General features: G+C 44.5%; 4 protein-coding genes and 2 long non-coding RNA genes across 19 annotated transcripts in view; 3 read left to right on the plus strand and 3 right to left on the minus strand.

Moving 5' to 3' along the window:
* Window positions 1–4,373, plus strand: part of LOC133375461 (uncharacterized) — an 18,023-nt gene extending 13,650 nt beyond the window's left edge. For both annotated transcript variants that reach the window (XR_009760237.1, XR_009760238.1), the window contains one exon: window positions 567–4,373. This is a non-coding gene — a long non-coding RNA (uncharacterized LOC133375461). The remainder of the gene's footprint in view (window positions 1–566) is intronic.
* Window positions 4,374–7,321: 2,948 nt separating this feature from the next.
* Window positions 7,322–12,483, minus strand: LOC133375462 (lymphocyte antigen 6E-like). Its single transcript, XM_061607068.1, has 3 exons — window positions 12,377–12,483; window positions 10,030–10,149; window positions 7,322–8,773 (listed from the first exon to the last, which is right to left on the minus strand). The coding sequence occupies exons 1-3, from the start codon at window positions 12,426–12,428 to the stop codon at window positions 8,565–8,567; spliced, it is 381 nt and encodes a 126-aa protein (XP_061463052.1). The 5' UTR covers window positions 12,429–12,483; the 3' UTR covers window positions 7,322–8,564.
* A 22,220-nt stretch (window positions 12,484–34,703) lies between these two features.
* LOC133375464 (uncharacterized) lies at window positions 34,704–49,896 on the plus strand. The gene is made up of 3 exons (XR_009760240.1): window positions 34,704–34,895; window positions 34,982–35,077; window positions 48,177–49,896. It is a non-coding gene; the product is annotated as an uncharacterized LOC133375464 (long non-coding RNA).
* LOC133375463 (lymphocyte antigen 6E-like) lies at window positions 37,622–49,200 on the minus strand. Its single transcript, XM_061607069.1, has 3 exons — window positions 48,853–49,200; window positions 45,437–45,556; window positions 37,622–39,621 (listed from the first exon to the last, which is right to left on the minus strand). Exons 1-3 carry the CDS (start codon window positions 48,905–48,907, stop codon window positions 39,464–39,466), a joined length of 333 nt encoding a protein of 110 aa, XP_061463053.1. The 5' UTR covers window positions 48,908–49,200; the 3' UTR covers window positions 37,622–39,463.
* A 9,117-nt stretch (window positions 49,897–59,013) lies between the features above and the next one.
* TOP1MT (DNA topoisomerase I mitochondrial) lies at window positions 59,014–120,906 on the minus strand. Of its 12 annotated transcripts, none has more exons than XM_061607079.1 (22): window positions 120,809–120,906; window positions 114,033–114,165; window positions 112,960–113,062; window positions 111,186–111,259; window positions 105,542–105,644; window positions 104,999–105,057; window positions 90,443–90,502; window positions 87,438–87,513; window positions 84,433–85,154; window positions 78,205–78,320; window positions 76,906–77,027; window positions 75,279–75,401; window positions 73,647–73,834; window positions 71,272–71,416; window positions 68,976–69,119; window positions 68,673–68,858; window positions 67,347–67,415; window positions 66,882–66,996; window positions 64,573–64,700; window positions 62,131–62,225; window positions 61,158–61,307; window positions 59,014–60,707 (listed from the first exon to the last, which is right to left on the minus strand). In XM_061607079.1, the coding sequence occupies exons 2-22, from the start codon at window positions 114,149–114,151 to the stop codon at window positions 60,605–60,607; spliced, it is 3,000 nt and encodes a 999-aa protein (XP_061463063.1). In that variant the 5' UTR covers window positions 114,152–114,165; window positions 120,809–120,906; the 3' UTR covers window positions 59,014–60,604. The 12 variants fall into 12 exon arrangements, with proteins under 12 accessions (XP_061463063.1, XP_061463059.1, XP_061463061.1 ...); XM_061607075.1 differs by having other exon boundaries at window positions 120,800–120,906; XM_061607077.1 differs by lacking the exon at window positions 120,809–120,906 and adding an exon at window positions 119,259–120,168.
* A 7,077-nt stretch (window positions 120,907–127,983) lies between these two features.
* The window catches only part of RHPN1 (rhophilin Rho GTPase binding protein 1), a 54,598-nt gene continuing 45,876 nt past the window's right edge, over window positions 127,984–136,705 (plus strand). For both annotated transcript variants that reach the window (XM_061607083.1, XM_061607084.1), the window contains exon 1: window positions 127,984–128,905. In XM_061607083.1, the coding sequence (XP_061463067.1) occupies window positions 128,841–128,905 (65 nt within the window). In that variant the 5' untranslated portion in view covers window positions 127,984–128,840. The remainder of the gene's footprint in view (window positions 128,906–136,705) is intronic.

Here is a 136,705-nt window from a genome sequence, read left to right on the forward strand (position 1 = left end):
AATGGAGGAAGCCAGGTAACTAACCTCACCCATTAGGAAGCTACATCATGGTAAACAGGTACATGGGATATCCCTCAAAACATCCCTTAAAGGGAACATCTCCCTTTATACAAGGGAACCTGAACGTTTGCTTATTCTAACAGCCATAAGTCGGAATCAGCTTGAAGGCAGTCCAGTCCAAACTCGTAAAGAGCTTTCAACCTCTTTACTGAAATCTCACAACTGTGTATGCACCCCTCACTGCCTCATTCATGCTGCCTTTAGGACATATCTTTATTACCATGACAATCATTTATCTAGGATTATCAATGCACTTTACATTGAATAACATCTGCAATCAACAGCCCTAATAAACAAAATAAAAAAAAAACCTAGGTCCCTGCTATGAGAAGCTTACAATCTTAAGTTTTGGCAATTGGGGAGACACCAGAGGAGTGTTAGGAAAGAGTGAGAGAGGCAGAGCTGACAGGAGATGAATGTAAGCAAATACAGTTATCTGTGCTTAGCCTTCATTTTGGTGTTGGGCTTAATTTGTGCTTTCTCTTTACTCCCCTTCCCTCATCAAGGTGATGATTCTGAGGTGCTCATCACCAAGAAGTGTGCCGAGAGATGCCCATCCGAAATGGATTATCCAAACTTAGCTCTCAATTCTCTCTTTTGCTGTGAACACACCTGGTGCAATTTATGGCCTCCCAAATAACATAAAAGGGGCTAGTCAGCAAAGAAGAACCAGCCTGGGATGTTCTTGAAGGAAGCTGTTTTCCCTTAGCTCAATTATTGTGGACTACAGAGAGAAGTCCACAGTAACTTGCTTGTGGGCTTCCTATTGAGGCAACTGGTTGGCCACTGTAAGAACAGGATGCTGGACTAGATGGGCTGCTGGCCTCATCCAGTAGGACTCTTCTTAGGTTCTTATGTTCTAGGTGTAGAGGCTCCCTGTTGTAACGCTGAAGATGTGGGCTTCCAATTGTCACCTCATGGCTAGGTTTGTACCCAGCAAAACCTTCCAAGGCAGCCCAGTAAAACCCATGGGGCCTTCCAGACATGCTTTGTAGTGCGCATTCATGATTATTCGTACTCATGAAGGTATCAAAGTGATTGCACACAATCCAATTTTCAATATTGCTCATGCTTGCAGCAATTTTGGGGTGAACCTGCTGCTTTGTTTCCATTCAGTCCATGCCCCACAACTTCCTACTGAAATATATAACTTTTCACAAATGTTTATTTTTTGTTCCACTTTTGTTGTGCAATAGCGCAAGTGTGTCCCTTCAGATGACAATCATGTGGTAACATTAGGAAAGCACTACAGAACAACTAATGAAGTGGAATAATGTGTGGATGGTCCAGTATAAAATGGACGGCCTTCAAGTCGATCCCGACTTATGGCTATGAACAGGGTTTCATGGTAAGCGGTTTACCATTACCTCCCTCTGAGGCTAGTCCTCCCGAGCTGGCTAGGGCCTGCTCAGCTTGCCATAGCTACACAAGCCTTCCTTGTCCGCAACTGCCAGCTGGGGTCACCTGGGCTCCTTGGGACTATGCTGCTTGCCCACGGCTGCACAGGTGGCAGGGCACGTAACCCCTGAGCCACTCACTGTGGGATGATCTTTAGCTGGCCTTTGACACCCAGGAGACATGAGCGGGGATTTGAACTCACAGACTCTGAACTCCCAGCCAGGGTCTCCTCCCCACTGTGCTATACCAGCTCTGGTCCAGTATAAATCCACCATTCACGCACAACCATTGCGTCAATGACATGTTGCAGAATGCAGCTGCAAAGAGATCTTCCAGCCTGAAGGAAGGCTCTTCCCTGTTTGTAGGAATCATAAATATATTTTCAAGTTTATTTCATGAGTCTTGCAAATAATGATGATGGGGGATGGAGGATTCAGACCAAAAGGATTCCTTTGGAAGAACTATTGGACATTCAAAATTAACCTGACTTAAAAACTGGATCTAGGGATGGAAAGTCGTTGGGGCTTTCAGATATCCTCAGGGGTGTCACCAGCCGGGTGTGACAGGTGCGGTCCGCACCCGGATGACATCATGGAGGGGGTGACACCAGAGCTGCCTGGCCCCGCCCCTAGGCTGTGGACGGCACCAGGTCTAGGAAGAAGTGGGACAGGCAGACACCGCTGAGGGCCGGAGGAGAGCTGAGCTGCCTGCCCGGCCTGTGCGGCACGGCACGTGCACTTAGACGTCATCGGAGGCACCGTGTGAGGGAAGGGCGCCAGCGGCCTGGATGATCTCCCGTGGGGCAGGGCCTCAGGGTCCAGACTCCAGGATTTAATCACTGGGAGAGATTGCCAGTTTGGAGCGCGTGCGCGCTCAGCGCATGCGAGAGAGACCAGCCACCCCTGTCGATGCCCCTGGGAGGGCACGCACCAGAGGTCCACACCCCCCTGCACTCCCGCTAGTGATGCTGCTGGATATCCTTGCTTTCCCAAACAACTTCCTGGGTCGTGGGGGGTATTGTTTCTCCTTAAGAACATAAGAAGAGTCCAGAAGCCCACAAGCAGGACCTAAGCACCAAGAGCACTCTCCCCACCTGCAGTTTCCAGCAACGGGTATTCAGAAGCAGGCTGCCTTCGGCTATGGATCTTCCAACAAGCAGCTTCATTGGATGTCCACGAGTTCTAGTGTTACGGGAGAGCAAGAGAAACTTTTCTCTGTCCACTTTTCCCATGCCATGCAAGGTCCTGCTTGTGGGCTTCACACTGACATCTGGCAGCCCACAGTGAGAACAGGATGCTGGACTAGATGGGCCATTGGCCTGATCCAGCAGGCTCTTGTTACGTTCTTATGCAAGAGCACCATCCCCCTCCTGTGGTTTGCAGCTACTGGTATTTAGAAGCATACTGTCCCGACCATGGATGCAGAACACAGCCATCATGGCTAGCAGCCATTGATAGCTTTATCCTCCATGAGAAAAAAGCACTGGGACTTTTGACTAGTTTCTCCAGTTGTCATTGGGAATCTATATTCCATTGAGAGTTGCATAGTGTCGATGACAGGCATTCACATTCCAGGGCCTATTGTGAAGTGGATTTCTGCTACGCATTAATCTGGGATTGCCACCCACCTGCCCTTCTATCTAGCTTGCACAAGAGTTTGTCATGGAGGACCACCCCTACCATTAGGCACAGTGTTGTACCCTCAGGCGGCAGATGCTGGAGGGTGGCAAAGAGTGGTGAGGTGTTGGAGGACCAAGCTGTGAGTGCCACACAGCTCACTGAGTGCCCCGTAAGCCAGTCTGCTGCCTTCAGGGGCGACAGAGGCTTGGCAGAGTTGAAGGGTCTTTTTTTTATTTAAAGGTCTACCAATCAGTGCCTAATGCAAAACAGTGCCATGTGATGGGGGGTGGGCACTTAGAATAACAAAAACAGAGCTTGGAAAAGTAACTTTTTCGAACTACAACTCCCATCAGCCCAATCCGGTGGCCATGCTGGCTGGGGCTGATGGAAGTTGTAGTTCAAAAAAAGTAACTTTTCCAAGCTCTGGAAAAATACCAGGGTGCCTCTGTCAAGGATTTTTTTTCCAATACCAAAAATGAGCTCACAAGCAAGTCACACAAAAATCCACTCCTCCCCGAAATTTCTTCATCTCAGCAGCCTAATTTAGAAGGAGGGAGGAGCTTTCTTTTTGTTCTGCTGTTTCTTAAATTCTCAAACAGAGAACACCTTCAAAACAGAGGATTGTTTTGCCTCGGGGGTGGCATCTCCCTATATCCCAAGCTAATCTGGAATTGATTTGAGGAGTTAGAGCCATCCATGCCCTATTTTCTGACTGCTTGGTGAATACTTGCAATTGTTGGTATAAACTAGGGACAAACAGCCTTTGGCCACTCAGAATTTATTTATTTATTTATTTATTTCATTAAACTTATAGACCGCCCCATAGCCGAAGCTCTCTGGGCGGTTCACAAGCCAAGAAACATCAAAAGTACAATAAATCTATACAATATAAACACATTAAAAATTTAAAATGTTAAAAAAATTAAAACAATATCCACACATACAAGCAAGTTAAGAGCATGTTAAAAAGCATGTTAAAAGTTGCTGAATGACAGCTCCCATCATTCTTGCCCATCGGCTACGCTGGCTAGGACTGGTGGGAGTTGAAGGTCAACAATATCTGGCCAGCCACAGGTTCCCCACCCCTGGTATAAGGACTAAAAAGGCCCAGCCTCATCCAAGAACAAACAAGCTGATTTGCTACATTTTATCTGCCATTTGTTTATGCTGCCCTTTTAGCATTCAACCTCTCTGTTTTAAACTTGTTTTGTTCTAATGTATTTTCTGATTAACCAAACTGACGGCCAGAAGACTGGCTGCAAATCTGTAAAGTAAATAAAAGTGTTCCTGCTGGAATGGCTGTTTTCTGTTCCCAAGGTCGGCTCTTTTGGAGGTTCTGTGGGCAAGGTCCCCTTGGTAGTCCCCTCGCCCTCAGTGAGACAACCTCCTAATTGCAGCAGTTCCAGGGGGCTCTTGTCAGTGGCCCCTTGCTGGAGTATGGGTCCTTGGCAGATTCCCAGTCACTCCGACCCTCGACACCAACTCTGTCTGTCCAGATTGCCTGCAGCCTGCTAGCCCCTTCTTGGCCCTAATATGCCGCCAACTAATGTCAAGAACAAAGCCCTCACTCGTATTTTCCCTGTTCAGCTTTGAGATTCCCACCCCCCAGCTTGGGAAATCCAGCTTTATTTGTTTCCACAGCGGAATAGTTGCACAATTTCTCAATATGTAGCTGACCTATCACACTGCTTTTCCGGCCAATTAAATAGCTCTAACCATTTCCTAAATTGCTGTAGCCATTTTCCTCTCTATGCCTCGTCTCACCTCTCTAGGAACCAGTTCTATCACTTTAACCCTTCCCTTTCCAAATAGCATTGCCTTTATACCCGATTTTCTTTCCTTCCCCCCTCCCCAGTTGCAAGCAGGAAGGAAATCATTATCAGAGGTGTAGCGAGAAGAGAGGGCGCATTTAATCCTTTCCTCACACCCAATGAATCCACTGGAAATTGACCCCCTCCAGCATCCAGGGCTATGGAAAGAAGGACTGCACACCTGTTTACAGACTGTTTGAAGCCTGAGAGGCAAGTTCCCAAGCTTTTCCATTTACGGCTTAAAGCAGAACAGCAGTGACAGGCTGCTGCCAAATTATCCGTGTCTGGAGTTTGGAGAATTTAACCCTCACAGTCACAAACACGCAAGGCACTCATTTTCCCCACTTTAATATGAGACATGCAAAAGCATACCAAGAATCCATATTGTACCTTACACTGTTGTACGTTGCTTGGAGACAGACCTTCTGCTAACAAGCAACTAACTAGTAGCAGGTTTTTACTTGTGGGTAGGAATGGGAGAGAAACTCAATTCCGTTTGCATTGAAAGCTGAATCTATCAAATTCACACTTTCCAAAACAGTATGAGAACCAAACCACAGCCAGCCTTTGAAATATGCACATATCTGAATTTTGCAATGCAGTTCTCCAGCCAAATAATGATTTACAAAAATGCATATACTAGGGGGAAGTGTGGATAAAAATAAATATATTCTTCAAAACACACAGAAAGGCATTTATTAAGAGGAATTGCTAGCAAAAATGTGTACATAAGTCAAAACTGCATACAAAAATGTGTTTGTCAGGAGAAATGCACATTAAAATGCTGAAGAATTTTCATGAGAATTTTAAAAAATTCACAACTTGCTGCAGGGGTGTGAAGAACTGAATTCAAAATTGGAAAAATTGGAAACAGAGAGCCAAAACTGACATATCTTTTTATCCCTACTTGTGCAGCAAATGACAACTTGGGATTTCAACCATGAAAATGGTACAAAGGATAAAGAGTGAACACCCCACTCCCCTCCCCCAGCACCATAGTCCCAATCTGAGTACCACATTTTGCTGCTCTTATTTATGTGAGTAAATTGAAATCAGTTTTTATCTTTTATAGATTTGCAGTGTTGAAATTTTAGATACAGTTGTAAGCCACTTTTTGGAGACGAGCTGCTGTCAGTCAGTGTTGGCCGTACTGAGCCAGATGGACCAACGGCCTGACTTTGTATAAGAAGGCAACTTCCTATGCTGCTTTTCTGTCTGAGAGCTGGTCCCAGGGCACCAACCACACGTGATGCTCAGTTGTTGTGTAATTCATATCCCCAACCCTTTGGTTTTAAGTTATTTCCAATGCAAAGTAGCTTCAAAGATGCTGTGATCACGAACTGGAAGGCCAACAGAAGAGCATTTTTGACTAGACAAATGCCCAGAAAGGAATGGGTTAAACAGCCCCTTCCTCCTCCTCCTCCTCCTCCTTCCACCTTCCCTCTCAGGGACATACAAGATGGGAGCCATGCTGATATGATATACGTATGTGCGTGTGTAGTAATTTTTTTAGTGTCTTACTCAGCTTCTTCCCAGAAAGATAGCACATAAATGCTGTCAATAAATATATGAATGAATGAAGGCTGGGACCTTCATTCTGGAAACCAGTATCACCATCTTTGCATCTGGGAGGGCTCCTGGTGATTCTGGAGACTTTGACAGGCACCACACCTGTTGAGTTTCAGCCTGTCAGTGCAAGTTTTTAAAGCATATGAACCCTATTTGTGAGATATTAAGAAATATATGTTCTTAGGAGGCAGAGCCCTATTCAAGTCTAGCAGGAAGTGTCGTCAACAAGAGCAGATGTTTGGTAAGGAGGGTTCCTATTTAGCCAAGTCTGGTATCTTTTATCCCTTTTCCTTATTCCGAGATGCTCAGGATGATTGCATGTGGTCTCCTTTCCCCTTTTGCCCTTTACAACAACCATGTGAGGTAGGTTAGGTTGTAAGAGAGAGTGAAAGCGATTGGCCCAAGGTCAGGCCATGAGACTTATGGCTGAGGAGGGATTTCATCATGGCTCTAATCTCAACAGTCTAAGGGCACTTCTAGACTGTCACTGTTTTCAAGTGGGTTCAATCACATACCAGCAAATTCAGGCTGCACAATTAGAGTTGATTTGGAGGTCTTGTGCAGCAAACCTGCTTCTTCCCTCCCCCAACAATGCTTTTTATGGTTAGGAAAGTGATAGAAAAATGCACGGGGAAGTCTGGCATAACACTTGCTTGATGCAATGCTGTCAAACCTCTCCACCAACAAAAATCAGGGTGAATGCTCAATAAGGGGCCGACAGCGTCTGATGTCCCCATCTGTTCTGATCAGCAGAACAAATTTGTGTAAATTTGTGCTCAAGTAGCATCAGGATAAGCTACTCCTCAGTTGATGGCATCATAGGTTACTAAACTGGAATATCAATGAAGACTGACAGTGCAGAAATTAAGTGGCAAAACTTTATTAACGTCATCCAACTTTACAAATCACAGGAACAAAACAGCAGAATAGGACATCAAATCTGGAGGAAGGTGCAAAGCAGGAGAGACAAGTCTGCAGGACGTGTCTCTTCAGCCTCCGTCTGCTTCAGCCTTCTCCCTCCCAGAGAGATGCCAGGCAAATGCTCCCCCTTTTCACCTCTGCCTTTTGACCCTGTGCCCCTCCAACCAGTGCGGCCTGGCCTGATCCAGTTACAGTTTACTATAAACCTGGTTCTACTGGAATCCCAGGAATTGTAAGATTGGTGTAGCATCTCTAGCAACTGCCACCCAAAATGCACACACGCATTTTTCCCCAAGTAGAATTATTTGCCTGGGAAAGGTAAGAAGGAATGGTCACTGAACCAGCTTGAGTCCATGTGGCAGATGTCGCCAATTTCAGGTAGGGTTCACTCACATTCTGACAGACTGACAGACTGCAGCTGCACAGAATTGATGGAGAGCTCTTGCACAAACAAGCCTGCTCTCCTTCGCCGCTGCCGCCCCCCCCCCCCGGGACTTTTTGCAACAAGGACAGGGAAATGAACTGGAAAGCGTGAGATAACATTTGCTTCATGCAACATCATCTAACCTCCCCTATCAGAATGTATGCTCAATAAATAGCTGACATCATCTAACCTCCCCACAAACTTTGTGCAAACAAATCAGAATGAATGCTCAATAAACAGGTTTTCTGGAAGTGACCGGAAGCTTTGGAGCCAAATGATGGGGCAATTGGAGGACAAGAATCATCAGCTGCTTTATCTGGTTACTGGGGGGGGAATTGTAAGAGAGGTATATCAAGGGATGAAGGAGCAACACAGTCAACTGGCTGGGGGCATCAAGATATGCAAACCCCCATCTGCAGCCTGCTGTTTGCCAATTTTCCAGTGCAGAATTTACTAGGGCAGCAAAGAGGAGTAAGAGGGTTCTGGGCAGATGTGAGGGGGCCAATGGCAAGGATATTTACAAAAAGAAGCTCCATGCCCTGCAAGAACAAGTAATAACATAAGAACCTGACATAGAGGTGGGCCAAGAAAGGCACCCACCATAGTGCAGTGTTAGCATTTAGGGCAACTATCCCCTCTGCAATGCTCCAGGAGAAAGCGTTTGCTGTCCATGGGGAATTCTTGATCTTAAACGTGGCAAGGGGAACGACGTTTGCTAGTCTTTTAGGTGGGAAATTTGAGGTTCCCCCTTCCAACACTTCCTCACAAGGAAGACCGGAAAATGTAGAAGAAACTAGCCAGGATGCCCATAGCCAACACCAGGCCACTTGTTTTCACACTGGCGGCCCCACTGATGTTGCAGAGGGAATGGTTGCAACATTTAGTCGAGACGGAGGTCACGCCCGTGTCTATGAAGTTCTCTGTACAAGTTGGAGTGCATCTCTTACTAAGCTGGTATGCACTGTTCTTGCCTGGAGGATAAAAATGAAATGGGGAAATTATACATAATGCTAGGAGCATAGAGTCAAAGGTTTACATAGTTATTCTAAACCAAAATGTGAAATCCAGCCCTACTTGGACACATCTCTGCACCATCAAGAGGGCATGCACCCTCTAATTCAGAGATGGGGAACCAGATGTTGCTGGACTACCAATTTCAACATCCCTGATTGGCTATGCTAGCTTGGGCTGATAGCAACCAGCAACATCTGGAGGACCACAGATTCCCCATTCCTTCTCAAATTGCTGGGCTCTGTGTGAGAGTTAGGGTTGTCTTCAACTAAGTCCTGCTCACAGTAGACCCCACTGAAATTAATGACCCTAAGTTAGTCATGCCTATTAATTTCAGTGGGTCTTCTCTGAGTAAGAGAAGCATTGAATGCCATACTTTTAATTTATTTATTTATTGTCCTTATCCACTTCTGTCTGCTTGGCACCCTGACCCTCAGTGCCCATCCAAAGCATAAGTCCTCACAACTTAAACTCCATGAAAAGTTTTTCCCTGCATATCCCTTCCTTCTCTGCACCCCAATTGTCTTCTCTCCTAGCCAACATTCAATTTCTAGGAAATACGATGTTGGCACTCAACTCTGTCTGGAAATGTCACCCTCTCCCCCAGTAGCCAAACTCCCTAATTTCTGGGGCATGGGAATACTCTGTAGTTACTCAGTGTTGAGGAAAAGGTATTCTGTTACCTGCTCAGGGGCACTGACACACATTCATGGCTGAGCTGCTGGGTCAGTCCTGGTGACGAATGAATCCCAACCCCCAACCCCTGCCCCACCCTGGCCTTCATCCTTGTGTGAAGTTTTCCCCTCTGCCAGACTGACCCGCTGCTTACAGTAATGGAATTCTACCTTCCACATGTCTTCCTGTTCATCAATTAGAATGTTTTGCAACATTTCATGTCCTCACAGCAACTCAGCCAGCAGCTGGGGCTGGAGGCTTGCAGAAAGGCCATAAGTGGCAGCTAATTTTTCCAAGCTATGGTCCCAGACTATGGTCTGAAGGCACATAAGGCCAGCAGGGTCAGATCTGGTCAGTGCCTGGATGGGAGACCACCTGGAAACCATAAGTAAGCCGCCTTGGGTTTCAATCATGAAAAGAAAAGGTGGGGTATAAATGTAATAAATAAATAAATAATAAATAAATAAACAAACATTCAGTTATCTTGTGGGGGTTCACACTCCAGAAGTGAAGCTTTGGAGAGTACATAATGAGGGCTCACCTATTCCTGAAGTGGAGATGACTGTGGTACAGTAGTTTTCTGTTTCTGCACACTTCACCATCTTCATACAGTTCCAGTTGGAAGGTTCATTTTCACACCGGTAGCACCACAAGGAGTGCACTGTGCGCAAGAAGACAGAGGAGCGAAAATGAAGTATTTGCACAGGCACCTCTCTCCTGGATGGTGATTATTAAATATTTATCCTGCTGTGTTTGTTTCAGTCTGGCTGTGACCTTCCAAGCTGTGGGCCTCTTGGAGGACAACAACACACCTTTGAGCAGGGCTGGGGGACCCTTGCTCCTCCAGATGTTTGTTGTTATGTGCCTTCAAGTCGATTACGACTTATGGCGACCCTATGAATCAAGAGCATCTGTCATGAACCACCCAGTTCAGATCCTGTTAAGGAAGTTCTGTGACTTCCTTTGTGGAATCAATCCATCTCTTGTTTGGCTTTCCTCTTTTTCTACTCCCTTCTGTTTTTCTCAGCATTATGGTTTTTTCTAGTGAATCATGTCTTCTCATGATGTGTCCAAAGTATGATAACCTCAGTTTCATCATTTTAGCTTCTAGTGACAGCAGGGACTGCTTGAACAGTGTCACAGAGTGCTTATTCAGTAGTTTTATAACACACCATTTTATATTTTTATAATACTGTTACCCACCTTAAGCCTCTGTGGACAGGAATAGGTTATGAAGCTACGATGATTGCCATTTTACAAATCAAGGGATTCTGCACTGGGACATGAATACATGCCCTCCTCCAGGAGTTCAGCCACATACGCTGCAACGCTAAGCATGTCTACTAAGAAGCAAGCCGCATTGAAGTCAATGGGACTTGAGTCTCAAATTGTTCATAGAAGGGATGGAGAGTCTATGACCTCCAGATGTCAGACTCTTAACTCCCATCAGCCCCAGCCAGCCTGGCGAATGGTCAGGGATGATGTGAATTGGAGTCCAGCAACATATTGAGGCCACAAGTTCCCTATACCTGGTATATAGAATTCCACTATTAATTACACATGCTCTGTAGGCTAGCCATAAATGTTCTAGTTTATACCAGTGTGCCAGCCTCTGTGTACAGTTCCATGCCCAATGGACGGTCTTGGTCACATAACCCATAAACACTCAACCTTTTGAGCATAATTGACATAACTGATAAATAGCAAGGTTCAACTTGGACACATCCACACCATATATTTAAAGCATATGGCTTCCCCCAAGGAATCCTGGGAACTGTAATTTATCCCTCACAGAGCTACAATTCCCAGCACCCTTAACAAACTGCTGTTCCCAGCTGTCTCCAAGGGATGGGGCACATCATATGTGTGTGTGTATGTAGACAATAATTGAGGTACCTCAGTCCTAAACTGTTTAGGGCTTTCAAGGTAATAACCATCAACTTATGTGATACCCAGAAATGAATTGGCAATCAGTGAACATGGTGTTGACCGTACATATCTGAAGTGTGTCTGAGTGACCCAATCCTTTCTTAGGAAGGTTTAACCTAAACCTACTTTTCTGTGATTTTATCCAATTGCTTCTTGTCATATCCCCAGTTAGAATTGGCCACAGTCATTTCTCTCTTTCTCTTTTCTGACATTTCTGAAAAGCTAATCACACATCCTTTCATTCTCACCGTTCCTTTCATCATTGCCTTCCAAATCCTTCATCATTAAATGGGTGGGCAGGAAATTTAGGACAGACAAGAGGAAATAATACTTCTTCACACCAAGGTATAATTATCTTTTAGAACTGACTAGGCAAACAGAACTTCCAGGCTCTCAGAAGGCCAGGGACTGAAGTGGTGGGCAAATAACAGGGTGGCGCTGTTGCCTTCATACCCTCCTTCCTGGAAACATCTGGCTGGCCACTAACAAAAACAGGATGATGGACTAGATGGATCATTGGTCTGATCCCGCAGACCTGTTTTTATACATTCATATCCTTTAACCCTTCAGTGAAACCTCTTCACAGAGTCAGAAACATTTTTTTTTAAATGGTTCTTGTTATATGCCTTCAAGTCGAATACGACTTATGGCGACCCTATGAATCAGTGATGTCCAAGAGTATCTGTCATGAACCACCCTGTTCAGATCTTGTAAGTTCAGGTCTATGGCTTCCTTTATGGAATCAACCCATCTCTTGTTTGGTCTTTCTCTTTTTCTACTGGAATATCCAGAATTAAGCACAATGTTTCATCAATCTGAGCAGTACATATTAGGTACCTCTTTTACAGTGATTACAATTCATTGATGCTTATACTCTAGACCCTTCTCCTGAGTTTCCAAATCTCATATTTTTCTCTACCGTACTTTTGTCTAAGAATGAAGATTAATATTTGCCTTACCTGTTCCTGTGCATACGAATGCCACCAGCAGGGTACCAAGCAGAGTCTTCATTGTTGCAACAGTCTCTGGAGCCTATGCCAGATGGCTGGCATCATTATATACTTGTCAGGCGTTTCCCTTTTGTTGCTATGGCCACAATAATTTTAGGGTTTGAGAGTTAGAAAACAGGGAGGAAGCACGAGGCTCAGAAATGAGAGTAGGAGTTGGTCAATGAGAATGGGGCGTGTGTCAATGGGTTTCCCAAAGGCAATTTATTGGACAACCCGAGAGGGGAGAGATTGGTCTGCAGCAGAGCAGACTAATCTACCTAATCTGCTTTGCATGCAGAAGATCCCAGGCTCATTCCTAGCAACTCCATAACCTGGCATAAGACAGTGTTCTTTAAAACAGGTAAAATATCTGGTTTAGGAGATATGCTTGGAAATTGCAGGGCAAGTTAAGGACATCCTTACCCATATGTGAGCCACCTTTTAGCATGTGTTTTTAAATTGTTTTTTAAAAATGTGTTTTTAAATTTGTATATTTGTTTTTGATGTTTTTAATTGTTGCAAACCACCCAGAGAGCTTCAGCTATGGGGCAGTATACAAATGTAATAAATAAATAAATAAATAAATAAATAAATAAACTTTTAGACTACCACCATGATAGAATTCCACAAATAAAATGAAATGTCATTCCAGCAAATAAAATATCCAGCATTTAGCGGGGTGTTCCCTATTCCCTAGATCTATTCCCTAGATCTATTCCCTAGATCAGTTGGTCATGGAACCGACCAGAGGGACGGCAACCCTGGACTTAATCCTCAGTGGGGACCGGGACCTGGTGCGAGATGTAAGTGTTGTTGAACCGATTGGGAGCAGTGACCACAATGCTATTAAATTAAACATACATGTAACTGGCCAATTGCCAAGAAAATCCAACACGGTCACATTTGACTTCAAAAGAGGAAACTTCACAAAAATGAGGGGATTGGTAAAAAGAAAGCTGAAAAACAAAGTCCAGAGGGTCACATCACTCGAAAGTGCTTGGAAGTTGTTTAAAAACACTATATTAGAAGCTCAACTGGAGTGCATACCGCAGATCAGAAAAGGTACCACCAGGGCCAAGAAGATGCCAGCATGGTTAACGAGCAAAGTCAAGGAAGCTCTTAGAGGCAAAAAGTCTTCCTTCAGAAAATGGAAGTCTTGTCCGAATGAAGAAAATAAAAAAGAACACAAACTCTGGCAAAAGAAATGCAAGAAGACAATAAGGGATGCTAAAAAAGAATTTGAGGAGCACATTGCTAAGAACATAAAAACCAACAACAAAAAATTCTATAAATACATTCAAAGCAGGAGACCATCTAGGGAGACAATTGGACCCTTGGACGATAAGGGAGTCAAAGGTGTACTAAAGAACGATAAGGAGATTGCAGAGAAGCTAAATGAATTCTTTGCATCTGTCTTCACAGTGGAAGATATAGGGCAGATCCCTGAACCTGAACTAACATTTGCAGGAAGGGATTCTGAGGAACTGAGACAAATAGTGGTAACGAGAGAGGAAGTTCTAAGCTTAATGGACAATATAAAAACTGACAAATCACCGGGCCCGGATGGCATCCACCCGAGAGTTCTCAAAGAACTCAAAGGTGAAATTGCTGATCTGCTAACTAAAATATGTAACTTGTCCCTTGGGTCCTCCTCCGTGCCTGAGGACTGGAAAGTGGCAAATGTAACGCCAATCTTCAAAAAGGGATCCAGAGGGGATCCCGGAAATTACAGGCCAGTTAGCTTAACTTCTGTCCCTGGAAAACTGGTAGAAAGTATGATTAAAGCTAGATTAACAATAGAATCACATAGAAGAACAAGCCTTGCTGAAGCAGAGCCAGCATGGCTTCTGCAAGGGAAAGTCCTGTCTCAGTAACCTATTAGAATTCTTTGAGAGTGTCAACAAGCATATAGATAGAGGTGATCCAGTGGACATAGTGTACTTAGACTTTCAAAAAGCGTTTGACAAGGTACCTCACCAAAGGCTTCTGAGGAAGCTTAGCAGTCATGGAATAAGAGGAGAGGTCATGGAATAAGAGGAAAGGTATTGAAAATAAAACAGCCGATATCATAATGCCGTTGTATAAATCTATGGTGCAGCCGCATTTGGAATACTGTGTACAGTTCTAGTCGCCTCATCTCAAAAAGGATATTCTAGAGTTGGAAAAGGTTCAGAAGAGGGCAACCAGAATGATCAAGGGGATGGAGCGACTCCCTTACGAGGAAAGGTTGCAGCATTTGGGGCTTTTTAGTTTAGAGAAAAGGCGGGCCAGAGGAGACATGATAGAAGTGTATAAAATTATGCATGGCATTGAGAAAGTGGATAGAGAAAAGTTCTTCTCCCTCTCTTGTAATACTAGAACTCGTGGACATTCAAAGAAGCTGAATGTTGGAAGATTCAGGACAGACAAAAGGAAGTACTTCTTTACTCAGCACATAGTTAAACTATGGAATTTGCTCCCACAAGATGCAGTAATGGCCACCAGCTTGGATGGCTTTAAAAGAAGATTAGAAAAATTCATGGAGGACAGGGCTATCAATGGCTACTAGCCATGATGGCTGTACTCTGCCACCCTAGTCAGAGGCAGCATGCTTCTGAAAACCAGTTGCCGGAAGCCTCAGGAGGGGAGAGTGTTCTTGCACTCGGGTCCTGCTTGTGGGCTTCCCCCAGGCACCTGGTAGGCCACTGTGAGAACAGGATGCTGGACTAGATGGGCCACTGGCCTGATCCAGCAGGCTCTTCTTATGTTCTTATGTTCTTATGTGTGTGTGTGTGAATCGGAATAGCAGCATTATTGCAAAAACACATACACAAGGAAAACAAAATCCTAAAACACTGAAGTAAGGAATGTTTTGATGTAAGTTTAAAATATCCTCAGACACATTGTTTGCAAGAGGGTGCCTACATGCATACATCTGTACACGTACAGGCCCTCCATGTACTGGGGGGGGAGAAATCTGACTCAGTTTGCATGTAAAGGTGAATCTACTTAATTTGCACTTCCTCACACAATATGCAAACCGAATCAAAGAACTTTTAAAGCTTGCACTTCTCCAAATTTTGCAGTGTAGTTCTCCAGTCAAGTAATGTGTATATACTAGGTAAAGCATGCATGGAAAAATGGAAAATGGACTGCCTTCAAGTCGATCCCAACTTAAGGCGACCCTATGAATAGGGTTTTCATGGTAAGGGGTATTCAGAGGAGGTTTACCATTGCCTTCCTCTGAGGCTGAGAGGCAGTGACTGGCCCAAGGTCACCCAGTGAGCTTCATGGCTGTGTGGGGATTCAAACCCTGGTCTCCCAGGGTGTAGTCCAGCACCTTAACCACTACACCACACTGGCTCTTAAAGTATGCAGTATATATGCATAGGAAATACATATACTAGGTAAAGCATGCATAGAAATGTACATACAGTAGAACCTCAATATAACATGGGGTTTGGGGACAACGGATGGACCTGTGTTATATAGGGCTTCCACGTTATAAGAAAAGCTGCATTCTGTAGGCAGTGTTTTACTCGGGGGACATCGTCATACCCACAGTATCTCTGAAGCCGCAGGACAGTAAGACGCATCAGAGCAAGGTTCTATTATATTCGTGAAAATAACATACAAAAATGTGTTAAATTAGGAAAATTGCTCTCAAAAAGAAAATATGTGTATTGGACAAAATGGCATACAAAAATGTTGATATTAGGAAAAATTTGCACTAAAATACTGATTAATTTTCCTGATAACTTTTTTTTTAAGGAAAAATAAGAATTGTAAACAAAGTGACAATGATAGATTTGCACATCCCTACTTCCATCTGACCAGGACTGAGCAAGGATCTGTTTGCTTCAGTGAATGCAAATACAGGAAACTGGAGAGTATTTACGTACAACCAAAGTGCAACATGCACTGATCAAATTATTAGCTTTCGCCTAATGTTGACCCACCGGCATTTATAAACCAAATCAGTCTCTCTTTGGCTCATCCTACATCAAGACAAATCTTTCCATATCACCATCTGCTTCACGCCCGACACAACAGACCTCAGATCACCCAGACAGCTTCATGTCTGAGCAGGGATTTAAATCCAGGTTTCTGCAATCTTAGTCCAACATGCTGACCATGGAACTGCATTGGCTACACTCTAATCCAGCAGTGTAGTGGCAAATCCAGAAGTGCAGGGTCCCTTCATGATAGTCACAATCACGCCCCTCCCATCGTTTTGGTTTGCTTTGCTGCTGGGTTGGGAATGAAATCCTTGTTAATGCCTTCTTCCACAACAACAGACATCTCTAGAAGCCCATCAATATGAAAGAAGACAGTATTAGCTACTGTGAAGAGTCTTCCCAGAGGCTAACTCATCCCCTTTCACTCTAATTGGTTCCAATCAGCAGAAAAGGAGAAGAACGCATGTTAGAATGTTCTTCTCAGTGGCTATTATGCTCCCTTTTTCTGCTTATGACCTTGTAGGATATGGGAGACATAGGGACCCTGCTGGGACCCTGTTCTCAAAAAAGTAAAGGGTAAGATCCCCCGAGTCCCTGGATGACTATACTGCTGCTCTAATCCTTCAGTCATTTTAATGGCAAACTGGATCTTTGACACCATAGCAAAGTCCCAGGATCAAGATGTTGCACAGGCACACCCTTGATGACTTGTTTCTTCTTCATCATTAACTCCCTCGGTTCCAAGTTTCACTCCTATACTTGTTGGGAAAACAGAAAGTTCCAGAGCTGATCTTCACCTGCTGGAACTATGTAACCCTCAAATAACGTAATGCATAGTTTCCAAGTGAGTCTCCAGTGTGGAAACAGTTTCAAACTCTCTGTGCCAGTGCTTTGGAGGCAATGGGTTATGCAAGAACTCAAATTATATCATTTGGTATCTGTACTGGATTTGAATTAATTTCATAGATGTGCTGTTGTTATTTTTAAACAATTCAGCACTGGTTAGGCCTCATCTTGAGTACTGCGTCCAGTTCTGGTCTCCGCACTTCAAGAAGGATGCAGACAAACTGGAACAGGTTCACAGGAGGGCAACAAAGATGATCAGGGGACTGGAAACAAAGCCATATGAGGAGAGACTGAAAGAACTGGACATGTTTAGCCTGGAGAAGAGAAGACTGAGGGGAGATATGATAGCACTCTTCAAGCCCTTGAAAGGTTGCCACACAGAGGAGGGCCAGGATCTCTTCTTGATTATCCCAGAGCGCAGGACACGGAATAATGGGCTCAAGTTACAGGAAGCCAGATTTTGACTGAACATCAGGAAAAACTTCCTTACTGTTAGAGCCATACGACAATGGCACCAATGACCTAGAGAGAGACTGGAGGCATTGAAGAGGCAGCTGGACAGCCATCTGTCAGGAATGCTTTGATTTGGATTCCTGCATTGAGCAGAGGGGTGGACTTGATGGCCTTATAGGCCCCTTCCAACTCTACTATTCTATGATTCTATGAATATGAAAATGTTCTTATATATGCAAATATTTTATATATATGTAAACTATAGCCAGCATTGATTTTTTGCATTCCACCATGTTAAATTGAAAATACCTCCCATGTCATTCTGCTGCTTCCCATAAGCTCATTTCAAAAGAAAATCTTACAAAATTTATAGTATTGAACTCAGAAACGCTTGCTTTACAACCCTCTTTCATGGCGATACATAAAACACTCAGAGAGTATCCAGAGTGTAAAGTCTGAAACAGCAGTAAAAAAAATTCAGACCCTTGTTGGACTTTTTTCTATCAATGGTCTCATAATATGTTGAAATTAATTAAAGATCAGCCATGTTCACAGAGTACCACCACTCACAGTATGCTCAGAGGCACATGTTACCAAATTCTTCCAAGCTACACAGCAAGTGGATTGGACTGGGAAAGACCAACCCAGATTGTGTTTGCATTTTGACCAATTTTTAGGGCAGTTCAATATCTCAGAGAGGAGGTCAGGTGTCCTGCTCCCCTGGTGCATTCACTATAGCTGCCCAATTTCCCTGCTTTTTAAAGTTTGATAGCAATATCAACAGTCCCTTATTTTTTATTTTCCTGCCATTGGTAGCCATTTTGTGCTGGTGCTCACAACGCTTTTATCAAGATATGGGTTCCAAGACCTCATTTTTTAACCTCCCAAAAACACTGATTGTATCACTTTGAGATGCCTCATTGGTAACAATTCATAAATTGTTATTGTTATTGTTGTTGTTGTTACAGAACAATGTACATGTTTTCAGGGTTGCAGATGAAAAACCTGAGGGGTTTAAGGGAGGTGGTCAGGATGTGTGGCAACATGGAGCCATCTCCTTGGCCTCTGTCCCTTCAACCTAACACAGTAAAGCACATTCAGCTACTGCTGTTGAGGGAAAGAGCCATTTCCAGAAATAGGGTTTCCCTTCTTCCCAGTTTTTACCAATCCCTCCCCAAAGGGATCAGTCCATAGCAGCCTTCCCTAACCTGGTGCCCTCCAGATGTTTTGAATTACACCCCCCCTCTTGCTGACTGGGGCTAATGGGATTTGTAGTTCAAAACATCTGCATTCTGCAGGGTGTCAGGTTGGGGAAGACTGATCCAGGGGTATATCTCTGAGGACGTGGGTATAGAATTGAAAATCCATACAGTGTTGATTAATTATAACATTGAAAAACTGACACTAGATAGAGGTATGAGATACAAAATTAGGCAGACAATGTTTGGACATAAAAATTCAATTAAAACCCTGTGAAAACATCTCTGTCCCCTACCCATTTCCCTACATCTAGCTCCAATTAATAAAATTTTAAATCTATTTAGTGAGCCACTAAATACATTTAGCAACTTCTAGATTAAGTATAATGTAAAATACATATTTTCCCATAAAATACACATTTTGAATGCATTTTAACGTAAAATGTGTGGTTTTGTGTCACTTTTTGCACACCAAAGGTGCACCACAAAATCCAGAGTAGTGCATAATCCAAATGGGAGGTGTGTTCCAATCCACAAGCATGTCCTAGAACAACAAGTCAAGTTGGCACAATGTGAAAAGTGGAACCAATTAACACCTCCTCCGTGACTATTTGAAGGCTTCTAGCTTGAGCATATAAGCCCCAATGCATGATGTTCCTCCTTAAATGTGTTTGTGCTTATTAGGGAGAGATGAGTTGTCCCTTCTAAATGAGAAATGACACATCCTTCTGTATGCTCATTGTCAATTCTACCCTTTCATTGTTAAGATCTATCTGATCCCCAGTAGAATGACCTTAGGCTTTTACACCCTCATTCTGAAGGGATGAGTCACCAACTAGAGGCTATCTCCAGCTCCTGTTGGATTTCCTCCTGAAATTACTTCAAAAGCTCAACCGCATCTTTTTTTCATCTTAAGTATACCAGCAGTCTAGTTCAATTTTGATTCAAGCAGAGCCTCTCCCTTTTGTACGGGGCTGGCTTGCTACAAAACATTCCCCAACAACTCCAAACTCTTCCTTCCCCATAACACGTTGCAGCCATGAACGGAGACTCCACAACGCCACCTGTGCAGCTGTCACTGGGCACAGAACTGGTAATATTTCTGAAAACAGTTCCTTGGAGCTCCTGAACTTCAATGTCCTATGTAGAGACACCTGGCACTTTTCTTCCAGGACCCCATGACTACATTTCCCAGCAATGTCGAGACTGACATGGAGCACCACCACTGACTTCTTCCCCACACTGCTGCTTAACTTCAGAGTGTGTGACATCTAATATTTTTGCACTTGGCAGGCAACTCCCCCTACACTCAACCTTCCAATTGTACATGGCTCTCAGCATGTGTTTAATGATGAAGTCACCCATCACCACAGTCCATGCACCCCATGCCCCTGCAAGCATATCTATGGCATAAGATAGCCAATGGGGTGTACTGGGCTAGGACCTGGGAAACCAGGGCTCAAATCCCCATTCAGCCATAAAGCTCACTGGGTGTTTTGCCTCTCAGCCTAACCTACCTCTCACGGTTGTTGGGAGAAGTGCGGGGTCCGTTCATGATAGTCACATCACACCCCTCATAGCCATGCCCCACTTTTCCTCATCTCCCTTGCTCTCCATGTCATCTCCGAGTCCATACCCCACTACAAAAGACATCCCTAGGAGCATGAAAGGGGAGACTGTGTGTTAGCTACAGAGAAGAGTCTTCTTAGTCGCTAACTCACCTCCTTTCACTCTGATTGGCTCCAGTCAGCATGAAAGGACAGAGACTCTTCTCGGTGGCTAACGCACTTCCCTTTCATGCTGATTGGCTCGTACAGAGGGACCTGGCTGGGACTCTGCTCCGAAAACAGTAAGGGGTTTACAACCCGCTGTAATCCTGGATGACTATAACCCTGGTTGGGAGAATAAAATGGAGAGGCGAGGAGAACCATGTATACCATCTTGACTTCCTTATGGGAAAAGTGGGGATATAAATGTAATAATAATGAGGAGAAAGGGGCAGTGGAAGAGATGGCTTCATCATTTCCTCCTCTCTCCGTGTGAACCCTTCCTACCCCAAGACTATCCTTCTGAGTACAGGCAGGCCCCGCTTATACGGCAGGTTCCGTTCCGGACCCCCGCCGTAAAGTGGAAATCACCATAAAGCGGAACCCCATTGACTATAATGGGGCGCATTGCATGAAAATGCTGCGAAAATGCCGCAAAATGCCACAAAAGCAGCAAAAGCGGCTTTAAAATGGGGAATGAAAGCCGCCACAATGGCGGAACGCCAGGAAGCAAAGCGCCGGTAAACGGGGCCCTACTGTAGCAGCCAAGAAGCTGTCAGCACACACCTCAGACTTCTCTGCATTGTTCCTGCTTGCATTGCCTGCTGCCTCCATCCTAGAGATCATTAGGAAAGTTACTGGAAATAAAACTGCAGCTATAATAATGCTGTTATACATATCTATGGTGCGACCACATTTGGAATGCTGTGTATAGTTCTGGTGTCCTCAGAAAGGACATGGTAGAACAGGAGCAGGTTCATAAAAGTGCAAACAAAATGATCAGGGGGATTTGGGGGTCTTTAGTTTTGTTCAAATGTTCAACTATGCTCAACTCATTTGAAATGCGGTGTTGGAGGAGTGCCCCTTTCTCTCAAGATCTAAGGTTTCACCCTGTGTAATGGCCTACGGAGAGGCAGTGTGGTGTAGTGGTTAGAGTGTTGGACTACGACCTGGGAGGCCAGGGTTCGAATCCCTACACAGCCATGAAGCTCACTGGGTGACCTTGGGCCAGTCACTGCCTCTCAGCCTCAGAGGGAGGCAATGATAAACCCTCTTTGAATGCCACTTACCATGAAAACCCTATTCACAGGGTCGCCATAAGTCGGAATCGACTTGAAGGCAGGCCATTTCATTTTCAATGGCCTAGAAGGAGCCATTATTTATTGATAAGTAATTGGCAGATAAGAGAAAAATCAACTCCTTTGAAATGTGGTGTTGGAGGAGAGCTTTGCAGATACCATGGACTGCGAAAAAGACAAATAATTGGGCGTTAGAACAAATTAAACCAGAACTGCCACTGGAGGCCAAAATGATGAAAATGAGGTTATCATACTTTGGACACATAATGAGAAGACATGATTCGCTAGAAAAGACCATAATGCTGGGAAAAACAGAAGGGAGTAGAAAAAGAGGAAGGCCACACAAGAGATGGATTGATTCCACAAAGGAAGCCACAGACCTGACCTTACAAGATCTGAACAGGGTGGTTCATGACAGATGCTGTTGGAGGTCGTTGATTCATAGGGTCGCCATAAGTCTTAATCGACTTCAAGGTACTTAACACACACAGCATATTGCCCAAAATTGGTGTGTGAATGTGTAAATAGATGGTAGACGGACTGATAGATATCCAATATCTTGTTGGGAACTCCCTAATTCTGTCTTTTAATTAGTTTTAATTAGTTCCTTTTGGGAATCTAGAGAGTCTGCTTTGTATATTTCAGTCTTGGTGGACCGGGAGGAAACATTGAAAGGAAAGGGGAATGCCACAGGTCAACCAGCCTTCAATTAAATGGTCTGTTTCTTGTGATTTTCCTCTCCTCCTTGAAATTGACTTGAATGCACATAACAACAACAAAGTTTAGAGAAAATGCGAGTAAGAGGTGACATGATAAAATTATGCATGGTGTGGAGAAAGTGGATAGAAAAAGTGTTTTCTCCCTCTCACATAATACTAGAACTCAAGGATATCCAGTGAAGTCTTTGGCCCAAGAGGTCAAGCCAACTTCATTCTCTTTGTGTTCCACCAACATTTTGAAGACATTCTGTTTTAAACAAGCCTTTGATCCTATTGAGAGCCAGTGTGGTGTAGTGGTTAGAGTGTTGGACTAGGACCTGGGAGACCAGGGTTTGAATCCCTACACAGCCATGAAGCTCACTGGGTGACCTTGGGCCAGTCACTGCCTCTCAGCCTCAGAGGGAGGCAATGGTGAACCCCCTCTGAATGCCGCTTACCATGAAAACCCTATTCATAACCTCTCCATAAGTCGGGATTGACTTGAAGGCAGTCCATTTCCATTTTGAATGTTGGAAGATTCAGAACAGACAGAAAGTACATAGCACATATTTAAACAGTTTGCATAGCACATAGTTAAACAGTAGAATTTGCTCCCCCAAGAAGCAGTGATGGCCACCAACTTGGATGGATTTAAAAGAGGACTAGACAAATTCATGGAGGGTAAGGCTATCAACAGCTACTAGCCATGATGGCTATGCTCTGCCTCCATAGTCGGAGGCAGTATGCTTTCAAATATCCATTGCTAGAAACCACAGGAGGAGTGTTCTTGCACCCCTGTCCTGCGAGTGGGCTTCGCATAGGCATCTGGTTGCCCACTGGGAGAACAGGATGCTGGACTAGATGGGCCACTGGCCTGGTCCAGCAGGCTTTTTGTATGTTCTTATGTTCATTACGCCTTGCTTCTCCAGGCCAACCACTTTGGATTCAAGGCAACAAATTTTGTTCCTCCAGAGCCAGCCGCTCATGCACCAAGCACACACCCTCAACTTCTGCCTTGAAGGCAATGTGTTATAGGGTTGCCAGGTCTCCGATATTTGCCCATAGATTTTTGGGGTGCTCTCTGGGTCTCCTGATGAGTCACCCCAATCTCCAGACTCTTAGCTTTCAGGTAAAAAAAAAAGTTTCTAGGTGGTCTGGTTCAAGAGATGTACACCAAAACGTCAGCCATCCCACCGCAATGTCTGTGAAATGAGCTCATAGCTGGCTGCTCTAACCCCACCCTTTCAAGTTTGTAGTCAATAAGTGAAGTCAGGGTTGTGATTGACGAGGGATTTGTTGATCTCCAGGCAATAGGGAGAACCCATTGCAAGGCCAGAAAACTGTTGGGTTTCCTGCTTGTCTGAAAATCTCATAAACTGAGTAAGTGTATAGCTTTCAGCTCTAAATGCCATTACAATGTGTTATACTTTTCTAATTATGAGGAGTCAAGTTTAAATTTTCCTGGGCTGTTGAAGAGGCCCCTTCATTTATCTAATTCACAGCCTGTTTTGGAAACCTCGCTTTTTGGGGAGTAAAACTGCAATGCTAATCTCATGTACTGGGAGTAAACCCTATTGAATTCAATAGGACTTACTTTTGAGTAGAAATGGTTAGGATTCTGCTGTAAATTAATGGGATATAAGAGTGATATAGGGTTGCCAGGCTCAGGGCCTGAGACTGATCCTGTATCTTTAGGAGAAGAGAAAGTCAGCCAAGTGCAGGTGTTCTTGCAACGCTGTAATGGGAAAAACCACAAGGTGGAATTCTCCCTTCCCCCTGCACAACTTTTAAAGATACAGAAGACCTCTTGGTTGCCAGGCCCGGACTCCAAGAGGTCTTCTGTATCTTTAAAAGTTGTGCAGGGGGAAGGGAGAAAAAAGACAGGTATTTAAAAACATTCAAAATAATAAAGGCAACGAGTTAAAAACAGATAAAAAAATGTAATAGCTTCTACACGCCTGGATAAACTTGCCTAAACAAAAATGTTTTTAGCAGGTGCCGAAAAGAGTACAATGAAGGTGTCTGCCTAATGTCAATAGGCAGGGAGTTCCAAAGTGTAAGTGCTGCCACACTAAAGGACTGATTTCTTACAAGAGCAGAACAAGTACTATGTGGCAGCCATAACATGGGAAGCACACCTTGAACTTGGCCTGGTAGTAAATTGGTAACCAGTACAGATTTCAGAGCAGAGGTATTATGTGCTGATCGGGTCTCACTCATGTCAGCAATCGTGCCACAGCATTCTGCACTAACTGCAGCTCCCAGGTCAGGTTGCTGCATGGGGATTTCTGTGACCTTGGCTGACTGGCTGCCAGGATTTTTTTAGTTTTGGTTTTTGGTTAGGAATCCTGACTGGTTGTGGGATACAGAGTTTTCTGCCTCACTCAAAGGGATGTTGTTGTGGTTGGTATGGTATTGCATTTAGGAAATCATAACTGTATTTTATTTTTATTTTTCTATTTGCATTTCATTTACCTTTAACCTCACTCCCTTACATCCATAGAAGCAGCAACAGTGGTTCCATGTTCTCAGCTCAACCTCCTTAAACCCACTGATGAAGCACCTTGTTGTTTGCATGACAGTTTGTTTCTTGCCCAATAGTGATAAAAGAGAATTCACATACTGGGAAGTGTGACTTCAATTGCTGTTGTTCCCAAGCTACTGCCATGAAAGTAGACCAAACAATGAGTGTTTTCTCTCTGTCAGTTATTACTCACTGGAATTGGGTTGGCTGTCAAAGAGAGTTTATAGCAACCCACAGGGTAGGCAGAAAAGGGTAGAGAATCTTCTTAACTCTTACTCATTTCTCACACCTCTTTCTGAAGTGATGGGTCAAGTCTGTAAAGAGGTTTGGAGCAGCCATGTTAAAAGGCAGGGACAGGGCATTCCAGGCAGGGGGTTGCTTAGATATGGATGTCTTTGCAGAGGATCCCTAGTCAAGCTTTACCAACACCACAATCCAAACCATACCTACTCAGAAGTAAGTCCTATTGATTTCTATGGGGCTTAGTCCCTTAGTAAGTGTGTTTAGGATTGCAGCCTTCGGGGCATCCATCTTTGCTCCTGAGTGCTCCCATCTTTCACAGCACTGGGCTCCTGTCTTCCTACAATGGCCTTCTGGTGACTGGCCTGGCCTGGGGCACTTAAACCCTTCTTGCCGGAAGCAAGTTGGCTAGATTAAATGTTCCCTACCCAGGCTCCTTAAGCAGGTGAGAAGGAATCCTGCCGGGAGGAAGGCCGGATATAAATCAAATAATAAATAAATAAATAAGGAATGATCCTGTCACTTCAGCCGGACCTGGGAACACCATCTTTTAGCTACGATTTCTATCTTTTCTAATCAGAGAAGTGTTTGTCTGAGTTGTATGCTCCAAGCAACTGTGGTTGATGCTTAATGTAACATGCTTAATGACATCACTAGGGCCCGTCCCTGAAATCTCAGGGTTTAGCATGCTTCTGACCTGGCAACCCCATGTGGCACTCAGTGCAAAACACTGGATAGTTCTCATACTGCTGCTGACTTTCTACCTCCATAACTAGCATTGCCTTTAAGGTTGTTTCTTTAAAAAAATAAACCAAAAGCTTGAATATTTTTATTCAAAGAACAATGAGTTGGGTGAGGTCAATTTTTTAAACTTACTATAGTTTTTTGCTAAACATGCACAGGTACTTAACTTGTCTGGCTGCCTTTCACCTTCCTCAACACTTTGTCATTCATGCTTACAGAGCTGATTTCACTCATAGGCTATCCCTAAATATGCAGAATCATAGAGTTAGACTTCAAAGATCAACCCCCTACCAAATCCGCCGTTAGAACATCTCTGATAGGTGGCCATCCACCTATCATATAACCCTAGCTACCTTCTCCAATTCCTGTTGCATCTAATATCCTATCCTATCTCAACTTTGTGATTCAGCTACAACGGGTTGCATAAGACTACCATTATCAGAAATTATTTCAGGGGATCAGACCATGAGCGGTGATTAAAGATGAGCACCCAGGTCTGGCCCAAGGTATTTTACTACCTGAAGTGAAGGACAAGATGACACACCCCTCTATTCCGACTGGATTGGCAGTCAGATCTTACTTCAATAGCAGGGATGGGACAACATCCCCCTCCACTCCTGAGAACCCCAAGCTAGCTAACTTATGGGGTGCACACACAAGCACCCACCATCTAATGAAGCTGACTCGCTCAGCCTAATGGTAGGGCCAGCACAAGCACAAGAGCCTAGTCCTCATTAGTTTGGTTAAACTTGATTTTGTTACCTAAAGCAACACCGTTGGTTTTTTCAACTGAACTGCAAGCAGAACCTTTTAAATGGAATGGAGAGCTTGAGATACATTGTGGTTTTTAAAATGAGCTAAGTTGAAAGGTGAACTTCAAATTGAATGTAAAGATTAAACTGAACTGGGCTAAGGACCAAATAAGATGTGGCTTCATTTATTTATGTATGTAACAAAATTTATCTACTGCTTGATTGTGAGCGGCTTACAAGAAACATTAAAATTATCAATAAAACGGTTAAAAACAAGTAATTAAAACATTTAAAAGACAATTGAAACAGCAGTAAACTGAAAACAGATTAAAACACCTGAACATCTGGATAGGTACGCCTGAACAGAACTGTTGTAAGCAGGCACTAAAAAGAATACAGCAAAGGCACCTGGCTGATGTCAATAGGCAGGGAGTTCCAAAGTCACAAAGGGTGAACTGTGAGCATAAGCACATAAGAGGAGGCCCACCTAGTCTAGCATCTTGTTCTCACAGTGACGGATCAGGTGCAACCGGTATTCAGAGGAATACTGACAGTGGAGAATGTACACAGCCAACATGGCTAGTAACCATGGATAGACTTCTCCTCCGTGGATTTGCCTAATCCTATTTTAAGGCCATCCAAGTTGGTGGCCATCACTAAATCTTGTAGGAGCAAATCCCACAGTTTAACACCCTTCCCTTGAAATGCAGCAGCATCCATAATTAGCAACACTAGATATGGGGCCGGGGGGGGGGGGAAGGACTCCAAAATAGGAATATATACATTTCTTTGGTTCTTCCTGGTTCTGTTGTTCCAGCTCTGCTGAATCTCTACTGAGTCCCTGCCCTGGAAAAGAACCGGATTCTGCCAATACTACTACATGCCTTCCTTTTCTGGATGAATACTGTTTTGTTTTGCAACTCCTGCCCCTGACACCCTAATTGGCGCAAGCTATATTTAACAATCCTCTGTGTGTGGCAATCATAATTTGCATCCAGCCTTTCTTGATGTTCTATTGTTCCATTAGCTCATCTGTGAGTCGGCTCAGTCACGACGCTGAGCACATGCTTTTTGGGGTACACCCCGAAACTCATAATGTTGCTGTAGATCGTTGCTTCCAAACTACAATATTAATGAGCCTTGTTTAAAAGTTGGCTGTTAACTTGCCTGCTGTGGTAGTGGCTCCACAGTGCTGGGTTTTACTGGGACGCCTGTGGGCATCTCAAGCTCTCTCGTAAGTGGCAGACCATCTGCCTTGCATGCAGAATGTCCCAGGTTCAGTCCCCAGCAGTCCAGGTAGAGCTGAATGAGACATTCCTTCCTGAAACCCAAGAGAGCCGCTGCCAGTCAGTGTAGACAATACTGTGCTAGGCAGACCAGTGGTCTGAGTCAGTATAAAGGAGCTCCCTATGTTCTTTGTTCTAGTCTAGTCTTTGTGCGGACAAAGTGTGATGCATCAGCACATACACCCTGGCCTGAGGAAGCTGCTTTGTGCCAAGTCAGACTATTTGCCCATAGCCCACGATTGTGGGTTCTGACTGGCAGCATCTCGCCAGGGCCTCTGGCAGAGGGATGCTGGAGTAGATCAGCCTTTGGTCTGATCCAGCAGGGCTTTTTAAAAAATCTTCTGCTAAGGTATGCCCTGCTGAAGATTTTTTTGAAATATTCATATCAATGTAATTGGCTTAGTCCTTTCAGGCTCTTGCCATGCTAAGAGCTGATTTGCCTTTTGGAATACTAATGTTACTGGTGCTACCTGCTTGCTTGCTCCTGCACCTGTCCTGTAATACGTCTGCAGAGCACATTTTAATAGCAGACCCAAAGTAAGCAAAAGGACACTGTTTCCTTCCCCTCTGCCTTCCCAAAAAGGGGAAAGAAGTTGAAGGTTCTCTTTTCCCCAGTGCTGCACGTTTGTGCCGCGAGTTGTTGTTGATATTTTTGCTGTTGTTGGTTATTTGATTTCATACCCGGCCTTCACAGCAAGGTCCCAGGGCGGGTAACAGCAATTTGAAAATGCAATATTGCAAACAGCTTAAAACAAATTACAAGTTGCGGAAGTTTAGCCTGCCGTGCAGCACAGGAAGCCAGTAATTAAGAGGCGGGCACCCCTCGGTATTGGAGAGGGGGAAAGAAGCAAGCACACAGGTAGCACCTGCAAGGTGAGCATGCCCAAATGCAAATGAGCTTGCTGCATAGCAAGAGCCAGAACTTAATTCTCTCATGCCAGGCCAATAGATACAATGTTGGACTCACCAAGGGGGCCTGGGTTCAAATCTTGACTCAGTTATGAAGCTGTGTTTGTGTGTGCCATAGGAAGTTCACTCACAATCTCTGCTTAACCTACCTCACAGGGTTGTTTTGGAGACATCACCCTGAATGTCTTGGTGGAAGGACATATAGAATCACAGAATTGTAGAGTTGAAAGGGGCCTATAAGGCCATTGAGTCCAACCCCCTACTCAGTGCAGGAATATAAATGTGAACCATAGCTTTGCATGCAAATAGTCCCAGATTCAATCCTCAGCCTGTCTGAGAACCTGGAGAGCCACTGCCAGTCAGTGTAGGCAATACTGAGCTAGATAGACCAGTGGTCTGACTTGATATAAGCCAGCTTTCAGTGTTCCTAGCAGTTCAATCTTCCTCCTCTGGGGACACCCCAATATACTTCTCCTTAAGTTGTGGGGTGAAGTAAGGTCTAACAGGCCCAAAGCCTTGGCACCATGCCTCTGAATTAGGGTTGCCAGGCTCAGGGCCTGAGACTGATTCTGTATCTTTAGGAGAAGAGAAAGTCAGCCAAGTGCAGGTGTTCTTGCAACTTTGTAATGGGAAAAACCACAAGGTGGAATTCTCCCTTCCCCCTGCACGACTTTGAAAGATACAGAAGACCTCTTGGAGGCTGGGCCTGGCAACCAAGAGCTCTTCTTTATCTTTAAAAGTTGTGCAGGGGGAAGGGAGAATTCCACCTTGTGGTTTTTCCCATTTCCGGGTTGCAAGAACACCTGCACTTGGCTGACTTTCTCTTCTCCTAAAGATACAGAATCAGTCTCAGGCCCTGAGCCTGGCAACCCTACTCTGAATACCAGTTCCTGGGAATCACTAGTGGGGGGAGTGCTCTTGCACCCAGTTTCTGCTTTCTGGTTTCCCACTGGAGCATCTGGGTTGCCACTGCAGGTCAAGTTGCATAGTTTCCAAATGAGTCTTGGTCCTGCAGCTGGGCTCTTTCGATGTTCTTAAACGACTGGTGTCAGTCCTTGCATCCTGATTCCACAGTTGGAGTTCGTCTTTCCTCATTCGATTTCAAATTGCACCTGCAGCCTGAATATGGAACAGGGATTTGAACAGCTTTGCACCCGAGGAGGAGCTTCAAGCCAACCCCAGTTGGTACCTGCATGTCATGCCAGGAGCCTTCACCGATGTGAGATTTCCTGCAGAGTATCTGGCCCAAAGTTTTAATTTGATTCAAAATGACCTGTGATTAAGAAATTTTGTTGTAAGTAACATTAAGTTTCTTTACTTAAAATACATGCTATCCTTCATGATAAAAAAACAAAATCAGCGCATACAAAACATTAAAACAATAACATTAAAATACACCAGTTATCCACAGGAGAAACAAAGCAATAAACAAAAGCATGTCACAAAAAGCACAATATTAAAAGCCAGAATATATCTGGGTAAATAAATGAGCTTTTAAAAGGCACTGAGAGCAGCTGGTATAGCCCAGTGGGGAGGAGAGCCTGGCTGGGAGTCCAGAATCTGTGAGTTCCAATCCCCGCTCGTGTCTCCTGGGAGTCAAGGGCCAGCTAAAGATCACCCCCACAGGGAGTGGCTCAGGGGTTACGTGCCCTGCCACCTGTGCAGCCGTGGGCAAGCTGCATCATCCCAAGGAGCCCAGTTGCCCCCCAGCTGGCAATTGCGGACAGGAAGGGGCTGGCTTGTGCAGCTGTGGCAAGCTGAGCAGGCTCTGGCCAGCTGGGGAGGACTAGCCTCAGAGGGAGGTGATGGTGAACCCCTCTGAATACCGCTTACCATGAAAACCCTATTCATAGGGTCGCCATAAGTCAGGATCGACTTGAAGGCAGGCCATTTCCATTTCCAAAAGGCACTGAAATGATGTAACTGGGTGGTGGAGCATGTGATTCGGGGCAGAAGGTCCCACGTTCAATCCTCCGCATCTCCAGGTAGGGCTGGGAGTATCCGCTGTCTGAAGCCCTGGATCAAGGATCTGATTCAATATAAGGCAGCTTCCTATGTTTTAAGGAAAGAGCCCACAGCTCAGTGGCAGAATATCTGCCTTGCACACCGGGGGACCTTCTCTACCAACGAGCCACAACCTAGAGTGGCCTTTGTCCTACTTTGCAGAGGACAGCCCTCTGTTTTGCAGGACTGTCAGAGGATGGTCTTCTATGGGAAGGTGTCTTCTGTCTGAAGGCCTGTCTGGTCCAAGTGTGGCTTAAAGATAAATAACCCTCAGAAGGACAAGTAGAAGGGGACTTGAAGTTGCCCATCATCAGTTAGCAGCACCTGGAGAACAGAGGGAGCAGGCACACGGGTCACCTGGTCACAGCCTTGTTCCCTTAAACTACAGGAATTATTTCTAAATTTGCATCTATACATTTAAATTGATGTCTGGAAATGTCACACAAGTCTGTGTCCTCTTTTTTGGTGTATGACGCACGTCCTTGTCTTTTCCCCCCTTTCCCCCCTTTTTTTTGGCAGTGTGTAATTGGCTACTCTAGTCTAAAGGCGCACGAGGCCACTGCCTTGCTGAAGCTAAGCAGGTCTGCATCTGGTCAATGGGAAGCCTGCCGCCTTACCTTCCGTGATGGAAGAAAGTTGGGAACTGAATGCAAGAGAATAAATCAAAAACAAAATACATGTCCCCATTTCCCAAATCACTCATCCATCTGATTGGGAGGCTAGTCTAGCCTGATACGCTGCCCTAGCTCATAAGGACTGAGCATGTTATTTGGTCATAGATTGCTCCCTCTCTGCTGTGGGAAGGAAACCAAAAATGGAGAAGGGGGCGGAATGGAATGCCCTGGGAAAGGGCATGGCTGGCTGGCTGGCTGGCAGCCAGAGCATTCCACATTGAAACATTTTGCCACAGGTTCTCTGAATTGTGATTGTGCAAGAGACCAGAATGCAGCAGTCGTTGTTCTAAAGCTCCCTCTCGTGGGCTTCTGATTTCAAAGTCACCACACTTTTAACAGACCAAAAAACCCCCCAACCCTCCAGCTTACTAGCAAATTCAGCTCTATTGAATTTGGACACTATTGAGCTAGGAATAGGCATCTGGAATGTGGCATTCCCCTTAGAATCACCTCCATTAATTATTAGACAGCCTGTTGTCTTTTCAGTGAAAATTCAGACTCTGTTGTCTTTGCAGCGCCTACTGAAGGCTTTCCTCTTCTAACAAGCCTTTTAAGCAGAGATCTTTCCCAGTCTGTATCTGTACTGAAATTGTTTTCAGATTTTTTAAAAGATGTTTTAATTGTTTTATTGCTTGTATGTATGCCACCCTGGGCTCCACTGGGAGGAGGGGCAGGATATAAATAAAATAAATAATAATATTACGGCAGACATTCTAGCGCTTTATGATGAAGGAAGGATGCACAGGACCCCACAAAGCCATTCATCTTCAAATCCATTTGGAGGTTCTGTAAAGCCGGGTGTTGGGGCAACCCTGGGGGAGGGGGGAATGCTATTCCTATAATGGTCTGCAAAACACCTTTTAAAAGGGCAGTGGAGGCTGTCCCACTAGGGACATCAACCTCAATTTCCCTCAGCCAGCTCCAACCTACCTACCTCCTTACTTACACAACCTGTCTGTTATGTAAATTTGTATAGATATTAGCAGAGATCGTCAGCAGTCTGAGATGCGTGTGTGCCAGTGTGTGCGTTTACCTAAGAAAGCAGGCTTTTACCCTGCATTGAGATCACTGAGACTTAAGACTTAGTAAAATAAGAAAAGCTACTTTATTTATAGAAATACATAGTAGATAGAAAGGCATACCTAGTTCTAACTAACTAACTAACTAAGTTGGAGGTGCAACACCCAGGCTTGGGAGTCGCCCTCATGGCTAGGAGAGAGAGCAGAGACAAAAGTGTCTTCTCTCTCTCGGACAGTCAGAGAAGAGAAGAGGGGAAAGGGCAGAAGGAGGAGGGGCAGATAAGCTTCCCTAAGCATATCAGTCTAGCGACGGAAGGAAGTCAGTCAGAGCATCACAGGTAAAGGTAGTCAAGCCTAGCTATCTGGAGGACCCTAACTCTATCTCCCTTTTGGAACATAAGCAAAAGAACAAAACAGGAGTTGCTCTTGCCCCACTTCCAACACTGTCCATGAGGTGGCGCTGTCTGCCAGCTTCCTTCTCCTTTGTCTCAGTATAGTCTTTGTAGAACTCAGAAGGGAGGAGGATGGAGCTCACTGGCTCTGGCTCCCCCTGCTGCTGGCCTCCTGCTTTCCAGTCCTAATGGACACCAGACACCACTGTACAAAGGCAGTTGCAAAGGTGGGCCGGGCAGTTGTCCAGAAGAATGCAAAAGGTACAGCAGAACAACCTATGTTTGCAGCTGGCTGCCACCCCTGTTATTTCAACTTCACACCCCTTAGAAAAAGTCTGGCCATCTTTTGAATTTTCAGGGGCCACTCCTCTTGCAAGAAATCTGGGGGCTGGAAAAATGTTTTGTCACATGAATGGAAACTTGTGCAGTCACAAGAAGTGGCCCAGTCCCATAAGCCAAGCAGCAGGCCCCATCTCCAAATTCTATTCCTTCCGTGCATTCAGCAAGAAGCAGCTGTTTCCCATTCATTGGAATCCTTTGCAAGAAAACCACACAGTCAGGGTCTTACGTATTCTGGCCACAGGAAGGCAGCACTCTTCAGTCTACCCCCAGTCTTTCCCTTGCTGGCTAGGGCTGATGGGGTTTGTAGTCCAAAACATTTGGAGGGCACTGGGTTGGGAAAAGCTGACCTGCACCATTGTCAAAAGAAAAGAGAAGGTGAAGGAGACATGAAATGTATTCATTGTGGGGGAGTGTGATAATTCTATGATTCTTTAACTTGGATTCCTGCACTGGCCAGGGGTTGGACTCGATGGCTTTTAGGCCGCCTTCCAACTCTATTATTGTGTGCCCACTAATCCAACTCCAGGTGCCCCTGCAATGACTGGGGATGGTAATCAATGCTAGTCCTACTCAGAGTAGACTCAACGGAGTTAGTAGATATGACTAACTTAGGTTTATTAATTCCAATGGGTCTACCCTGAATACAACCCTGGGTCTTCTACAAATATATTGCATCTGTCCATATTCCAGATTGTTACTATTTTCCGGTAAGGTTCAATCACAGACTGGCAAATTCAGGTTGCCCAATTAAAACTGATTTGGAGGTCTTGCCCAAGAAAACTGCTTCCCCCCAAAATCAGACTTTTTGCAATAAGTGAAAAGGATGGGAAAATGCATTGGAATGTGTGGGAAGTAGCAAATATGACCACCTCCTATCAAGCTGCTACACCCCGCCCCTTTTGAGTTTGATTGATGACATTAGCGGATATCCCTCCCTGAACTCGCTCCCCGGAAATCCCTCCCTGGACGTTTCGGTCCCCCAATGATTTCACTGGATATCCTGTCCCCCAGAAGCCCCATCCCTGATGTCCCACCCCGGAAATAGAAGCCATGTGACCCCCCGTGAGCATGTGGCCCCCCACTGGACCAAAGGGCGTATTTTTTACTCAAAACAGCGTCCTGGATTGGCCCTATAGGGGCATGTGACCCCTCTATGAGCACGTGGTTTCCAGGGGACCAGTCTGAAGAGGTTTAAGTCCCTTAGGTCAGAATAGGGTGACAGAAATGGACCCCAAAGGGATCCATTTCCACCCCCCCTCTCCAGATTGGGCCAATAGGGACAAATGACCCCTCTACAGTTACATCACCCAATAGGGCGAGGTTTTGAAGCCCTAACCAATCGGGAAAGGGGACAGCAAGACCTGGCACAGAAGTGCATTTTGCATGCCCAGACACGTTCTGGGGATTGAACATGGAAGCAGCCAGCACCCCTTTGAGTCCTACCAAATTAACTACACCACCACAGGTAGAGAGACCTAACCCTCGAAAGTGCATTATTAGCACAAATTCTGATGAAGATGAATGTTTTTCACCAACTAAACTGCTAAAAAAGGAAGAGAATGAGATTAGCCAAATGTGGAACAGCATGTTGTAGGCGATTGCAACAGATAACCATGTAATGCAGGTAAGCTTTTATTTTGAAATTACTTGATTGGAGAGCTGCAAAATAAAGGAAGGGAAAAATGTGAAAACATGTCCTTACTTTTCTAGGGATCTTCAGTAACTGAAAACTCTGTTGTAGCTAGTTCCCAGCCATCCCCAACATCCCTGTGGAAGATGGCATCAATAGGAAACATTCAAATACAGGTTTGTAGAGTGGTTATTTTCAAGGTGTATTATAATAACAAAGAAAGGTCTGTGGTTTTTGTTTTTGTTTTCTAAATCCTTTTAGGATTCTGCAGATCTGACAACAAATCAGCCCAGCCATCTCATCCTTAGAAGCATTCTTGGCTTTCAAACCAATGAAACAGACAATATTTTACCAAGAAAACAGAGGGCAGCAATGAAATGCATTGTCAGAGCAGCAGTCTATGCCATTTTGAAGCACTGTTTAATGCAAAACATGTATGACACATGTATAGGTTGCATTGTTCAAGCTCCAGGTCAAACATCACATGAATGTCTGACCTGGACAAAGCCTGTCCTTTGCAGAAAGTTGGGAATATGTGGGAACATCTGTTTTAAAAGTGTGCTGCATGTTGCTCTCTTAACAGCTTACAGCCTGAATTGTCTTGTTCTAACACAAGAAAGTGTTGATGAAATATTAAATTTGGTGACTTAAGTAGGTTGTTCCCAGAAGTCTGTTAAAGCTGTTGAAAAGATACTGAAAGACACTGACCAGGCATATTTAACCCACATTTTACATGTTATTAAAAGCAGAAGTTATAAAAGTTTTCTTACCTCTCTTAATCAAGCCTCTAAATAAAAATGCTGTACAGTAGGGCCCCGCTTTTCAGCACCCCGCTTTTTGGCGTTCCGCTAATACGGTGGTGCCAGCAGGGTCATCAGCTGGAGCGCGGGGAGCTCCAGCCGCCACGCTCCAGCTGACAGCAATCCTATCAGCAATCATCCAGCTGATTAGCTGGAGCGTGCGATCAGCTGTAGCTCAGGAAGCTTGCACACTCCAGCTGATTGCTGCCAGCTGGAGCCCGGCAGCTGGAATACAGTAGGGCCCCACTTTCTGGCAGTTTTCGCTTTTTGGCGGGGGCCTGGAATGTAACCTGCTGTATGAGTGGGACCCTACTGTATTTGGAAACATAGTGTCTTTTTTCCGGGGTAGGATTTCCAGGGAGCGAGTTCCGGGGAGGGGTATCCACTGATGTCATCAATCAAACTCAAAAGGGGCAGGGCGTAGCAGCTTGACAGGAGGTGGTCTTATTTACTACTACTGTGGGATAATACTTATTTGATGTATTGTCATCTAACCTCCCCAGAAACAAATCAGGATTAATGCTCAATCAACAGATTGCTGGAAGTGACCGCAGGCTCTGTGCAGAAAGTAAAGGAAACATGCAGAGATAAATTTGAGGGGGGGGGGATAAGAGTGAAAGTGACAGAGGTGCATAAAATTATGCATGGTGTGAAGAAAGTGGATAGAGATGTTTTTCTCCCTCTCTCATTACACTAGAATCTAATGAAGCTGAATGTTGTTGGGAGATTCAGGACGGAGAAAAGGAGGTATTGCTTCACACAGCAGGACACAATTAAACTATGGAGTTCACTCCCACAGGAGGAGGTGATGATGTACAGATGCATACGCGTGCACACACCACTGCTTAGATGGGGATTAGACAGAATTCATGGAGGATATGGCTAGCAATGGGCTACGAGTTGAAGATGGCTATATATTAGCTCCAGTATCAGAGGAACCCAGAGGAGGTTGGTCTAAGAGGGCAAACGGAGCACCACCCTGCCAATCTCTGCCTGCTCCCACATGCCCACCCCCTTCCTTACACACTGCCCAGGAGGTAGCATGGCTTGTCAGCTCCCTTCTCCTGTAGCCTCAGGGTTGCCCTTGTAGAACTTGAGGGAGGAAGACGGGGACAAAAGTAGAATTAGTTGGCTGTGCCTGTCATTGGCTTTGGCTCCGCCTATTGGAAGCATATTGCCTTTCACCCTACCAGCCCCCATTGGAGGAAGTACCCCTGTGAATGCCTGTTGCTGGGAATCCCAAGCTCTGAGGGCACTGCTGCACAGAGATCCTGCTTGTGGGCTTCCCATGGGAGTATCTGGTTGAAAGAAAGAAAGCCAGGCTAGGTAAGCCTTTGACATGATCCAGAAGCCAGGATCAGGGGTGTAGTCGTCTGGGGTCCCAGGGGGTCTTAGACCTCTTACTTTTTTTAGGAGCAGGGTCTCAGCAGGGTCCGTATGTCTCCAGCATCCTATGAGCCAATCAGCATGAAAGTGGAGTGTGTTGGCCACTGAGAAGAGTCTTCTAACATGCCTCCTTGTCCTTTCCTGAACCAGAGTGAAAGGAGGGCAGTCAGTCACTGAGAAGACTCTTCTCAGTAGCTAACACTCTCCCCATTCATGCTTATTGGCTCCTAAAGACGTCTGTTGTTGTGGGAGAAGGCATTATCAAGGATCTCATTCTCAACCCAGCAGCAAAAAAAGGGGAAGGGGCATGGCTGTGACTATCATGAAAGGACCCTGCACTTCTGAAGTTGCCGCTACGCTACTGGCCAGGCTCATCTTATGTTCTCATGGCTAACCTCAAAGAAGTTATTTGCCTTACATGAATATGAGGCAGTTTTCTTTTAAAAGCACAGATAGGTAATAAATAGGTGCCCCCCACTTTCACTGAGCAGCGAAAAGTGTCAGAGACAGCACTGGACAGGTATGGCATCTTTGTAACATTTGCTTTATTTAGAGTTATACAAGCAAAGCATCAGCGGAGGCAAATATGCACTTGAACAAGGTAGAAGTTGCCCCAGAGAGCAGTTTTGGCAGCCCTGTCCAAGGCTGCATCCCCAGTTTAAGGTAGCTCTGGGAAGTAACTGTCTATATGTGTTCTCTCTCTCCTCTCTGCCTTTCTCTGTTCCAAAGAATTCTCTGAGCTGAGATGGGTATCTCCTTCAGAAACACAAAGAGATTTCCAGCTATCAGGAGACCATCTCCTATTTGTGTGTGGTGTGTGCCTTCGTCCATTTCGCCTTATGGTGACCCTATGAATCAGTGACCTCCAATAGCATCTGTCATCTACCACCCTGTTCAGATCTTGTAAGTTCAGGTCTGTGACTTCCTTTATGGAATCAATCCATCTCTTTTGTGACCTTCCTCTTTTTCTACTCCCTTCTGTTTCTCCAAGCATTTCTGTCTTTTCTAGTGAATCATGTCTTCTCATTATGTGTCCAAAGTATGATAACCTCAGTTTCTAGGAACTATTAATTATCTCAGTGAGGAAACATCAACTGACCATCCTTGACTATGAATCCATATTCTGCCTAACAAAGGAATGGTTGGCCAGAAGTTGTGTCAAAATACCCATGCATGGGTACTCCAAGAGAGCTTATACTAGAGTAGATAACGTTTGGCAGTACACCCCCTTAACAAGCACACCACGAGACAAGGAAAAAAGGAATGACTATGAGAAGATCTTGCAAGTAAGAGACAGGGTGGTATAACGTCTGTTCCTGATAAGGAACACAGTCCGCCTGGAGGTTCTGTGCAAGCTCCAGACATGAAGCGAACTCATTTCAAACATGGGCTTCTTGCACAGTGAGTGTCCTTGGCGTGTTGCACATCAAGCCTCTGAACTCTCGTCAGTTCTTCATGCTTGTTAAGGAAGGGCTGAAGTTCAGTGGCGGAACATCTGCTTTTCACACAGAAGTCCAAGGTTCATTCCCCAGCATCTCCAGGTAGGGCTGGGAGAGGCTCCTTACCTGAAAGCCTGGGGAGCTGCTGCCAGTCATTGAGCTGGATGGTGGAGCAAGGGTGCTCCTTCTGCTCCTCTGTAGCGTGGGTGAGCTGAGCCTGAGTGGAACGGGGTGGTGCTTCACAGACCAGGGGATGAGGCCAGGTGAGCAAGAGGGAAGGCACCTGGCTGTGCCCAAGACCTCAAGGTGGAGCCTGATGGTCATGGGGGTGGAGCTAATTGCAGAAGAATTCCTACACCAAGGAGAATAGAGTCTGCAGCCCTTTGGTGCCATCCCTTCACCAGAACATTTTAATCTAGGGATGGGAACCTTGTTCAGCCTGGGGGCCGCATTCCCTTCTGGACAAGCTTCCAAGGGCCACATATCAGTGGGGAGTGGGGGCCCAGAGGCAAAAGTGGGCAGAGCAGGAAATGGTAATGGTTATATTTGTACAGGAGGCTAGTTTCTACACATGCACATCCCTTTGCATCCTCCACCAGACAAGCAAGAAGGCATTATCGGAGGTCAAGGACACATTGCAGCCAGGCAGAAACACCCAAGGAGGGGGGTGGAGCAAGGCCGGTGAGGGGTGTGGCCTGGAGAGAGGGGGCATGGCATGGGGAAGGTTCTGAGGGCCAGACAGAGAAGATCGGAGGGCCACCTTTGGCCTCCAGGTCTGAGGTTCCCCAACACTGTTTTAATCCTTATCTTTGAGGCTCTGAAGAGGCAAGTTAGAAAATTGCGGGTCCCGCTTCGCGAGCTGGTAGCCCTAGGCTAAGTCACCCTCTCCAACTGCCACCATGAGAGGCTCAGTCTGAACTCAGGCCCACAGTGTCCCTCACTGGGTTGTTGTTTTAGGTGCTACGTGTCCAAAAATATTGCATAGGAAACTCTGGCAGCAGGATGTCCCATAGGAGGCCATGCCCAGATCCATGTCCGCTTCCAGGCAGGTTGGAGAGCATTTCTTGGTGATTTTCTTCTTGAAGGACAGCAAGCCTGAGGTGTGTCAGGACAGAAACAGAGGGGAAGACTGTTATTATCTTGGCTGCAAAGAGAAAACAGGCAGCTTAACTAATGTGCCTCGGTACTGAAAGGAGCCTTTCCAAATTCACTCCCCTATTTGCTAGTAGCGAACGGGAGGCGGCAATCAGCAATTGGGGCAGGGATGGAAAGATCTGTCAGTTTCGCTTCTCTCAGTGTCTCCTTGTTCCAATCTTAAATTCAGTTCTCCCCATTTCTGCAGCAATTTGCATTTTTTAAAAAAAAATCAACATGAAAATTCTCCAGCATTTTAGTGCGAATTTCTCCTAGTAAAGACATTTTTGTAAGAGGTTTTAACAAAGGTACACATTTTTTGCAACCCACTTCTTGTGAACTAATGTATTTTTGCATGTTATTTTCACTCATATGTTCATTTTTATGCACACTTCCCCCCTCATATATGCACTTTTGTAAATACTGTTTAGATGGCAAACTGCAGCACAACGTTCTAATAAATGTGAATTTCATAAGAACATAAGAACATAAGAAGAGCCTGCTGGATCAGGCCAGTGGCCCATCTAGTCCAGCATCCTGTTCTCACAGTGGCCAACCAGGTGCCTGGGGGAAGCCCGCAAGCAGGACCCGAGTGCAAGAACACTCTCCCCTCCTGAGGCTTCCAGCAACTGGTTTTCAGAAGCATGCTGCCTCTGACTAGGGTGGCAGAGCACAGCCATCATGGCTAGTAGCCATTGATAGCCCTGTCCTCCATGAATTTGTCTAATCTTCTTTTAAAGCCGTCCAAGCTGGTGGCCATTACTGCATCTTGTGGGAGCAAATTCCATAGTTTAACTATGCGCTGAGTAAAGAAGTACTTCCTTTTGTCTGTCCTGAATCTTCCAACATTCAGCTTCTTTGAATGTCCACGAGTTCTAGTATTATGAGAGAGGGAGAAGAACTTTTCTCTATCCACTTTCTCAATGCCATGCATAATTTTATACACTTCTATCATGTCTCCTCTGACCCGCCTTTTCTCTAAACTAAAAAGCCCCAAATGCTGTAACCTTTCCTCGTAAGGGAGTCGCTCCATCCCCTTGATCATTCTGGTTGCCCTCTTCTGAACCTTTTCCAACTCTATCATATCCTTTTTGAGATGAGGCGACCAAAACTGTACACAGTATTCCAAATGTGGCCGCACCATAGATTTATACAACGGCATTATGATATCGGCTGTTTTATTTTCAATACCTTTCCTAATTATCGCTAGCATGGAATTTGCCTTTTTCACAGCTGCCGCACACTGGGTCGACATTTTCATCGTGCTGTCCACTACAACCCCGAGGTCTCTCTCCTGGTCGGTCACCGCCAGTTCAGACCCCATGAGCGTATATGTGAAATTAAGATTTTTTGCTCCAATATGCATAATTTTACGCTTGTTTATATTGAATTGCATTTGCCATTTTTCCGCCCATTCACTCAGTTTGGAGAGGTCTTTTTGGAGCTCTTCGCAATCCCTTGGCTAACTGGCCTGTAATTTCCGGGATCCCCTCTGGATCCCTTTTTGAAGATTGGCGTTACATTTGCCACTTTCCAGTCCTCAGGCACGGAGGAGGACCCGAGGGACAAGTTACATATTTTAGTTAGCAGATCAGCAATTTCACCTTTGAGTTCTTTGAGAACTCTCGGGTGGATGCCATCCGGGCCCGGTGATTTGTCAGTTTTTATATTGTCCATTAAGCTTAGAACTTCCTCTCTCGTTACCACTATTTGTCTTAGTTCCTCAGAATCCCTTCCTGCAAATGTTAGTTCAGGTTCAGGGATCTGCCCTATATCTTCCACTGTGAAGACAGATGCAAAGAATTCATTTAGCTTCTCTGCAATCTCCTTATCGTTCTTTAGTACACCTTTGACTCCCTTATCATCCAAGGGTCCAATTGTCTCCCTAGATGGTCTCCTGCTTTGAATGTATTTATAGAATTTTTTGTTGTTGTTTTTTATGTTCTTAGCAATGTGCTCCTCAAATTCTTTTTTAGCATCCCTTATTGTCTTCTTGCATTTCTTTTGCCAGAGTTTGTGTTCTTTTTTATTTTCTTCATTCGGACAAGACTTCCATTTTCTGAAGGAAGACTTTTTGCCTCTAAGAGCTTCCTTGACTTTGCTCGTTAACCATGCTGGCATCTTCTTGGCCCTGGCGGTACCTTTTCTGATCTGCGGTATGCACTCCAGTTGAGCTTCTAATATAGTGTTTTTAAACAACTTCCAAGCATTTTCGAGTGATGTGACCCTCTGGACTTTGATTTTCAGCTTTCTTTTTACCAATCCCCTCATTTTTGTGAAGTTTCCTCTTTTGAAGTCAAATGTGACCGTGTTGGATTTTCTTGGCAATTGGCCAGTTACATGTATGTTTAATTTAATAGCACTGTGGTCACTGCTCCCAATCGGTTCAACAACACTTACATCTCGCACCAGGTCCCGGTCCCCACTGAGGATTAAGTCCAGGGTTGCCGTCCCTCTGGTCGGTTCCATGACCAACTGGTCTAGGGAATAGTCATTTAGAATATCTAGAAACTTTGCTTCTTTGTCATGACTGGAACACATATGCAGCCATCAAAGGATGGCTGCGTGTCAGTTCTCATACTGATTTGGAAAGTGCGAGTTTGATAAATTCTGCGTAAAATGAAAATTGTGTCAAAACTTTCAGCCATCCCTAAATTGGGGGGCAGGATTTGAAAGTTTGCCATTGGCGGTGGGGAGTCTCAAGCAGTGGAGGGGGTGGGTCTTTCTCAGTCCTTCTTCCTGGAACTGGCTAAAAGTAAGCCCTTCTGCATGTATAATACAGTGGTGCATCTCAGGGCACAAGACCAGGGCCCAATGGCCCCCAAACAGCCACCCAGATGAAGGACGCTCTGGCCCACGAAGCTACCTTATTCCAGATCAGACATTTGGTCTACCAAACCCAACACTCCAGCGGTGGGCAGAAGGGATACACCTCAGGGGAAGGGACATAGCACAGTAGCAGAGCACCTGCCTGGCATGCAGAAGGCCCCAGGGTCATTTCCGGGCACCTCTTTGTAGGGCTAGGAATGTCCCCTGCCTGAAACCCTAGAGAGCTGCTGCCAGTCAGAGTAGATAATACTGAGCTAGATGGACCAGCAGCCTGAATCAGTTTAAGGCAGCTTCCTATTGGTGAAGGCTCATAGCTCAGTGGCAGAACACATACTTTGCATGCAGAAGGTCTCAGGTTCAATCTCCAGCATCTCCAAGTAGGACTATGTTATCAGTGTTAGACTGTGTGTGTGTGTGTTGTCATTGTTGTTATGTGCCTTCAAGTCGACTACGACTTATGGTGACCCTATGAATCAGTGACCTCCAAGAGCATCTATCATGAACCGCCCTGTTCAGATCTTGTAAGTTCAGGCCTCTGGCTTCCTTTATGGAATCAGTCCATCTCTTGTTCGGCCTTCCTCTTTTTCTACTCCCTTCTGTTTTTCCCAGCATTATTATCTTTTCTAATGAATCATGTCTTCTCATTATGTGTCCAAAGTATGATAACCTCAGTTTCATCATTTTAGCTTCTAGTGATAGTTCTGGTTTAATTTGTTCTAACACCCAATTATTTGTCTTTTTTGCAGGCCATGGTATGCACAAAGCGCTCCTGCAACACCACATTTCAAATGAGTTGATCTTTCTCTTATGCACTTTTTTCGCTGTCTACCTTTCATATCCATACATAGAGGTCGGGAATACCATAGTCTGAATGATCCTGACTTTAGTGTTCAGTGATTCATCTTTGCATTTGAGGACCTTTTTTAGTTCTCTTATAGCGGCCCTCCCCAGTCCTAGCCTTCTTCTGATTTCTTGACTATTGTCTCCATTTTGGTTAATGACTATGCCAAGGTATTGATAATCCTTGACAAGTTCAATGTCCTCTTGTCAACTTTAAAGTTACATAAATCATAAGAACATAAGAAGAGCCTGCTGGATCAGGCCAGTGGCCCATCTAGTCCAGCATCCTGTTCTCACAGTGGCCAACCAGGTGCCTGGGGGAAGCCCGCAAGCAGGACCCGAGTGCAAGAACACTCTCCCCTCCTGAGGCTTCCGGCAACTGGTTTTCAGAAGCATGCTGCCTCTGACTAGGGTGGCAGAGTACAGCCATCATGGCTAGTAGCCATTGATAGCCCTGTCCTCTATGAATTTGTCTAATCTTCTTTTAAAGCCATCCAAGCTGGTGGCCATTACTGCATCTTGTGGGAGCAAATTCCATAGTTTAACTATGCGCTGAGTAAAGAAGTACTTCCTTTTGTCTGTCCTGAATCTTCCAACATTCAGCTTCTTTGAATGTCCACGAGTTCTAGTATTATGAGAGAGGGAGAAGAACTTTTCTCTATCCACTTTCTCAATGCCATGCATAATTTTATGCACTTCTATCATGTCTCCTCTGACCTGCCTTTTCTCTAAACTAAAAAGCCCCAAATGCTGCAACCTTTCGTCATAAGGGAGTCGCTCCATCCCCTTGATCATTCTGGTTGCCCTCTTCTGAACCTTTTCCAACTCTATCATATCCTTTTTGAGATGAGGCGACCAGAACTGTACACAGTATTCCAAATGTGGCCGCACCATAGATTTATACAACAGCATTATGATATCAGCTGTTCAATTTTCAATACCTTTCCTAATTATCCCTAGATACCTTTCCTAATTATCCCTAGATACCTTCTTTTTGTGCTTTCCTCTTTAACTTTCATCATATATATATGATGAAAGAATAAAGAATCTTAAGGTTTATTACTACAAAGGGGTAAACTCATACATGCTGACGCCATGTGGCTTCCACTCAGGGAGCCATTAATAACTAGCTTAGAATGAAGGCAGGAAGAGAAGGGAGGAAGGGGAGGATTAAAGCCTGCAAAAACAACACCGCATTAGAGGAGGAATCAGCAAAGGGAAGAATAGAATGTCTTTCTGGCTATCATCCCCCTCCCCCACTGGTTCAGGTCACTTGTAACACACATTGTTGCTTTACTCCCAACTATCAGAAAGCGGACTGGGATCTCTGGATAATTTTCAGCAGATCAGCAAAGTTTCCTGACTCCCAGTTGTTTAATGATAGCAACAAAACAATAGTTTCCCATGTAAATTAGGCTTTTGAAATGAAAAGCTAACCATAAGTGGGCTTTTGTGTGAAAGGACTGTGATCTTAGTTCGGTGCTGGTACTGAAAACAAAATTCTAGGCTCAGAATGTGCTCAGAGGCACCTTAATTCTAACTGCATGACTTTTGCACCTGGCTCGGGTGGGTAGATCTTGTTTTAGTAGAAAACCAAAGTAGATCCAACAAGCCTGAAGTCTGCCCACCCTGGTCCACTCTACCGTTTGCCAGCTTGATACCCTCCTAACATTTTAGACTACAGTTCGTATCAGCCCCAGCCAGCTGGAGAGCACCAGGCTGGCCAAACGGTTGTGCCAGTCTCTCCGGAAGAAGGAGGTCTGTTTCACTGGAGATGATGGAATCTAGACAGCTGCCTTGCACCAATGCAGACCAAAGAGCCATCTAGCTCAGGATTGCCTACACTGACTGGCAGTGGCCTCTCAGGATTCCAGGCAGGAGTTTCTCCCAGCCCTACCTAGAGATGCCAGGGATTGAACCAGGGACCTTCTGCATGCAAGGCAGGTGTTCTACCACTGAGCTACAGGACACTGGATCTGGGGCTTTCTGCATGCAAAGCGTATGTTCAAATGTGCTGCCGTTGTTTTTATTGCTATAACAGCTACCCTGTTAGAGTTTAAAAATGGGTTACTTGTCCAAATGAACCAACAACCTGCTTTCAACGTACCGACTCCAAAAGAGGCAACGGTGGTCACACAGTGCTTGTCATTCTCTGAGCACTTGGAGGGCTTCAGGCAAGACCAGTTGCTGGTCTTTTTTTCACACGTGAAGCACACCAGCAGATGAACTGTTAAAAGACAATGCAAGGAGTAAAGGAAGTAGAGTAAAAGCATTTAAGTGTTGTTTTACATTCACTCTACATTTATCACCCAAGTGTAGTCGTCCAGGGTCTCGGGGGGTCTTTAGACTCCTTATGTTTTGGGGAGCAGGGTCCCTATGCCTCCAGCATCCTACAAGCCAATCACCCCAGAAGGTCTTCAGAGTGGCAATATATTTTTACTTCAGCGGACACGGAGTGGGGCTGTTGCTGTATGAGCTCAGGGTCCGTTTTCATCACTACACTCCTTCCCTAGGCTTCCCCTTTATCCTGTTTCCTACTCTTACTTTCCTTGTGCTCCATGAATCTGCTATTACAGGCTCGCCTCTGAAACATTTTGTCCGAGAACCTGACTCCATATTTCTTGTTCCCATGCTCTAACTGTGAGAGCTCCCCCATCCAAATCCCTTTTCTCCTCTCACCTTTTTTTTCGACACTTCTTTTGAGGGCTCTACCTTCTTAACTCTGTTAGCCCAAACTACAAACAGGAGATAATATGTTCCAATTAGGCTTGCCGGGTTCAGGGCCTGAGACTGATCCTGTATCTTTAGGAGAAGAGAGAGTCAGCCAAGTGCAGGTGTTCTTGCAACACTGTAATGGGAAAAACCACAAGGTGGAATTCTCCCTTCCCCCTGCACAACTTTTAAAGATACAGAAGACCTCTTGGAGGCTGGGCACCCAGCTAAATTATACTCAGATTAAACCCACTGAAATTAAGGACCCTATGTTGGAGCCATTCATTTTCCGTGGGTTTACTCTGAGTAGGATGAGCACTGGGCACAACTCATTAAGTTTGTTACACTTGCCTTTCACTTCTGTTCTGTTGTTTAAAAAGCTTAGATTGTAAGTGTCTTTTTTGCATATAATGCACCATATATACATTGATAATAACCAAATACATTTGATTTCAGCATTGTTCCACTCTCTGGGGATAAATCTTCATGCCGTTCACCTCCTTGAGCTTATTATTTTACAACAAATGAAATAAAATAGCCTGTTTTGGTCTGATTGTATGGATTGATGTGTCATTCTAATTCCCGTTCAAAAAAAAAGTTTTGCCATTTTTGTCTTTAAATCTGTTACATTCTGTTTCTGAGGAATTAAAAAGAAAGAAATCCACATGAATGTTTGCCCCTGAAAATAAAGAGAATAACTCACTTTTATGAGGTGGTCTGAGGACCTGTCTTTTAAATACTTTTTCTTCTTTGTAAAAAATAGTTTATTGTATCAACTCGCCAGCGCTGCTCCTGCCAAATGCTGGAAATGAGGCTGAAATTGCCCCTGGGCTGCAACAAATTGTCATATCCATAGACTCATTGGGAGCAACCCTCTATTTTCCCCTATGCTGTCCCATGGGATTGGGACCCAACAAAGTCCTCGAAATGACAATGATATCACAGTGTGCAGAGAGAGTTCAGGAAATATTATTGCATAGCATAATTTTCCTTGCACGCTTGCAAGGAATCGGTCCTGTAGTGTGGCAGGACAAACTCTCCAGAAGTCCCTGCCTGTTGATATTAGGCAGGTGTATTCATTTGGTTACGTTCAAGTAACATTTACTCAGTGTAGACCCATTGAAATTAATGGCCATGACTAACTTAGGCTCAATAATTTTAATGGGTCTATTCTGAGTAAAAGTTAGTTGAATACAACCCATTGTACCGTTTTCAATGTCTGCTAAAAACCATTTTTGTTTAGCCAAGCCAACCCCGACATGTAATCTTGTTGTGATGCATCCAATGAAGTCATCCCATTAGCACGAGGAGTTGTGCCTACGGGACTCCCTCTCGTCTTCCCCTGCCCCCTTCAATCTGCTCCAGTGAGTTGGGGGGGGAGACCCCCAGAATTTATTTGGGAGGGCACAGGAACACGTGGGAAGAGGGGAGAAAAAGGAAGCCCCACTGTGCAGGCAGAAGTCCTTGCACTAATGGAACAACATGGTTGGATAAAACCCATTATGTATATTTGTTTTAAAATGGCTGATTTTATCAATATTCTGATCAATTTTAATATGTTTCTAAAATTTGATCTGTATTTTCTTGTGAATATTTTAAGCAGTATATAATTTTTGTAAAATAACTATAATAAAAAACACCACCATCATTGTGAAGCTGCCTTTCCAGCTGCAGTGAGTACAAAGGTAACTGCAAAGCTTTCTCTTTGGTGGTTTGTGATCAAGTGGTTGTACAATCTCCCAGCAACCCAAAAACTTCAGCCAAACATCTAGCTAGTTAGCTGACATCTGTATGAGAAGTTTGAGGTCTTTTTTTAAGCTCTCAAAGTCCCTTAGGAGGTCATCGCTTCCTTAGCTTCTCAAAGCCCTTTGCTTGACCACAGCATAGAATTAGGCACACTTCAGGAACTTGATCTTGATAGGTTCTGATATGGATGGACCTGATCTGCATCTCCCAGAAAAAATTGTGGGTTGGAATGTAGTTAACCCACCAGCTTTTGCACTTCCTGAACATTCTGACATAGCTCTCATCTCAAAAAAGCACAACATAAAGTCTTTTAAAATGTGAATTTTGAGATAATGCATGTTTTAGGAATACATATTTAAATGCAGTTTATTTATTTTTTAAACTCACAGATCAATGTGGAAATAGGTTACAACTGACGAGTGACTCGAGCAAAATTGGCACAGACTGGCAACAGACAGATTTATCCTTTCTTACACATGGCTTCTTTTGTCCTTCGACCCTGGGTGAGATTTTCCCTAGACTCTCTTACACCTTGGTTCCACTACCTCCTCTCGCCTCCTCTACCATGAACCCTGCTTTTCACCATGCCTGTTGCTGCTCCTTGTCATTTATCTTCTCCATCTCTTCCTTCCCATTCAGCTTTTGCAGCGTGCAGGCTATCATCTGTCCCAAGGAAGTAGGTACTTAGTATATGAGAGTCCCATTGCCGGGACAGGAGAATATTTTTCTCAGGGACTGAAGCCCAAGTCTGTGTGGTGCACTTTAGCTGTGCAAAACCGTATTTTAGGTGGGGAGGGTTGAAGAAGGCTCACCAGGAGCTGCCTTATACAGCACCTGAAGAACCATCACACTGATCTGGATTTTATACCACCGAATGCCAACAAATACCTGCCATCAAGGAGAACACAGACAGGTGAGCTGGACCGAGCTGGAAATGGATATTCCCATCTGTGCCCAAGGCTGAAGTGCATTTCGTGAAAAACAGCCAAATCCGAACACTTCTGAAATAAGGATATTGTGCAAGAGGGACTAGTAGCTTGTGCAGGGGAAGCAGGACAGGCTTACCTTGGTTTGTGCAGAGAAGCAGCACGCCGAGGAGGACTATGAGGTAGGACTTCATCTTTGAGGGTTCTCCTTGGTCGTGGCAACTTCAAGGAATAGGATCCTCCAGGGCAGATGAATAAACTTGTTAGATGTGCTGGGAAGATCGACTGAGGTGGGGATGAGCTGGATTGCTCCACTCTTATCCAGGGGGTGAGATTGTTTGTGAACAGTGGAATGTGTGTGGGTGAAGTATGACACCTTACCTTCAGAAATGTCCAATTGCCAAGGGGCAGATGGTGCCTCTGTAAATTGGGTGTGCTGCAAAGCCTTGAACCATTTCCACCATCTTTTCCCTTGTCTCCATCCCATCAAAGCCTCTCCCTCCCCAATCCAACTCTGCCCAAACCATCCCCCCTCTGCATAAATTTGCCCCAAAGACTGAAAAGCTATTTTTGTGATCCTGGATTGATCCTAGATGGTCCCAACCCTCAGCCACTCTGCGGCAAACAAAAATCTGCTCCTGTTGCATGCAGTGGTCTCATCAGCTAGATCTCTGGAAGGGGTACCCCCAAGAATCCATAGTCTGAGAGTGTCTCTAAAACACTTGTGTGGTGACCGGTCATAAGTGGAGACAGTGCTGTTGTGCACAGGTCCTGCTTTGTGGCTTCCCATTGGGACATCTGGTTGGCCACTGTGAGGACACAATGCTGCGCTTGAAGGATCTTTCACCTGATCTAGCAGCCCGGACCTTCTTGTGTTCTTGAGGAGAAATAAAACAATGCACTTGGTTTTTAGATTACACATGTATGTCTCACAGCAGGCATCATCTGAGAAGAGGCACTCCCTCTTATGAAAGCATGATATAAATGAACAATAGCAACTGACTGAAGTTTACTCATTCCAGCAGATTGCAAGCATGATCACAACTGTGATAGAGCATGACAATCTCTGACTTGGATTTGTGTCTCCAGTCCTGGGATAACATGGCCTAAGGTGGACTGCCTGCCTGCCTTTTGAAGCTGGGCATGTGGTTTTTCCAGTAAATGCACCTCAGAGATGAGGAAGTCTGTGCAACATTAAAATATACCTCCTGACTTTTCCATCCTGGTGGAATTATGCAAATACATTGCAGCCATTGTGTGGCAACAGGACCTGGGGTTGGGTAATATTGGGAGATGGAAGAATAGTCCTGTTGGATCAGACTAAACGTCTATCACCCCAGCATCTGGTTTCCAACGGTGGCAAGCCAAGAGCTCACAAGCCGGGTGTTACGGCAACAGGATTCCCTCACTGTTCGCTGAGATACACTTCTTCTAAACATGGCAGCTCTGTTAAGATTTACAGTAATTATTATTTTATTTTTAGTTACTTCTTTCATTTATATCTCACCTTTCGTCCAAGAAGCTGAAGGTGGTTTACATGGCTCTCCCTTGCTCCACATTATCCTCACAATGACCCTGTGAGGTAGGTTAGGCTGGGAGTTGTTGACTGGCCCAAGGTCACTCAGTGAACTTCATAGCTAAGTGGGGATTTGAACCCTGGTCTCCCAGATCATAGTCCAACACTCTAATCACTGCACCACACTGGCTCTCCTATCAGAAGCTGTCATGGATGCTATAGCAGCCTGTTTCCTGCATTGACCGGGGATGGATTAGATGACCTCCGTGACCGCTTCCAACTTGTGATTGTATGGCTAGGAAGTTGCTTAATCCCCCTTTCAATGGCCATCGCCATTCCCTCTGGCATTAAAGGAAGAAGCCACCTAAGGAAGGAATGCTAATGTGGCAAAGTGCAGAATCTTGGAAAGGACCAGGGCCAGCTCTACCATGAGGCAGAGTGAGGCCACTGCCTCAGATGGTAGATGCTCAGTGAGCAGTGACAATAGCCTCCTAGCTCCTGGGCCCTCTGGCTGTACCCTTGGGTTGGAGGGCAGAGCTGTGCATGCAGCCTACCCTCTGACCCCATAATGAAGCGGCTGCTGTGTGGGTGGACGATGCTAGCCTCTTGCCAGTATTGCTCGTCCAGGGGGAGGGGAAGCAGTTTGTTCTTTGCCTCAGGCAGCAAAATGTCCCATGCTGTCCCTGGGAAGCTGCTGGGTCATCCGGATGGTGGGCTGCCTCTATATCCACGGCCAACCAATTGTTCCAAATGCTAACCCATCCTGTAGGATCAGTGGATGAGTCCCAGCTGGTGGTCTCTGGGCAGGATGAAGTGTAGGGAGAGCACTTACGGGCTTCCCATTGGGGTATCTGGTTGGCCACTTTGAGGACAGGTTGATACACTCGATGGGCCCCCTTCGGCCTTATCCAGCAGCCAGGTTCTTCTTACGTTCTTCTTACATGGCACCAGAGCCTGAGGAAGGGCCTTTGAAGTGGTGGCTCCACGTCTATAGAACACTCTCCTCACTGAAGTGCATCAACTCACATCACTGTTTTCTTTTAGGAAACAGGGAAAGATGCACCTTTTCTGGCAGGCTTTCAGGTGAGGATATGACTGAAATAACTTATGAATTATTTTGATGACAATGCTTATTATGATTTGCATTAATATAACTGTTAAAGTAATGACAACAGAAGATTTATATAACTTCAAAGGTGACAATGAGGACATTGAATTTGTCAAGAATTATCAATACCTTGGCACAGTCATTAACCAAAATGGAGACAATAGTCAAGAAATCAGAAGAAGGCTAGGACTGGGGAGGGCAGCTGTGAGAGAACTAGAAAAGGTCCTCAAATGCAAAGATGGATCACTGAACACTAAAGTCAGGATCATTCAGACCATGGTATTCCCGATCTCTATTTATGGATGTGAAAGTTGGTCAGTGAAAAAAGCAGGTAAGAGAAAAATCAACTCATTTGAAATGTGGTGTTGGGGGAGCACTTTGCGCATACCATGGACTGCAATAAAGACAAATAATTGGGTGTTAGAACAAATTAAACCAGAACTGTCACTAGAAGCTAAAATGATGAAACTGAGGTTATCATACTCTGGACACATCATGGGAAGACATGATTTACTAGAAAAGACAATAATACTGGGGAAAACAGAAGGGAGTAGAAAAAGAGGAAGGTCAAACAAGAGATGGATTGATTCCATAAAGGAAGCCACAGACCTGAACTTACAAGATCTGAACAGGGTGGTTCACCACAGATGCTCTTGGAGGCTGCCGATTCATAGGGTCGCCATAAGTCGTAGTCGACTTGAAGGCACATAACAACAACAACAACTAAGAAGGCCCTCTCCCTTGTTGCCATCCTCCGAGCTTCCCTCGGAGTAGGCACCTGGAGGACGGCCTTGGATGTTGAGCGTAGTGTACGGGTGGGTTCGTGTCGGGAGAAGTGTTCCATCAGGTATTGTGGTCTCAAGCCATGTAAGGCTTTCTAAGTTAAAACCAGCACCTTGGCTGTGAAATCTCTTTGATGCTGAATTTTAAAAAAACACAACGCACTCAAGCTGATCCCACTAGGCTTTACAGTAAAAAGGGGCGGGGTATTACTAGCATCCTGTCCCTGTTTTCAGAAGAGAGAGGTAGAGATGGACTGGAACTGGCAGAACAGGGAGTGTGTCTCTATCCTTATCCAGACATACCTGGAGGTGCCTGGGGTCGAACCCAGGACCTTCTGCATGCAAAGCATGTGCTCTGCCACTAAGCCAGCCTTCCCCAACCCGATGCCCTCCTCCAGCTGTTTTGGACTCAAACTCATATCAGCTCCACCAGCATGGCCAGTGGCCAGGGCCAATGGGAGCTATAGTCTCAACAGCAGCAGGTTAAGGAAGACTACACTAAACTATGGCCCTTCCACAAAATTTCTAGAGTTGTGGCCCCTCTATCACCAAGGGGGGGGGGGCTTGGCTCGCAACTGAACCTAGGAGCACCTCTTGCATCCAAAGAAAGAACTCCTTTTTTAAAAGATATAGACATGATTCACTAGGAAAGACAACAAAAAGGCAATAAAAAACAGAAGGGAGTAAAAAAAGAGGAAGGCCAAACAAGAGATGGATTGATTCCACAAAGGAAGCCACAGACCTGAACTTACAAGATCCGAACAGGGTGGTTTATAACAGATGCTATTGGAGGTCCCTGATTCATAGGGTCCCCATAAGTCATAATCAATTTGAAGGCACATAACAAGAACTAATATATATCATGCAAGGTTGACATAGCCCTGGATAATGAGAACAGGCGTGACTTCTCTGAAAGTCTGTTGGAAAGAGCACCTCTGGGCTGGTGGGGAGGGAGATGTCCTTTCCCCACACATCATGCCAGAAAATTAGAATATAGGGATGTGGGAAAGCAATGGAGCAATTGGAGGAAGGACAAATGTGAGTGGGAAGGGGCCCAGATCACAGGCCACGAGTTCCAGCCCTTGCATGCGTGTGTTTGGCACTGAGTGACAAGGTATTCTTGGTAAACCCAGACTCCAAGGAACATGCAACAGGTATCTCACACAGTTTCTGGCTCCCAGCAGCTGCATCAACAGGTGGCATCGCACGTGCAAAGAGTGCATAACTAAACCAAGTAAAAACCAAACATTTCTTTCTACTTTGCCTTTATTCCTTTTCCCCTTTGGGAGAATATACAAGAATGAAATAATTGTGATGCTCTTACCCTCTTATATGCACTTACGTCCTCCATAATACATTGATTTAACTTTTACCTTGAACCTCTATGTCAGATTAAGTCATCAATTAAGATTTATTTATGAAGACTGTATTAGTTGTAGTTAAATTATATTTTTTATTTATTCATTGTTTATTACTGTAAGGATCGTCTTGATGTATAATGGAAACCATGTGCGGGAACCTTGGCTATGATATCATCATCATCCAAACCAAACAAGTATCTTGCATCAAGAGAAAGTGTATTCAGTGACTGAAACTGAGTAAATCTGCATAAATTTGCTTATGTGGCACATTGCATCCAGCTTCTAAGAATTTCAAGAAACTTGGCATTTGCTCTCAAGAACAGAGAGAATGAAAGCAGGGCTGAATTTGAGCAAGGCTTGTCAGGATTGTTCCTCAGGGTGAGTGTGAAGTAACTAGCTTGGCCCACATGAAGCATCCGTGGCCTCTAAATGCAGAACATCATTATTATACAACAGAGATAGAACTTTGAGTGGGTGCACAATGCGGGGTTGAAAGTGACATTTTTACAAAGAGGGTGCCAGCTAATTTCATGAACAATTAAGAAGCCATGTAATTATAAATTATAAAGCTCTGTGAATTAATTATGAATTAAGAACCATTACAGTGATAATCTCATTTACGTTCTGGAAGCTAGAGCAAGCTACCTTCTGAACAGTGCTTGTTCAGCCTGAAATCACGAGTGTGACAAATATATTTATACTGAGATGATATATTTTATCAAAAGAACTTCTGATTTGTATAGAAGCATGCAAGGTTTTGCATCACACTGAGTATTTGTTTTCGGGCAAGTAGGAATGTCGCTACAAAGCACAAATCCCAAGGGACAGACAGGAAGTCCTGAAGTCTCTTTGTTATTGTGATGTGCCTTCAAGTCGATTACGACTTATGGCGACCCTATGAATCAGCGACCTCCAAGAGCATCTGTCATGAACCACCCTGTTCAGATCTTGTAAGTTCAGCTCTGTGGCTTCCTTTATGGAATCAACCCATCTCTTGTTTGGCCTTCATCTTTTTCTACTCCCTTCTGTTTTTCCCAGCATTATTGTCTTTTCTAGTGAATCATGTCTTCTCATGATGTGTCCAAAGTATGATAACCTCAGTTTCATCATTTTAGCTTCTAGTGACAGTTCTGGTTTAATTTGTTCTGACACCCAGTTATTTGTCTTTTTCGCAGTCCATGGTATGCGCAAAGCTCTCCTGCAACACCTTTCAAATCAGCTGATTTTTCTCTTATCCGCTTTTTTCACTGTCCAACTTTCACATCCATACATAGAGATTGGGAATACCATAGTCTGAATGGTCCTGACTTTAGTGTTCAGTGATCCATCTTTGCATTTGAGGACCTTTTCTAGTTCTCTCATAGCTTCCCTCCCCAGTCTTAGCCTTCTTCCACTTTCTTTACTATTGTCTCCATTTTGGTTGACTGTGCCAAGGTATTGATAATCCTTGACAAGTTCAATGACCTCATTGTCAATTTTAAAGTTACATAACTCTTCATTACTGGTTTCTGCTAGTAGCATGGTATTGTCTGTATATCTTAAATTGTTGATATTTTGCCCTCCAATTTTCACACCTCCTTCATTTTGGGAGGTCCACTATCTCTGTTCTAAGCCAATGTTGGCTAGCCTGCCCCCCAGCTGTTGATGGATTCCAAGCTCCCCAGTCCCTACGACTGGATAAATGTTCTCAACCTTTTGCAGGTGGGATGTGATTTTCCAGGAAACTCTCTCCATTCCAGGCTGTCTGGGACAAATTGCTTTTAAGAGCTACCTCCTGTGACAAATTGCCCATATCTCAGCTGTGATCCTTGCCAGGAACTTTGCGGGGTTCCCCAAAGTTTGTGCATGTGCTTGAGTGAAAGAGTCTCACCTGCGTGCCTCACTGAAAACCATAATTCATGGGAACAACGGGAGGGAGAAATGCAGCCAAGAACATGCCTGCTTCTCCTGGTACTTTGAGGAACAAAATGCGTCGGTACACGGCTGGGACTGTTCCAGAGTCCTTGAGGATGTCTGGAGCATAAATGCAGAAGGTGGAGAATCACTTGTGCCCTGTGCAGTATACGGTCACATCCAGTCAACCAACACTTTCAGGGAGACAGGCAGGGGAGGCTGGCCCATGAGGGCATATGGGGCACTGCCCCACCAGCCTCAGACTGCACTCCGCCAGTCCCCACCTGCCTGCCTTCTTACTTTCAACCAGCCAAGGGGGCCGTGCTGCTGTCAAACCTCTTCCTCCTCAGACACAGTGTTGCCCTTGTAGAACTCAAAATAGGGAGGATGGGGACAAAATTAGAATTAGTTTATGTATTTTATTTATTATTTGAATTATATCCCACCCTTCCTCTCAGCAGGGGCCAGGGCGGCAAACAAAAGCCCTAAAAACACTTTAAAACATCATAAAAACAGACTTTAAAATACGTTAAAACAAAACATCTTTAAAAACATTTTTTTAAAAAGCTTCCAAGACATCTTTAAAAAAAAGATTAAAAACATATTGGTTTTTTAAAAAAAGCTTAAAAACATATTAAAGAGCAATTCCAACACAGACGCAGCCTGGGATAAGGTCTCAACTTAAAAGGCTTGTTGAAACAGGAAGGTCTACAATAGGCACCGAAAAGATAAGAGAGATGGTGCCTGCCTAATATTCAACGGGAGGGAGTTCCACAGGGTAGGTGCTGCCACACTAAAGGTCTGCTTCCTATGTTGTGCAGAACGGACCTCCTGATAAGACGGTATCTGCAGGAGGCCCTCACCTGCAGAGCGCAGAGATCGACTGGGCATATAAGGGGTAAGACAGTCTTTCAGGGATCCTGGTCCCAACCTGTATAGGGCTTTGTACGCCAAAACTAAAACCTTGAACTTGGCCCGGTAGCAAATGGGCAGCCAGTGCAATTCTTTCAGCAGTGGAGTAACATGTTGGTGATGCCCTGCCCCAGTGAGCAGTCTCACTGCTGCATTTTGCACCAGCTGTAGCTTCTGGACCAACCTCAAGGGCAGCCCCACATAGAGCGCATTACAGCAATCCAGCCTAGTTGGCTCCATCTGTCTTAGCTCTAGCTCCACATATCGATGGGCACCAGTCACCACTGAATACAGGCATATGAAGGGCTGGCACCAGCCTGTCCCAGGCCCACAGCACATGCACGCACACCCTACCTACCTCTCGATTGCTTCATGAGAATGCCCTGTGCGCTGTGTGCACATGGTTGCCATCAACCAAGATGGGAGCAGGAGTTTCCCTAAGGGGCTCATGCCCCTGCCGCCATCTTAGTTGATGGCACACATATGCACTATGCTATGCACTAGGGGCATCAGCCCCTTAGAGAAGCCTCCGCTGCCATCTTGGTTAATGGTAGGTATGTGCACACAGCATTCATGGCAATGGGAGAGGTAGGTGGGGTGTGGGGACGGTCACCGTGGGTCCACGTGGTCTGTATAGGGGTTCTGGGAGCTCCCTCTCTGCGATCCATGGCAGAGTCAGGAGTCTACGCTGCTGCAGATTGTGGAACAAGAATGCTACCCTCCCACCCTAAGGAGAGGCCCTTCAGGGACCCCTCTGGGTGGCAGGGCCCCCGGCCAGGGCCTGACTTGACTGCCCTTTGGCGCTGGCCCTGGGTATATGCCTGGACATATTCCAAGACTTAACAGAGTATGGAATTGGGGAACTGACCTGATTGGCAGGTACAGGGAGTGCATTGCTTTCCTTGCCTGGAGAAAAACCACAAAATAGTACACACAGAGGCGGCTGCCTTATACCCAGACAATTGGTCCATCTAGCTCAGTATAGTCTGCACTGACTGGCAGTGGCTTTCCAGTGTTACAAGCAGGAGTCTCTCCCACCCCTACCTGGAGATGCCGCCATTGGGGACCAAACCTGGGACCTTCCTCACGCACAGCAGGTGCCCCACCATTGAGCTATGGCTCCTCCCCAAGGCATGAATGGTTTAATCAGGTGATGACAAGTCTAAAACCTCTCTGATCATCGCTCCAAACTTTTCTCAAGAGCCTTTGAGGGCCAAACAAAATGCAAGGCTTTCAACAAGCCTTTTAAGCTGACACCTATCCCAGTCTGCATCTGTGTCAGAATTGTTTGTTTTTTAATAATGTTTTAAACCCTTTTTTAAGGTTGTTTTCAAAATGTTTTTAATGCTGTTTTGTTTTAATGTATTTTAAGATCTGTTTTTATGATGTTTTAAAGTGTTTTAGTGCTTTGTTTGCCACCCTGGGCTCCTGCTGGGAGGAAGGGTGGGACACAAATAAATGTGTGAACTTTTAAAAATGCATATAGTACCGTGCTGGACAGGTGGAGCCTTATGAGAATTGCAGCAGGCAGGGCGGGGGAGTTTGAACCCTTTCCTTGCATTGGTGCTGATGGGGGATTTCCCGAGGCAAAGATCTGCTTCAAAGGAGCATGTTTGTCATGATCACAGCAGAAAAGGGTTAAAAACTCCCCCTCCCTCCTTGCCTTATTTATGGCCTGTGCCTATCTGCATTTTTAAAAATGAGCATGCTATGTGTGAAGATGCATTTCACAACATGCCCAGCTTGGCCCTACGTGTGGACGTTCAATAGCATCTGTGGCCAACAGAGTAGAACTGCTCTTCAGGATGTCCCAAGATGAGTGATGCTCATCCAGTGTGATCTCTCCGACGCTTCTCTAAATCCATTCCACCTTAGCCCCCATATTCATGATCCACGGTGCCGAGAAGCAAGCAGCATATCCCAGATGAAATCTTATTGGGATGGGTTTATGCCTGCCTTTGAATTGCAAGACAGCTGGGTGCAGCACCATGTGGGAAACATGGTTGTTGGGTGACTCATCTTCCTAAATGCTTACATAAACATCAATCGCAGAAGGCGTCCATTGTTCAGCTCAGGGATAACATTCCCAAAAAAGAAAGAGTTGCTGACTCACAGAACACCTAGTGGAAGAACAGGACTGCCATTGTGAAGAACTAAGGAGGGTGGGGAGGGCGGAAACCACCTTCCATTGTGCTACAATACAGCCTTTGCCAACTTGGTGCCCTCCCATCAGCCCCAACCAGCACAGCCGGGATGGGAATTATCAACACAAAATGTGTCTCTCTTGAGAATTTTAACCTCCCTACAATTTTGGAGTACTCCCCAAGTGCTTCCACTGTCCCTAATTTCTGGCCACCATCCCTACTTTTGCTTTTTGCTTTAAATGACCTGCTAGCAACTGTCAGGGTTCCACTCCCTCTAGAAGTTGACTCTTCAAAGCTGGGGGAGGGATGCTTCTTTTGTAGATACATTTACGAACATAGGAAGCTGCCTTTTACTGAGTCAGACCATTGGTCCATCTAGCTGAGTATTGCCTACACAGAGTAGCAACAGCTCTCCAGGGTTTCAAGGCAGGAGATACTCCCAGCACTAGCTGGAGATGCCATTGGGAAATTGAACCTGGGACCTCCAGCATGCGAACCAGATGATCTATCGCTGAGCTACAGCCCATGCCCATGTACCTCCAGTGCATATGAAACTGCACACACATTCATAAAAACAAAGACCATTATAGACAAAAAATATTCATATTTTAATGAACTACATCAAAGCAACAAAGGAACAATCACCCAAGAATCTAGCTGATTTCCTTGAAATCTGATGCAACTGCAGGAAATTGCTAAACACAAGAGCACTTCTAAGAACCTACAACTGCTTTACAAGTGTGTCTGGTGTGGTGAAAAGTCACCAGTGGTTAGCATTTTGTATTGAAACAAAACCCACCTATGCCTGCCTTTGTAGGAATACTAGCAAACTAGAAGTGATGTTATCAGAATGTGCAAAATCCACAGTATTTCTTCCATTAGAAACAGATGAGCCCACCTACCCACCACAATAACCTAGGAAAACTGCTTAACAAACTTCTGTGCAATGCACTGGTATGTTCATGCCAGAGCTACATTATAACCTTTTGCAATCTAGTTTCCTCTTCCCCTGCCACACCCCAATTTTATGTCTAACGCTCTGCTACATATAGGATTCTTTTTGCTGAACTAGGTACCTTCTTAAATCAAACCACGACGATTCCACAGAAATTAACAAACACTAGATTTGTCAAGAGTCTATACATAGTGCAAACCAAAGATTCTTGTGGGATTTCAAGTGTCAGCCGCTGAATGTTATGAGTTCCACTCTGTGGCAGGTCAGTGCTGCTTTTTTACTTTTTCATAAAACATAACATTTCCTGCCCTCTGATGCAATAGGGGGTGAGTTCTCTCTCCAAAAGATTATATGCCATGGGTTGCAGAGGAAAGATGATGTTCTGAAGGACCCATCCTTCTGCCCTCTATCGTTGAACAACTACTAAGGCTCTTGTGACTACAAATCCAGTTGTTTGTTCTAGCCTACACCCTAATAGGGACTAGGAGCTTTCAAAGCACAGCCACAAATTCCTGATTGTGCAAATTAGTGAAGCTAAGGATGGGAAGAAGAGTATCTCTGATACAGAGAACAGGGGCCGGATTAGGAAAATGATGTACCCTTTAAAAGGATGGGTGTGAGGTAGGCTGTAACACCAAGTTCCGGACCACCTGAATTTACTACAAAACCCACACATATAGGCTAAACAAAACGGTAGAAGTACACTTTCCCATTGGGCTGTTACACTGACCTGACCATCTCATGAGTCAGGCACAGAAAAGATAATTGTTAGTCGTAACTCTAGGCTATAGAAGCATGGACTGGCTTTCATAGCGATGGCTTCCTTCAGAGAACCCTGGGAGTTGTAGTTTCTGAAACGTGCAAGGGGTTATCTTGCAATGACCCCATTTCAGAACCATTATTTCCTAAGATTCTTTTTTTGGGGGGGGGGGGTGATGACAGCTGTAAACCAGTTTAAATCTGCAGTGCAGACAAGACCAACAAGCCCCGAGCCAGTGAGTCACTGCGAAGAGACCAGTGGGCCACTCCCACACTGAGACCCACACTTCTGAAGTGCATTTCTACCATCTTACACAAAAGATAATGTTCTAAGGCACTAAGTCTTCCTTTAGAGATGTATTTTGCCTGCAAAAAAAGAAAAGGAAAGGGGGGGAAGTCACAATAAAGGCATAAAAATGCCACCAAGCAGCTAAAGGAAGCAAGAGGCAGTCTAGATCTCCTTAGAACTCGAAATCTTCGTCCGCCATTGCTATCGCCCATGCAAACTTGTCTCTCTGGGTCTTGTTGTAAATCTTCTCAATGGGTACACCAAACCTTTTACACCTATGGGCAAAAATAACGGCATCAGCTAAGTAGCTAAGCTGAAACTGCTTTAAGTTTTCTCCTGCTCTCGCAGCATTGATTGGATGTGTAATGTGGTCTTCTGTAATATATGTTATGTTATAGTTATAGTGTGGAGATAGCAAACATTACAACACAAAAACTATTTTTTCTATTATGGTTGCATTATTTTGCTTGAAATTGTTTTGTAAATGTTTGCTTTTGTTGCAAGCTATTTCTAGGTGTTTTTGTAAGTCGCTTTGAGTTCTACTGTTGAAAAAAGCGACTAATAAATGCTAGTAATAAATAAATAAATAACCAGAAAAGGGGGCATTCTGGTATCAGACCAAGGAGGGCTCTTGGCACTGAACTTTCGTTCTTGGGGGGAAATACACCACACGCACCAACCTCCCTGTTACAAGCAGGACTGCATTGCCCAAAACATTCACCTACCAGGCCACACTGATGCGGGGGTCCAGGTAATTCAGCTTGGACGTGCCCAGAGCAATCTGCTTATTCTCCTCCTTGTCTGTAGCTTGCAGGCTCAGTTTTTCCAGCTGCTCTTCTATCTTCTCTATCAGTTTCCGTTTCTTTTCCACAGCACTGGTTTGAAAAAGAGGCATCGTATACATGAAAATGGAACCGCCAACAAGAAGGAAAGCAGCTAGTCCTCATGGTTCGCTAACAAAGTATCATGGAAGTGGCCACTCTATTCTCTTTTTAAGATTTTGGCTGTGCCCATCTTTGATAGTTACGTCTAAGATTTTGGTTTAGTAAAAAGATGACTGACAGGACAAATAAAAGGTTTATAAAATTATGCATGGTGCAGAGGAAATAGGCAGTGGGGAAAATGCTTGTCTTTCATGATGCTAGTGCTCAGTGTCATCCAATGAATTTGGCTGGCAGCAGATTTAGGGCCGGCAGAAAGAAAGGGCTTCTTCATATAACACATGAATAAAACTTATGGAATTCACTCCTGTGAGAGGTGGTGATGAGCACTGGCTTAAATGAAGGTGAAAAGATCTGTCAGTAGCTATTAGTCATGAAGGTTATATGAAACCTCCAGCTTCAAAGGCAGTATACCTCCAAAAGCCAGCTGCTGGGAAGCAACACCAGAGGAGGGCTGCTGCCTTCATACCCTGCTTGCTGGCTTCCTGGAGGTACCTGGTTGGCCACTGAAAAATACAGGATGCTGGACTAAACAGACCATTGGCCTGATCCAGCAACCAGGCTCTTCACATGTTTTTGTGACAATACAGGGCCACTTCCAGCATAACATTCATCACACAAAGTGACCACTTTGCTAAGGCAATCCTGCAAATGGAAAAATGACATTTAATTAGCTTCCCATGCACCAGTTCTATGAGGAACACCACAATAGTTAATTTAAATAATCCAGGACTGAAGAGACACCGGGATCACTCACGCTTTCGATTTCACGTTCTTTTTGGCTTTGTGATCTGCCTTTGCATTCTTGAGCTCTTGTTTTGCAGCAATCAGTTGCTCCTTTTTGGCATCAATCTGGAACAGCAAAAATCCAGGAGGCTTCAGATTCAGGCCCTGTCTTTCTAGACAAATGTGGACGGACTGGAAATCCAGTTACAGAGTGTCTTCACAGTCCTTTCTCACTTTCTGAAAAACACGCTCCTTCCCACCCTCCACAGCTTCTTCCGATTCCTGCCTACATCAGTCTGGTCATTTAACCCTCAATCAGCCCCAACTGTGCACCAGGAGCTGTAGAAAAGGGATGCTGCTCCCTGTTAGAAGTCCACCATATTAAGACATGGCAGTTGCAAAAAAAACCCCCCAAAACACTGTGCAGATTCATGCATGAGACAGCTGAAACCAACCACCCCACTCAAATAGACAGCCCAAGTCAATTTTCAGGGTACCTCCTGAATGTCAGTATTTTGCGGGAGGGATTTAAGCGCATACTGGAACTTTAGGTTTGCTCAGTTTTATTTATTTATCTATTTGATTTATATCCCACCTTTTCTCCCAGCAGCAGCCGAGGGCAGCAAACAAAAGTACTAAAAACACTTTAAAACATCATAAAAACAGACTTTAAAATATATTAAAACACAACAACCATTAAAAACATATAAATACAAAACATCTTTAAAAACATTTTTTTTAAAAGCTTTAAAAACATCTTAAAAAGAAGGTTTAAAAATATATTAAAAAGCAATTCCAACACAGATGCAGACTGGAATAAAGTCTTTACTTAAATGGCTTGTTGAAAGAGGGAGGCCTTCAGTAGGTGCCAAAAAGTTAACAGAGATGGCGCCTGTCTAATATTTAAGGGGAGGGAATTCCAAAGTGTAGGTGCCGCCACACTAAAGATCCATTTCCTATGTTGTACAGAATGGACCTCCTGATAAGATGGTATCTGCAGGAGGCCCTCACCTGCAGAGCGCAGTGATCGACTGGACATATAAGGGGTAAGACGGTCTTTCAGGTATTCTGGTCCCAAGCCGAATAGGGCTTTGTACACCACAACCAGCACCTTGAACTTGGCCCGGTAGCTAACAGGTAGCCACTGCAATTCTTTCAGTAGTGGAGTGACATGTTGGTGATAATCTGCTCCAGTAAGCAGTCTCGGTGCCGCATTTGCACCAGCTGCAGCTTCCGGACCAACCTCAAGGGTAGCCCCACATAGAAGCATTACAGTAATCCAACCTGGAAGTTACCAGTGTATGGACAAAAGTGGTCAGGCTATCCCAGTCCAGAAACTTCTGCAGCTGTCTTACCATCCGAAGCTGGTAAAAGGCACTCCTAGCCACTGAGGTCACCTGGGTCTCTAGCAACAAAGATGGATCCAGGAGCACCCCCAGACTATGGACCTGCTCTTTCAGAGGCAGTACGACCCCATCCAAAGCAGGCAACTGACCAATCATCCGATCTCGGGAACCACCAACCCACAGCGCCTCCGTCTTGCTAGGATTCAGACTCAGTTTATTGGCCCTAATCCAGCCCACCCCCGAGTCCAGGCACCGGCCCAGGGCTTGCACGGCCTCTCCCGATTCAGATGTTATGGAGAAATAGTGCTGGGAATCATCAGTGCACTGCCGACACCACGCCCCAAATCTCCTGATGACAGCACCTAAGGGCTTCATATAGATGTTAAACAGCATGGGTGACAAGATGGTACCCTGAGGCACCCCACAGCACAACTGCCAGGGGGCCGAAAGATAATCACCCAATGCTATTCTCTGAAAATGTCATTGGAGATAGGATCGGAACCACTGTAAAACAGTGCCTCCGATACCCATCTCACCAAGTCGGCCCAGAAGGATACCACGGTCAATGGTATCAAAAGCCACCAAGGGATCAAGTAAGAATAACAGGGTCGCACTCCCCTGTCCTTCTCCCGATAAAGGTCATCCATCAGGGCAACCAAGTTGAAGTGGATTAAAGCATTTAGTTGCCCTAGCATAGCAAATCCTTTTTTAAAAAAAAACAACCACCAGACTTTTGGGGGTTTGGAAATTGGCAGGGAAACGTTAATTAACAGGAAGACGTATAAACACTCCACAAGCAACTCAGGATGCATGCTCATTGTCATATAACCTCCCTGTAGATAAATCAGCATGAATGCTCAATAAAGGCTGGACTCAAACTGTGTACACGCTTCTGTTTACTCTGCATTCAGCATGCTCCCACTACTAGTTTGGGAAGTGGTGTACAAATGCTGTGTTTTCCCCCAAACCAGCTTCAATCCGAATTGAGAAAAGGAACGCCCTTGCTGCGTTTTAAGCTGGTTGTGTATGCAGCCATAGTCTAACCACCACATAAGTGTTCTGCATCACAATGAATACTGGCCATCTAGAGAAGCCATCAGATTTCTGTGCCCTCTCTGCTGGGTTACCTTAGCTTGGAGATTTTGCATGGACTTCTCAAAGGTTTTGGGAGTCGCCCGCTGATGATTGCACAGGATGGCGACAGCCCGGTTGGCCCGGTTGTAGGAGAGCAGCTTTGCAGCCATGTTGTCGTCCTCTGTTGATACAAAACAGGGAGGCCGGGGCGGGCAGGTATGTATACTGAATTTCTGACCCAGCAGCAACTGGGCTGAACTGCACCAGACACTAGGCTTGTGAATCCAGAAGATTTCATAGGAGCATAGCTGCCTTATACCAAGTCAGATCATTGCTCTATCTAGCCCAGCATTGCCGACACTGACTGGCAGCGGCTCTACCGGGTTCCAGGTGGTGATCTCTCTCGCCCTTACCTGGAGATTCTAGGGACTGAACCTGGAGCTTTTTGCATGCAAAGCAGTTGCTCTATCACTAAGCCAGGATCCCTCCCAATTTTTGACAGCATACCCCGCCCGCTTATGCCTCCGAGTACCAGTCACGGGGGATCACAAGAGGGGAGAGCGCTGCTGTGCTCAAGTCCTCCTTGTGGTCTTCCCATCACCATCTGGTTGGTCACTGCAAGAAACAGAACACTGGCGTAGAGGGGCTTCTGGTTTGATCCGGCAGCCAGCCTCTTCTGACGTTCTTTACAACCGCAATCAGAGCACTAGCATGGAAGATGAGCGCTGATGGATATCATGGGGTAAGGGAGATGCTAGTGGGCAAACGTCTCCCAGCCCCACGAACAGGCAAGCCAGATCATACAGAAGGTTGCACAAATGTGCCTCATCCCAGGACCCTCAGTCCACCTAGATGGCCTTATAGGCCCCTTCCAACTCTACTATTCTATGATTCTAGACAAGTACTGTTTACTCTGACTGGCAGGTCTGCCTCAGCCCTGCTAACATGGGATCCATTTACTGGAGATGCTGGGAATTGAACCTGGGACCTTCTGCATGCAAAGCAGATGGCTCCACCACTCGTCTAGGTTCCCTGCCAGTTGTCATTTTTTTCACAACAGACCCTGCCCTCCTATGTATGTCATGGCACCATCTCAGTCTTGGAGAAAAACTACGAATGCCCTCAGCAAACTTTGCCTGAGTGGCTTTCGTGGGTGGCCTTATTGATCTTACGTTTATTTTTTTATTTATTATCCCGCCCTTCCTCCCAGCAGGAGCCCAGGGTGGCAAACAAAAGCACTAAAAACACTTTAAAACATCATAGAAACAGACCTTAAAATACTTGAAGACTTGTGTTTTTTTAAAAAAAGGTTAAAAAAGTATTGTTTTAAAGAAAAAGATTTAAAAGCATATTAAAGAGCACTTCCAACACAGAAGCAGACTGGGGTAAGGTCTCAACTTAAAAGGCTTGTGGAAAGAGGAAGGTCATTATACCACAGGAGCACATGTTGTTTTGATCGACAGGAGTTTAGCGGCAGGGTGAACCAGGCAATGCTGAGGAAACATAGAGAAAGCTACCAGGGAGACGGTTTTCTCCCTCTCTCATAATACTAGAAGTTGGGGCCATTCAACAAAGCTGAAAGTTGGAAGATTCAGGACAGCCAAAAATGATGGCCATCAACTTGGATGCATTTGAAAGAGGTTTAGAAAACTCATGGGGAGTAAGACTATCAAACACAATTGCAAGGTAGGGGTGGGAGAAGGACCCCCTGCCTGACACTCTGGGGAGCTGCTGAAAGTCAGTGCTTGGTCAGACTCAGTACTGAGCTAGACAGAACTATGGTCTGTCTGACTCAATATAAAAGCAGCTTCCTTAGAACCTGGGGTGATCTAATGATGCCGATTCAGGCAAAAAGGAAAGTACTTCTTCACACACCACAAAGCTAAATTGGAGACCTGATGCCACAAGATGTGGAGATGGCAACCGTCTTAGATGGCTTTAAGAGGAGATTAGACACATTCATGGAGGAAAATGAGGCTACTAGCCATGATGGCTTCGTGTGTAAGAAGGCCTCTGAATACCATTTGCTGGAAACGGCAGGAGGGGAGAGCGCTCTTGTGCTCAGGCCTGGCTTTGCGGGTGTCCCAGAGGCATCTGATTGGCCACTGCGAGAAGACGATGCTGGACTAGATGGGCCACTGGTTTGATCCCGCAGCCAAACTCTTCTAACGTTCTTTCAAACCTGAGAGCTGCCAGATTTCAAGAGGGACTAGAAGTTGCATCCGCTCCTCAGAGCAGAAGCCCATCAGTCTCAAAATGTGTGCATTAACATGTATTACCGAGACCCTGCAGATGCTTGCTGGAATTAAATCCAGTCTGTGCAGCAGAAGAGCTTGCCAGGTGGTGCCCTGAGACCATTTACCATTTGTCAGTGCTTCCAGCTGTTCCTGCAACGTGATGGATGCATTGTACGTTCTGAAGACCTTGGCTGTCAAACCATCCATCAGGTCCTGGAGATGTTTATTCAGTGTTGTCGTCTGGAAAAATAACAGGGGAAGGAAGTTTAGGGGAAAGGGTGGGAGAAACCAATCTCTTTTTTCCATGGAACTCATGACAGTGTACATGGGGTTCCTAAGTCACCACCCATTTATGCACTGAATAGACCCAGACTTGTTTAGCTTCAGCGAGGCCAGGTGCACCTTCCTTGCACAACCTACCCTTGCTCCCACAAAGCTGACGGCCAGGGCAAACACACTGCCTTGAACCGAATGAGGAAACAGCCACAGAAATACAAATCTGCTGTTGCTGGGAGAAGCTGTGCACTCAAGATACTTGGGACTGGAAAATTCAGGAAGGCCTGCTCAGCCTAGACCGACCCCAGACTTACAGACAGCCTGTCAAACAGATCATCTCCAGGTTCTTTGTTCTCCATGAACAACTGCAAGTTCTTGAATACCTACAATTGGCAAGAAGGAAATCTTTATAGCAAACTCAGTTCACAAAAATGGCAGAACACCTTTGCTGGGAACACCGTCATAGAAGCAGCTTAATGCACGCAAAGTTCCCAAAAGCAAGGCTCGTCAACTATCCCCCCCAAAAGCAGGGACAGCTCTCTATTATTTTTGCAGCTGAGAGCCTGCAATCAGCCATCTGTTTTTGTTTGGCTGTTAATTGGTTCTGTTGCTGGCGATGATTCAATTATTTGGAAGAGATGGGCTTGTTTTAGTATTACATGGATACTTGTTGTTTGTTCTTGTTTCATTCTCATATTCCTGTATATTTTAAATGTTTTGTATGCCGCCTTGAGCCTTGTTTTGAAAAAGGCGCCTTAAGAAATTTAACTGAAAATGATAATGACAATAATCACCACCTGTTCAAAATAAGACAAAAGACAAATGCAACTGGGAGAAACTTTGTGCAGTGGCTAAAAGTGTGACCCTTCACCTCCGTTTCAGCGCATGCATCCACTGGAGAGGGAGCCTAGCTTAGAGCAGGGGTTCCCAAACAGTGGCCCACCAGCTTCATTCAGGTGGCCTGTGGCATGCCCACATTAAGTATCCGTATTGATTATTAACTGTATTCTGATTGCTTCTTTTATTTAACTCTATGGAATGCAAATTGTAATACAATAAAATACAGTCCAAGAAGCTAAAGAAGCAACAAAAACCCAATTGAAAATGATACATCATCTAGCACAGCGCATTACAATTGCTACAACAGACAGGAAAATCATTAAATGGTCCACCAAGACGATCAGTCATCTTCAAGTGGGCCATGGGGGGGAAACCATTTGGGAACTGCTGGCTTAGTGGCAGAGAACATGATTGCCACGCAGGAAGGTTCCCAATTCAATTCCTCCAGCTAACAGCACTATATTATGAACAATTATTTCAAGAAAAAACATTCATTTACATGTTTTAAATGTAAAAGGGCTATAGCTCAGTGGTAGAGCAACCTAACCTGCTTGCAGAGGGTCCCACCTTCAATCCCCGGCATCTCCAGGAAGGGCTTGGAGAGACTCCCTGCCTGAAACCCTGGACAGCTGCTGCCAGTCAGTGTAGGTAACACTGACCTAGATAGACCAAGGATGCGATGCAGTATAAAGCAGCTTATTCTTTACGGCAGCCTTTCCCAACGTTTGGGTCCCCAGATGTCGCTTGACTACAGTTCTGCGGAGGGGGTCCACCTCTGCAGGGGATGCGGCCTCTCTCACCTGCTTCTCCACGGGCACTTTGTTATAGTAGCGGATGGAGTCCTTGCCCGGGAAGTCAAACTCCACCACGTTCTCCTTCCCGTCCCGCCGAGGGTGCAGCGTGATGTGCTCGACGCGCAGGGAGCAGCAGCCCACTGTGTCCGCTGTCTCCCCTTCCTCCTTCTCGTTCCCTGCTCTCAGGGCCAGCTGGAAAGGGACACAGAAGAGTGGGACATCAGGCGCTTGCTCCATCCAGAAGACGGCAAGGGGCGTCCACAGGCAGTTTTAAGAGCGGGATTTCCAGCCCTGAAAAGCAGCCCTTACCTTGTCGATGAAATAAAGCGCCACGGACCTCTGCCTTTTCTTCATCTCCTTGGATTTCCAGTCTGCTCGGTACTGAGAACGGATCTTGCCGACCACCCCTTTCAAGCAGCGAGCGACTTCGTATTTCTGCCAGTCCTTCTCCCCCTGGAAAGAGAAACAGGATGTGTGATTTCTCCAGGCTGCCCAGATCCACCTCTCAAGGGAGAGAGGAGGAGACCCGAATTTCACAGACTGCTTCTGGAATTCATGGAGGCTACCGAGAGTGGGGAGGCAGAAGGACCTTGAGGAAGTGCTCCAGCTCAGGGACAGAGCATCTGCTTTGCACGCAGAAGGTTCCAGGTTCAATCCCTGATAGCATCTCCAGTAGGGCTGGGAATGTCCCCTTGACTGAAACCTTGGAGAGCTGCTGCCAGTCAGTGTAGACTATACTGAGCTACATGGGCCAGGCTCAGTGTAAGGCAGCTTCCTATGTTCCAAAGGGAGGCAAAAACAACATCAGGACATGCTCCACTTGGACCGTCCTTTCCCCAACCTGTACACAGCCAACTCGTAGCTAACTGTCCTATGCAAAAGAACGTTTGGTGCAGGCTCTTGCTCCAGGTTGTTTTCTTTTACTGAACTCTGTCATGTTGTTAGTCACTTTCAGGACTCTAGCCATTGGTCAGTTGCCTGCTTTGGATGGGGTCGTACTCCCTCTGAAAGAGCAGGTTCGTAGTCTGGGGATGCTCCTGGATCCACCTTTGTCGCTAGAGGCCCAGGTGACCTCCGTGGCTAGGAGTGCCTTTTACCAGCTTCAGCTGGTGAGACAGCTGCGGCCGTTTCTGGACCGGGATAGCCTGACCACGATTGTCCATGCACTGGTAACCTCCAGGATGAATTACTGTAATGTGCTCTATGTGGGGCTGCCCTTGAGGTTGGTCCGGAAGCTGCAACTGGTGCAAAATGTGGCTGCGAGACTGCTCACTGGGGCAGGGTATCGTCAACATGTCACTGCTGAAAGAATTGAACTGGCTGCCCATTTGATACCAGGCCAAGTTCAAGGTTCTAGTTTTGGTGTACAAAGCCCTACACAGCTTGGGACCAGGATACCAGGAAAGAGGCGAGGGCCTCCTGCAGATATCTTATCGAGTCAGTTCCGCACAACGTAGGAAGCAGACCCACAGTCTTCTGGCACCGACACTTTGGAATTCCCTCTCCTTAAATATTAGAGAGGCGCCATCTCTGTTATCTTTTCGGCACCCACTGAAGACCTTCCTCTTTCAACCAGCCATTTAAGTAGAGACCTTATCCCAGTCTACATCTGTGTTCGAACTGCTTTTTAGGATGTTTTTAAAGCTTTTTTTAAAATATGTTTTTAAAGATGTTTTGTTTTAATATATGTTAAAGTCTTTTAAGATGTTTTTAGTGTTTGTTTGCTGTCCTGGGCTCCTTCTGGGAGGACATAAATAATAATAACAACAATGAAGTGGGTTATAAATGTATTAAATCAAGTCGCTGCCCATTTGCTACCGGGCCAAGTTCAGGGTTCTAGTTTTGGTGTACAAAGCTTGAGACCAGGCTACCTGAAAGACCGTCTTACCCCTTATATCCCCAGCCGATCACTGCGCTCTGCAGGTGAGGGCCGCCTGCAGATACCATCTTATCAGGAAGTCCATTTCACACAACAAAGGAAACAGACCTTTAGAATGGCGGCACTTACCCTGTGGAATTCCTTACCCATAAATATTAGACAGGCGCCATCTCTGTTATCTTTTCTGTGCCTACTGAAGACCTTCCTCTTCAAAAAGCCTTTTGAGACCTTATCCTAGTCTGCTTCTGTGCTGGAATTGCTTTTTAATATGCTTTTAAACTTTTTTAAAAAAACAAATGTTTTTTAACCCTTTGAAAAAAAATCTTCAAAGCTTTTTAAAAAAATGTTTTGTTTTAATGTATTTTAAGTGTTTTTAGTGTTTTTGTTTGCTGCCCTGGGCTCCTGCTGCAAGGGCAGGATATATATCAAATAATAAAATAAATAAGTAATAAATAGAATAAAATAAATAAGATACCTGTACAATCCCCCCCTTAATGTTTGCATGCATTTCCACATATAGGCCTGGCTCACAAAAGCTTACACCATAATATATCTGTTGGTCTTGAAAGAGATGCAGGCCTCTGGGTTGTTGTGGCTGCACTCCACTAACACAGATTTACTTGGACTGAGGAACAAGACCCATATTACCCAACATGCAGCCCACAACTGGAGCAATGCAGAGAAAGAGTTTTCAAACAACTTCTGAAGGGTCTGTCTGTCCCTCACCTTCAGCTTGGAACTTGGGTTCAACATAATATACTTGATGGCCCCCTGGATGTTCTCTGTCCATGAGGCCAGCCACGTGACAGAATTGTCACATCTCACTTCTTTCCACTTGTGTCCCGGAGGTGGCTGTGGGACCTTTGAATCCCTGTCCAAAAAAAGGGACAAACATCAAATTATTAGAAAATGAACCAATGAACCAGAAAAGAGGAGAGCTCCTTCCCCAGTGTAGGAATCACAGTTTGAATTATCATTTATTTATTACATTTGTCTACCACATATAACAGTGCCCTCTAGACCAGCCTTTCCCAACCAGCGTGCCTCCAGATATTGTTGGACCACAACTCCCATCAGCCTCTGCCAGCATTGCCAATGGTCAGGAAAGATGGGAATTGTGGTCCAACAACATCTGGAGGCACACTGGTTGGGAAAGGCTGCTCTAGACAGTTTACAGACTATGAAATATGCAATATAAATGTTAAATGACAAAGAACCCTACAATCAATTACAAATAAACCAAAACTTCTATGGATATGTAAATGAATAAATTCTAAACCCAGCACAATAAATAGCTTCAACAGAAACAGTTCAGGGACAGGTGGAGTCAACCGGAGATGGTGAAAGGCCGAAGTTGTTGACCATTGAACCACACTGTCACTGAGTGTTTTTCCATCAAGTCTGAAAGTGTGGAAATCTGTAGCTAAGAGAAGTTATGTCTTTACCCAGTCTGGGAACGGATAGCCAAGGCCGTTGTCATGGCAGCATCAAGATAGACTGGGAGAGTTCTAGCAGCTATCTGTGTTGAGCTGAGTCTTCTGTGTAATGTCTTTGAACTAAGAACTTCTCTCCTAGAGGGGGGGATCTTAAAGCCTTAAGCCATAATGTCTTAATAAAAGACTCTTAACCTGATCTAATGCATCTGAGAAGTTTCTTGAGCAACTTAACTCCAACGTAATGTATGCTGTTTCACGCAACAACACACACACGTCAACAGAACTGCAGCAGTGCAGCATCTGCCCTGCATGGAGAAGGTCCCAGGTTCAATCCCCGGCATCTCCAGGTAGGGCTGGGACAGATTCCCTGCCTGAATCCCTGGAGAGCTGCTGCCAGTCAGTGTAGACAACACTGGGCTAGGTGGACCAATACTGGCCTGACTTGGGATAAGGAGGCTTCCAACGTTCTTACGCTCTCTGCTGCAGCCAGGGTGGAATCTGTGTAATGGTTATGTCTGAATGCCATTAAAAAAATCTAAATACATTTTGTCTGGATGCTAAAAGTGTCACTTTAACCCACTGATTCCAAGATGATTTATTTATTTGTAAGATTTCTTACCCGCCCTTCAACATGAGGTCCCATGGCAGGTTTCAACAGTATAATATACAATTATAAAAACAGATCAAACTGTTTCAAATATAAAACAAATATAACCATTTCTGAAAGGAACAAGGCAACCGATGTGTGATGTGGGACCTTTCTGGATGGGTTGGTGACTTGCCAGCAAGTGAGACAGCTTCATCCTCAGGTTTGTTGCGCTGGCGGAGTGGTCCATGTGCTCCATCCAAACTGCCTGCTCAGATGGCTGTCGGACAGGGACAGCACTCCTCCCCATTTTTCTAATTAACAACAGTTGGGGAGCAACCCCTCCCTTTCACATCTCCTTCCCTATTCCGATTACTACGAATATTATTACTACTGGTCTTGTGTAAATTTGTATATTTGTTAAACAGAGAGTAACAGCGGTCTGCGATGTGTGTGTGCCAGTGTGTGTATTTACCTAAGTAAGCAGGCTTTTACCCTGCACTGAGATCACTGAGACTTAAGGTTTAGTAAAATAAGAAAAGCTACTTTATTTATAGAAATACAGAGTAGAAAGGCATACCTAGTTCTAACTAACTAACTAAGTTGGAGGCGCAACGCCCAGGCTTGGGAGCTGCCCTCATGGCTCAGGAGAGAGAAAGCAGAGATAAAGGTGTCTCCTCTCTCTCGGAGGGTGGGGGAAGAGAAGAGAGGAAAGGGTGGAAAGAGGAGGGGCAGGTAAGCTTCCCTAAAGACGTCACAGTCTAGCGACAGAAGGAAATCAGTCAGAGCATCACAGGTAAAGGTAAACAAGCTTATCCATCTGGAGGACCCTAGCTCTATCGCCCTTCTGGAACATAAACAGAAGAACAAAACAGGAGTTGCTCTTGCCCCACTTCCAACAGTTACTACTACTACTATGATTTCTTACACATCCTTCACCACAAGGTTCTAACGCAGGTTGCAGCAATTTAAAAATATCGTATTTTAAAAAGTTTAAGAGAAACGTCTATCTTTACTCCTCAAGAGATGAAACCATCTTCGAACCCAACAGAGCCACCCGTATAAGTTACAGTACCCACTTGCTACAGTTTATGATGACATCCTCAGGGATTATCCTCTTCTTGAGCATCCCCATCTTAGGATGATCCCCACGGCCTCGGAAGAGACCTGGTGGCTCCGTCTTGAAGTTGCCAATCTTCTCCCGGTGCCCATCAATTATGCAGTAACCGTATTCCTCTTGGATTTTCTCTGCCTCCTCTTTCAATTTCTGAGTTTAAAAAAAAGTCGTATGAAGCATGACTTTTTTTGAAAAGAAAGACTGAGAAGTAAATTATTGTGCTGAGCCAGAGATTATTGCAAATAGTTTAAGTCAGGCTTTAATAAGGGTGGTGCAAGAAGCCAGCGAAGAGGCTGAAACAGTGGTACAGCAGGTATAGGTTGACTCTACTCCTTCCACCTGGGAGTGGGCTAACCAGGGGTTCCAAAACTGTGGTCCAAGGGATGCCCGTGGTTTTACGGTTGAAAGCAGGAGATGCCACATCCGTTGCATTCAATACTCATATTGATTTTTAGTTATATTCTTATTGTTTCTTTTAATTCTTATATTGTATTTTATTGTATTACAATTTGAATTCTGTGGAATACAACAATATGCTAAAATAAGAAATAAAGGCAGCAATAAAAATCCAGTTAAAGATCAAGTCGTCCGACAGAAAAAAAACGTTTGGGAACTGCTGGTGTAGCCTTCAGCCGCTCGACACAGGCCAGACCACGCTGAATGTGTTTCCAATAGTCCAACCTTCCACATTATTTATTTGTATTTGATTTGACTTATAAACTGCTTAATCAAAGAGCTCCTTAAGTGCTGTACATAATAAAATTATAGATAATGCAGGTAAAATCCTCAAAACAATTAAAGGCAAGTATATACAAAATAAAGTATCATTAAAACACAGATAAAATCAGTAAAACTTTAAAAATGAATATATGTAACTAAATTATATGCCTGGGTAGGATCAGTAGCGTAGTGACAAATTCAGAAGTGCAGGGTCCCTTCATGGTAGTCACAGCCACGCCTCTCCCTCTTTTTTTGTTGCTAAATTGAGAATGAAATCCTTGGTAATGCCTTCTCCCGCAACATCTCTAGGAGTGAATAAGCATGAAATAGGAAAGTGTTAGCTACTGAAAAGAGTCTTCTCAGTGGCTGACTCACCTCCTTTCACTTTGATTGGCTCCAATCAGCAGGAAATAATGAAGCACATCAGAAAACTCTTCTCAGTGGCTAACCCCCCCCCTTTCATGCTCCTTTTGGCTCATAGGATTCTGGAGACACAGTGACCCTGCTGGGACCCTGCTCCCAAAAATGTAAGGGATCTAAGACCCCCTGAGACCCTGGACGACTACACTACTGGGTAGGATTGCTGAAACAAAAAATCTTTCAGCAGATGTCTATAACGATATAGTAAGGGTGCCTGCCTAATGTCAATAGGCAGGGAGTTTGATGGCAGAAGTGCTGCCACACTAAAAGATCAACTCCTCGCAAATGTGGAACGGACATTATGTGGCCCTTGCAAGTTCTGTAGATTGAAGCAGTCAAAGAGGCATGCATGGCACAAGGCAATCCCCGTAAGTTAAGAACCAATTATTGCAGCCTAGGCTCAGTGGTCAAAAAGGCCTTGGATTTTATCACCCAGCCAATGGTGTGTCTGAACCTGTTTTTCCTCTTTGGGCAGAGCTTTCTGAGCCTCATGTTTGTCCACAAAATACTTATGAATCTCTTTGAAATTGCATTTCTCCAGTCGCTTGATTTTCTTCCTCTCCTCCGGCGTCATCTCCTATGGAAAAGCAAGGAGGCAGAACTTTAAGCTGTCACACGAGGAAATAAGGCTCATTGATAGGATAGCAGCCATGGGCATAAGCTGCCATGAAACTTAACTAACATCTGCCTTTACTAACTGGGAATGCTAATTTGCTGCGCCATGCAGGTTCACGTGTCTGTCTAGCTCAGGACTGTCCACATGGGCTGGTAGGGGCTCCAACAGAACCTCCACATTAGAGGTAAGTACCAGATGGCCTTGCACACCATCTTCATTCTCTGCTGGTCAGATTCCTGGAGGTATCTGACCGATCACTGCCAGGAACAGAATACTTTGCTCTGATACAGCAGGATTGCTCTAACATTCTTAACCTGAGCATTTCAGGTGGCACCTTACGGCTGACTCAAGGTTTTAAAGTGCTTGCCAGAAACTGGCCTCAGAATAACAGAAAAATACATGTCTAGAATGTCAGTCAAATGCAAGTACTTTCTCATACTCATTTCTGATGGTTGCAACATCAAAATGATGTGGATCTTTAGTTCCTGTTCCTAGAAGCTTCCCTGCACCTCTTTCTAAAGTGCTAGTTAATATTTTATTTATTTAATTCCATTTCCGCTTTCCATAAAATATCTTGAAGCAATTTCACAGTAAAAACCATCAACAAAAAAAACCCCAACTGCATATATACACACAATTAAAAAGAATGCTGGGAAAAACAGAAGAGAGTAGAAAAAGAGGAAGGCCAAACAAGGGATGGATTGATTCCATAAAGGAAGCCACAGGCCTGAACTTACAAGATCTGAACAGGGTGGTTCACGACAGATGCTGTTGGAGGTTGCTGATTCATAGGGTCGCCATAAGTCGTAATGGACTTGAAGGCACATAGCAACAACAATGTATATCTATTCTTGAAGAGTTAAAATTGGGCTCCTTCGGTGGATGGGATCAATGAAGACATTGGCTGTAGGGCGATTTTGTCTAGGATATGCTAACATGAGTAGAAAAAGAGGAAGGCCAAACAAGAGATGGACTGATTCCATAAAGGAAGCCACAGACCTGAACTTACAAGACCTGAACAGGGTGGTTCATGACAGATGCTCTTGGAGGTCACTGATTCATAGGGTCGCCATAAGTCGTAATGGACTTGAAGGCATATAACAACAAAAAGAATTTCATATATATAAAAAAATTCAAATCCAATACAGATACAGACTGGGATAAAGAGCTCCACTTCAAGGGCTTGTTCAGCCTTTATGGGCATTTTAATGTTATAAGCAACCTGCATGGACAATGACTAGGAACCCAGGAAGGTGCCTTAAACTGAGTCAGCCCGTTGGCCCATCTAGCCCAGTACTGCCTACACTGGCTGGCAGCAACTGTGCAGGAATATAGTCAAGGGACATTTTCAGCCCTCCCTAGAGATGCCATTTGGGACTGAACCTTCTGCACACAAAACAGATGCTCTGCTACTGAACCATGGCCCTTCCCCTTAGAAAGCCACCTGCACACACACAGGAAATACCTTTGTCCAGTCGTTGAAGAAATTGTTCTTGAAAATCTCCTTGGTTGTGTAATCATGATCCAGCATCTTGGCATAGAACGTGGCTACCTCCTCAGTGGCTGGGCTCAGTTTCATAGCCTTGCCTGGAAGAACAAACAGCTCCCCAGTAGGAAGCAAAGTAACTGTTTCAGCCGTTTTGTCTTGTTTATGGGTTGTAAAATGGTTGGTTTTTGTTCTAGAGACGGTTCTGACCAAGAGGGTCAGAAATTCCACCCCAGGAAATTGAACCTTAAGGGAAAGACCCCAGGAACAGAAGAACCTCCACAATGAAAGGGCTGGAAAATGTTTCACTGTTAAGTATTGGCTTGGGTAGCAGGGAAATCCTATCAACTAGCTTTAGCTAGGTTTTATTTATTTAGAAATTTATTCAGAATAATTTAGAAACCACTTAAAACAAAAATCAGCAAAATTTTAAAATAAAATATGGAAGCTTATTTATACATCTGGGTGGACTTGCTGATATAAAAAAAGGTTTCAGCAAGGGGGCCTGCCTGATGTCAATAGGCAGGGCTTTCCAAAGCACAGGTGCTGCCACACTAAAAGAGGCTTCCGTTGGGTATCTGGTTGTCTACTGTGAGAACAGAGTGCTGGACCAGATGTGCTTTTGGCCTGACCCAACAGGCTTTCCTTAAGTTCCTTACAGATGTGGGATAAACACCATAATGGCGCTTGTAAAAGTGCAAGTACTGCAGACCAAATTGGTCAAACGCGCATATATGGGGCAAAGCTATCCTTCAAGTAAATTGGTTTCTTCCTTGTAGTTAACTGTTCAGACTGTTTTCAGATTTTGGCCTTACAGAAACTTTTGCTAAAAGCTCAGTTTGGGACTCTGAAGGGATCCTAACATGCTTCTGCATTCTACAGGGATTATAAAATAGGATAACGGGATAGTGTATACCCCCCCCCCCAAATACAGTCCTGAGCACAAATCTCCCTGAATGCACAATAAAAAGGATGCCTAGAGTGGCTGTAACTTCCAGCGATTAAAGGGGCCGTTTAGTGGAGACAGTCAAAGAATAAAGATATAAATTTGGTAGACATGGAGGAGACCAAAGGAGGAGGGTCTGGGGTGTCTGGTTTTCTCTCCTCTCTGCCCCCCCTCTACAGACATGTGGTCACACCCAATCATGAGTGAACTGCTCTTCCCACACACACACACCCCACTCAATACATTGGGTCTTGGGGTAACCCTACTCAGCCTCTCCTTACACAGCCTCTCTTTCTATCTTTCATACAAATTAAAGACACACGCACACACACCATTGTAATAAAAGCTGACACAATCGGGCAGCGGTTCATAGGGTGTCGCGAAGTACGGTCCTTTGTGCTCCAGCTGCTGCCATTTCACACCATCCTCACGCTTCTCCTCTTCCCACCTTGTGAGATGAAAAGATGCAAGAGTAAAGCTCACCCTAGGGCTTCCAAAGGCTCCACAGATGGAGCCGCTATTTTATTTATTAATGAAATACAGACCCTGCTGGTAAAGTGTCAGATGGGACAACAATTGGTGGTTGATACAGAGGCCTGGTGCATTAATACAGAGGTCTTGTGCAAGACCAATATTTACCTATACTGCAGTTAGGAACATAGGAATCTGGCTTATATTGGGTCAGGCCTATGGTCTATCTAGCTCAGCACTGTCCACACTGACTGGCAGACTCTCCAGGATTTCAAGGAGGGAGTTTCTCCCAGCCCTACCTGGGGAAGCTGGGGATTGAACCTGGGGCCTTCTGCATGCAAGACAGGTGCTCTACCATGGAGCTATGGCTCTCCCCCATATTTCGACACAGGTCTTGCACAAGATCTCTATATCTACTTTAAAAAAAAGTCCTGATGCGCATACTGCTATTATATTCTCAGAGGTAATCCCCCACATGTACTGCGTGGAAATCTTGAGAACAGCTCCTCCTAACCAGGTTGTTGACATTTGCACATGCCTCCAGCGTGCGGCAAGTGGTGGGAAAATGCAGGGCAGTATCATTTGGGCTGCTGAAGAAAAATGGTTGAGCTCAGGCGAGGAGCAAGCGGAAGTAGTGATCGGGACCACCCACCGACACCACCACATATATGGTCCACCAAAAAAAGTGCACTAACAAGCTTCCATGCAAGTGGTGACTCTGGACGCAGAACAGTTTTTTGTTTTTACTTAACAGTAAGAGGAAATCAGGATCAGATGTAAACAAGCGTAGAGGCTGTCAACATCATTGTCACGTGGACAGTGTGAAAGACATGTCCAAGAGCAGTATCGATTCCATAAGGAAACTCTGTCTGAAATCACCCCTAATCTTTATTACTAAGTATATTTATACTCCACTTTTCCACAAGGAGAGGACGCAAAGTGGTGTATATGGGGGGTTCCCATGTGGTCATCCATCCGAGCACTGACCAGACCCCGACCTGCTGAGTTTGGGCAAAGTGGTGGCCTCATGTGCCTTCAGATGCCCTGAGACACTGCAAACCCTGGAATCTTCCATTTGCAGTAATCATTTTAAATGATATTTATTTATTTATCTAACAAAATGTGTATACTGCTTAATTGTAAATAAAACCTCTAAGCAGTTTACAAAAAAAATAAAATATACATTAAAACTGTCAATAAAAATCAGTGTTAAAAACAAGTTTATATAAAGCAAAATGAATAAAATCAACATTTAAAAGTATACATTCTAAGTTAAATTACAGATTAAAATACACATCAGGTTTACACATCCAGATTCACCATTGAGCTGGACTGACTGATCTTATTATACATGCATATGTAGACAGGCACCTACTACTTTGACATTTCATTGCCTGCTGAAAATGTTTCTGTTCTGTCAAGTATTTTTAGAGAATTAATTTGATAGATGCTATTGGAAGTCGCCGATTCATAGGGTCGCCATAAGTCATAATCGACTTGAAGGCACATAACAACAAACAACAATTTGATTCAATGTTGGTCTACAGTCAGTCATTTGCTCTGCATTTTATGATTTCATGCATTTTATGATATTCTGATTATTTTATTGTACACCCCCATGATGCTTTTTGTGCTGAGTTGGTGGTTTAATAAACACTGTCATAAAACTAAATACCTATTAAAATACTTTTAAAAGCATATTAGTTGCACGATTCAAGTAAAATAGACCTTAGACCCCAAAACTTCAGAACCTGCTTTATTTCTAAAGCTTCATTACATCAGACCAGTAACCTGTCTTAAAACCTTTGTCTTAGAAGCTAAATACGAGGCTTGCTAGAAAGTTTCCTCACCACCAACCCCCCAAAAAGCATTATTATTGCAAATTTATTGTTGTTGTTAGAATTGATTACCCGCCCTTCATCCTGAGGTCCCAGGGCGAGTTGCAACAATTTAAAATACAGCATTAAAAACTATTAAAATCACGACGTCTCAAAAAATAAGGTGGGTCCTAAAAATATACGTCTCAGGTATCCAAGGCCAGGGTAAAGAATTATTTATTATTTTTATTATTAATGCAAATCTCTCTCATACCTGACCGCAGAGGTCTTCACATTCTTGCACAGTGCATAAAGCCGCATGAAACTAAGTGTCAGGAAGCCGCAGAGCGAGGCTGCAGCAGGCTGGGCTTGAAATGGGCAGATTGCCCTTTTAGCCAGTGTAAGTCCATGCTTAAGCATTCCAGGAGCCCAGTCATGTCAAACTGCAACGCCTGATCCTGCTACAGCTCTGTTAAGAAGACATGCCGGACACAGACAGACGGCCACAAGGCAACAGCTGTGTGACTCCAGTTTGACCTTCCACCTGGAAATGCTTTCATCTCACTCCAACCCCCTTTAACTAGGGATTACAAAAGCAGCTAAAATTAAACACATTTGTTCCAAGCACATTTTCAAAACATCAAAGCCACACACGCTAAAACCCACTGAGGAAAACAATGCACTTTACTTAAAACAAGCATGTTCTGATCAGCAGTTTTGATTACCCACAATGCCAGAGCACTGAGGGAGCATGGGAAATGTAGTCCCAGCACTCACCATCCACCTCTCATCATGTGATTCAAGCAAATTGGTCGCTAGACAACCATTTGCTCTAATCAAGAGTTGGTTGTGCCCACTTAAAGACACAGGGCCTATATTAGATGTTATTCCTGGTTTCCAAGTTTTCAGTGGGACAGGCTACCCCAGTCTATCTCCAGCTGTTTTTGACTACAACTCCCAGCTAGGGTTTAATAGCAAATGCAGACAATACCATACTACTAGCAGAAACCAGTAATGATTTGAAACGAATGCTGATCAAAGTTAAAAAGGAAAGCATCTGATTGTCCTGATGCGCAACCTATACTCTGCACAAGAGGCTACTGTAAGGACAGAATATGGAGAAACCCATGGGTTCCCCATCGGAAAGGGTGTGAGACGGGTGTATTTTATCACCCTATTTGTTTAATCTGTATGCAGAACATATCATACAGAAAGCAGGATTGGACCAAGATGAAGGAGGTGTGAAAACTGGAGGGGGAAGTATCAATAATTTAAGATATGCAGATAATACCATACTACTAGCAGAAGCCAGTAATGATTTGAAACGAATGCTGATCAAAGTTAAAGAAGAAAGCGCAAAAGCAGGACTACAGCTGAATGTCAAAAAGACTAAAGTAATGACAACAGAAGATTTATGTAACTTTACAGTTGACAATGAGGACATTGAACTTGTCAAGGATTATCAATACCTTGGCACAGTCATTAACCAAAATTGAGACAATAGTCAAGAAATCAGAAGAAGGGTAGGACTGGGGAGGATAGTTGTGAGAGAATTAGAAAAGGTCCTCAAATGCAAAGATGTATCACCGAACAGGAAAGTCACGATCATCCAGACCATGGTATTCCCGATCTCTATGTATGGATGTGAAAGTTGGACAGTGAAAAAAGCGGGTAAGAGAAAAATCAACGCATTTGAAATGTGGTGTTGGAGGAGAGCTTTGCGCATACCATACTTTGCGAAAAAGACAAATAATTGGATGTTGGAACAAATTAAACCAGAACTATCACTAGAAGCTAAAATGATGAAATTGAGGTTATCATACTTTGGACACATCATGAGAAGACATGATTCACTAGAAAAGACAGTACTGCTGGGGAAAACGGAAGGGAGTAGAAAAAGAGGAAGGCCAAACAAGAGATGGATCGATTCCATAAAGGAAGCCACAGACCTGAACTTACAAGATCTGAACAGGGTGGTTCATGACAGATGCTCTTGGAGGTCGCTGATTCATAGGGTCGCCATAAGTCTTAATCAACTTGAAGGCACAGAACAACAACAAATGGAAGAAAACTTGGCAAAAAAAAAGTGAGAACTCTTGCATTCTTATTAAAATAAATGGCCTAATCTCAATAGAGGTCTTAGAAAATATTTAACTGGGATACTCTATGTAACTAACTTTGCAGGATGCTTACTCAGAAGTAATTACCACTGGGTCCAGTGAGGCTTTCTCTCAAGTAAATGTCCACAGAATTTCAGCCCCAGCCTAACAAACCACCCATTCAAAACTTCCAGATCTAAAACTACAAATATGTACAATGCACTCTACGTGGGGCTGCCTTTGAAGACGGTTCGGAAACTGCAGCTGGTGCAAAATGCAGTGGCCAGATTGGTAACAGGGACTAGACAGTCCGAACATATAAAACCAATTCTGGCTGCTTGCATTGGCTGCCTGTATGTTTCCGAGCTCGATTCAAGGTGCTGGTTTTAACCTATAAAGCCTTACAGGGCTTGGGACCACAATACCTAACGGAATGCATCTCCCGATACAAACCTACCCATACACTATGCTCAACATCTAAGGCCCTCCTCCGGGTGCCTACTCCGAGGGAAGCTCGGAGGGTGGCAACAAGAGAGAGGGCCTTCTCAGTGGTGGCCCCCAAATTATGGAATTATCCGTATGACGAGGTGCGCCTGGCGCCATCATTATCTTTTCGGCGACAGGTCAAGACTTTCCTCTTCTCCCAGGCATTTTTGCATGTGTTTCTAAATTCTTTTAAATTTTTTAAATTGTGTTTAAAAGATGTGTTTTAAATTTGTATATTTGTTTTTAATATTTTTAGTTACTGTAAACCGCTCAGAGATCTTGAGCTATGGGGCGGTATACGAATACAATCAATCAATCAATCAATAAAGTGGTGTGTGTATTGTTTAAAAAAACACTAATAATAATAATTCAAGATGTTGCAGTCTGTAAAACAACTGATGCACTTCTATGAAATATGAGAACATGAAAATGCATACCTTATGGTGACACCTAGTGGGTAAACAGATTTTAGCCATAACAGTACAGTACAAAACACAGCAGAGTGGGAGGATCTTTTGCTCAGAGGTGTATTGCTAGCCACAGGCAATGGCTATCTTTTAAAGGGAGCATCTGGTCCTCATTGAAAATACAGATGAAGTTTCAGTGCAATGGTGAAAAAAACTGGAAATCACAGAACTCTCTAATCAAATATAGACTTTTAAAAAGATATCAAGAATGCCAATGCAGTTTTATAGCGCTTGGGGGCAGTATATATGTGATAGTTCACTCAAGCATTTCTTGCACATCCTGATAAGAATTCCATAAAAATATCAGAGAATATATGCAACATGTATTCAAAGGGACAGCTAAGTATTTGATGTTATACAAGGAAGGCTGAACCACACATTTCTAACACAGGCATAAATATACTGCTAACTCTGCAACCAAGGGAACTCTGGAACTTGTCTCTAGTGCCAAGGCTTTGCAAAGTAATGTTCCTCTGAGCATGTGTAGATTGGAGAGCCAGCTCCCTCATGTAAAATAAGAGGAATGACTCCAGAGGGCAACTAGGGATAGCTGGCTGCCTTCCAAAAATATTCCCTTCTGCTTCCCCACCTATCTGTTCTCGAAAAGTAGCCGAGCATCTCAAATTGCAAGAATCACAGTGGATTTAATGTCCAAGTTTGAATTAAATGTTTTTAAAGCCTTTAAAGGTAATGACAAGAATACCTATCCCACCTGCCTCTCCCCCACCCAACCTCCAAGCCCAGCAAGCCTGAAGCCAGAATCTCCCTGCCACCATGGGATATAGCTGGCATGGGATAGCACCAAAATGCACACCTTGCTCCCTGAATACTCACCTGTCATCCCCTTGCACCCCCCAATTAATTATTCTAGACATTGCCTATATAATCGGGTGGGGGTTGCCAGGCTGGAGGCGGCTTGAACCCTGGCCTCTCTTCTTTTGGAATGAAATTGACTGCCTTCAAGTCGATCCCGACTTATGGCAACCCTACGAATAGGGTTTTCATGGTAAACAGAATTCAGAGGTTGTTTTACCATTGCCTCCCTCTGAGGCTGAGAGGCAGTAACTGGCCCAGGGTCACCCAGTGAGCTTCATGGCTGTGTGGGGATTCGAACCCTGGTCTCCCAGGTCATAGTCCAGCACTCTTAACCACTATGCCACAGCGTCTCTCTCTTTTGGAATAACACTGTGCAAAGACACCAACCCAAATGCAACACCTACCACTTCCACTTGTCCTCCTTTTCTTTCCCCTTCTCCTCCTCCTCCTCCTCCTCCTCTTTCTTCTTCTTCTTCTTCACACCTCGTTGGTCCTCTTCCTTTCCTCTCCTCTTCCGGGAGCCCCCCGTGCCCCCAGCTGCTGAGGCGGCTCCTTTGCTCCTGTTCCTGTTGGCCTTCTGCTCTCCCAAGTCATCCTCTGGGGCCTCTTCTTCCTTTTGGCTTGCCTTCCTTTTTGCAGGCTTTCGCTCTTCAGGGCCGCAGCCCGCCCTGCTTCCAAAGGGCAACCCAAGCTCTGGTCCACCACCTGCCGCCTCCTCTTCCGTGTACATCCTTCCGGGCATTTCCTCCCTGACACCTTCTCTTTCCACCCCACACTCTCTATCCGACTCTTGCTCGGTCTTCACCTCACTCTTCTTCCAAGAGGCCTTTCTTTCTGCTGAGGCTTCTCCCTCCTCCTCCTCCTCCTCCTCCTCCTCTTCCTCTTCCCTTCTGCTCTTCTTCTCCCTCTTCACCTTCTTCTTAAGTCCTTGTACTCCATTTAAGTTCTCCTGCTGCAGAGTCCTCATTTTGCTGTGGCTTCTTAGCCTTTCCTCCTGTGTTTCCTGGCCAGCTTCCTTCGCCTTCAGTTTGACACCAGAAACTTTCTTTTTCTTCATTCTTTCCTCCACTGTTGTGCTGTCCGTTTCTGAACAGGGCGATGCGTTCTTTGCCTGCTGTTTGGTAACCTGTCAAACAAAAAAGGGAGAAAATATTTACAATTAGCATGCTTGTGCAAACATCCTGCAACTGTACTGCATCAGCCTTTGGAAGGAAAATTCACCACACATACATTTCTGGTCCTTAGGACCCTCAAAGGTAGGCTTCAAGTGTACGGGCAAATTTTTATTTATTTATTATTTGATTTATATCCCACCTTTCCTCCCAGAAGGATTTTAAAAAACCATGCACGATTTGGAGAAAGATATTTTCTAATTATCCTAATTATGGTTAGCACAAACCATATTTGGATGTGATGTCAGAAATGGGCCAATTACTTAAATTGTCTTTTTTTAAAGATATTTTCCTTGATCTCTCACTAGAACTCAATGAAACTGATGGAAAGCACTCTCAAGGCAATAGAACATTACTTTCTCACACAATGCATAATTATAATTACTTTGCTGCCATGTTGGAGACGTAGTGTTGGACACTACCTTAGATATCTTTAGAAAGATGTACAGCCATGATCATGGCTATATAATTAGTCAAAAGCTCATCTCATGGAGCATGGTGTGTACCGGTCATGAAAGCCATTATGGAACCTCTAAATCCACAGACAGTGTATCTCTGAACATTCAAGAACATCTCTCTCTTGAAGGCTACTGCCTTCAAGCCCTGCTGAAGCATCTGGTTAGCCACTATGGGAAAAAGGATGGTGGACTAGATGGGCTTTTAAAATTTCATCCACCAGGATTCTTGCTATGTTGTTATTGCAATATTTGATATAGACTTAAAAGCTGAGTAGGAAGAGGAATGCAGGATTCCCTGTGAGTAAATATGAGACATAAGAGTTCTGCATGCAACTGACTCTGCCTATGACTTGTTGTTGTTGTTATGTGCCTTCAGGTTGATTACCACTTATGGCGACCCTATGAATCAGTGACCTCCAACAGCATCTGTCGTGAACCACCCTGTTCAGATCTTGTAAGTTCAGGCCTGTGGCTTCCTTTATGGAATTAATCCATCTCTTGTTTGGCCTTCCTCTTTTTCTACTCCCTTCCGTTTTCCCCAGCAGTACTGTCTTTTCTAGTGAATCATGTTTTCTCATGATGTGTCCAAAGTATGATAACCTCAGTTTCATCATTTTAGCTTCTAGTGACAGTTCTGGTTTAATTTGTTCTAACACCCAATTATTTGTCTTTTTTGCAGTCCATGGTATACGCAAAGCTCTCCTCCAGCACCACATTTCAAATGAGTTGATTTTTCTCTTATCCGCCTTTTTCACTGTCCAACTTTCACATCCATACATAGAGATCGGAAATACCATGGCCTGAATGATCCTGACTCGGGTGTTCAGTGATACATCTTTGCATTTGAGGACCTTTTCTAGTTCTCTCACAGCTGCCCTCCCCAATCCTACCGTTCTTCTGATTTCTTGACTATTGTCTCCATTTTGGTTAATGACTGTGCCGAGGTATTGATAATCCTTGACAAGTTCAATGTCCTCATTGTCAATTGTAAAGTTACATAAATCGTCTGTCATTACTTTAGTCTTTTTGACGTTCAGCTGTAGTCCTGCTTTTGTGCTTTCCTCTAACTTTCATCAGCATTCATTTCAAATCATTCCTGGTTTCTGCTAGTATTATTATTATTATATTATATTATATTTATTAGTCGCCCATTTGGCTGGTTATCCAGCCACTCTGGGCGACGTACAAGAAAAATACATAAAACATTAAAACATTAAAATTTAAAATACCAACAGTAAAACTTAACCCATCCCAAAGGCCTGCCTGAAAAGCCAGGTCTTCAAAGTCTGGCGGAAGTATGGCCAAACAAGAGATGGATTGATTCCATAAAGGAAGCCACAGACCTGAATTTACAAGCTCTGAACAGGGTGGTTCGTGACAGATGTTCTTGGAGGTCGCTGATTCATAGGGTCGCCATAAGTCGTAGTCGACTTGGAGGCACATAACAACAACAACATTTGTACTTATCAACACCTTCAAGCTAACTATTTGCTGCGAACCTGCCCTACTTATAGGTTGCCCATGGGTATCTGGTTGACCACTGTGAGAACAGGATGCTGGACTAGATGGGCCACTGGCCTGATCCAGCAGGCTTTTCTTCCATGCTTAACAGCACAATCCTATAGTACCCAGTAGAAGTAAGTCCTACTGAGTTTATTCATTTATTTATTTTCAAGTTCAATAGGACTTACTCCCAAGTAAGTGTCTATTGGAATGCAGTTTATGTATTAATCTTGTACAACGTGTGAAATGCGGTTGTACAAATTCCACAGTACTTACTGCCTTATTTTCATTACTGGTGGCACACAGACTGTCTTCTGTTTCCAGCCTAATGTTCTTTGCCACAGGCTCTGCTCTAAAATGCAAACACAGCACACAAGACCTTCAGGCTGGCTTATAAAAAGTCTGCTGCATCTCCCTGTGAGGTTCCAAATCAGTGTTAGGCAAGCAACCTTTCACATATCTGAAAGCTCTTGCAATGCCAACTAATGTGATATAGTAAACAAAGCAGTGAGCATGGAAGTGCTGGGTTCAAATCCCTGCTCCACTATGAAAAATCCACACTGCCCAGGGCTCTTTAAGACTACAAGAGGCTTGCCTAGGAACAAACCTCACTGATTAGAGGTAACTAGGAAAGTGGTTAACTGCAAACCTGGCCTAGGCATGGCTGCAATAGTTCCATCTCCTTCATAGCCCAAAATCCACTATGCCCCAACAACAATGAACCTCCCTCACCAAGAGTCACGAAGATGCTGCCCAAATCTTCTTCTAATTTGAGAGAGATGGGGCTTTATCAAGGGGTAGGGAGATGAGCAATTAGCCGTTCAGTCAATAGGAAACACTATGCAATTTGGCTTTTATTAATTTAGTACCCAGAATGCAATAGCGAGCATTGCTACAGTGCTAGGACAACTATGTCACTAATTTCTTTTGACACACTCTGTCTTAACAAGGGACCTGTGAGTTCTTAATTTTTGAAATAAAACTAGACCAAAAGGAGTCAACATGTTGCCTTCCACATGTTGTTGGAATCCAATTCCCATCAACCCCGGCCAGCATGGTCAATGGCCAGGGATGATGGGAGTTGTACAACAAGGACAGCACGTGGGCTACTAGCCATGATTAACTATGTCCTACGTTTGCTGTCAGAAGCAATATGTCCCTTAAATACAAGTGGCAAGAGCTCAAGTTGCACTCAGCTCTTGTTTACACTTGCTGGCTTCCCACAAGCATTTGGTTGGCCACTGTGAGGGCAGGATGCTGGACTAAATGGGCCTTTGGCCTGATCCAGCAAAGATCTTACATAAGAACATAAGAAGAGCCTGCTGGATCAGGCCAGTGGCCCATCTAGTCCAGCATCCTGTTCTCACAGTGGCCAACCAGGTGCCTGGGGGAAGCCCGCAAGCAGGACCCGAGTGCAAGAACACTCTCCCCTCCTGAGGCTTCCGGCAACTGGTTTTCAGAAGCATGCTGCCTCTGACTAGGGTGGCACAGCACAGCCATCACAGCTAGTAGCCATTGATAGCCCTGTCCTCCATGAATTTGTCTAATCTTCTTTTAAAGCCATCCAAGCTGGTGGCCATTACTGCGTCTTGTGGGAGCAAATTCCATAGTTTAACTATGCGCTGAGTAAAGAAGTACTTCCTTTTGTCTGTCCTGAATCTTCCAACATTCAGCTTCTTTGAATGTCCACGAGTTCTAGTATTATGAGAGAGGGAGAAGAACTTTTCTCTATCCACTTTCTCAATGCCATGCATAATTTTATACACTTCTATCATGTCTCCTCTGACCCGCCTTTTCTCTAAACTAAAAAGCCCCAAATGCTGTAACCTTTCCTCATAAGGGAGTCGCTCCATCCCCTTGATCATTCTGGTTGCCCTCTTCTGAACCTTTTCCAACTCTATCATATCCTTTTTGAGATGAGGCGACCAGAACTGTACACAGTATTCCAAATGCGGCCGCACCAGAGATTTATACAATGGCATTATGATATCGGCTGTTTTATTTTCAATACCTTTCCTAATTATTGCTAGCATGGAATTTGCCTTTTTCACAGCTGCCGCACACTGGGTCGACATTTTCATTGTGCTGTCCACTACAACCCCGAGGTCTCTCTCCTGGTCGGTCACCGCCAGTTCAGACCCCATGAGCGTATATGTGAAATTAAGATTTTTTGCTCCAATATGCATAATTTTACACTTGTTTATATTGAATTGCATTTGCCATTTTTCTGCCCATTCACTCAGTTTGGAGAGGTCTTTTGGAGCTCTTCGCAATCCCTTTTTGTTTTAACAACCCTGAACAATTTAGTGTCATCAGCAAACTTGGCCACTTCACTGCTCACGCCTAATTCTAGGCCATTAATGAACAAGTTGAAAAGTACAGGTCCCAATACCGATCCTTGAGGGACTCCACTTTCTACAGCCCTCCATTGGGAGAACTGTCCGTTTATTCCTACTCTCTGCTTTCTGCTTCTTAACCAATTTCTTATCCACAAGAGGACCTCTCCTCTTATTCCATGACTGCTAAGCTTCCTCAGAAGCCTTTGGTGAGGTACCTTGTCAAACGCTTTTTGAAAGTCTAAGTACACTATGTCCACTGGATCACCTCTATCTATATGCTTGTTGACACTCTCAAAGAATTCTAATAGGTTACTGAGACAGGACTTTCCCTTGCAGAAGCCATGCTGGCTCTGCTTCAGCAAGGCTTGTTCTTCTATGTGCTTAGTTAATCTAGCTTTAATCATACTTTCTACCAGTTTTCCAGGGACAGAAGTTAAGCTAACTGGCCTGTAATTTCCGGGATCCCCTCTGGATCCCTTTTTGAAGATTGGCGTTACATTTGCCACTTTCCAGTCCTTATGTTCTTATGCCTAGTCAAGACAAACAATTGATTTTCATACCTTTAAAGGGAGATCTTACATTTGCTTCTTTTTCTCAGTGTGCTTCTGTATAATCAGAGATTTTTTACACAAGGCACAACCCTGGTCTAACTAATCTGCTAGAGTTTCCTTCATTACCGTCTTAGAACAGATACAAACAGCAGACACAACTTAATAACACCGCTCCTCTCTTAAATGCACCATGCCTGAGGAAGATACCTGTGTAAATCAAAAGCCTTCACTCTGCTCGGGCTTCATAAACCTGTTGTGTGACTCTCCTTTGCTGCATGTCCACAAACCACTTTTATTTTTTTAAAGGCATCTCTCTAAGGGTTTATGCCATTCGGGGGGGGGGGTTGTGGCATCACTCACTCACTCCTGAAAGTTCTTATCATGACCTTACCTCAGATGAAAAACATCATGGGCGTTACACTCCACAAAGTCCATGGCACTCTGGAGGTCTCTGGAAAACAGAAGAATTCAAACTGTCCCTGTGATACATAAATATATCAAAGTTTTCACACTGGGCCACAGCGCAGCCTTCACCAGCCTGGGGCTGATGGGAATTGTAGTCCAAAACATCTGGAGGGCACCAGGTTGGCAAAGGCAGCCAGTGCCCAACTGCCTCCAGCATTACTGGCACACAGAACAAGGGAATTCTAGAAGGGGTACCCAGCCGCCCACATTCCCTTCCATTGTACTTGTTACTGTGGAGGTGGGGGGATTGTCACTATTTTCATGGATGAACTCTTGCTAGCGTTGCTGGGAGCCTGCAGTCAAGAGTGATGGTGGGAGAAGGGAGAACATGGTGGTTGTCTAGCAAGCACCACTTCCCTGTTCTTTGGGCCTAGCCAACTCCCAACCTGTTTCCTTCTATCCACGGAATGGCTGGTTTGGAACCACCCGCAGTTACCCAGAAAGTAAGATACTAGTGAAAACATCTATATCCAGGAAAGCAACCCCTTGGATCAGTCCAGAGTTTTCACCCCTGCCTTTCCCCTCTTCTCAGATTCCTGGGGAATTCTATGAATTCCAGGTACATTCCAGGTGCCTGGCGACAAGGCCCTTCCTTTAAGAGTGACTTCAGGCAGAAACTTGCTCTTCACTGAAATGCTGATTTTTATCATCAGCTAGCATGTGCCATAGAATCATAGATTAGTAGAGTTTGAAGGGGCCTATAAGGCCATCAAGTCCAAGCCCCTTGATTATGACCCTGCTCCAAGTTTCCCTCTCCTCCTGATGTTACGCAGGTTGCTGTTAAGGATCAAGGGCTTCTTCATTCTGGCATCCTATCTGCAAAATGCTCATGGGCCCTCTTGACTCTTCTTCTCAGAAAGGTCCAAGATGTGGGTGTGATTTAACCAAATCTAAAAGGCTTTTTGACTTGAATGCATTATACTGCTGCCATTTCTCTCTGTTACACTATAGGTGGTGGTTGTTGCTATTATTAATTATCGTCATCAATGTCCCATATAGCTGGTTGCCCATTTAATTCCAAGCCAGGTTTGAGGTCCTTGTCTTAAATACAAAGTCCTCAACACCTTAGGTCCAGAGTACCTTAGGGACCACCTGAACCCTTATATCCCAGCTCGATCACTGACATCATCTGCGAGAGTGTTGTTGGTAGTTAACGATGGAAAGTTCTGTCAATTTCATTTCTCTCAGTTCCTCATTTTTCCAATCTTAAATTCAGTTTTCCACATTTCTGCAGCAATTTGCTTATTGTCATGAAAATTCTCAGCATTTTAGTGCTAATTTCTCCTAATGAGCGAATTTCAAAGGATGGTTGTGTTTCGGTTCTCATATTGTTTCAGAAAGTGTGAATTTGATAAATTCTGCTTGAAATGCAAAATGCATCTAATTTCTTGCCCATCCCTATTGGTTGTCGTCCAAGTTGGTGAGGCTTATTTGGTATCCACTCAAAACCAAGCCTTCAGTGTCATTGGCTGTTGAGCCTTGGCTCTCCCTGAAGGAGCAGGGAGAGGAGAGGCATGAGTTTCAGGCGCCTCAGCTGCCAGAAGGCGCGGAAGGCCCAGGAGTTGTTGTGTCTGCTCTGCACCTTGGGGGGGGGGGCAGTGAGCCTGAACTCCAGCCAGTTCCCATGGGTGGCGAGAGCTCCGAAGAGGAGAGTGCGCCGCCTCCAGTTGCTCCCGAGGACCCATCAGGGGACGCCCCAGAGATCGTGCCAACTCCTCCCTTGCCAAGCAGTTCCCAGGACGCTTCCAGCGTGACGCCCCCTCCTGACCTTGAGCCTGCAGCCCAAGAGCAGGTGTCTTCCAATGAGCCATTGGAAACACGCCCCCCTTCGCCTCACGCCCGCCGCCATGACAAACGGACAGGGCAGAGACAGGACTTGCGAAGGAGTCAGAGATTACGATCAAAAACGTTCCCTACTTAAGCTGGCAGCTCACAGAGGGGAGTCGCTGAGTCAACTTCCTTTACACGCTGCAGAGCATGTCTACAGTGCAGATAGGGATTTCTAGTGAGTAAGGCAGGTTTCTATATGAAGCACAATGTCTTTGATGTATCCATTACTTTAATAAAGCAAGATTTAATTGCACCCGCGTCTCCGTCTCGTGGTTCCAGCTCTGGATGGGACATTGGCCCAGCCCTGTGGAATGCTCTACCAATAGAGATTCAGCAGGCACTTTCTGTTTTAGCCTTTAAAGGTTTGCTGAAAACTTCTCTGCTGCCAGGCTTATGCAGACAGTTAAGAAAACATCTTCCGTAATAGTCAGCTGATTATCTGTGATTTTAATTTTTTTATGCGGTTTTTATTGAACAGATATAACTGTTGTGGCTCACTTTAGTATTTTTTATGAAACTGCAGTATACAAATATTTTCATGAATGAATAAATAAGTATATCAGACATGATTGCCACTTTGATCTGAGGCCAGAGTAATCAGAAGAATAATTTCTTCTTCCATATGAATCTACCCATTTATTAAGATCTGCCCTGATTTGGGTCTCCACAACAACTGAAGTATAGCAGGGGATTAACAAGGACGGGGCCTTTTCCAGGGTGGCACCAAAGTTGGAAAAATCTCTCCCTAGGGAGGAACATGCTGCTCCTTCCCTGCCAGCCCTCTCTGCATAGTAAGTTCAGTGTAATATTTTGTGCCTGAGGGCATTTGTGATTCTCTAGTCCACTGAAATGGGATTGTTTTAAAGGTGCTGAATCTATATTTATTTCATTGCTGATTTTATTTATTGCATGCTTTGTTACATTATGGGATCCTCATCCCTTTTTCCTTCTGTGTCTTTTAGATTTGCAAGCCTGAGGAAGGATCTTGTTTGGGACTGCTTGGCTGAAGACCAGGATAAAATCGTTTCAAATAAACAATAAATAAATGTTTTTAATATGCATTCTCTAAGTTTATCATAAGCCACATTTACTACCACTACTACATTTCTATCCCACCTTTTCTCCAAGGAGCTCAAGTAGCATACATGTTTCTCCTCCTCTCCATTGAACTTGTCAAGGATTATCAATACCTCGGCACAGTCATTAACCAAAATGGAGACAATAGTCCAGAAATCAGAAGAAGGCTAGGACTGGGGAGGGCAACTATGAGAGAACTAGAAAAGGTCCTCAAATGCAAAGATGTATAACTGAACACTAAAGTCAGGATCATTCAGACCATGGTATTTCCGATCTCTATGTATGGATGTGAAAGTTGGACAGTGCAGAAAGCGGGTAAGAGAAAAATCAACTCATTTGAAATGGCGTGCTGGAGGAGAGCTTTGCACATACCATGGACTGCGAAAAAGACAAACAATTGAATATTAGAACAAATTAAACCAGAACTGTCACTAGAAGCTAAAATGATGAAACTGAGGTTATCATACTTTGGACACATCATGAGAACACATGATTCATTAGAAAAGACAATAATGCTGGGGAAAACAGAAGGGAGTACAAAAAGAGGAAGGCCAAACAAGAGATGGATTAATTCCATAAAGGAAGCCACAGACCTGAATTTACAAGATCTGAACAGGGTGGTTCACGACAGATGCTGTTGGAGGTCGCTGATTCATAGGGTTGCCATAAGTCGTAGTCGACTTGAAGGCAGTCCATTTCCATTTTCAATACATCTTAAGGCAGTATATAAATCAAATTTGCAAGAAAATTTTCTTTCGCCAATAAACCTTTTGAATAAACTAAGACAATTAAGACTTGAAATTCCAAACGTAGTCGTTGCTTTAACGTTGTTCTGCACCATACCAGTAATGGTGGCTCAAGCAGAAAGCTCTTTCAGTTGTCTTTCTAGAATAAAAGATGTGTTAAGGTCTACAATGGCCCAAAACCAATTGGCAGATTTAGGCTTACTGTCAGTTGAGGCTGAATTAGTGAGAAAATGTGATTTTTCTGAAGTTATTTATTTGCACATCACAAAGCTCTTAAAGCTCCACTGATATAAATATGATACAGTAAATTTTGTAAAATGCAGCTTTCCTGAAGCAATTGTTTTTTAAAAATATAGTTTTTTATGAATAAAGTTGCAATTTGGGAATTTTGAGTACAATTTTATTTTATTATGATAAAGTATATATTTAAAAAATTTAATTCTTTAATTACAAAAGGTTAAATGGCCTACATATATATTTTAACAAAAAAATATAATTTATTTTTAAAAATATTTCTAACTGTAGTTTCTCTTAGTTTTCAAATAAACAAGATCTCGTCAAAATTATAAAAATGTAAAAATTTAACATTCTAGTGAAAAAGAAAAAACAGTTGCATTTTGTGAGTAGTTAATTTTAACTATGCTGCATTATACGAGTATTGCAATTTGTGAAAAGTTGCAATTTGTGAGGTTGCATTTTGCGAGTATTTACTGCAATGTGAATTATAATAATGTGTGATATATGTGATTTTGATTGACTTTTTTATATGTTCTTTAAATTTTATTTTTATATGTTCTTTAAGAATAAATGTTTTCTTTTCGTATTCCAGGTTTCATTTCTGTATCAGGCAAGACATATTTGTTTTTTGTTTAATATAATACATGTGATTTTAATTTACTTTTTTTAAAAAAATGTTCTTTAAATTTTTTAATATGTTCGTTAAGAATAAATGTTTTCTTTTCCTATTCCATGTTTCATTTGTATACCAGGCAGGGCATATTTGGCTTGTTTTGCACATCAATACAAATCCCGTGTAAAGTTTTTTAGCCGGTCCACCCTTGCTGGGGGATCCAAACCCACTTTCGGTGGCCCTGCTGAAGGCACATGAGGCCAGCACCCTGCTGAAGCTAAGCAGGGTCAGGTCTGGTCAGTGCCTGGATGGGAGACCGCCTGGGAACCATATGTAAGCCGCCTTGGGTTTCTATCATGAAAAAAAAGGTGGGGTATAAATGTAATAAATAAATAAATAAATAATAAATAGCATTTGTATTAATGACTTGGATGAGGAGGTGCAGGAGATGCTTATCAAATTTGCAGATGATACAACACTGGGAGGGATAGCCAATACCTTGGAAGAGGGGGGGGAATTCAAAGGGATCTTGATAGGCTGGAGCATTGGGTTGAAAACAATAGAATGAAATTTAACAGGGATAAGTGCAAAATTCTACACCTAGGGAAAAGAAACCAAATGCACAGTTATAAGATGGAGGATACTTGGATCAGCAATGCCACATGCAAGAAGGATCTTGGGATTGTTGTTGATCACAAGCAAATGCTATTTTAGCCTGCATTAACAGAAGTATAGTTTCCAAATCATGTGAAGTACTAGTTTCCCTCTATTCGGTACTGGTTAGGCCTCATCTTGAGCACTGTGTCTGATTCTAGCCACTGCACTTTAAGAAGGATGCAGACAAACTGGAAAAGGTTCAGGGGAGGGCAACAAGGATGATCAGGGGACTGGAAACAAAGCCCTATGAGGAGAGACTGAAATAACTGGGCATGTTTAGTCTGGAGAAGAGAAAACTGAGGGGAGATACAATAGTACTCTTCAAGTATTTGAAAGGTTGCCACACAGAGGAGGGCCGGGATCTCTTCTCAATCGTACCAGAGTGCAGGGCACGGAATAATGTTGCCCACTATTTTGAGTGAACATCAGAAAAAAGGTCCTGTTAGAGCGATATGACAATGGAACAATGACCCAGGGAGGTGGTGGGCTCTCCAACACTGGAGGCTTTCCAGAGGTAGCTGGACAGGCACCTGCCAGGTATGCTTTAAATTGGATTCCTGCATTGAGCAGGGGGTTGGACTTGATGGCCTGATAGGCCCCTTCCAACTCTACTATTCTATGATTTCTCTGTGTTTTATTGAGAATTATTTTATGCATTTTTAATAGTTTTGTGGATTTTAGCTGTGTTTTAACCTATAACTTTTATTATGTACACCAGTTAGAGACCTTTGCGATTAAGAGGTCTACAAATCTTTCTAAATAAAAAAATAAAATAGAGGATGGTCCTCTGGCAGCCCTTCAAATTAGAGAATTGTCCTCTGTAAAGTAGGGCAATCCCTGCTCCCCCGTGGTTCACTGGTTGCAGTCATTTATTTTATGCTTGGCTTTAACTGCTGATCCTGCCTCCTTGATTAATTGTTTTAATATTGTTGCTTTTACGTAATTGCAATTTTAAAGAAATGAAAATGTAGACTGGTAATGATGTATTGGTTTGCCTTTTGTTGTTGTTGTCATGTTGTGAGCCACTTTGTTGTTTTTTCACATAGATGTGCCCAAACAAATTGAAATCATGAATAAAGGCTGCAAACCAGAAGGGTGAGTATAAATGTTTCAATTATTAAAAATAAAATAAAAAGATCAACAAGATAGGGTTGTATGCAATGTTAAGTCATTCTCAGAGGTCCATTGATTTCAATGCATCTACTCTTGAGTAAAATTCATTTAGATACAACCCACAAACACTAAAAAAACACCTAAAAATGTATAGGAATCTACTTCCTAGAGGGCAGCAAAACGCCTTTCATCCAGAGGAGCACAGTCCATATTATCATATAAAACTGCTTAATCTGGACCAAGATAAGAGATATAACTTTTTGTGTGTTTTTGGTTTTGTTTGAAAGGAGCCAGGCTGGCAGGCCGGCATCATCCTGAGTGCTTAAAGCAGGCTTCCAATTTTACTAGTATGAATGAGATACAGAGACTGTTCCGCATACGTTCTTTAACAAATGAGTCAATTAATACGGGTCAAGCTCTAGAAGCTAGCAAAGAGGATTTCAAAACCGATTGAACTATGTAATTAAACACTAAGTTGACTTAATTGGGGATTAATCCCAGCCCTTGCAGTTGTTCCTGCTGTACTATCATCCCAACAGTTTGCACAATCAACATCCTCAAGGAAACAAATACTGCAGACTCCTACATCCATGAAACTCCCTGGGTGACCTTGGGCCAGTCACTGCCTCTCAGCCTCAGAAGGAGGCAATGGTAAACCCCCTCTGAAAACTGCTTACCATGAAAATCCTATTCGTAGGGTCGCCATAAGTTGGAATCGACTTGAAGGCAGTCCAGCTTCATTTGTAGACAAGCGGGCACTGAAGATTGAGGGGGAAATGACCAAGCTCTGGCAAGAGCAATATATTCTTCTGGAACCCCATTGTCAGTAAAATACATGCTGGCAGGACACTCTTAAATTACCAAAACCATGATACCATTTCCCCGACAGACATTATTTGGGCAAGCCTCTCTTAAGAATCAGAATATGAATGGGGAATCGAATCTGTGCAAGGAAAAACTCAAAGATGCGCTTCGCCTTGCCATATTTACAAATAAATGGACAAATGTAAAGGGAGCAGGTATCATAAACTTTGTGATATAACAACACCCCAACCAGTTTTTTTTTACAGAAGCCTTAACAGAAGAGAACAGACATACTGCAGAGTTTATCAGCTGTAAAATAGGTAAAGCCCTGCAGAAGATTGGGAGTGGTAAAGTGAAGAGTGTGTTGCCTGACTCTTTAAGAGACATGCCTTACCTGTAGGGGAAACGCCCCTTCCCTCTGTTGCAACTGCCTAGGACAGGTTGGAAGCTTTCCCTAAGTCGGTGTGGCAAGGCCTAGTTCTCTCTGCTAGGCTTAGTTGCTCTTCTGTTTACTCTGAATAAATACAACCACTGAAGTTCTCCTGACTCCTGCTGCTTCCTGGTATTAGGGCAGACCTGATGCATAAGAACATAAGAAGAGCCTGCTGGATCAGGCCAGTGGCCCATCTAGTCCGGCATCCTGTTCTCACAGTGGCCAACCAGGTGCCCAGGGGAAGCCCGCAAGCAGGACCCGAGTGCAAGAACACTCTCCCCTCCTGAGGCTTCCGGCAACTGGTTTTCAGAAGCATGCTGCCTCTGACTAGGGTGGCAGAGCACAGCCATCATGGCTAGTAGCCATTGATAGCCCTGTCCTCCATGAATTTGTCTAATCTTTTAAAGCCATCCAAGCTGGTGGCCATTACTGCATCTTGTGGGAGCAAATTCCATAGTTTAACTATGCGCTGAGTAAAGAAGTACTTCCTTTTGTCTGTCCTGAATCTTCCAACATTCAGCTTCTTTGAATGTCCACGAGTTCTAGTATTATGAGAGAGGGAGAAGAACTTTTCTCTATCCACTTTCTCAATGCCATGCATAATTTTATACACTTCTATCATGTCTCCTCTGACCCGCCTTTTCTCTAAACTAAAAAGCCCCAAATGCTGCAACCTTTCCTCATAAGGGAGTCGCTCCATCCCCTTGATCATTCTGGTTGCCCTCTTCTGAACCTTTTCCAACTCTATAATATCCTTTTTGAGATGAGGCGACCAGAACTGTACACAGTATTCCAAATGCCGCAGCACCATAGATTTATACAACGGCATTATGATATCGGCTGTTTTATTTTCAATACCTTTCCTAATTATCGCTAGCATGGAATTTGCCTTTTTCACAGCTGCCACACTCTGGGTCGACATTTTCATCATGCTGTCCACTACAACCCCAAGGTCTCTCTCCTGGTCCGTCACCACCAGTTCAGACCCCATGAGCGTATATGTGAAATTCAGATTTTTTGCTCCAATATGCATAATTTTACACTTGTTTATATTGAATTGCATTTGCCATTTTTCCGCCCATTCACTCAGTTTGGAGAGGTCTTTTTGGAGCTCTTCGCAATCCCTTTTTGTTTTAACAACCCTGAACAATTTAGTGTCGTCAGCAAACTTGGCCACTTCACTGCTCACTCCTAATTCTAGGTCATTAATGAACAAGTTGAAAAGTACAAGCCCCAATACCGATCCTTGAGGGACTCCACTTTCTACAGCCCTCCATTGGGAGAACTGTCCGTTTATTCCTACTCTCTGCTTTCTGCTTCTTAACCAATTCCTTATCCACAAGAGGACCTCTCCTCTTATTCCATGACTGCTAAGCTTCCTCAGAAGCCTTTGGTGAGGTACCTTGTCAAACGCTTTTTGAAAGTCTAAGTACACTATGTCCACTGGATCACCTCTATCTATATGCTTGTTGACACTCTCAAAGAATTCTAATAGATTACTGAGACAGGACTTTCCCTTGCAGAAGCCATGCTGGCTCTGCTTCAGCAAGGCTTGTTCTATGTGCTTAGTTAATCTAGCTTTAATAATACTTTCTACCAGTTTTCCAGGGACAGAAGTTAAGCTAACTGGCCTGTAATTTCCGGGATCCCCTCTGGATCCCTTTTTGAAGATTGGCGTTACATTTGCCACTTTCCAGTCCTCAGGCACGGAGGAGGACCCGAGGGACAAGTTACATATTTTAGTTAGCAGATCAGCAATTTCACATTTGAGTTCTTTGAGAACTCTCGGGTGGATGCCATCCGGGCCCGGTGATTTGTCAGTTTTTATATTGTCCATTAAGCCTAGAACTTCCTCTCTCGTTACCACTATTTGTCTCAGTTCCTCAGAATCCCTTCCTGCAAATGTTAGTTCAGGTTCAGGGATCTGCCCTATATCTTCCACTGTGAAGACAGATGCAAAGAATTCATTTAGCTTCTCTGCAATCTCCTTATCGTTCTTTAGTACACCTTTGACTCCCTTATCATCCAAGGGTCCAATCGCAAGGTTTCTTCACACAGCGAGTACCCTTTCCCAAACCCACTGGATACTGCATGGTGTCAGCCGTGTGCCTGTGCCTTCAATAACCCAGAAGCATTTCTAACCGAGAGTCTGCAGTTGTTGCTGAAGCTGCAAGATGAGTGCTTTCAAGCTTCTTTCTGAGCTGTGTTTCACTGGAAATTTGGGGGAGAACTGGAGAAGGTGTGAGCAAAAACTTCTACTCTACCTTACTGTCTCCAATGCATATGACAAACCAGAAGAATGTAAGATTGTGATTCTTCTGCAATGCATTGGTGGCAAGGGGATGGGTGTTCATTTACTCTTTGGTTTTCTTTGCAAGATTCCACCAACGCTGCCTCTGGAAAATTCTGCAAATTACTTGGGAAGATAGACTAACTAATGTTAGTGTATTGGAAGAAGCAAAGACCACCAGCGTTGAAACAATGATCCTTCAACATCAACTTCACTGGACCGGCCATGTTGTTCAAATGCCTGATCACCGTCTTCCAAAGCAGCTACTCTACTCCCAACTTAAGGATGGAAAACAGAATATCGGCAGACAGCAAAAGAGGTTTAAAGATGTTCTTAAAAAATAAGCTGCTGAGAAGTCTTGGCCCATGAGAGGCCCAAATGGAGGTCGGCTATTATCAAAGGTGCTACGGACTTCAAAGAAATACGAATACAGGACGAATCAGACACACGAGCTAAGTGGAAGGCACATCAAACAACTCATCGCGACCATCTTCCATCTGGAAACCTATGTCCTCACTGTGGGAGGTTGCGTGGATCTAGGATTGGCCTTCACAGTCACTTATGGACTCACTGTTAAAGACTTTATTTTGGAAGACAATCTTACTCGGTCACGAGTGATTGCCAATGATGATAAATGGTGACAAGGGACTAGAGAGCTACAACAACATGTAAACTGTGTATGCAGATCCAGCCAATGAAACCTTGGAAGAAGCCTTAAAAGCTTTTAAACAGTATTGTGAGCTTAGGGAGGGAAATGATGTTTGAACAGTATCAGTTCTGGCAACGCAAGTTTAACGAAGCAGAAGAGATTGATAGTTTTGTCACGCAATTGAGATGCAAAGTGCAAGACTGTGAGGTTGAAGCCTCAGAGGATGTAACGACAGGAGACAATATTGTTTTTAGTATCCCTGATTGCAAGTTAAAAAAAGAAACTGCTTAAGCACCCAGATCTCACACTTGCTCAAGCAATAGATATTAGCAGAGCTCAAGCCCTTATGTCTACTAGTTTTTTTTATACAGAAGCCTTGCAGCAGGAAAGAACAGACATACTGCAGAGTCTATCAATTGTAAAATATGTAAAGCCCTACTGAAGACTGAGAGGGGCAAAGTATTTGCTTTGCTGACTGACAATGCAAATACTAGAAAAGCGGCACTGGAGATCATCATAAGACAAAATTCCAAACATTGTTGCATCTGAAGTAACCATTCATCCACTAAGGATACCACTGATGTGGCCCCTGAAAGGTTTCCCACAAGGGAATGCAGCCCTGAGGTTGAAAAAGGCTCCCAACGTCTGACTTAAGAGAAAAATCATCATGGGGTCACTTGTACTTAATCTTCTCAACTTAGCTGCAAACCAACCGTGGGTTAAGCTGGACATCTTATTTATTTATTAGATTTATATCCCACCTTTCCTCCCAGTAGGAGCCCAGGGCAGCTAACAAAAGCACTAAAAATACTCTCAAACATCATAAAAACAGACTTTAAAATATATTACAACAAAACATCCTTAAAAACATATTAAAACAAAAAATCTTTAAAAACATTTTTAAAAAAGCATTGAAAACTTATTAAAAAGCAATTCCAGCACATGCGCAAACTGGGATAAGGTCTCTATTTAAAAGGCTTGTTGAAAGAGGAAGGTCTTCAATAGGTGCCAAAAAGATATGGAGCCTGTCTAATATTTAAGGGGAGGGAATTCCAAAGGGTAGGTGCCGCTATGCTAAAGGTCTGCTTCCTACGTTAAGATGGTATCTGCAGGAGGCCATCGCCTGCAGAGCATAGTGATCGACTGGGTATATAAGGGATAAGACGATCTTTCAGGTATCCTGGTCTTAAGCTGTTTAGGGCTTTGTACACCAAAACCAGAATCTTGAGCTTAGCACAGTAGCTAATAGATAGCCAGTCTGGCCCATCTTATCAATGCCTAGGAACGTGGCCACTGCATGTTGAAACCAACTTCACCACATTTTACAATCCCAGCCCTTCTGTGCCCTACTTCCATTTCATCCGCACATTGTTTGGACCACTTTCTCCTTGATAAGGGCTCCAGGAATTGAACTGGCAACCTCAGGATCTGATGCTATTAAGCTCCCTAGAACTCCTTCTGCTTGGTCCCAGAGCCATCTTCAGCCACAGAAGGGAACAACAGGTGTGTCACAGCAGCCTCTACCATTAGCAGGCAGCATGAACTGGACTGGCCAGGCCTGGCAGAAATATTTGCAAGTCTTGTCTTCAGGCCCTGCCTGGTCAAAAGAGCTGCACTTCTGGCCCCATCTCATGCGTTTGCCAAGCCCCTGTCACCTCATCTCCAGAGAAACTCAGTTGGAGAACACAAACACTCTAGGCCAAAATTCAGCTGCATTATTTGCCACCTTCCTGGTGAATTTGATATCGAGCTTTTTTTAAAATTTGCAGTAAACCACCTACCCCTGCCTATTGCCTCTAAAAAGCAGCAAAACAATATTTCTCAGGTGTATCCATTACTGAGAGCCAAGCTAGATGCAAGAATTTTGCAAGAATTGAGATAGTAAAAGGTTTATTTACAGGCATGCAGGTTTGTTATAGCGATGTCATAGGTTTCCTTAGTCTTACAATTTATTTCTGTAACAGGTTTCTTACTGTACAGTTTTTAGTGGCATTTTAAATGGTTGTGTTTTTTAGCAATGATGATGACATTGTATCATTACTATTTCATTTGCATTTTGTTTTTGACTCCTGGCGAAGGAGAGTTCTCTGAAATGCACTGAGCTTAATAAATAGTTGCAGACCAGTGGCACAAGAGCCTGCCTCCTTTTTGTTACATTTCCCTCGGTGCTGTCTCCCTTTTTTCTCTTCCAATGGATCTCAGGATATTTTTTTAACACTTGAACCTGTTCCAATCACATATAAAGCAGGAGATGGATGGGTAATGACTTTTTAGAGCAGAGGGACTAGATGTGCCCAGATGTGGTGGCAGGCTGGATGAGGACCAATAAGCTGAAACTGAATCCTGGCCTTGTGGGTAGGTGGTTCCTGAGTCTGGGAATTAGACAGTTTGCCTGCTCTGGATGGGGTTGCACTCCCCCGAAAGATCAGCAATGTCATCTAGGGGTGTTGCTTGATTTTTTATTGTCACTGGAGGCCCAAGGGGCTACTGTGGCTATAAGCACCTTTTACCAGCTTTTATTATATTATTATTATTAAAATCTATATCCTGCCCTTCCTCCCAGAAGGAGCCTAGAGCAGCAAACAACAAAACACTAAAAAATCTATAAAACATATTAAAAATAAAATCTTTATAAAAAAAAAAGACATTAAAAACATTTTAAAAATAATTCCAGCAGAGATGCAAACTTGGAAAAGGTCTCTACTTAAAAGGCTTGTTGAAAGAGGAAGGGCTTCAGTAGGCACTGAAAAGATAACACAGATGGTGCCTGTCTAATATTTCAGGGGAGGGAATTCCAGAGCCACAGCACTAAAGGTCCACTTCCTATGTTGTGCAGAACGGACCTCCTGATAAGATGGTATCTGCAGGGGGTCCTCACCTGCAAAGCGCAGTGAATGGCTAGGTATGTAAGGGGTAAGACAACCTTTCAGGCATTTGTAACCTTAAGACTGTATTACTGTACTTGGGGAAACCCTTAAGGTTGGTCTGGAAACTACAGCTTATGTAAACTGCAGCGGTTAGGTTGCTGAGTGGAGGTACCTGTCGCAAAGATATTAACATCACTTTTGAAAGAACAGCACTGGCTGCCAGTTCATTACCAGGTCCAGTTTATTCTGAACTAGTCAGACTGCATCTGGACAGTGCCGGCTGGTGGCTCCATGTCCATGGGGCAGTGGAATCTGCTCTGGGTTTTAGTCCGAACCTTCATGGAATTGTCCAAGGTACTAAACGTTTGAACTAAAACCCAGAGCAGATTCCACTGCCCTATTGACATGGAGCCACCACTGTATCTGGATTAGTATGTCCAGTTCTGGGTATCTAGGATGCAGACAAATTGGAACGGCTAGAGAAGGGCAGCTAGTCCTATTTTAATAAATGGGTGTGTTTAGCCTGCAGAAGAGAAGACTGAGGTGGACATGACAACACTTTTCAAATAACTTTAGGGCTGTCACACAGAAGAGGGCAGGCTTTTGTGCTGCCCCGAAGGCAGGACTAGATTTAATGGGCTTAAGTTACAGCAAGATGAACATGAGAAGAAACATCTTGACATATTCCTATCATCATCATCATCATCATCATCATCATCCTCGATTACCCCACCTTCACTCAAAGGTATCAGGGTGGGTTACAGCAATTTTAAAATACAACATTAAAAACAATTTTAAAACCACCTAAAATTGCAAAATAAGTGCAATTTGACAATGAAGCCAATGACCTAGAGAGGTGGTGGGATCTCCCTTGCAGCTGAAATTCTTTAAGTAGACCATCATCTACTGGGGATGCTGATGCATCAAGCAGGGGATTAGACAGGTACACCATACATTTAAAGCACATCACTTCCTCTCAAAGAATCCTGGGAACTGTAGCTCTGTGAAGGATAAACTACAGTTCCCAGAATTCTTTGGGGGTATGGAAGGAAGTCATGTGCTTTAGATGTATGGTGCACATGCAACCCTGCAAGGCTGCCTCCAACACCATGGTCATGCTTACCTTGGCCCTGAAAGTCTGGAACAAACAGAAAATGCTTACTCACCTGGATGAGCTCTCTTCTTCTGCCAAGGGAGTTTTGGATGAGATGGATTCAACCTTATCCTGAAAGGAAAACAATTATGTCAAGATCCAAGGAGTTTCATGGAAAAAATGCCCAGCACATCAAAGCAAACTGTGCCAACAGCTATACAGAGGGACATAATCACAGTGGAGCCTGAAGAGGCTTGAATCGTCAGGGAGATTCCAGCCCTTTGCCTGAATTTTCAGCTTTCATTCTTTCTTTCTGTTTTAAATTAAGTTTCTAGACCTTTTGATTGGGGATCCTGCTGGGAGGAAGGGGCAGGATATAAATCAAATAATAAATAAAGAAATGCATACATAAGGAAAAGCGGGCAGGCAGCATACTACCCACATGATTACTAAGAAGTGAACTTGCTCTAACCTTTCAGTGTCCTCACCCATCACAGACATGGCTACATTTCCACAACATTCAAGAGACGCCCACGCTAGCTGGCGGAATCATCGCCTTTCCCCTCAAATGTTCAGCTGTTTTCCCCAATGTCACACCTCATCTCAGGTGACGTACCTGATGGAGGTTGGGCTCCTCTGACTTCACAGCGACGTCCCCATCTTCTGCTTCCTGATTTGCGACTTCTGTCCCATCAGCTTCCTCTAGCCTGAGAGAGCTTCTTAGCAAAACAAGCAAATGGAAACATAGGAGGGATGGAAGAGAGTTTTGGTACCAAGCCCTGTCCTCGATATTCCTCTCTGCTTCATATCTTGCAGGGCTAGGCCACTGCAGCGGCCTGGATGTGGGCTAAGTAATTGCTCACGGTCAGATGTACAGGACTGCCTAGTCTCACGGAAAGTGGTTCTCCAAGGCAGACGCCTTTCCAAGCCTTGCCAGGGAAGGGCCACGGCTCAGCGGTACAGGATCTGCTTTGCACACAGAAGGTTCAACCCCCGGCGTCTCCAGGTAGGGCTTGGAAAGATTCCCTGCCTGAAAACTCTAGAGAGCTGCTGCCAGTCAGTGTAGACAATACTGAGTCAGATGGACCAATGGTCTGATTCATTACGAGGCAGCTGCATGTTCCTCGCTGTTTGAAAACGTTTAACAGAAGATGCTGGAAAATGAACCTTTTGCGTACAGAACATGTTCTCTACCACTGAGCTACGGTCTGGCTGATTGATTCTAAACAAATGCTAAATTATTAGCACAGAAGTAGCGACTGCAAATCCCAGACTTGTGGGCACCCTCCCTTTGTCCGGTTAACCAAGGGGCTCAAAACAACGGCCGACTTTGTTAACGATAACCAGGGCTTCAGCCTTATGCATACTTACATGGGAAATTGGGAGGAAGCCTACTGAGCTCAGTGAAATTTGCTTCCGAGTAGATAGGCATAAGACTGGAGAAAGGCCGTAGCTCAGTGGCAGAGCATCTGCCTTGTATGCAGAAGGTCCCAAGTTCAATCCCAGACATCTCCAGGGAGGGCAGAGAGAGACCCCTATCTGAAGCCCTGGCGAGGCACTGCCCGTCAGTGTAGACAACACTGGCCTGGATGGCCCAATGATCTGACTCAATATAAGGCAGCTTCCTATGTTCCTAGCAGGGCTGTGGAGTCAGTACGCCAAACCTTCGACTCCGACTCCTCTATTTTTCTACTGTCCAACTCAGACTCCTTCATAAATGGCAAATGTATATTAACTAAAAAAAGGTAAAGGTGTCCCCGCACTTATAGTGCGAGTCGTTTCCGACTCTTAGGTTGATGTCTTGCGACATTTACTAGGTAGACCGTATATATGGGGTGGGATTGCCAGTTCCTTCCCGGGCCTTTCTTTACCCCCCAGCATATGCCGGGTACTCATTTTACCGACCACGGATGGATGGAAGGCTGAGTGGACCTCGACCCCTTTTACTGGAGATTTGACTTCCTCCTTCCGTTGGAATCGAACTCCGGTCGTGAGCAGAGCTTCGGCTGTGTTACCACTGCTTAACAAATTTACTGTAGTAAAATGGTAGCACAAGGCATTTCATCACCACCACGTGAATCATCAGGGTAAATTGATAGAACATAAAATATATTTATTTGAGTAAAATTTCTGAACAAGAAAACTTTCCTAAATTCCTATGAAAGTTTTTCTTTTGAAGCCTGAGTTGGAGTCGGTACATTTCTACCGACTCCACCCAAAATTGTTTCCGACTCCGACTCCATAGCCCTGATTCCTATTGGCAGCCTTTACAGCAAATACTTTTTTCCTATTAATCACTTTGTATTTGTGGAGCCTCCAGCCCTGTTTTAGACCACTGACATGAAGTACTCAGTACTCAGTCAGTACCAGGGATGGGTGAGAATTTCGATTCAGTTTGCATTTCAAGCAGAATTTATCAAATTCACACTTTCCGAAACAATATGAGAACTGAAACACAGGCATCCTTCGAAATTTGCATTTATTAGAATTTTGGGATGCAGTTTGCCAACTAAACAACATTTACAAAAATGCATATATCAGGGGAAAGTGTGCATAAAAATGAATACGAGTGACAATAACATGCAAAAAGGCAGGAAATGAGGAGAAATGGCTTGCAAAAATGTGTACCTTTGCCAAAACTGCCTACAAAAATGTGTTTATTTGGAGACATTTGCACTAAAATAGAGAATTTTCATGAGGATTTTTTAAAAAAAAATCACAGATCACTGTAGAAATGTAGAGAACTGAATTTACATTGGAAGAATGAGAAACTGAGAGAACCGAAACAGGCAGATCTTTCCATCCCTAGTCAGTACCCAATACATACTGAACTAAATATGCTTTTTGGTCTTAAACCAGCAGGGCTCTTAAGTTCTATGTTCCTGGGGCTTTGCATCGCAGGAGAAGGCCAGTGACTTTGCTCAAACTGTCGCCCAGGGAAAACTTGTCTGCTATTGCTGATCTTCTCATTAGGGGATCTAAGTTTCCTGGGAGAGCAGCTTAAAAAACACTGAGTCTTACTCCAGGAACATACGCACTGTCGAGCACAGATGGGACCTGAATGGGCGTGTGAAATTTTGCCTCTGGGGACCTACAGTGCTAGCAGCCAATTGCACCAGCACTTTTTCCAGTAAACTGAGGTCGGAGAGATGTGAAAGGAAGTTCCTGCAATATGAAGCAAAGCTGGAAATTTAAGATCAAGGCTTAGATAGTGCTCAACCATGTCCCATTGCCTACGAAACAGAATGCCACCTTGTTCTCTGCTCCTCACAACCATTCCAGACTGATGGTACAGAAATTGCACCGGTAATAAAGGCTTTCACACTACAAGCCTCACCAGTTGCAAGAGAATGGTATTGCAGTCGTGGAAAGATAAAAAAACCCTGGACGCTTGTGTTTTGTGTTGGCTGATGAGCAGGCAAAAATAAATATATGCCTTGATACTTTTATAAATGAAGAAATAAGTAGGGTTCATAAGAAAATACAGTCTATTTATGGAGTATGTTATTAAGCAAAGACAAATAAGAACATTGTATCCTTTAAATTGTGTACATGCTATGCTGTGATAGGAATGTTATGATATACAGTAGGGCCCCGCTTTACGGCGTTCTGCTGATGCGGCGGCTTTCATTTTTAATTTAAAAGCTATTTTTTTCTCTTTTGCGATGTTTTGCACCGTTTTCACATCATTTTCGTGCGACATGGCCCATTAAAGTCAATGGGGTTCCACTTTACGGCGGGGGTCTGGAATGGAACCCGCCATATAAGCGGGGCCCTACTGTATAAGTGGGAGCTGCAAGAAGGGCCCCCTCCAGACTGCTGGTTCTTTATGGGTGTATTTTCTGCAACGTGTCATTGATGCAATGGTAGTGCACTAGTGGTGGATTTATACTGGACCGTCCACACATCATCCTGCTCTTATTAGTTGTTCAGCGATGCTTCCTCAATGTTGCTGCATAATTGCAGTCTGGAAGGGCACTTTTGCACCGGAGCAAAACATAAGTGGGACAAAAAATTGTGCTTTGTAAATCGTATTGCTTTATTGTATTTATTGTTTTATTGATGTATTCTTATATTGTATTTTGATTTTTGTGTCTTCTGTAAGCCGCCTTGAGGGCCTTGGCTGAAAGGCGGGGTATAAATAAATTATAATAATAAAAAAATAATAATCCGGAACATTGTGGTATACGAAGTATACAGGGTTTCAGCAGGAAGTGAAAAGATATGCACTGACTGGAAAAGAAGCAGAATGTCCACCCTAAAGCGTCTGTAGCCACAAATCGTATTGAAAGCAGAATCATGTAAAACTACCCCAATACAATCAGGAGCACAAATCATCATGCAGGCACAATAAAAAGGACATCTGGAAGGGCACACGCTGTTGCGGCATATCCTACATTGTAGAAGGAGTGCTCCTGTTCAGGGTTCTAGACAGCCATTCCTCAGATAGATTAGACTGTGTGTTATATGCCTTCAAATCGATTTTGACTTACAGCGACCCTATGAATCAGCAACCTCCAATAGCATCTGTCATGAACCACCCTGTTCAGACCTTGTAAGTTCAGGTCTGTGGCTCCCTTTATGGAATCAATCCATCTCTTGTTTGGCCTTCCTCTTTTTCTAATTCCTTCTGTTTTTCCCAGAATTATTATCTTTTCTAGTGAATCATGTCTTCTCATGATGTGTCCAAAGTATAACTTCAGTTTCATCATTTTAGCTTCTAGTGATAGTTCTGGGTTCTAACACCCAATTATTTGTCTTTTTCGCAGTCCATGGTATGCGCAATGCTCTCCTCCAACACTACATTGCAAAGGAGTTGATTTTTCTCTTATCTGCTTTTTTCACTGTCCAACTTTCACATCCGTACATAGAGATCGGAAATACCATGGTCTGAATGATCCTGACTTTAGTGTTCAGTTATACATCTTGCATTTGAGGACCTTTTCTAGTTCTCTCATAGTTGCCCTCCCCAGTCCTAGCCTTCTTCTGATTTCTTGACTATTGTCTCCATTTTGGTTAATGACTGTGCCAAGGTATTGATAATCCTTTACAAGTTCAATGTCCTCATTGTCGACTTTAAAGTTACATAAGTCTTCTGCTGTCATTACTTTAATCGTTTTGCTGTTCAACTGCAGTCCTGCTTTTGTGCCTTCCTGTTAGATAGATAGAAAATTTCCACCTGCGCTGGTTCTCTACATTCTGTGACTACTGAGCATGCTCAGTCCTCATTCGCAGCGGCTCTGATATCAGTGGGGAAGTGAATCCGTGGCTAAAACCCGGTGTGGATTCCACTGCCCTACTAACATTAATTGTTAACATTAATTACAACATTAATTGTTCTAAGCCGCCCAGAGAGCTTTGGCTATGGGGCGATATACAAATGCAATAAATAAATAAATAAATAACATGGAGCCTCTCAATGGCCCAGTTTTGGCTACAATCTGGTCGGCACTCACCACCTGAGTTTGGTATTAGAAGGAGATATTTCGATGTGCTTATTATACTTTAGGGCAGAGTTTTATGGAATGGCGTATATTGTATAAAAAGGTGATTTCTGAATAACTGAAAAGGGCAAAGCAGGAGTCAGCATTCCAGGACTGAGGAATTCTAAGACGTGGAACAAACTGAAGTATACAAAGCACACCATTAGCCCAGCTAGGTTAGTATTGCCTACACTGACTGGCAGCAGCTCTCCAGGATTTTAGATAGGGGATATGCTGGGGACTGAACTTGGGACCTTCTGTGTGAAAAAGGGATTCCCTGCCACTGAGTTATAGCCCTTCCCAGACATAAGATACAAGGAGCTGCCTCCTACTGAATCAGACCATTGACCTATCTAGTCCATTCTGATTTGCAGTTGCTCTGCATGATCTCAGGCAGAGAGATTTTTCCCCCTTAACTGTGTGATCTTTTACTTGGAGTTGGCCATTTTACTTGAGACCTTTTGGCATGCAAAGCATGTGATCTACTGCAGAGCCATTATTCCCAGGAACGGCTGCAGAAGCAGACAGACTGCCACTTGGCACCTGGACTTTTGGCCCTACAAAAGAAAATAGCTAAGGCAGCTTTAAATGCCAGGCTGCAGCCCAGGATGACAACCCTTGTAGCAAGAGAGGGACTTCAACCCCAACCCTGGCGTTAAGGGAAAGCAACTATGGAGTTATTTAAGCTGTAAAGAATGGAACAAGAGGACCAAGAACAAAAATCTACACTCTGTATAGAAGGGCTCAAGGCACACATTAAAAATAAACAAACGTTACCTGGAAATAGTATTCTCCTGTAACGGTTTCTCCTTCAGTAGAAGCTTCTTGTTTGGTTCTTTCAGAACAGGAGACTGCAAGAGAGTAGCACAAAAAATATCTAACGGTGCAAACAGATACACCTACAAACATCTACACCGGTGCTGGGTGAGCTTTCCCCGCCTCTGCCCCTCAGACAAGATGTACACTTGCCCCCACCCCCAAGGCTGCTTTCCAGATCTGCTTCACCCGTCCTAACTGCTCCCGACAAGTTGTCGACTTTTGTTTCCAAGCACATTACAGTTTCATCTGATTAACCGATTGTTGAGTGTAGGGGAAGCCAACATGGTGTCCTTCGGGTGTTGTGGATTCCAATTCCCATCAGCCCCAGCCAGGATGGCAAACCACTAGGGATAATGGGAGTTGTAGTTTACAACAGCGTGTCGGCTACCCCTGGCTGTGTCTTTTTTTTTCCAATTAAAAAACACAGACTTTTAAAAATGATTGCCACAAGGCAAGGGCCACCCAGTCAGGCTTGAGGACAGCCCTTCGGCAGCAAAGAATTCAAATTTCTCTGAAAGAGTTTTAAAAAAGCAAAGAGTTCAAACCAGTTCAGTTCAGGAGAGAAGACTGCACAGCTGTCCTAAAAGGGGAAAGTACAATTCCACAACCGTCATTGAACTAACTGATGTTTGGGTACACTCTAAGAGCACGTATTCAACTGAGAAAACTTCTACACGGTGTTACCTCTTCCCTTAAATCTGAGGTTCTTCTGTGAAGCCTTTGAGTTAATTCTTTAGTCCGTTATTTATTAATCTTTATTTATAAATATATTTGTATACCGCTATTTTATTTGAAAACATCAAAGCGGTTTACAAGTTCAAAACAAAACACGCAGTAAAAACATTAAAAATGCAGCACAATGGGACCAGCTAGTTAATAGCGTGCCATGCACACTCATGGTACTTAATAATAATTAAATTATTTATTGTTATTTCTTTTAAATGTCTTGTAATGATTTCACCTTAAAGGATGCTTTTAGATCCCACATAGATGGATAGCTAAACAGAAGGTCCAGGAGTTAATTGGATTGAGTCCTGAAATATTAAAAAGTTTCCCCCACCAACCAAAGCTTTAATCTGAGTTTGGGACTCTTGTCGCCCTCCAAATGTTGCTAAACTACAACTCCTATAATCCCTGATCATTGGCCGTGCTAGCTGATGCTTATAGGCATTGCAGTCCAACATATATGGAGGTTCAGAGGTCAGTTCCTCCCCCCCGCTTTAGCTGATTAATCTTCAGTAAAGCTTGCAATACTGCTTTTAAAAAACGATGTGCTTTAGTTTTAATTGCTTTTCTAAGTCACTATTCCTGTGCACCATATTCTCATGCTTATGTCACAACATTCTGTATTCATAACATTTCCTACACTCCTAGCGAGCTTTAAAACTGATATAACCAGTTGGATACCCTTCCAAAATGTGGCTTGAAATGCAAGCAGCAGCAAATACTGGGAAACTAAATTCAAAAGAAAAAACCCAAACCCATCCTATACTCTGCAACATTCAACAATCACCATAATTCTCATCAGAACTGAAATGTTTATCCATTCGCCCAGGAGAAATGTGGTCACCTGACTCAGCCTTTGCCAACCTGGTGGCCTTCCAGACATTTTGGGGTACAACTCTCATCACCCCCAGGCAGCACAGACACGATTCTGGGGCTAACGGAAGTTATAGTCCAAAACGTCTGGATGGCACCAGGTTGGCAAAGGTTGGTGTAACTATCCACCCACCTGTTCATGACGTGGAAGACCTTCCTGCCCATTGGCATGAGCTTTTCTCCTCAGTTTTTTGGGCCTTTTGGGTACCTTCGATACAGAATTCTGCTTCTTATTTCTTGAAAAAAAGGTACACATAATATGATTAAGAAGAGCAAGCCTCAAAGAAAGAAATCACGTCCCCTCACCCTTGCTGCCAATACAGCCGCTATCCTTCTGCATTGGCATTACCACTGATTAAACTCCTGCCCTACTCTTGTTTCTGCGAATCTACCCCAAACCATCCGGGGCTCCCCTTGATTCATGGCCTGACCCACGTCTCTCTTCCTTTGGAAGCCAGATTGCTCTCCCATTTCACTCTGCTTTAAGAGTGCAAGGTACCACAGGCCACAATACAGGCCAAGGGTGAGGAATCTTTTTCAGCCTATCAGGGCAACCTCCTCTCACTTGCCCGGGTGGAAAATATCATCATGTTTATTTGTATGCCGCCTTTCCATAAGAATCTATGCTCAAGGCAGCTCACACCATGGGAAAAAAGTTACATAATTCAATCAGTTGCAAAACAAACATTCAAATAGAATGTTTTGAATAATAGAATAGCGCAAGTGTGCGTAGAAACTGGCCAACTATGTACAGGTCACATTTACACTTGTTGCTCTGCCCACTCTTGCCTTTGCCCCCCCCCGCTGGTGTGTGGCCCCCAGAAGGTGGCCCAGAAAGAAAAAGCGGCCCTTGGGCTGAAAATTGTTCCCCATCTCTGCCATATAAGGCAGCTGGCTATTATCACCCACACATGGCACATGAAGGCAACAGCCACTTAGCAAAAGGCACCCAATGAAGTCATGAAAGGTGTGCGGTTTGGACCACTTAAAGAAGAAAGTCCGGCTTGTCAAGCACCATTTCCTCCACCCCCCTGACCCAACACTAGAACTCCAAACCCAAAGAAGGCAGCGGTGAGGGAACTTTTGATGGTGGTTTCTCTTCCCCTTGAAAGTTCTGACGGCCTACGATTGTTTTCAGAGCAGAGTCTGGTGCTGATACACTGACCCACACTTTTTCCTCCATTGAGCCTCCCTCCCCCAATTTACGCCTTCTGCGTAGCCGCAGGAAGAGTCACAGCGCCGTCAGCCGCGTCCGGCGCTTCCGTTAACAAAGGCTTTTTAATATCCCCCATTGTCCGCACAGTTGGCTGTTCCCAGTCGGTCATTTTTAAACTTACATCTGCAAGAAACAAAAATTATGGATCTTTAGGGGAGTATTTTTTGGTGGGGCTCACGGCTCAGATATGTGGGTCGTCATGACTAGACGCTGTGTGTTCAGTGTAGTGGGCCCAAGCCCGTGGAACCCCCTCCCAACTGAGATTAGACAGGCACCCTCCTCGTTGAACTCATGACTAAAACTTTCTTGTTCCAGCAGGCATTTTAAGGTAGCGCTTGGTTTTATGATGATTGTTATTGTTTCTTTTTCTGTATAGTTTGTTTTTATGTGCACTGTTTAGAAATGCAAATGATTAAGCACTTGCAGGGCCGGTTCTAAAGGGCGGCCAGGTGGGGCACTGGCCTGAGGGCCCCTGGAGCTACAGGGGTCCCTCAGCTCCCCCTTCGCGATCCGCAGAAGCAGGACAGGAGCTGTGGATCGCAGGACAGGAGCTTCCGAGCCGCCTGCCATTTCCCCAGTTCACCTACCTTTCTCTCCGCTGTTTTTTGCAGTTTGCCATCAATCAAGATGGCGGCCGAGGTTTCCCTAAGGGGCTGAAGCCTCTGCCGCCATCTTGGTTGATGGCACGCATGCATGTTACATGCGTGCATTGCTGCCATCAACCAAGATGGAGGCAGAGGCTTCAGCCCCTTAGGGAAACCTCAGCTGCCATCTTGATTGATGGCAAACCAAAAAACAGCGGAAAGGTCAAGCAGGGGGATGGCAGGTGGCTCGGAAGCTGCTGTCCTGCGATCCCTCCCACGACTGCTTCCGCGCATCGCGGAAGGGGAGCAGAGGGGCCCAGGGCAGGCTAGTGCCCTGTTAAGCAGTATATTTCAACAAGCCTTTTAAGTTGAGACGTAGGTATATCCCAGGCTGTGTAGGAATTGCTTTTTAATACGTTTTTAAATCTTATTTTTAAAATATATATATATATATTTTTTGACTTTTTTAAAAGAAGATCTCTTGAAAGCTTTTTAAAAAATGTTTTTAAAGATGTTTTGTTTTAATGTATTTTAAAGTCTGTTTTTATGATGTAAAATGTCCTACTGGGAGAAAGGGTGGGATATAAATCTATCAAATAAATAAATAAATAAATAATAACATGAAACCCCCCCAAAAAACTGTTCTCTCCTGTGATCCAATTATATAATGTTAATGGCTTTACCCATGATGTGTCGGGAAGTACTTACGTCCTGAAGCAACGCAACTTAAGAAACCCGATTTCCTCCCCACTCTTTCCAACTGCCGATGTTATTGACTCTACCATCACTCAGCATGCCAATCTCAAAGGGGATGGGAGGGGGGCACTGTGACATCAGCAGCTAGCTCAGCCAATCACTTTTGCTCTCCTGGCTAAACCACTATGACATACCTTGGTTACAAGGTGGGGCTATTGCTTCTCCTAATGCCCCTCTCCCCTACAACAAAACTAACCCTAAAAACTGTTGCTGCAACAGGTCTAAGGCCAGCATAATATAAATAGCCACTTGCATATTTAAACCATTTCCATGTCTGCCTAATCATTTGTGGCACAGAGGGATTGCCTCTAGGTGATTAGGCAATGAAGAACTATGAAAGTTGATTGTTTGGGGTCAACAAATCACCTGTAATAGTATGTGGGCAGCAGAAAAGACCATTAAAAAGAGTTTTGGTCTACCAATTCTTCTGGACAATTGCACAAGAGTTTATAATGCAGAAATAGCAGGAAATGACCTCCATGGTAGCTTATACTACTACCATCACCCGGCCATCATCTGGGAAGTTTTGGGTCCCCCTTCTGCCATAGTTCTTCAGAGAAATGATCCACAAGTACGCTTCACACCTTGCTGGTATGGCAATACAAACACAGTCTAGCTGTGTACACACCATACGTCCTCACCCCAAAAAAGAATTCTGGGAACTGTAGTTTACCCCCCAGAGCTAGAGTTCCAAGCACCCTTAACAAACTACAGTTCCCAGGATTCTTTGGAAGGGGGAAATATGCTTTAAATGTATGGCGCGCACCCAGAGTCTGTCTCTACTTGAGGAAGGAGAGATCATTTCTGGCCTTGGTGGAATTAACCAATGGAACCTTTTTCTGCTGTCTCTGCATGATAAATGTAACATGTCAGCCAGCTTTGAAGGACTGAGATTGTAGGTTGGCTCATATTGGGTCTATCCCAGAGATCAGGAACCTGTGGCCCTCCAGATGTTATTGGACTCTAACTCCAATCAGCCCCAGCCAACATCATCAATGGCCAAGGATGACGGGAGCTGTAGTCCCTCAACACCGGGGGGGGGCACAGCTTCCCCAACTCCGGGCTATCCCATCAGTTTATTTCTTTACACCTGTGGATAAACTAGCTGAATATGCGAACTGGCTCCACTGAGGTAATGTGTGAGGTGATAACTGTGGCATTAAGGTCTTTGATGGCACGCTGAGGCACAGAAATGGCCGACACTGTAGTGACCCAGGTGATGAACATCTATGCGTGAACCAGCGGAGTGCCACTTCAGTGAAACCAAACGACATTTGAAATCTGTGTTTGAAATCAACATTTACTCTCTGGGCTGGTCAACCACCTAGTCCTGAGGTAATCAATGTGGTGTCCTCCAGGTGCTGTGGACAACAACTCCTATCATCCCCTGACTATTAGCCATGTTGGCTGGAGTTGATGGGAGCTGGAGTCCAACAACATCTGGAAGACACTACAATAGTGATCCCTGTTCTAGACCAACCTTCCCCAACCTAGAGCCCTCCAGATGTTTGGGATTACAATTCCCATCAACCCCAGCTAACATGGTCTCCCTTGACCAACCCCAAACCAAAATGCTCTTAGTATGCTGAAGAAGTAGCAGCACCATCTATTAAAGATCACTTTTTTATTTTTGACATTTCTGTATCACGCCATCAACCAAGTCCTCTGGGTTATTTATTTTAATCACTTAAGTAGCACTCATGTTAATTTTTCACATCTTTGAATGCTGTCAAAGTGGGATGGAAAGTGGATTTTAAACTGAAAGAAAAACATGGACAGTTTTTCAATAAAGCTTTTGTTTCCCTGTCTGCCTTCCTTAATTCTGATATCACCACAGCATAAAAACACCCTAACCTGAAGGTCCCAAGGCATTTTTAAAAAAGCAAAGGTGTGTGTCTGTGTTTCAGCGCTATATCTAGAAAAGAACTGATCCTCACCCAAATGCATGCCCTGAAAAAGTGAGAGGGTCAAACAGCCTGACTGTGAGTCTACCAATAAAGTTCAAGGATGTTAAAGTGAGTAACTGAACCATGGTAAGAGTGGAGAGAGGATTGTGGCTAAAAGGCTGAGCTATAAACCAGACAATTCCTAAATTCAAGTCCCACAGCTGTCATCAACTCACTACAAGGGCTTGAAGGCATGCCATTTATCTCACAACCCTTTCCGTTTCCAACACTGGAATAATAACACTGACCAACCTTGCAGGATTGTTGCTAGGACTATTTAGATAACAACCCTGAACATTCCAGATCACCATATAAAATGCCAAGTATATTTGGTATTGCACTGTTTTCGGTAAGCAGCCCTCTCAAGACCCTTGCTTGTTCCAAATGCCAGAATGTTATATGAGGCCACCCTCCCTTCAAAAAAGGTATTGCTATATGGATAACAATCTTGTGCCTTGTAGCACTCAAAATGCTACACGATAATCTTTTTCGTCCCCAAACTGATTGGGAATAGTTCAGCCCATTCCTAAGAAAGTTTACCGGGAAATAAATCCCAGTGAATTAAATAGGACTTGCATTGTGATAAGCACACTTAAGATTATAGTCTTTGTCTATTATGTTATTATTAAGATTAAAAAATTAAAATTATATCCTGCCCTTCCTCTCAGGAGCCACCCAGGGAGGCAAATAACAACATAAACACTAAAAACATCTTTAAGAACATCATAAAAATAAAATATCTTTTTAAAAAAACTTTAAAAAAAAGTCTTAAAAAGCAATTCCAACACAGACGCAGACTGGGATAAGGTCTCTACTTAAAAGGCTTGTTGAAAAGAAAGGTCTTCAATAGGCGCTGGAAAGATAACAGAGATGGCGTCTGTCTAATATTTAAGGGGTGGGAATTCCAAAGGGTTGGTGCCACAACACTAACGGTTCGCTTCCTAAGTTGTGCAGAACGGTCTTCCTGATAAGATGGTACCTGCAGGAGGCCCTCATCCCATAGACCTACATGACACATACATGCACATCACTACAGAACTCTCAGCTGCTAGATGGGGATATGCAGAATGAGGTGGTTCAATGGGCAGTACCACTTCAGCCTGCGGAGACGGGGCACAGGGGAGGCATCCCTTTTGAATGCTCCTTATGTAAAATAAAAACTCCCCGCAAATGGAAAAGTAACAGAGCAGGGAGCAGAACAACTTACATCAACTAGTTATATAGTTGCAGGGGCTTTTTTTTTTAACCAAACCATTACAAAATGGCACATACATCTATCTCCAGGACACTTCCCAGCACGGACAGACTGAACCAGAACAAATAGACACTCTACTGAAAAGCACTGTGCTTCTGGGATATGTTTCTAAAGAATCTTTTACGACAAAATAATAGGATTATTGTCCACTCTAGGCCTTTGAGAGGGGGGGATGACTTCATCAACAACTACTGGCTCCTACTGGGAAGAAAGACAGGATATAAATCAAATCAAATAAATAAATACAATACAATACATTCAGGAACTTCTTCCATTAGCATACATAAATCAACCCCCTACATATCCTATTAAATGTTTCATAGACCCCTTGAACACCCTTTATTATCCAGAACAACTCTAGATGTTTTTCAACCAAAAAACTCTTGCCTTCCAACCAAGCCCACTCTAGCAGAGGTGTAAAGTAACTCAGGGATCTGTAGCAATTTTAAGAATCAGCATAGAGCATTCCTCTTTTGAAGCTAAACCAATGGTTTCCTTATTTTAACAAGTTTGAGGAACACACTCTCTGGTAATACCCACACACCACAAAAAAGTGAAAAGCCAGGCCTCTAGAAAACTAAAGCAGATATGAAATGTTTTTCCATCTTACTACCTTCCCTCTTTTTTCAGGACCTCTTAAGGGCTAACCCAGAATCAAACTTAAATTGCACTCACCTGTTTAAATGTGCACCTGAGCTGGATTAGAGGCTATTGCAAGGCCTCAGAGAGAGAGAGAAGGATCTTCCCTTTCCTCCCTCTCTAGGGAAGTGCCCCCATCTAAGAAGTTAGTTTAAAGTTCCTGCTTATCTCTGATTAGGAGGAAAAGATCAGACCCAAAAGCATTCAGAGAAGAAACCTTATTTTCAGAGTTGACTTGCAGGAAAGGACAGATGGAGACTTTTAAAAAAAAAAGTTCTAAGGAAATTCAAAACCAAAAATTCAAAAGCAGGTAACAGCCAAACGTAACATCTTCTCTTTGAGAATTATCTTTGGTTGGAAGATTGTCATTACTATTACTATTAATTGCACTTATCAGTTGTTTTTTTTCACAAAAAGTGACTAACAAAAATAGTATAAAGAACCAATAAAAAAATGTTGCTTTTGTTTGCTTTTGGGTGGGTTTTGAGTGCATGACCACATTTCCCGTTAAAGTGATGTGGCTAATTTAGGTTGTACCTCTATACATTCTGACCTAGAAAGAGTAAGCCCCATCACAACGCAGCACAACTTAATTCTTAATAAACATGCAAAGGGGGTGCATAAGGAATGGTTCCCAATACACTTGTTACATAGCCTTGCTGTTTCCTCATCATCTGGCTGTTACTTCCAAGCTGAGGTCTTTATGAAATGCTTGCCTGGGACTCCTAGGTCATCTCTTTCTTTAAAAAATATTTTTCATCTGAAGTGGATGCCTTTCCTAAGAACCACCCCTCTTGCCTGCTTCCCTGAGAAGGAGGTTTATTGACCGCTATTGGTCTTACTTCTGAGTAATGACACCCTAAGATTAGACTGCACACAAAAAGCTTTTTCTTTCTTTGCCTTTTTAAAACTTGGTTAAGCTGGGATTATTTTTACTCATTATTAATTATTACTACTACTATTACTTTGCCGCCCTGGCCTCCTGCTGGAAGGGCGGGATATAAATCAAATAAATAAATACATAAAATACTACAGTACTACTTGGGGGTTCTGCCCCCTGCTTGCTTTGCTTGCCAGCTCTCACCCCCAAACTCACACATACCTGGCACCCCCAGACACACACCAGACACCTCCAAACACCCCCAGGCACCCCTAAATACACAAACACCCCAGGCATCATTGAATCATAGAATAGTAGAGTTGGATGGGGCTTATAAGGCCATCGAGTCCAACCCCCTGCTCAGTGCAGGAATCCAAGCTAATCTCCAAACATGCGCATGCACGGACTCCCACATACACATACCAGGCACTCCCAAACACACACACAAACACGGATTCCAAACACACACACTCGGAAATGCGCCCCTCCCCAGGCACTCGCAAATGTCGGGAGCCATGCTAGCCAGGGGTGGGCCGATGTACAGGAAGGGGGAAAGGAAGACTTGGACTGGGATGTCCCAGCTGGGGAAGGACCCAGTGAGGAGGAGGGACATTGTAGCAGCCCCCCTCTGGATGTTGACAGGTCATCTCCAGCCATCCTAGACACCCCCAAGAGGGACCCCGGACTGGCCCCTTACTCCTCTTACTCCTCCTCTGCCGCCGCCGCGAGACAGCTCTCCCTCCTGTAGAGGGAGAGGACGGGGCGGATGCTGAGACACCCCTCCTTTGCCTCCCAGGAGGCGGAAGTGGTGGGAAATTCAACAAGCCCAGCTCAGGAGGAGCTCGCGATTATGTGCCCACCTCTAACCGTGACTCTGGGTACACACAAGCTGGGCGAGGGGGGAGAGTTAGTTGCTTAGTCAACCTCTTAATGCCGCCAAGTTGTGCCTAGTTAGCTAGAGAGGGATGCTGAGTTTCGAGTAAGTCGTAGGTAGATTCATGAAGCGCACTGAACTGAAACTTTCTCTTACTTCAATAAAAGAAAAAAATACAGCCTCTGAGTCTGAGTTCCTCACGTTCGGGCAGGACACCGTCACCCCACTCCCTTTGCAACCCCCTCCCCCGGTATTGGCACGTGCCAGCCTTCCCTGTTCCAGCTATGTGCTGCTGTTAGCACCAGAGTCCCACACCATTGCTTCCTCCCAGCAAATGGCGCCGTTGCACAGCTCCATGAAGTGTGCCAAGTCTGCCTCCTCACCCAGGATGTTTACCTGCATCCCATCAAGGCTGCTGCTGCCATCACCACTTGCCCCTTGGCTACTTGCCCTCCCCGGGTCCGTTTGCCTGCTTGCTCCACATCTGCCTATTTGCCTCGCTTGCCTGCCCGCCCCACAGTCGCCCACTCACCTCACTCACCCTGTACCAGGCCGCCCTGCTCACTTGGCCACCCTGCTCACTTGGCCACCCCCTCTGCCAGCCATCCTTGCTTCCCTCACACCCTCGCCTCACTGGCTGCCCTGCCCTGCCTCCACGTGATGCAGTGTGATGGCATGATGGCTTAGGAAAGTCTTATATAGTTAAATTAGATAGATTTATTAGACTTGTTAGTCGTTTGTTATACAAAGGTCTCCAAGTGGTTAACAACACATGAAAAACATAAACACACACTGGTATAGAATTGAGGGGAGTTCATCTGGATGGATCCCCTTCAAGCCTATAATTCTGTACATGTAAGGTCGGGATCTGTAAACTGATGCTAAACTGCTCAGTCCAGTTTGTTAAGCTAATGGGCCTAGCTGGATGGGTTAAGCACCCTATTTACCAAGAATTGGTCAAGAATAGATGTGTTGCCATAGGGACAACTGACTGATGATGCTCTTTCAGGAGGGCAGGGCAGGCCTCAGCCAGCCTGATCTGGAGTTGGAAAGAGATAGAGATTTGACTACTCTCCATGTTGAATCCAAAGCTATGGCTTTGAGAGATCTCCCTAGAAACCTAAAGGAGAAGCAAGATCTGTTGGGAGTGTTAATACTGTGAGCCCTTCCTTCTTATGCTCAGGTTGTATATATACGTAAATAAAACCATATATCCTAAAGACACCACAGACACCGTGATCTTCATTCCAAGGAAACTGGACCTTGGCTAAGCGCTCTCACCACTTGGAGATTGGGGTGTGTGCAATAATACCATAAAACAGAATGAACAACCCCTGTAACAGCCACAGGAAGGTTGGCAGCACACTTATAACAAAAGCATAATCAAGTATTTGATAACAAAAGCATAATCAGCTTTGCAGTCTCAATGCATGGATGAGACGATGGTGTCGGGTGGAAGGGTTTGGATTTGTTAGGCACTGGGGAACATTTTGGGACAAGCTGGGCCTGTACAAAAGGGATGGGCTCCACTTGAACCAGAATGGAACCAGACTGCTGGCACTTAAAATTAAAAAGGTAGCAGAGCAGCTTTTAAACTGACTGAGGGGGGAAACCCGACAGGAGCTGAGAAAGGTCCGGTTCGGAATAAACCTCCCCCCTGGGATAAAAAGCAAAGAAATGATGAAGTAGAAGTAGGCATTGTGAGAGCAGGGGCACAGGATATCAATTCAGAAGAGCAAAATTACCACAGGCCAAACCACAAGTGCCAAAGACACTTGAAGAGAGACACTGCTTACAAGTGCCTGTACGCTAATGCTAGGAGCCTCCGAACCAAGATGGGAGAACTGGAGTGCTTGGTCTTAGAGGAGAGCATTGATATAGTGAGCATAACGGAGACCTGGTGGAATGGAGAAAACCAGTGGGATACGGTTATCACTGGATATAAACTATATCGGAAGGACAGGGAAGGACGTATTGGTGGAGGAGTCGCTCTATACATGAAAGAAGGCATTGAATCCAGCAAGCTCGAAACCCCAAAAGAGGCAGACTCCTCCACAGAATCGTTGTGGGTGGTGATACCATGCCCCAGGAGGGACTTAATACTGGGAACGATCTATCGTCCCCCTGATCAAAATGCTCAGGGAGACCTTGAGATGAGATATGCAATTGAGGAAGCATCCAAACTAGGAAATGTGGTAGTAATGGGTGACTTCAACTACCCGGTCATAGACTGGCCGCATATGTGTTCCAGTCATGACAAAGAAGCAAAGTTTCTAGATATTCTAACTGACTATTCCCTAGACTAGTTGCTCATGGAACCAACCAGAGGGACGGCAACCCTGGACTTAATCCTCAGTGGGGACCGGGACCTGGTGCGAGATGTAAGTGTTGTTGAACCGATTGGGAGCAGTGACCACAGTGCTATTAAATTAAACATACATGTAAATGGCCAATTGCCAAGAAAATCCAACACGGTCACTTTTGACTTCAAAAGAGGAAACTTCACAAAAATGAGGGGATTGGTAAAAAGAAAGCTGAAAAACAAAGTCCAGAGGGTCACATCACTCGAAAATGCTTGGAAGTTGTTTAAAAACACTATATTAGAAGCTCAACTGGAGTGCATACCGCAGATCAGAAAAGGTACCGCCAGGGCCAAGAAGATACCAGCATGGTTAACGAGCAAAGTCAAGGAAGCTCTTAGAGGCAAAAAGTCTTCCTTCAGAAAATGGAAGTCTTGTCCGAATGAAGAAAATAAAAAAGAACACAAACTCTGGCAAAAGAAATGCAAGAAGACAATAAGGGATGCTAAAAAAGAATTTGAGGGGCACATTGCTAAGAACATAAAAACCAACAACAAAAAATTCTATAAATACATTCAAAGCAGGAGACCATCTAGGGAGGCGATTGGACCCTTGGATGATAAGGGAGTCAAAGGTGTACTAAAGAACGATAAGGAGATTGCAGAGAAGCTAAATGAATTCTTTGCATCTGTCTTCACAGTGGAAGATATAGGGCAGATCCCTGAACCTGAACTAACATTTGCAGAAAGGGATTCTGAGGAACTGAGACAAATAGTGGTAACGAGAGAGGAAGTTCTAGGCTTAATGGACAATATAAAAACTGACAAATCACCGGGCCCGGATGGCATCCACCCGAGAGTTCTCAAAGAACTCAAATGTGAAATTGCTGATCTGCTAACTAAAATATGTAACTTGTCCCTCGGGTCCTCCTCCGTGCCTGAGGACTGGAAAGTGGCAAATGTAACGCCAATCTTCAAAAAGGGATCCAGAGGGGATCCCGGAAATTACAGGCCAGTTAGCTTAACTTCTGTCCCTGGAAAACTGGTAGAAAGTATTATTAAAGCTAGATTAACTAAGCACATAGAAGAACAAGCCTTGCTGAAGCAGAGCCAGCATGGCTTCTGCAAGGGAAAGTCCTGTCTCAGTAACCTATTAGAATTCTTTGAGAGTGTCAACAAGCATATAGATAGAGGTGATCCAGTGGACATAGTGTACTTAGACTTTCAAAAAGCGTTTGACAAGGTACCTCACCAAAGACTTCTGAGGAAGCTTAGCAGTCATGGAATAAGAGGAGAGGTCCTCTTGTGGATAAGGAATTGGTTAAGAAGCAGAAAGCAGAGAGTAGGAATAAACGGACAGTTCTCCCAATGGAGGGCTGTAGAAAGTGGAGTCCCTCAAGGATCGGTATTGGGACCTGTACTTTTCAACTTGTTCATTAATGACCTAGAATTAGGAGTGAGCAGTGAAGTGGCCAAGTTTGCTGACGACACTAAATTGTTCAGGGTTGTTAAAACAAAAAGGGATTGTGAAGAGCTCCAAAAAGATCTCTCCAAACTGAGTGAATGGGCGGAAAAATGGCAAATGCAATTCAATATAAACAAGTGTAAAATTATGCATATTGGAGCAAAAAATCTTAATTTCACATATACGCTCATGGGGTCTGAACTGGCGGTGACCGACCAGGAGAGAGACCTCAGGGTTGTAGTGGACAGCACGATGAAAATGTCGACCCAGTGTGCGGCAGCTGTGAAAAAGGCATATTCCATGCTAGCGATAATTAGGAAAGGTATTGAAAATAAAACAGCCGATATCATAATGCCGTTGTATAAATCTATGGTGCGGCCGCATTTGGAATACTGTGTACAGTTCTGGTCACCTCATCTCAAAAAGGATATGATAGAGTTGGAAAAGGTTCAGAGGAGGGCAACCGGAATGATCAAGGGGATGGAGCGACTCCCTTATGAGGAAAGGTTGCAGCATTTGGGGCTTTTTAGTTTAGAGAAAAGGCGGGTCAGAGGAGACATGATAGAAGTGTATAAAATTATGCATGGCATTGAGAAAGTGGATAGAGAAAAGTTCTTCTCCCTCTCTCATAATACTAGAACTCGTGGACATTCAAAGAAGCTGAATGTTGGAAGATTCAGGACAGACAAAAGGAAGTACTTCTTTACTCAGCGCATAGTTAAACTATGGAATTTGCTCCCACAAGATGCAGTAATGGCCACCAGCTTGGATGGCTTTAAAAGAAGATTAGACAAATTCATGGAGGACAGGGCTATCAATGGCTACTAGCCGTGATGGCTGTGCTCTGCCACCCCAGTCAGAGGCAGCATGCTTCTGAAAACCAGTTGCCGGAAGCCTCAGGAGGGGAGAGTGTTCTTGCACTCGGGTCCTGCTTGCGGGCTTCCCCCAGGCACCTGGTTGGCCACTGTGAGAACAGGATGCTGGACTAGACGGGCCACTGGCCTAGCAGGCTCTTCTTATGTTCTTATGTTCTTAAGTCAGTCTCTCAGATGCCTGGGAGAAAAATATAAGTCTTTAGCTGGTGCCGAAAAGATGTCCATGGAGGCGCCAAGCGGACCTCGCTGACGGAGAGCATTCCACAAGCAGAGAGCTTTCTCTGTGATGCATTCATGTACCTACAGCAGAGGCAGCCAACATGATGACCTCCAGATGTTCCTGAAGTACAACTCCCATCACCCCAATCTTTGGCCATGCTGGCTGAGGCTGGTAGGAGTCCAGCAACATCTGGAAGGTGCAACATGGGCTTCGCCTGATCTAGAGGCTCTTGAAATCATGTTTTTTATTTATCACATTTCTATCTTGATAATCTAAACATGCCCTTGTGCTGACAATGACAACCTGCTTGAGAAAAACTTCCTAACTGTTAGAGCCATACGACAATGGAACCAATGACCTAGGGAGGTAGTGGGCTCTCCGACACTGGAGGCATTCAAGAGGCAGCTGGACAGCCATCTGTCAGGAATACTTTGATTTGGATTCCTGCATTGAGCAAGGGGGTTGGACTGGATGGCCTTATAGGCCCCTTCCAATTCTACTGTTCTATGATTCTATGATATCTCAACGACTTGTTTACAGTTATTAAATCCCCGCCTGGAAGCACCCTTATTGGATTTTCCCAGGGAAAGAGTAAATCTGGATTAAACCGGGGGAAGGGGGGATACAGGCTGGCATTTTGATGCGAACTACGTTAAAACCTTTCATGATGCATGAGGAACACTGATCTCACAATAAACACTTGTCTGAAAGCAACCTTTCTCTGATCACATCTACACCAAACATTTAAAGCACATGGCTTCCTGCAAAGAATCCTGGGAACTGTTGTTTACACCTCACAGAGCTATAAATTAGAGCACCCTCAACAAACTACAGCTCCCAAGATTCTTTGGGGAAGCCATAAGCTTTAAATGTACAGTGTGATGTGACAGCCTTAGTTTTTGTTGCAGTGAATTCTCTCTCTCACACAGAGCCTCCTTTTCTACTGCACCACCTGGAGGAACTCTGGGGGCCAACCCCTACCCACACACACACCCTGCTCTGTCTCTGCACTTAAGCGCACTTTGAACATGCTTTTAGTGGGGAGGGCCTCCTGTAAACAGCTTCAACCTGCATGCAACAATATTATTATTTAATATACGTGATTATTAAGAAGACTTTTGAACAATCCTCTTTTGTATTTTGTTAGGTTGCAAATTGATTGTTTTCACATGTTCTTAAACGCTTTAGAATGTTATTCATATGAATTAACTACCTCATAACAGATTATCTTGGTAGTGTGGTTTGTAAACTGCTAACTTATAAGTAACAACAAACAAAAATAGCTTCCCCTCCGGCACGTGTGCTTTAAAAATGGGTGTGACCCTCGGGCAGAAATTCAACTGATGCAACGTTATCTTGCTGGGCGCCACGTGTGGAATTTCTGCCCCTTTCGCTCCCCCGGTTTGCGCAGCCCCCGAACCCAAACATCACGTCCCAAACAGCTCATGCTCAGTTCAGCGCTCCCAAGCCAGACCCGATCCTAGGCACGTTTTCCTCGGAAGCACGCCCCGTGAAAGCTTACTCTCGAGTAAGCATGGATGGGGATGCCGCACTAGCTGCTATGGTCCCGAATGAGAAGGCGGAGGGGGGGTTTCAGCAGCCACAGTTGTGGGGTGGGGGGCACAGCCTTGCCATTAAGCGTGCAAGAGGTTATTGCATTCTCTCTCCCCCGTCCCCTCCTCTTCCTCCTTTGCAATTTTATTTTTTTGGTTTTGTAAAATATATTTTTTAAAAAGCTATTTAATCTCACGCCTAAATTTTACACCTATAAGGAAAGAGGAATTCTTGCATTATGTCAAACTGCACTGGAGAAAATCCCGAAACCATTTTGTGCAAAGGGCGATTCCGTTGCCTTTGCGCAGAGCGAGCGAATGAGCCAGCAGGTGAGAGGGCGCCCGACCCCGCCATCCCTCTATGACGTCACCCGCGTTCTAATTCCCACGGTTGCCACAGGAGACCGGACGGCTCGGCTCGGCTCCTCCCAACCAATCGCTTTGGAAAGAGGGGAGGGGCGGCCCCCAGGCAATCGCCGCCCACTTGCCCTACTCCCTTTTCTCTATTGGGTCAATGCGCTGCTCTTCTAGGAGCCAGCGCTTCTCTATTGGCTGGGGCTCCTCCCCTCTGCCAGCCGCTGCTCTAAGTTGCAAAGCCTGAGTGTGATTATCGTCTTTTGGGATCCTACGAGTCCGCTGATCCTTCCCTCTACTTTTCCAGGGCAGGCAAAACAACTAAGAGGTTTGGGGGCTGAAGAAAGGGATACCACCTCTTGGCCAGTCCGTCCTCCCATCAGCCCCTCAGTAGCTCATAGGAAGGGGGCGGGAGGTTAGTGCAAATGAGTAGGTGCAAGAGAGGTTTCCAGTGGGAGGGAGGGAAAGGTGGATAGGGACGCCCCCCCAAATAAACCACCCCTGTAAGGTGCTCAGGGTCTTGGAGAAGAGCAAAGAGTCCCAGGCTGTGCAGGTGGGCGTCTTAGAGCACAGAGGGAGAGCGCAAGGCTGGACAAGACCCTGCCGACAGGTGCTGAGGACCCCTGAAGGATCCCTCAGGGAAGTCGTGCCCAGGAGGCTGCCAGAGGCAGATCCCGCAATAAAGGTGTCTGTGGATTTAGAGAAGGGTGCTCAGGATCCGACAGGTGGGTGCTCTTGAGAGACGCACAGGTGCTCGGGCACAGGCAGCCCTCTAAACCAGCGTGGTGCGTCTCTGTGTGTGTCCCAGATATCAATACTCTGGTTTCCATCCTGGGGAGCTAAGGCTGTGTGAGAAGAGTCACCAAGGAGTGTCCAGAGACCCAGACAGTAGTCCACAGAGGGTGTAGAAGACCTGCGTGGGATCCTGCCTCTGAAGGTGTTCCCACACAGTAACTGTGTCCTTTGCATGTGCCTTCAGCCAGGGCTACGCTCATGCCCTAGAGCTGTGGCACACCTGTGGCTGCCTGACAGATGCCCCACCGCCGGTGCTGGCAATTATGATCCCAGAAGAGGAGAGCCCCCCAGGAGGGGAAATGGATGGGGACAGAGATGGTGGATTTCCTCTCCTGCTGCAGTCCTCCGAGAGTGGCAGCGTGCAGAAGGTGAGTCTTGGTGCCAGGGTGGGATGAGGGGAAGGTGGCTTCTGTGTGGTATAGCCACTGACCTGCATGTGAGTGGGTGAGAGAGCCAGAAGTATTATTACTGTTTGCTGCCGCACATTTAATTCGCAACCAAGGACTCTGCTTACTTGTGTGCCGTTGGAGGGCTGCCAGTCACTTCTTACTCCGCATTGCCAGTGTATTGAGTGCCTGTGAAATGCCAATATTTTGAACTCTTTTTACTATTAAGAGCAAAGAACCTGCCAATGGTGGCCGGTGGCGCCATGCCAGTGGGGCAGTGGAATCCACTCTGGGTTTTAATCTGAACATTGAAGGAGCTGTCCAAGGTGCTGAGCACCTTAGTCAGTTCTTGAAAGTATGGACTAAAACCCGAAGTGGATTCCACTACCCCGCTGGCATGGCACCATCAGCTGCTGCCAGAGCCTGCCATATGTTAAAAGAGGCTTTGGGTTTTGCAGCCTGTTCTAGGATGGGTAAATCAGAGATCATAGAATAGTTGAGTTGGAAGGGGCCTATAAGGCCATCAAGTCTAACCCTCTGCTCAATGCAGGAATCCAAATCAAAGCATTCCTGACAGATGGATGTGGGGAGATGTCTGAAAGAAGTGGGAATGAGAACCAGAAGGGGTCAGGCGGTGGTGGCAGTGCAGAGACGGTGAGATACAGCTAGGTCCGCGAAAGGTGCCTTGTAGAAATGGAGCGGTGGCTCAAAGCATCCTCTGGGGAAGAGATGCAGCTCAGTGGCAGAGCACTTGCTTTGCATGCAGAAGGTCACAGGTTCTTTTGGGAGAGAGACCCCGGCCCAAAACTCTGCAGAGCTGCTGCCAGTCAGTGTAGATAAAGCTGAACTAGATGGATCAAGGATTTGACTCCGTGTGAGACAACTTCCTATTTTGGGAGAAAGGGCCATAGCTCAGTGGCAAGCACATCTTCTATGTATGTAGATGGCTGCAAAGTCAATCCTTGGTATCTCCAGGTAAGTCTAAGAAAGAGACCCCAGCCTGAAACTCTGCTGCCAGTTAGTGTAGACAATACTGAGGCATGTTTGACGCCTGCTCCATCTCCAAGTTAAATGGAAATGGACTGCCTTCAAGTCGATCCCAACTTATGGCAACCCTATGAATAGGGTTTTCATGGTAAGTGGTATACAGAAGGTGTTTCCCATTGCCTCCCTCTGAGGCTAGTCCTCCCCAGCTGGCCAGGGCCTGCTCAGCTTGCCACAGCTGCACAAGCCAGCCCCTTCCTTGTCCGCAACTGCCAGCTGGGGGGCAACTGGGCTCCTTGGGACTATGCCGCTTGCCCACGGCTGCACAGGTGGCAGGGCACGTCACCCCTGAGCCACTCCCTGTGGGGGTGATCTTTAGCTGGCCCTTGACACCCAGGAGACATGAGTGGGGATTTGAACTCACAGACTCTGGACTCCCAAACAGGCTCTCCTCCCCGCTGTGCTATACCATCTCCAAGTTAGTCATACTTTAAAGTGAAACCCAGAGTTCTTTCTCTCTCTCTCTGCCACTGTCTGATCCCTTTCCAAACCGCTTAAGCTAATGTTTTCTGCTAGAGTTTCTCTCCTCAGGCTGTGTGACGGCTGTGTTTTTGGCAGCTCTTTGTGTCTGCTAATAAACGAGTCCGGGCCAAACGAGATGTGGATTGTTGGTCTGTGGTTGGGCTCCCTAAGAGGAAGTTTCTGGTTTGGCCAAACAAATCTCTACAATCTGCAACAGAGCTACCCTTGAGGCCAGCAGTGGCTGATACCCAACGGGAAAAGCCAGAATCTGTCTGCTTCCTCTGCTCTCCTCCCATGGTTCCACCTGGAAACACACTACTTCAAACTTGGCTTCTAAACAGCTTTTGCAAACTCAGAGAGTGTCTATTCTACTTTGTCCGGCTGTTGGTGTGCCACATTTACTGACATATGTGTGGGCTGGAGGACTGGTCTGGTTTGTAAACCTGCTGCATTAAATTCATTTTTGAGGCCTGTATTCTTCTCTTGCTAGTCTTTGTTGCCTTATGTTACCTTTCTTTCCCTTTAAGTTGTTTTCCGCTTCTGTGTCCAACTTTACCTCTCTGTAAACTCCTGTTACCATGTCAGGGATGTGGCATGCATTACGCAGAAGCAAGTCTGCATTTGCCACTGGGTGTACCCTCAGACAGGAACCTGCCCCTCAATCCTGGTTCCATGATGAGTGTACCTGTATGATGCATCTGGTTGCAAACATTTTTGTCACACTTGTGCACCGTTTTTAGGGGTTCACTAAAAATATCTTAAGTGTACTCTTGAAGCTTGTGGTGTGTGTGAAGTGACTCTTAGCAGCATGATTCTGCACAAGGTGATCATAAATGTTACAAAGGGGGTAACAATTGGTGTAAAAAGGTGATACACTGTCCTCAAGCAGTGCGGTGTGCATTTTAGGGCAGGGCAGGGCACCTGCTTTGCATCTATGGTTCAGTCCTGAGCATCTCAAGGAAGAGCTTGGAATCTCCCCGTCTGAGGCCCTGGAGAGCTGCTGCCAGTCAGTGTAGAAAATACTGAGCTAAATGGACCAATGGTCTGATTTGATGTAAGGCAGCTTTCAATCCACACCATACAGTTAAAGCACATTTATACCCCTTTAACAGTCATGGCTTCCTCCAAAGAATCCTGGGAACTGTAGTTTGCCCTTCACACAGCTACAATTCCCAACACCCTTAGCAAACAACAGTTCCCAGGATACTTTTGGGGAAGCAGTATGCTTTAAATGTGTGGTGTGGATGTGAGCTATAACATCTCCTTTGGATAAGGACTCGGTTGTTCACTATTCCTATTGTTGCTGTTATGTGCCTCCAAGTTGACTACGACTTTTGGCGACCCTATGAATCAGCGACCTCCAAGAGCATCTGTCATGAACCACCCTGTTCAGATCTTGTAAGTTCAGGTCTGTGGCTTTCAGATCTTGTAAGTTCAGGTCTGTGGCTTCCTTTATGGAATCAATCCATCTCTTGTTTGGCCATCCTCTTTTTCTACCTTTCTGTTTTTCCCAGCATTATTGTCTTTTCTAGTGAATCATGTCTTCTCATGATGTGTCCAAAGTATGATAACCTCAGTTTCATCATTTTAGCTTCTAGTGATAGTTCTGGTTTAATTTGTTCCTATTACCAAGGTTATTTCTAACAGTAGATTAAAAAAAAATCTAAAGGGTACACTTCAGACTGGAATAAGCATGTCTCTGGCAGGATTTTGTGTGTGTTCTATATTCAGAGTTTCTCCAACTACCAGGAATTATGAAAGTGCAACTAGCTTAGGGAAATGTTAACTTTCAAAATAGTCCTAATTTACTAACCTGTTTATTTTGTGACAACTGCTGATGTTGTCTCCCAACAGGTTTCTGCTAGAATTTCAAAAATGGGTTCCCTGTTGACTCAAACAGGGATGAAAAAGAGGAAGGAACCCCCACCCCACCCCACCCCACCTCAGCTCACACAGCTCTGGGCAAGCCAACCGGGTGCTTTAATATTTCCTGCTTTAGCAATAACTGGTGGCAGTGAATCCGCAACCTGTCTGGACTTGCTAGACGATTCAGCTGTTTGCCCTTTTTGTTTTAAACATCTAGTGAGGATTTGTGGAGGGTTGGATTATTGATTTGTGCTTTTTATTTACTTGTTGCCATCAAGGTAGATGCCATTTTGTTAGTTTGATTTTTTTATTTTTGTAAATTGTATTGTTTTTATTTGTATTTTGTATTTGTATTTTTATTTGTGTGTAAGCCGCCTTGGGGGCGTATTTGGCTGAAAGGCGGCCTAGAAATAAAATGTAACATAACATAACATTTCAGAGAATAACATAAGCAAAAAAGAAAAAAGCAGGTCACAGCCTCATGGAACTTCAAGTTTAGATTTCAGTGGTGGTGGTCACGTGTCATCAATGGGAGGGGAGGGAGAGCTGAGAGATTATTATGGGCAAGACTGCAGCTTGGGGTTTGCTTTGATTGGGGCCAAGTACGAATGTGTTAAGTTAAAGTCTTCACTAGTGCCACATACACACGGGAGTGTAATCCAGTTTGTGTGATCTCAGTAACTTGTTCAGAATAGCTACCTCGCCATGGAATCTGCGTTTACACAGTCACTAATACGAATTATAATCCCACTCACAAGGTGTGCATTGAAAGAGTGGAAATGATTCCCCTCTTTAAGTTGCTTTGATTTATTTGAGTATTGCCTGGAGGGGGATTGAAGAAAATGTGGGTTACGTTCACAGGCTTAGTGAGCTTAGCTATGAATCCTGAAACCTCTACCTGTGCTAGGTAAACAAGCAAAAGCACCAGTAATGTACCTTCAGGAACATAAGAAGAGCCTGCTGGATCAGGCCTGTGGCCGACCTAGTGCATCAACCTGTTCTCAGTGGACAATCAGATGCCAATGGGAAGCCCATAAGCAGGACCTGAGCACAAGAGACCTCTCGTCACTTGTGATTCTCAGCAATTGATATTTAGGGAAATACTGTCTCCAACAGTGGAGGTAGAACATAGACATAACGATTAGTAGCTGTTGATGGTCTTACTCTCCCTGATTTTTTTCTAATCCTCTTATGCATTTCTAAACATTTTTAGAAATTATGAATTTCTAAACATTTTGGTTATGCCACCCTGGGCTCCTTCTGGAAGGAGGGCAGGATATAAATTGAATGAATGAATGAATGAATGAATGAATGAATGAATGAACAAGCAAACCATTTTGTTTCCATTTGAAGCATTGCAGGACGGTTGAACATCCACAAGTGGGCTTCATTTTGCATAATGGAAAAGTTATTTTCTTTCTTGTTAGTTTTCTGTGTGCATTTTAGAGGTACAGACAGATGTGGAAAGTGGCAGATGAAAGGGGAATGAAAAAGACTTAAAAATGTAAATGTAGTGCCCTCAAGTCGATTCCGACTTATGGCGACCCTATGAATACGGATTTCATGAGGCTGAGAGGCAGTGACTGGCCCAAGTTCAGCCAGTGAGCTTCATGGCTGTGTGGGGATTTGAACCCTGGTCTCCCAGGTCGTAGTCCAACACCTTAACCACTACACCACACTGGCTCTTGAAAAAGACTTAGTTGAATCTAAAACTAACTGGGTCCCGTTGTCTCAGATTTGAAAAGGCTGAAGACCGTTCAATTAAAAGGCTTGTACTCGTACTGACTGTAAGTTTTCACAACTGTGTTGTGTTTGCAAATGCAGAAGAAGCTTCTTGTCTTTGATAAAAAAGGACATTTCTCATTTTCAAAAGCAGAAGCTGCTGAAGGAGATATGGCATCAGGTCTTTGGTACATGTTTTTAACAGTGAGCAAAAACTCAAGAAGAGGGAATAAATGGGAGTCAGCTGCTGTTTCTGTGAGCAGCCTGCCAGATTGCATGCATTGTGGTGTGGATAGGGTTGCTATGGTGATTCTAACAAGTGGAGTGAGGAACTTGAGATAGGGCCCATTACCGTTATCTCCCTGGCTGGATAATGCTGTTTTGTCACTGAGGCCTTAATACATCTGTTTCCTGTCCATGATTCCTAACCTGGCTTTCTGCCTGCCACAAGCTAGCTGTTGTTTTTCAAGTTGGAACCAGACATGTTGTGTTACTCCTTTCTTTAGGCATTTTGGACATTGATCGCTTGCTCCTCTCAACTGTGGTTTAGTCCGGGGCTAGGGAATCTGGCCCTCTAGGTATTGTTGGATACCATCAGTCTCACCTAACACAGCCAGTCAGTTATCAGGAATGATGACAATATAGGAAGCTGCCTTATGCAGTGACAGACCATTGGTCCATCTAGCTCAATATTGTCCACACTGACTGGCAGCAGCTGTCCAAGATTTCAGGCAGGGAGTCTTTCTCAGCTCTGCCTGGAGATGCCATTGAGGACTGAGCCTGATGCTTTGCCACTGAGCTATGGGAGATGGAGTTCAACAACATTTGGAGTGTCTTGGGTAAACCCTGTCTTAGCAAGACATGGACCAGCCTAGCTTACTCCCAGGCTTGCCAACTCTTTTCTTCTGCAACGTAGCCAGGAGGAGGAATTTGGAAAATGTTGCTTCTCCTTTTACTTAACCACAGCTTGGGATGTTGTCCAGACCCAGAACTGTGGCCAACTTGAACCGTGGTCAGTTTTAATGAGCCAGCTTAAGAAACCATGGTTTGAAATTAACGTGTTGTAAACTAACCACAGTTAAATGTTACTGCAGTGTAGACAAAACTGAGTTAGATAGGCCGACGGTCGTTACTAAGCTTAAGGCAAAAGTCTTGTGTTTTGGTCCTGGGCATGTAGCAAACGGCAGTTCACTGGCAGCAGAAGTTTCTGAACTTCTCCTCCCGGCCATGTGTGGACAGGAGAAGGAAGTAAACGACATGCGAGAGGCTTATTCACGTCTCACTAATGTTTATTGACTAAACCATAGTTAAGAACAGGAATAAAGACGCTCCTTTCAGATGTTGCTGGACTGAAACTCCTGTCTTCCCTGACCATTGGCCAGGTTGGCTGGGGATGATGGGAACTGATAGTCAACAACATCTGGAGGGCCACAGGTTCCTCATCCCTGCTTTGTAAAGCAACATCCAAACACTGCAATTAACTGCATCCTGCTTACCTGTGGAAATTGCTGCTCACACGAGTGGTATATTCATGCAAGTGGTGTAGCACAGAGATTTAAAAGGGGATTAGAGAAATTCATGGAGAAGAGATACTTTGACAAATATCAGCCACTGCTAAATGGAACTTCCATGTACAGAAGCATTATATCTCTGAATACCAGTTGCTGGGGTGCAGTAATAGGAGTGATCTTTATTTTTATTAGGGGTCTTCATAGCAGGTTTGCTTGCTGAGCCAGTGGTATAAAGATCATGGTTTCCCTTCTGCGATGAGGAAAGCTGCATCTTGGGAGTTTTCCAAAAGCCAATGCACTTGGGAAATGTTTCCTGTTCTCTCCCCCCTCCACGTCCCCAGTGTACAAATGAGCATCCAAAGTGGGAACCTGTGCAAGATTACAATAGCTACTTTCATTTTGTTTTATTTATATAATGCTGTCGATGTGGACAGCATTTTACAAGGAGTTTGGCCCTTGGAGAATACAGTTTAAAATTTCACCCAGGGAGAGAAAAATAAAAATGCATTTTTCCTGGAAGTAGACTGCTCGGCCAAGCTGGTATTTTCTCCTCCCTCTCTTACTGCCATTGTTGCTGCTGCCTGTTTGCTTGCTCGCTCATGGAAAGAGCCAGCAGGCAAGCCAGCAAGGAGGTGAGGTGAGGATCAGCCATAGCTCAGTGATACAACACCTGCTTTGCATGCAGAAGGTCTTGGGTTCTGTCCCAGCATCTCCAGGTAGGCCCCTGCCTGAAACCCTGGAGAGCTACTACTAGCCAGTGTGGACCACTGTCCTTCAAACTTGGGTCCCCAGAGGATATTGGACTGCCCCTCCATCATCCCCATCCAACCTAGCCAATGGTTGAGGATGATGAAAGTGCTAGTCCAACAACCTCTGGGGTTTGCGGTTGAAGAACACCAGTGTGGAAAATACAGAGCTGCGTGGGCCAGAGTTATGACTCAGTGCAAGGTGGCTTCCTATGTGGCAATAGCCGTTGCCAGAAGACTCCACTTTGATGGGCGTTGGGCCTTTCTAGGATGCTGGGGCATTGCTGGCTGCCCAAGGATACCTTATCCATGCATGAACTTGCTGCGAGTTTATTTATTTTATTTATTATTTGAATTATATCCCGCCCTTCCTCCCAGCAGGAGCCCAGGGCGGCAAACAGAAACGCTAAAAACACTTTAAAACATCATTA

Source organism: Rhineura floridana, chromosome 1, assembly GCF_030035675.1.
Source record: "Rhineura floridana isolate rRhiFlo1 chromosome 1, rRhiFlo1.hap2, whole genome shotgun sequence".
NCBI lineage: Eukaryota > Metazoa > Chordata > Lepidosauria > Squamata > Rhineuridae > Rhineura > Rhineura floridana.

What these genes read in the sequence shown, in the direction of transcription:
- LOC133375462 (XM_061607068.1), bottom strand. Translation starts at nt 12,428, where the DNA reads ATGAAGACTCTGCTTGGTACCCTGCTGGTGGCATTCGTATGCACAGGA. An exon ending in ATTCGTATGCACAGGAACAG is followed by an intron (nt 10,150 to 12,376) that starts GTAAGGCAAATA and finishes TCTTGCGCACAG; the next exon opens with TGCACTCCTTGTGGTGCTAC. An exon ending in CATCTCCACTTCAGGAATAG is followed by an intron (nt 8,774 to 10,029) that starts GTGAGCCCTCAT and finishes TTTATCCTCCAG; the next exon opens with GCAAGAACAGTGCATACCAG.
- TOP1MT (XM_061607070.1), bottom strand. Translation starts at nt 118,864, where the DNA reads ATGCTAATGGAAGAAGTTCCTGAAT. An exon ending in GAAGAAGAGAGCTCATCCAG is followed by an intron (nt 90,503 to 104,998) that starts GTGAGTAAGCAT and finishes TCTGTTTTCCAG; the next exon opens with AGACCTCCAGAGTGCCATGG. An exon ending in CCCCGCATCAGTGTGGCCTG is followed by an intron (nt 60,708 to 61,157) that starts GTAGGTGAATGT and finishes TTTTGCCCATAG; the next exon opens with GTGTAAAAGGTTTGGTGTAC.
- LOC133375463 (XM_061607069.1), bottom strand. Translation starts at nt 48,907, where the DNA reads ATGAAGTCCTACCTCATAGTCCTCCTCGGCGTGCTGCTTCTCTGCACA. An exon ending in GCTTCTCTGCACAAACCAAG is followed by an intron (nt 45,557 to 48,852) that starts GTAAGCCTGTCC and finishes GTCTTTTAACAG; the next exon opens with TTCATCTGCTGGTGTGCTTC. An exon ending in CGTTGCCTCTTTTGGAGTCG is followed by an intron (nt 39,622 to 45,436) that starts GTACGTTGAAAG and finishes GACACACCTCAG; the next exon opens with GCTTGCTGTCCTTCAAGAAG.